Here is a 142621-nt window from a genome sequence, read left to right as displayed (position 1 = left end):
TCATTATCTGCAGTTTCCATGAGAAAGAAGTAAGTCTCAGAGGGCTAAGCACCTGGCCCAATTACTGTAAGAGGTAAACCTTCAATTAGTACCTCTGCCCATCTGGTTTACCCATTCCCACCTTTCCACCATGCGATGTGGCTTCCTTCTGAGAAAGCGTCTCTCAATTTGACATGGAAGCTCTGTTTTTTCCCCTAGAATGGATGGATTATTCACCCACCCTCCTCTTCCATCTACCCTCTGCATGTAACCAAGTTTCAGGTTCTTTTCCTGCTCCCGCTTCACTGTAAAAAACAATACAGCCCTGTGATATGAGGTAAGCTGGAGTGCTGTGCTAAGTTGCCTCAGTTGTGTCCGACTCTTTACGACACTATGGACTGTAACCCATCAGACTCCTCTGTCCATGGGATTCTCCTGGCAAGATACTGGAATGGGTTGCCATGCTCTCCTCCAGGGGATCTTCCAACCCAGGGATTGAACCCATGTCTCCTGTGTCTCCTGCACTGAAAGCTAATTCTTTACCGCTGAGCCACAGGGGTACCGCTGAGCTACCAGGGAAGCTCCATGGTAGGCAGGACCCAGGATTAAATGCTGAACTCTGATGAAATTGCATCTGCTCACTGTCATTCCAGACACCGCCCTAGGGCACCCTGAGGCGCCCCTGATGAGATCCTTGCTTCCAAGATCCATGAACCCAGCATGGCCACCCTGACCACCCAGTCTAAGCATGGCCCCAGAGCTCCAGTAGGAACCCTGACGTTGGCGACTTGCCCCTCCCCTGCCATCTTCTTCTCAAGTTCTTAACCTGTATGTAATTCTGACGGCAACATTTGATGTAGGAACTATTGTTATCAATGTTTTACAGATAAGGAAACTGAGGCTCAGAGAGGCTAAATAAACTGCCAAAAATCACATAGCTAATAAGTTGCCGAACTGGGATTCAAGCTCCAGCAGGCTGGCTCCCTGATCATGCTCCTAGCTCCGTGCTATGAGCTAATACATATACATAGAATTGAGACTTCTTTTTCCTTACCATTTACCACTATATGACATAATGTGTGGGCTTCCCAGGTGGTGCTAGTGGTAAAGAACCCTCCTGCCAGTGCAGGAGACCTAAGAGACTCAGGTTTGATACCTGGGTCGGGAAGATCCCTTGGAGGAGGGCATGGCAACTCATTCCAATATTCTCACTTGGAGAATCCCATGGACAGAGAAGCATGGCAGGTTATAGCCCATAGGTTCGCACAGAGTCAGACACGACTGAAGAGACATAACATGCACACACATATGACATAATATGTATTATTTTTAAAAAATCTTTTTTATGGCTGTCTCTCCCACTAGAATATAAGGCCCCCAAAAGCAGATACCTTCTGTTTTGTCAACTACTACATCAGAATCTCAAACAGGACCTGACCACAGAGCAGGTATGCAGTAAGTATACATTCGGAATGAACAGATGAATGTATGCGCATGGAAAAATGTTGGCCATATTTGCACAAGCTACCAGCCTACAGCAAATATCTTTTTCCAAATAAAAGAGAAGTTCTCCCCACCAGAGATTACTTTTTTTCACCACCTGGGAACAAAAGGCAAAAACTCAAGAAAGCCTTTACCATAGCATCTGATCTTTCTGCCTTTGGCACACCTCTCTCAAGTCCCCTGTTTTCCCAAGGATGTCCGTGTCCTTGTAGATGGCCACGCAACTCCCCTGACTAATTGTCCCATATCTTCCTCAACGGTGATGACATTTGCTGCCATTCTACCTCAACAGCCCACAGGAGTGGTCCTTGTGATCCTTTTGAATGGCCAGGTTTCTAACATCTATCTTAAACACCTATATTCTTCCCTTTGTTCTTCCCTGTTACGGCAGATTGCGTTTTCCAAGATGGCGGCAGATAGGTGCCCTACCCGACATGCTCTTCTGCAACGTGATATTGGCCCTGCTCCCATCCAGAGTTTGGGGTGATGTTCCTTCCCCTTAAATCGAAGAGAGTCTAACTGTGGCAGAAATGATGCTCTGTATCTTTTGAGACCAGACCATAAACCACTTTTCCGTGGTCTTCTTGAGGTGGTTGTGGGTTGAAGCCAGTCACCATGCTGTGAGGAAGCCCAGGCCATACAGAAAGGCCAACAGCCTCAGGTCTCAACTGACCGCCAACATCAGTCGCCAGACATGGGACTGAAGAAGCATTAATGATAACTCCAGCCCCAGCCATAGTAATAGCATAAGAGACCTACATACGAACCACCTAACTGAATCCAGTCATAAAAAAAAAAAGAGAGAGAGAGAGATTATTGCGTTAAATCTCTAAAGTTCTCAAGTGATATATTATGAAGTATGAATAATTGAAACACCCTTCTCTCCTTCTAGCCTTCGATTCTCTCACTCACCAAACCTAGTCTCTCCATAGAGACCTGCTGTGTCTTAATCAATGTTTTCCCCATAGTCCCAGCACGAGACAGGTTGGGACATCTCCCTGATCGTCATACCAATTTCAAGACCAGTTTTTCATCCTGCTGGGTTAACCTGTATATCTGTGTATTCTCCCACATTCTATCACCTTGAATACTCAATCTATGTGACTGTAGAAAGCCCTGGCTTTACAGGGTCCTTCTCTAAGAATTTCTGAGATTCTTCAAGGGGGCTTATGTGCCACCCATAAAGAGATGAGTTCATTTCTCATAAGCCACACACCAGTCAGCAGTGAAGCCAAATACAAGTTGCACCTGACCCTCCTTACACACCACACCACACTTTCTCTTCTTTTTTCTTGGCTGCATCACGCCTCATGTGGGATCTTAGTTCCTTGACCAGGGATGGAATCCTTGCTCCCTGCGGTGGAAGCATGGAGTCTTAATCACCGGACCACCAACAGGTGTCCACACACTTCTCTTCTTGCATTTGTTTTCTACACTATATGAGGATGATGATACATTTGAGCTAATCAACGTGCATGCTTTTGGTTTAAAGGAAAACATAATAAATAAACCTGTACCAAGTTGCCAAATTTCTAGTAGGATTGAAACCCAGCTCTTCTAAAAGTGAGTTCCCTTAATGAGCCTATGACTAATCTCTCTCCAAAACTTTATTCCCATTCTTGTCCCCTCTGACCTCAATCCTCTGCTGACTGAACACTCATCAGAGTCAGATGACAAGAATGAAAGTGTTAGTTGCTCAGTTGTGTCTGACTCTTGGTGACCCATGGACTTTGGTCTGCCACGCTTCTCAGTTCATGGAATTCTCCAGGCAACAATACTGGAGTGGGCAGCCATTCCCTTCTTCAGGGGGTCTTCCTGACCCGGGGATAGAACCCAGGTCTCACATATTGAAGGCAGATTTCTTACCATCTGAGCCACCAGGGAAGCCCGATGACAAGAATGGCAATTGTCAATAACATCATTAATGTGCTAAAATTGCTCTTACAGATATCTTAACGTACAAACTCAGGTTGGTTCTCCAGAACAAGATAACCTAATGGGCCCCCAAGTCACAGACCACTTGGCCAGAAAATCATAAACCAGAGATATCCTGACTTCCAAAAATACTATTAAGAAGTGTCATAGAAAGCAACCAACTGAGCCAGCTTTATTTGTGAAACAAGGAAATAAAGGCTTACTTTTTTAAATTTAAAAAAAAAAAAAGGAAAGACAGAAAGAAAGAAATCTCACAGAAAATTCTTGTAGCCACTAAGGAAAGCAGTATGGAGGGTTCCTTTAAAAACTAAAAATAGAGTTACCATATGATGCAGCAATCCCACTCCTAGGCATATTTCCAGAAATGATGAAAAGTTTAATTCAAAAAGATACATGCATACCAATGTTCATTGCAGCACTGTTTACAATAGCCAAGACAAACAACCCAAGTGCCCATCAATAGATTGTTGATTTTTTTAAAAAAAATAGATGATTGGTTTAAGAAGATGTCACATACACATACACAAGAATATTACTCAGCCATAAAAATTAATGAAACACTGCCATTTTCAGCATGTGGATGGATTTAGAGAATATACTAAATGAAGTAAGTCAGACAGAGAGAGATATATATTATATGATATCACTTATACTTAGAATATAAAAAATAACACAAATACAAAATAGAAGCACACTCAGACATAGGAAACAAACATATGGTTACCAAAGGGGGAAAGGAGAGGGATAAGTTAGGAGAGTGAGATTAAGAGATATTAACTACTATACATGAAATAGGTAAGTAACAAGCATTTGCTCTGTAGCACTGGGTCTGTATTCAGTATCTCATAATAACCTATAGTGGAAAATAACCTGATATATATAAAATAACCTCCTGCTAAGTCGCTTCAGTTGTGTCTGACTCTGTGTGACCCCATAAAAGGCAGCCTACCAGGTTCCTCCGTCCATGGGATTTTCTAGTCAAGAGTACTAGAGTGGGTTGCCATTGCCTTCTCCTAAAATAACCTGAGATATATAGATAACTGAGTCATTTTGCTATACACCTGAAACTAACACAATACTGTAGATCAACTATACATCAGCTTTTTAAATGTCACAGAGATGTCACAAGATGATGATTAATTCCAGCCTCTTTGTTTCTCCCCTTTGAAAAATCCCCAGTCTCACTGCCCAGGATGGAGTGGATCTGAGGCTGTTCCCATGTCCTTGCCTGATGCCGTATAACTGTAGTAATTCCTTACTTTACTGCGCACTTCCATGGGCAGTTTGGCTTTCTGCATAAGCCCTTTGCTTGGTTTCAGGATTAGGTGTTAAAAAACAGTTGTCTTCAATGATAACTCTATGAGTGTTCATCATTTTGTATATTTTAAAACTTCTTAATTAGAGGCTTTCCAAGATACTCTATGACACTCAACAATTCAGAAGAAGCTCAAGAATAAATCATTCAAAAATAATTAACTAAAAGTGTGAATGTGTTAGTTGTTCAGTCGTGTCCAACTCTTTGTAACCCCATAGACTGTAGCCCACCAGGCTCCTCTGTCCACAGGGATTCTCCAGGCAGAATACTGGAGTGGATTGTCATTCCCTTCTCCAGGGAGTCTTCCCGACCCAGGGACGGAGCCTGGGTCTCCCACATTACAGGCAGATTCTTTACCATCTGAGCAACCAGGGAAGTCCTACAAAAGGCTTTACCTTCTCTCATAATTTAAATTGGCAAGCTTTTCTTGCTGGTATAGAAAATATTCTTTTAGATGAAGCCTCTATGTGTTAGGAACAAGGCTTCTAGCAATCTTTTGGCCATGAGTCACAACAGCATAAGGTAAACTTTCTGTTTTATATAAGAAATACATTTCATAAAAGCATATTGAACAAAGACATTTTAAAAATTTTTATTTAGTTAGTTAGTGTTGGTTTATTTGCTCTGTGGCATGTGAGATCTTAGTTCCCTGACCAGGGACTGAATCCATGTTCCCTGCATTCGTAGGCAGATTCTCAACCCCTGGATGACCAGGAATGCCCCAAAGGCACATTCTGAACATCAGAAGAATTGGTCTGGGATAAGGACAGAGAGGCAGTATTGCATGGGTTAAACACATGGGTTGGAATCATAGCTCTAACTTATCAAGCTGGATGTACCTGAAAAGGTACATAACCTCCCTCTGCCTCAGAATCTTCATCTACAAAACAGGGATAGTGGGACTTCTCTGGTGTCCAGTGGTTAAGACACCGTACTTCCACTGCAGGGGGAGAGGTTCAGTCCCTGGTGGGGGGATTAGGATCCCACAAGCTGTGCATCTCAGCCAAAAAAATAAACTTGAAATATGGATAGCAATTAGTACCTGCCTCAAAAGGTTTCAGTTCAGTTCAGTTTAGTTCAGTCACTCAGTTGTGTCCAACTCTTTGCGACCTCATGAATCGCAGCACACCAGGCCTCCTTGTCCATCACCAATTCCCGGAGTTCACTCAGACTCATGTCAGTGATGCCATCAGCCATCTCATCCTCTGTCGTCCCCTTCTTCTCCTGCCCCCAATCCCTCCCAGCATCAGAGTCTTTTCCAATAAGTCAGCTCTTCGAATGAGGTGGCCAAAGTACTGGAGCTTCAGCTTTGGCATCATTCCTTCCAAAGAACACCCAGGACTGATCTCCTTTAGAATGGACTGGTTGGATCTCCTTGCAGTCCAAGGGACTCTCAAGAGTCTTCTCCAACACCACAGTTCAAAAGCATCAATTCTTCGGCACTCAGCCTTCTTCACAGTCCAACTCTCACATCCATACATGACCACTGGAAAAACCATAGCCTTGACTAGACGGACCTTAGTCGGCAAAGTAATGTCTCTGCTTTTGAATATGCTATCTAGGTTGGTCATAACTTTCCTTCCAAGGTTTGGGGGGGATCAAATGTATGGTGCCTGGCACATAGTAAGTGCCCAGCAAATACTAAGCGGGTGTGTATGTGCTAGGTTGCTTCAGTTGTATCTGACTCTGTGGGCCCTATGGACTGCAGCCTGCCAGGCTCCTCTGTCCGTGGGATTCTCCAGGCAAGAATAATGGAGTGGGTTGCCTGTGCCCTCCTCCAGGGGATCTTCCCGACACAGGGATCGAACCCACATCTCTTACGTCTACCTGCACAGGAAGGTGGGTTTTTTACCACGAGCACCACCTGGGAAGCCCAAATGCTACCTATTGTCATCTTAATCCTCATCTCTATGGATAAAAGAAAAATAAAGCATTCGGTGAAATTTAGTCCTTCCGGAAGTGATGGCTTAAAATACACTGCTATTTGAAAACTAACATTATCATTTTGGGTAAATGCTATCCAAAATCTCACGGGTCTATATTTCAATAACTCCATGAAGCACATAAATTTGTGTAGTTACTTAGAAGAACATTGAACAACTATTTACTTATTTATTTTTTGGACCACACCAAAGAAAAAAATGAGATCTTATGAGATCTTAGCTCCCTGACCAGGGATTGAACATGTGCCCCTGGCAATGAAAGCTTGGAATCCTAACCACTGGACCACCAGGGAATTCCCTTAACAACTAATATGAAATTCAGAGTCCTAGGCTTTGCTTCTTCTCAGATTCCCAGCAGAGACCTAGGAATGTATATCTTTGTCAAATCCCCTAGGTGATCCTTACAATCTGGCAAATTCAGGGAGTTACACTGATTGAAGGGTTAGTGATTGCATGATTTTCCTGGAGAGGCACATTAGGAAGGCCTACCTTGAATAGTCTCCAAGTCAAATAATGGCCACAGAGCAGCTGTTTTCAAATTCTAATGTGCTTAGGAAGCACCTAGAGAGGGACTTCCCTGGTGGTCCAGTGGCTAAGACTCTGCTCTCAATGAAGGAGGCCCAGGATCCATCCCTGGTCAAGGAACTAGATCTCTTGGGCTGCAACCAGAAGGTTCCATGTGTTGCCACTAAAGATCCTGTGTGGTGCAACTAAGACCTGGCACAGCCAAATTAAAAAAAGAGAGAGAGAGAAAATAAAAACAGAACTTAAAAACAGAACCACCTGGAGAGTTGTTAAAAATTCAGATTCCTGATCCTACCACCAAGAGAATCAGATTTAGAGATCTGGGTGGCACTCAGGAATCGACATTTTTTTCAATCAGCCCTTCCCTTCCAGGGTTAGTCTTTGAGAAGAACTCTGGTCATTCACATGCTAGAGAGAAGTCAGACATGTTTTAAAAGAAAAAGTCTGACTTTGCTGTGTAATTTGAATCTCTCAGACCTCATCAACGTGAGTAAGTAAAGTTATGCTAAATTACAACTTAGCCTTGTGGATTGTGAGTGCCAGATGAGTGTGCAATAACCAGTTCTCCTCCTAGCTATACCTGAAGATTAAAAAAATGTGTCTTCATGTATGCATGTGTTGTCTTTTTATTTGCGGCACTGACAACTCAAATCTCAGCTCTATGACTTAAAAGTGAGGGGGCAAGTTACTGTTACTTATCTATCACTACATCACAAATTACCCTAAAACTCAGTGGCTTAAAACAGCAACAATCGTTTTGTTATATTTCACAGCTTTTATGGGTTAGGAATTTGGAAGGGCTTGGCTGGCTCAGTGTCTCCCCATGTGGTTGAAATTAGAAAAGGTTTAGAAGAGGAACAGCAGGGGAAGAAGCAGCAGGGGCTGGCTGGTATCTCTCACTCTCCCTCTTCATGTCGTTTCATGACCTCTCTATGAGGTCACTCCATGTGGGTTAGTTTGAGCTTCCCCACAACATGGTAGCTTCAAAGAACTCCTTCTATGGCAGCTCAGGGCTCCAGGATAAGTATTCCAGTAAACAAGTTGAAAAGCACATTGCCTTTTGTGATCTAACCTTAGAAGTCATACTACCTCATTTTGGCTGCATTCTGAAATTCATTGTTTGTTTCCATTTTATATCTATATATGGAGAATCCCCATGGACAGAGGCGCCTTCCATGGAGTCACAAAGAGTTGGACACCACTGAGCGACTAAGCACAGTATATACTATATATACGTATATAAACTTATTTCAGGTATATATATATATTTGATGTATGTATAGAGTCGGACACGACTGAGCGACTGAACTGATACATCATATATACATATCAACTTGTTTTTTAAAAGAACAAACTTTTTCATGTCTTTACTTACAGTAGATGATATAAGAAGATGACATAAAGACAGGAGAAAGGAACAGAAAATAGGGAAATTAGAAAAAGGGGAAAGAGGAGCAGGATGAATTAGGAGATTGGGATTGATACTTATACCCTATTGATACTATGTATAAAATAATAAAACTGAGAACCTACTATTATAGCACAGGGAACTCTATTCAGTGCTCTGTGGTGACCTAAATGGGAAGTAAATCCAAAAAGAGGGGATATCTGTATCTCCATAACTGGGTACAGAAGAAACTGAAACATTTTAAAGCAACCATGTTGTTGCTTAGTTGCCCAATCGAGTCCGACTCTGAGAGCCCAGGGCCTGCAGAACGCCAGGCCTTGCTAAACCCCAGTATAAATTAGTTTAAAAGAAAGAAAAGGAAGAAGAGAAAATGGTTTAAAGCTGATGATATCACTTTCATAGAACTCTAGAGAATTTAGGTAGCAGCATGAAACGTTCAAGTCAGACGATTCAGGGTGTGCTGGTAGCGACACCATTCTGAAGAGGCTTGCAATTCCTTTCTCAATGAAGGTAGGGGTGCCCTGCCCTGTGGAGGGAGGAGTTGGGATTTGGCCAGGGGTGGGCTGCTTAACCTGTCTTTGCCTCAGCGTCCTCAAAGGAAGAAGGGAAGGGAGGACTTAGGCATTCCTTCTCAGAAAAAGAAAGAAGAAAGGAATCTCAGAGGTATCTCTAACAATGCTGGGACTTCCCTGGTTGTCCCGTGGCTAAGACTCTTGAGTTTTCAATGCAAGAGACCGGGTTTGATCCCTGGTCAGGGAACTAGATCCCATATGGTGCCACTAAGACCAGGCACAACCAAATAAGTAAATAAATACGTAATTTTAAAAAATGCTATGGGTCTTCCCTCGTGGGTCAGTTGGTAAAGAATCCACCTGCAATGCAGGAGGCCCAGTTTTGATCCCTGGGTGGGGAAGATCCCCTCAAGAAGGACATGCAACCCACTCCAGTACTCTTGCCTGGGAAATCCCGTGAACACAGGAGCCTGGCCGGCTACAGTCCACGGGGTCACAAAGAGTCGGACATGACTTAGCAGCTAAACCAACCATGGGACGGGAACCCACAATAAGAGCAAACTGTAAAGTGAGTCAGAGTCCACGCAGAGTGGGAGAGGGGTGGCTGACACAGAACCCTGATTTTCTCCAGAGGGTGAAGGTTCAAAAGAGCTTATAAGTGTCACAGCTGCACACCCTGCCCCTGAATCCGCTCACACCAGCAGCCGTCTGCACAGCCAGCCAGTTAATCTTGTGCCAGCAACTGTGGCCACTTTAAGCCTTCTTAAAGGCTGAAAAAAAAAAAAAAGAATGTTTTGTTTTTTGGAACAAAGAATTTGTCTCTGAAATTTACTGCTGAGGGGCACTTTCTAGATGGCTGATTCCAACCCCTTTGATAGTAAATTTCAGTCAAATGAAATCTAAAAGCAAAACACTTGCTACACTAGAAGGAGTTCTGGTCAATAAAACATTAAGAGAGTGAAGGGTGTTGACGATATTGAATGATGTATTGGTTATTTGTTGCTGCATCACAAATTAGCACCCAAACCTTAAACCTTTAGTGACTTAAAACAGCAATAGTGGGATTTCCCTGGTGATCCAGTGGTTGAGACTCTGTGCTGCCAACGCAGGGGGCATTGGTCTGATCTTTGGTCAGGGAACTAAGATCCTGCAAGGCGCAGGTGTGGCCAAAAACAAAACAACAACAAGAAAACCCAATAGTTCTTGTTTCCCACAGTTTCTCTGTCAGGAAGCTGGATTTCTAGGAATCCACAGCCCAGCTGGGTCCTCTTAGAGTTTCTCAAAAGGCTGTACTAAGGTTTCAGCCAAGGCTGCAGTCTTATCTGAAGCTTGAACTGGAGAAGGGGCTGCTTCAAAGCTGCATCACATGATTTTGGCAAGATTCACCTCCTCACTGGTTGTTGGACAGGGAGCCTTAGTTCCTTGATGACTGCTGCTCAGAGGTCAACCTCAGCTCTGAACTATCTGAGTCTTTTCAGGTGGCAGCTTGCTTCATCTGGGTGAGAAAGCAGAGTCAGGAAGAGAGAGTGCCAGGAAAGGAAAGTGGTAATGAGATGAAAGTCCCAGTGTTGTAAGTAACCTAATCATGAAAGTGACATCTGATCATCTCTGTGCATCCCACCACCAGTCAGGGGACTTCCCTGGTAGTGGGACTTCATATTCCCAATGCAGGGGGCTAGGTTCAATTCCTGGTCAGGGAACTAGATCCCACATGCCCCAACTAAGACCTGAGGCAATCAGATAAATACATTAAATAAATATTTTAAAAATTCCAGGTTTCTCTGGTGGTTCAGTGGTAAAGGATCCACCTGCCAATGCAGGAGATAAGGGTTCGATCCCTGGTCTGGGAGGATCCCACATGCCACGGAGCCTCACAGCCCACGTGCCACAACTACTGAACCTGTGCTCTAGAGCCCAGAGCTGCAATAAGAAAAGCCGCCGCAGTGAGAAGCCCTCACACCGCAACTAGAGAGTAGCCCGTGCAGCGACGAAGGCTAAACGCAGCCAAAAATAATAAATAAATAATATTTTTTTAAGTCATAAGGTTCAGCCCACATGTCAGAGGAAGATATTACCCAAGGGAGTGAATCCCAAGAGGCGGGGTTATCGGGAGTCATGTCAGAAGCTGCCCACAGATGGTGTGTGGAAGGTAGGGAAGGAGTTAGCATCACAGAAATGTAGAATTTTCTGGTTGAAAGGAAAAGGCCCTGTAAATCCCGCCACCCACATGATTCCTGAAGTCCCAATATAGCTTGCTGCCAAGTGGCTTTTCGTTCTACAGCTGCACAGTGAAGTGGTTAGAAATGGTATCCTAGCCATTCTGGGCAAGAAGCCGTCTGCCTGTAATATTCACCCTTGCCATGCAGGGTGAACCCACAACCCATAACCTGTGAAAATGGGGGAGAGGTCAGAAAATACTGTTCTCTTTAAATGATGGCTAACCACTTTCATGAAAGCTGAAAAGTAAATGGTAAATAAAGCTTTGGTCTAATTTTAAAACTAACCTGGAATATGTAGCATGTTTCTGCAATTATTAGTCCACGTATTTTGACATATAAAACAGCAAAGATTTCTCTCAGGAGCTGGACCAATCAAGAAGTTTTAAAGAAAACAGCACTGGGAGTGCCTAGTACAACCAAACCAGACATCAAAATCTACAGTTAAAAAGCCCAGAACTGAGAAAAGAAATGATCCATAGAAAGCCCCAATGCTTCACTCCTTTGTCAGGAAGGATATTTTTTTATGTGTGATTTTGAATTTGGCAAGAAGTCTGAACTGTGGCCCAGTGACTCGCAGACAGCATTTCAGAGTTTGCAGCATGCTCCCTGGGAAACTGTCACAGCCAAAGTTATGGCATCATGTTTGACCCTCCCTTATCCACAAGACCTGGCTCAAATGGCTGTTTATAAACGATAACTCTAGTGTCAAAAGACATACGATTGAAGAAGGTAATTAAGGCTATAAAAATGCAAGGAAGCCAAGAAGGAAGGAAAAGAGGAAGAAGGGGGAAAAGGTCCCTTTTTACAAGTACTTCCTCCTTATTAGGGGTGATTACAAAGTTATAGGGGCTTCCCAGGTGGTGCAGCGGTAAAGAATCCACCTGCCAATGCAGGAGCCCCAAGAGACATGCGTTCAATCCTTGGGTCAGGAAGATCCCCTGGAGTAGAAAATGGCAGCCCACTCCAGCATTCTTGCCTGGAAAATCTCCTGGACAGAGGAGCCTAGTGGGCTATAGTCCATGGGGTCACAAGGCAGATAAGACTGAGGGACTGAGCATACAGACACACATACACACAAGGTTATAGGAAGACATTAAGGCCTCCTTAAGGATCACAGCACTGTTTTGAGTGTCTGCTTATTAGAAAACCAATCTCACTAATTATCTCATAGAACGGCCAAGATGGAAAGGATCTTGGAGAATTCCCTGGTGGTCCAGTGGTTAGAAAGTCACATTGTCACCGACAAGGGCCCTGTTTAATCCCTTCTTGGGGAATTAAGATCCCACGTGGAAATAAACAAAGAAAAGGATCTCGGGGAACTTGTGGTCTTATCCCTAATTTCAAAGATGAGGAAATCAAGTTCCAAAGAGCCTAATTAATTCACCAAGTGGACAGAGAAGAGGAGGACTTAGGTCAGTTGTTCCACGAGAGGTCACCTATGGGAGACTGTCTCCTCCTAAAGGGACAGTCAGTCCCCTTTGCCTCCCACACTCCCCCCAGCAAGCAGGATTTCTCAACTTCCTGCTTATGTAAACCCTTGAGCAGTGCCAGCTCCTCAACCAAGAGACTCTCCACTCTGTTTGCCATTGAGGCCAAAGGCTGTGATGGTTTGGCCCACTCCCAACTCCCTCCTGAGGCCAGAAAACACCTTTGCTGTTACCAGTTGGGTGAGTAGAGACCAGGCTCCTCAAGGAGGGGCAGAAATGGACAGGCCAGCCTCAGGGACTATGAGGCCCTGTCTTGGTCCCTCTGAGGGCTGGAGTGGGCAGCGGGGACCAGGGCATCCAGAATGATTGCCCAACACCACAGCCCGCAGGTCCCTGGGGGTCTGACCCAGGAGGCACCTGCCAGTCCTGACTGAGTGCTCGGGGAGGGTGGCCATGCGAAGTGGGGGCCTCCACAGTGCCTTCCAACCCCAGGGTGAAGCCAAGGTCAGCCTCAGCCCCACACAGTGTAGGCACACGGGACAGGAGTGAAAGAGGACAACGTTCGTCCAGATCTGTCCGAGGGTCGGTGCGGACAGCTGCGGGCCAGGAAGAGCCCCCAGGGAGAGGCCAAAGCCAAGAGCGGGCAAGGCTCGGTCCGCCGCCTCCCTGGGGCAGGGCCTGTGCTCCGCCTGCCCGCTTTCTGCACGGAGCGCGATTCCCCACATGGGAGGGACCCCGTGCCCACCCCTCTTCTCCTGCAGAGACTTGGGTCACCTAGTGTCAACCTGTGTTTTTCCTTGCACTTCGATCTGAAAAGAGCTCCTTCCCTTAAAAAAAAAGGAGGGGGCAAAGGTTACTTTTTTCTTGAAGTAAAAGAGAATATCCAAATGCTGCTACTCTGGGGGACTTCCCTGGTGTTCCAGTGATTAATACTCTGAGCTTCCACTTCTGGGGGTATGGGTTCAATCCCTGGTCAGGGAACTAAGATTCCTCATGCCACGTGGTATGGCCAAAAATAAATAAATACCTGTGTGTGTGTGTGTATATATATATATATATATATTTTTTTTTTTTTTTTTTTTTTTTTTGGCTGCACCAGGTCTTAGCTGCAGCATGTGGGATCTAGTTAGTTCCCTGACCAGGAACTGAACCCAGGTCCCCTGCATGGAGAGAGCAGAGTCTTAGCCACTGGACTATGAGAGAAGTACCACTATTTGAAATGTTTTTTATTTATTTAATTTATTTATCTTTGGCCATGTTGGGTCTTCACTGCTGTGAGTGGGCTTTCTCTAGTTTCGCAAGCCAGGGCTGCTTTTTGTTGCGGTGCACAGGCTTCTCCTTGCAGTGGTTTCTCTTGCTGCATAGCACAGGCTCTAAGGCAGGAGGGCTTAAGTAGTTGCGGCTGTGGGCTCTAGAGCACAGACTCAGTAGCTGTGGCACACCCCCTTAGTCACCCAGAGGCATGCAGGATCTTCCCAGACCAAGGGCTGAACCTGTGCCCCTGCATTGCAAGGTGGATTCTTAACCAGTAAGCCCCCAGTGTTAGTGGTTCAGTTGTGTCCAATTCTTTGCAACCCCATGGACTGTAGCCTGCCAGGGTCTTCTGTCCATGGGATTCTCCAGGCAAGAATACTGGAGTGGGTTGCCATTCCCTTCTCCAGGGGATCTTCCTAACCCAGGGATCGAACTCCAGTCTCCTACATCGTGGACAGATTCTTTACCGTCTGAGCCACCAGGGAAGTTCATAAATACCACTTATTTAAACAAACAAACAAAATGCTACAAATCTGTAAAAGAATTCACTAGCCAACAGGCAAGGAACACATGAGAAAGATCTTCAACATTAATGCTACTTGAAGGTTGAAATAATTTGTCTGCTTCTCTATACATTTTCTCTCAGCTCAAATGAAACCTAACCTTTACCTCTAGATGCAAAATTAAAAAACAAAAGCACTGAGATGCAAGACAACACATTGAAAAGAACAAAGAGTCAAAGGAAGCCAGTTGTATCTAGAGGGGTCCAGTGAAATCTGGGGCTAGAGATCAGGAAAGGAGAAAGTGGAGGGTGAAGAGGGGGTCATTTCAAGAGATGAACAGGTTTCTTTGTTTGTTTTTTTTAAATCAGAAATAGTGTTTATTGGACTCTCCTCCATTAAAATATTGCCCATGGAAATAAGATTAATATCTATTCCCTACAGTTCCCAGAATACCAAAAAAGTGGAAAGAGAAGGATGGGAAAGGAGGTTAGAAAAAGAAGGAGGGCTTGAGGGAGAACTAGGGAAATCCTCTGGAAAGTTAGGGGCAGGTGCAAGCCCTGGCTTCACTGCTCTCCCTTCCAAGCCTTTCCTCCCCCTCCCCCAACCCCCCCCCCCAATTTGGCTGCACTGAGTCTTAGTTGCAGCAAGCAAGTTCTTCAGTTGTAGTGTATGGGATCCAGTTCCCTGACCAGGGATGGAACCTGCCCTGAGCCCCCTCACCCCACCCCCCGCCCTGCAATGGGAGCTCAGAGTGTTAGTCACTGGACTACCAAGAAAGCCCCCTCTCCTCCACTTCTCTATTAGCACCAGAAAGGGATTCCAAGCCTTCTCTTGGCTTATCTCTCATATCCCTCAATCCATGCTTGTTCCTCAAGTATTTAGCTAGGGAGGAAAGCTATGAGCTTGTACAATCTGCTCCCTCACCACCTCTGGAATTTTCCCCTTGGAAATAGGACACAATAAAGTCAGACAATGAAAGCATTCACTCCAGGGCAACCCGGGATGCCTTTGTTCTGGTGAACCAGAATGAAGCTTTACTAAGTATGTCAGGGAGCAACTTAAAGTGGAAATGGAAAATGATTTTCCACTTGGAGATAGAATGAAACACATTAGCAAGAGCTTTGGGGTCTAACAACATCCAATGAGTTACAAAGGATCATTTTCATTCTGGCCCAATGAGACTGAAGTAAGTTAGTAACAATTCAAGTTTAAGAAAAATGCCAACATGTTTCATTTTCTTTAAAGTTGTATTCCCCCTATCCACTTTATTGAGGTATGATTGACATATAGACAGCTGTATATATTTAACACATACAACTCAATGTGTGTGGGATAAAACTGTGTCCTCTTTGGATCATATTGTGCTTGGAATGCTTAATCATTTAGACACACAGAAACCATATCTGAGTCATTTAAAAGGCAACGCAAGATAACACTAGGAAGTGTCTAAATGTAGCCATTTGGTAAAGAGTTCCATCTTTGATTAAAAGACAGAGCTTAGGGGATTTACCTGGTGGTCCAGTGGTTAAGATTCTGCATTGCCAATGCTAGGGGTGCAGGTTTGATCCCTGGTCGGGGAACTATGATTCGGCATGCCACAACTAACATATCCCACATTGTGCAACTAAGACCCAACAGAGCCAAATAAATTAATATTTTTTAAAATACAAATTGAGAATTTTTAAAATAAATAAATAAAGTAAAACAGTCCCCCTAAATAGTGACACTCTAGCCCCTTGCCCTGCTTCATTTTTCTTCATAGATGAATCACATCCTAACATTATATCTTTAATACTAATGATTTGTTTACCTCCTCCTTCTGAGAGAAGGAATCATGTGCTTAATGAATCAATCAATCAATCAAAAAGTGACGACAGCAAAAAACAGATTATTCTCTTTTAATTAGTCCAGACTCAATACTAGGAAATGCCATGAGAGGGAACATTTCAACACTTTGCTTGGATTTCCACATAAAGGAAGTAAGTCACAAAATCTCCCTCCCTTGATATTCATTCTAAAGATGAATACCTTTATTGCATACCTACTATGTGTCAATTACTCTACTAGGTTCTGAGAATGAACAAGATGAGACCCCTGTTATACATTGCTTATGTTCTAATGGAGGGGAGGGAGAAAACACAATTTTTAAAAATAAACAAATAATGAGCTAATTTTTGAGTGTGGCATCTGCTGAGGGAACTAAGCAAGGTTCAGTTCAGTTCAGTTCAGTCGCTCAGTCGTGTCCGACTCTTTGCGACCCCATGAATTGCAGCACGCCAGGCCTCCCTGTCCATCACCATCTCCCGGAGTTCACTCAGACTCACGTCCATCGAGTTCGTGATGCCATCCAGCCATCTCATCCGGGGTCGTCCCCTTCTCCTCCTGCCCCCAATCCCTCCCAGCATCAGAGTCTTTTCCAACGAGTCAATTCTTTGCATGAGTTGGCCAAAGTACTGGAGCTTCAGCTTTAGCATCATTCCTTCCAAAGAAATCCCAGGGTTGATCTCCTTCAGAATGGACTGGTTGGATCTCCTTGCAGTCCAAGGGGCTCTCAAGAGTCTTCTCCAACACCACAGTTCAAAAGCATCAATTCTTCGGCGCTCAGCCTTCTTCACAGTCCAACTCTCACATCCATACATGACCACTGGAAAAACCATAGCCTTGACTAGACAGACCTGAGTTGGCAAAGTAATGTCTCTGCTTTTGAATATACTATCTAGGTTGGTCATAACATTTCTTCCAAGGAGTAAGCGTCTTTTAATTTCATGGCTGCAGTCACCATCTGCAGTGATTTTGGAGCCCCCCCAAAAAAAGTCTGACAGTGTTTCTACTGTTTCCCCATCTATTTCCCATGAAGTGACGGGACCGGATGCCATGATCTTCGTTTTCTGAATGTTGAGCTTCAAGCCAACTTTTTCACTCTCCTCTTTAAGTTTCATCAAGAGGCTTTTTAGTTCCTCTTCACTTTCTGCCATGAGGGTGGTGTCATCTGCATATCTGAGGTGATTGATATTTCTCCCGGCAATCTTGATTCCACCTTGTGTTTCTTCCAGTCCAGCGTTTCTCATGATGTACTCTGCATATAAGTTAAATAAGCAGGGTGACAATATACAGCCTTGATGTACTCCTTTTCCTATTTGGAACCAGTCTGTTGTTCCATGTCCAGTTCTAACTGTTGCTTCCTGACCTGCATACAGATTTCTCAAGAGGCAGGTCAGGTGGTCTGGTATTCCCATCTCTTGAAGAGTTTTCCACAGTTTATTGTGATCCACACAGTCAAAAGCTTTGGCATAGTCAATAAAGCAGAAATAGATGTTTTTCTGGAACTCTCTTGCTTTTTCGATGATCCAGCAGGTGTTGGCAATTTGATCTCTGGTTCCTCTGCCTTTTCTAAAACCAGCTTGAACATCAGGGAGTTCACGGTTCACGTATTGCTGAAGCCTGGCTTGGAGAATTTTGAGCATTACTTTAATGGCATGTGAGATGAGTGCAATTGTGTGGTAGTTTGAGCATTCTTTTGCATTGCCTTTCTTTGGAATTGGAATGAAAAGTGACCTTTTCCAGTCCTGTGGCCACTGCTGAGTTTTCCAAATTTGCTGGCATATTGAATGCAGCACTTTCACAGCACCATCTTTCAGGAGAAGGAAATGGCAATCCACTCCAGTAATCTTGCCTGGAAAATCCCATGGACCCAGAAGAGCCTGACAGGCTACAGTCCATGGGGTCGCAAAGAGTCGGACACGGCTGAGTGACTTCACTAAGCAAGGTGCTGTGACCAAAAGGAGGATGGGTGAGAGAGAAATCCTCTGCAGAGGTGATGCTTGAACTGAGGTCTGGAGGATGAGAAGGATCCAGCCATGGCAAGAGATATGAGAAGTCTATTTCATGCAGAGAAGAGCAGGTGTAAAGGTCTTGAGGAGAGAATGCACTTGGTGTTTACAGGGCTGGAGCACAATGAATAAGAGGGAAGAGAGATGGCAAGACGGGGCCAGATCATGCTAGGATTTGGTTTTGATTTTACATTAAACTCAATTCTAGGAAATTCCCTGGTGGTCCTTTGGTTAGGACTCTGGGTTTTCACTGTTGAGGACATGGGTTCAATCCCTACTCAGGGAACTAAGATCTTGCAAGCCATGCAAGCGAGCGCAAAAAATAAAATAAAATAAAAAGTAAACTCAATTCTAAAACAGTGAATGCTGTCAAGCGGGGAAGTCACACAATATTATTTATATTTGAAAGTCACTTGGTGTATCAGTTATTTATTGCTGTGTAACAGATCATTCCAAGTTTAGGGATGTGAGATAATAGTGACACACACTATCGTTCTCACCATTCTGGGAGTTGACTGCACTCAGCCATGTGGTTCTTGCTCAAGCCCTCTTATGTGGTTGTCGTTTTTCTTTTAATTAGAGTGTAATTGCTTTATACTGTTGTGTTAGTTTCTGCTGTACCATGGTTGCCTTTAAACAACGGCTGGGCTGGGGTGATCTCAGTGTTTCCTTGCTCAGAGATCTCTTGGTTGGGACCTCCCCTGTCGCTGTCCAGCGCAACACCCACACATAACCTCTCCACGTGACTTGGACTCACTTAAGGGATGGAGAATGGGTCCCAAGAGCAACCACCCCAGGAGAGAGAGGCGGGTGGACACCTTATCATACTTTTATGACCTAGCCTGTGAAAGCATAGGTATTTGGTATTCTATTCTTAGAAGCAGGTAACTAAGTCCATATTCAAGCAAAGGGGAACTGGATTCCACCTCTTGATGACAGATACATCAAAGAATTTGCAGACAGGTTTTAAACCACCCCATCCTCGTTCCTAAGTGGAGAACAAATCCCTGAGGGGGCAACAGTGGAAGAAGAGAGGCCAGTTAGGAGTCACTGAGTATCCAGACAAGAGGTAAAAGTGGGGTGGAGGTGAAACAGGTGCGAAACTCTGGGGAACACTGAAGAGGTGGATGTAAGACGATTTGGTCGTGGACTGGTTGTGGGCCATGAGGAGAAGGATGCCTATTAAGCCTTTGGCTCGAGCAGTGGGGTGAACATTGGTGCCATTTAACCGAGGGAGGAAAACTGGGAGGTAGGAGATAAAAACTAACAGATTCGTAGAAGACATTTGGATTCTGAGATACATATGAGATGTGAAGCTGTCAAGAAATCAGCTGAAGTTTAATCTGAGTTCAACAGATAGGTGCAGGCACTTCCGAGGTGGTCCAGTGGTGAAGAACCCTCCTGCCAATGCAGGGGACATGGGTTCGATCCCTGGTCTGAAAAGTAATATCCCACGTGCCACAGGGCAACAAAGTCCGGACACCACAACTACTGAGCCCAGGCACTGCAACTACTGAAGCCCAAGCCCCCTAGAGCCCATGCTCTGCAAGAAGAGAAGCCACTGCAATGAGAAGCCTGCCCACCGCAACTAGAGAGTAGCCTTTACTTGAAGCCACTAGAGAAAACTGGCAGGCAGCAACAAAGATCCAGTGTCCTGTATCAAAGGCCCAGCACAGCCAAAGATAAAGTAATTAATTAATTTTAAAAATTCACTCGGAGAAATAGGTGTGGGCTAAATGTGTAAGTTTGCCAGTCATTAGCATCTACATGACATTTGATCATAAGACAGAAGAGATCCCCTAGTCAGAGGATGTAGGCAAGGAAGGGAGAAGGATCAGTCCTAGAGATGTTACAGCGTTTAGAAACCCGTATGAAAGAAAATGCATCCCACACTTAGAAGAAAATGCTCCTACAAGTGCTTTATAGATGAATCATGAAATAAGAGCACAACCGCAAGAAAATGACACCCAGAACGAGATGGAAGGGAAATTACAGAACTCAGGAAGTGAAGAGAAGACCAAAACACCACCCTGAAAATCTAGAGAGCCGGCATGATCAAAAATCAGAATTGTTAACAGAGGAAATGCTTCAGATAATCATAGTGAACGCAGAGAAGAACAGAAACAGATGAAAGCACCTGGGAAAAAGTTCATAATTGTGGAAGCTAGAAAGAGACAATCCAACCCTTGGTTGTAACGGATGACTCAGAGGCAGAGATTCTAAAAAAAAAAAAATGAGGCAGGAAAAGCATGCAGAGATTCAGGAGGAAGTAATCAGCAGTCAAAGGGCACACCACATACCTCGAAAAATGAATAGAGCAACTGGCCTGGAGCCGATCTTGGCTAAGCAATTAAACTTCGAGGCAAGAGAGAGCATTCTACAGGCCTTCAGGCAGAAAAGTGTACCCTACATATGAGAAGAAACTTTAGCTAGCCTCAGAACTTTCCATAGCTTCCACCAGCTCAAAGGAAGGGCCAAAGAGGGGGGGAAATGAGTCAAGACTATTCAGGGGACTTCGCTGGTGGCCCAGTGATTAAGAATCCACCTGCCAATGAAGGGGACACAAGTTCCATTGATCCCTGGTCCAGGAAGATCCCACATGACGCAGAACAATTAAGCCTGGGCACCACAGCTACTGAGCCTATGCTCTGCAACAAGAAATGCCACTGCACTGAGAAGCCTGCACACTGCAGCTAGAGAATAGTCCCCGCTCGCCACAGCTAGAGGAAGCCCTCACACAGCAGTGAAAGCCAGCACGGCCAAAAGTAATTAATTAAAAAAGGAGGGGGGAGAATATTCTGACAGAGAACAGACTTTTGGATGCAGTGGGGGGAGCTGGGAGGGAAGAAGAGCATGGGATGAATTGAGAGAGTAACATTGATATAAATGGGCTTCCCAGGTGGCGCAGTGGTTAAAAAATATATATATATATATCACCTGCCAATGCTGGTGATATCAGAGACATGGATTCGATCCCTGGGTCGGGAAGATCCTCTGGAGTAGGAAGTGGCAACCCACTCCAGTATTCTTGCCTGGAAAATACCATGGACAGAGGAGCCCGGGCAGGCTGCAGTTCACGGGGTCGAAAAGAGTCAGATACGACTGAGCACAGCACAGCAGCAGCGTTGACATACACACAATGCCTCGTGTAATATAGATCGCTAGTGGGGAGCTGCTGTATATCACAGTGACCTCAGCTCGGTGCTCTCTGATGACCTAGAGGGGAGGGATCGGAGGAGGTGGGAGAGCGGCTCAAGGGGGAGGGGATATATGTATATGTACAGCTGATTCACACTGTACAGCAGAAACTAACAGAACATTGTAAAGCAATTATACTCCAATTAAATTTTTTTTATTTCAATAAAGAATATTCCTTCCAGGGGGAAAATATGGCATTTGTGAAAATATTTGCTGTTCTCCATTACTGGCATGCTCATTCAGCTCTTTTTAATCTTTATATTCTGGGAAGTTATTTCATTCTCACTGTTTAACAAAAAAAGAACAACATAAAAATCCTTGAATACCTTGTTTAATTGGAGAATTTAAATTTTTTCATTAATCGTTGTAAAACCAAGGAATTTTATAACATTTTTGTATGAAGCTATTACATGTAGGGCAATCTGTTGTTATTTAGTTGCTAAGTTGTGTCAGATTCTTTGGGACCCCATGGACTGTAGCCCGCCCAGGCTTCTCTGCCCATGGGATTTCCCAGGCAAAAACACTGGATTAGGTTGCCATTTCCTTCTCCAGGGGATCTTCCTGATCCAGGGGTTGAATCCTGTCTTTAAGTAGGGATAAATTACTCTCATAGAAATTAATCTGAAATAATTTTCCCTTCAAGTCAAGCATTTTGTTGGTCAAATAAACTTCTTGTTTAAAAAAAAAGAACAATATTCCATCCAAAAGGATGTGATCCCAAGTATGAAAGCATTAAGCAGCAACTCTCAAACATGCACCAATTCAGGAAACAGATATGAGCTAAACAGAAACTGTCACTTAAAAAGAATCATTGTATTTTATAATTATCTTTTATTCATAAGCTGAGTGAATCTCAAAGAAACAAATAACATTAATTAGTACATAAGCGTTTACCTGAAGTTCAGAAAATCTTTTCATCTTGCTTTAGCTCCTGTTACAGTAAGCAAAATTAAAGTTCACATTTTCATTTGAACCAAAGTACAAATATGTAAAGCTGTTTTTAAAATCCTTTTATTTGCTTGTGTTCATTTATTTCTGTTTGTGCCTGGTCTCTCTTGCTGTGTGGGCTACCCCAGTTGCGGTGCGCAAGCTTCTCTTACTGCAGAGCACAGACTCTCGGGGCGTGGGCTTCCGTGGCTGTGGCACATGAACTCAGCAGTTGCGATCCCCAGGCTCTAGGGCACAGACTCAATCATAACGCAGGAGCTTAGTTGCTCCTCGGCATGTGGGATCCTCCTGGATCAGGAATCTAACTCACGTCTTCTGCATTGGTGGGAGGATTCTTTATCGCTGAGCCACCAGAGAAGCCCCTGTAAGTTATTTTTCATCCACTCACTCATCTAACTACCTAGTCAACTACCTATTTGCACAGAAAGAGGTATGAAATGATTATAACCTAGCATTAAAAACAGTTATTTCTTGGTGGTAGGAAATTTCATGATTTGTTACTTTCTTATTTGTGCCTTTGTATTTGTTTTGATTTTTTTTTTTTTTTTTTGCTGGGCCACAAGGCTTGCAGAATCTTGCAGACCAAGGATTGAACCCAGGCCCTCAGCAGTGAAAACATGGAGTCCTAGTCACTGGACTTCCGGGGAATTCCCTAGGACTTAAATTTTATATAATCATAAATAATTTTTTCAAGAACAATAGTCATTCTAAAAAAATTTTAAGTTAAGTAGTCATTAAGAATGAGCTACAGGAAATATTTATTCAGCCCTTATTATGTACTAAGTACTTTGCTCATATTGGCTCATCTAATCCACATATAACTGATCACAGGATGAATTATCATCTTCATTTTTCAAAAGAGGAAACTGAGGCTCATGGGTATTTGTTAATTTTTTAGAGCCACATACTAGGAAGGGCAGCGTTCGAACTTTGCCTCAATGTCAAAGTCAACGTCCCTTCTAGCAGCCTGCCTCTTCCTGGTTTTATCGAGTTTAACCCACCCCCACTGAGTGTTCACACACATGCATTTCTGCAATAGTTCACCTGTCTGGGCCAGGGACTTATTATGACAAGCCAAATGCAATACTCATATCCTGACCAAGGCTGTTATCCAATATCTCTATGATTTGGGAAATAGCCAGTGATCTCACCCTGACAAGGGTCATATATAGGTCTTAACAGAAGTCGTCATCACAGATCTATGTGAAAGGGTATGATGTTCAGATATAACCAGCCCTTTGAGATGCTTTGCTGGAAAATGGTTCAAGTACAAAGTACTATTGACTCATGGTCACTTTTGTCCACTTTCATTAATAATGATACTTTGTACTTCTTTAGTGTTTCCCATAAGAGTGGTTTCAAAACCCTCCGGAAGCTTATCATTTCTGGGTACTTCAAATATCTTTCTTAATGACCGATGAAAAAGAAGTGGCAATATGGGAATTCCCTGGCGATCCAGTGGTTAGGACTCTGTGCTTCCACTGCCAGCGCTCAATTCCTGGTTGGGGAGCTAAGATCTCACATGCTGCAAGGGGCAGCCAAATCAAAGCAAAATCAGACCAAAAGCAAATGGCAATAAACGTGCCACCCGTGTTTCCCCAGCCTCGCTAACACTAGCCTAGAGAAGAAAAGTGAGGCCACCACCAGAGTCATTGGTGCTGGTCCTACCCAACCTTCTCTCTGGGAACTCCATCTCGCGAGAGCCTGAGTTGCCCAGGGTGTGTGTCGCGTGTGTTCTTGGCTACCCCGTTTGGACCCTCCTGTGAGGTGGCATGCTCATAACCATGTCTCCCAGTGTCGTGAGGGCCCAGATTAGCAACGACTGCCAGGGCTATGGCTGCCTTGAGGCTCCACTGCTGCCACAAGGACCAATATGCAGAGTCGACCCCACTTCCTTGTGTCCCTCTAAACCCTGTTTCCATAAGACAGTGGGAGTGATGTGTGTGAACCATGTTCAGACCAGATAATTCCCCGGCTGCAAACTCTACAGTGGGGTCCCACCACATACCAGGGCCTGCGAGACACCGCAGGGGCTGGCCCCACCTGCCTCTCTAACATCCTCTCCATCTGGGCTGTGGGCTGGAGGATGATGAAATAGCCTGAAAAGCAACACTTAGCCACTATTCCCAGGTCCCTGGCCCATCACTCTTGAGGTATGTGCCTTGGTGCTCTTTCTTCCTGATGACTCCCCTGTAAACAGACCCCAACAGCCCCACCCCAACCCCCAGGTGTGCCAACGGGTGGGTGCTGGGGGGGGTCTTCAGTACAGTATCCTCACCATTTTCAACACCTCCACTAAAGTCACACCAAAAAATGTCCCTACATGGGAGTTCCCTGGCAGTCCAGTGGTCAGGACTTGGCCAGTCCACTGCCGCTGGCCTGGGTTCAATCCCTGGTTGGGCAACTAAGATCCTGCAAGCCATGCCATGCAGTTAAAAATAAATCAATACCATCCAAGCAAAAAGAGTGTATTTGACAGTGAGACAAGTCAGGGAGCTGCAGCACCCTCCAAACCCAACTACCCCAAACCAAATTTCTGCCCCTGCGTTTTCTGAGGTGGAGATTCTACAGCTACTGCTAAAAAGAACGTTATGGTAAAGACATGGAAAAAAAGGACAATGGGATCTCAGACAGGAATCTCCAAAGTCAACTGGGAAAGAGAAGGTGGCACAGGTGAGAGATAGCTTTTAAGTCAAGTTCTAATGTCAAGAAAAAGACATCATGGGGCTTCCCTGGTGGCTCAGTGGTAAAGAATCCACCTGCCATCGAAAGAGACATGGGTTCGATCCCTGAGTTGGAAAGTTCCCATGTGCTGTGGGACAGCAAAGCCCATGCACACGTGCCACAGTTACTGAAGCTCTCCTGCCCAAGAGCCTGTGCTCCAGAACAAGAGAAACCACCACGATGAGAAGCTCATGCATTGCAACTAGAGAGAGCTCCCACTCACGGAAACTGGAGAAGGGCCAAGTTCAGCGACAAAGACCCCGCACAGCCATAAATAAATAAATAAAATGAATCTAAAACAAACAAACAAAAGGCATCATGAAGGCTTGGTATGCCAAACTAAGCAGTTAATTTGTCCAATTAATAAGTGGTATTCAAAGTGGGCAAATACTTCCCAGGAGATTCCAAAAATAACTATTGCGATACGGGAAGAAAGCACCAGAACTTCTGTCTATTTTTACCTCGCACATTTTCATTTCTTTCTTTATATGTTTTATCACATTTATAATTTATTACCCACTGCTGCTGCTGCTGCTGCTGCTAAGTCGTTTCAGTCATGTCCGACTCTGTGCCACCCCACAGATGGCAGCCCACCAGGCTCCCCCATCCCTGGGATTCTCCAGGCAAGAACACTGGAGTGGGTTGCCATTTCCTTCTCCAATGCATGAAAGTGAATGTATTTAAAAATTTTTTATGAAATATAGTTGATTTACAGTGTTTCAGGTGTACAGCAAAGTGATTCAGCATTTATTTATATATATATGTGTATTCTTTTTGAGATTCCTTTCCATTATAGGTTATTACAAGATATTGAATATAGTTTCCAGTAGGTCCTTATAGCTTATCTATTTCATACCTGGTAGTGTGTATCTACTAATCCCAAATTCCCAATTTATCTCTCCCTCCTCCATATTCATAACTTTAAGCAGAGTAGGATATGTATGTAACTGAAGGTACACAGACCATGGTTGAATGCTCAGAAACGTGTCACTGATGTGTTGTAGAAACAAAGTTTGGAGACCACTGTTAGAAACAATGGGAACCCACTTGAAGAATTTAAGCGGGGGAATGACAGGATCACTTTATTTTAGTAAAAATCACTCTGCCTGAAGTGTGGAGAACGAGTTAATAGAGGTGAAAATATAGGCAGAGGCTATAGGCTAGGAGTTACTCGAACCCTCCAAGCAAGGCTTGACAGAAGCAGTGGGAGTGGGCATGGAGAGGGGAGTGGGAAGGGGGATGGGGGGAATGAGAAATATCCCACAGACAGAATCCACTTGACCTGGTGATCGGTATGGGGGACAGTGGGGGAAACAAGATTCAGATGACTCTCGGGTTTCTAGCCTCAATCAGTGAGTGGAACGAGCATCCAGGATAAAGAAATTACCTCTGAAGCAAGAGCTAGGTACTGGAGAAGCGGCTTAGATCACCAGAGTGCCAACAGGAGCGCATCAGAAGCAGTAAGGAAAACTTGCTGCTGCAGTGTCTCCGCAGTACCTGTGCTGACAAAGCCGGACATCTCACTAGCTGACAGAACACATATTTGAAGGACCCATCTTGGGACTTCCTCGGCGGCCCAGTGGTTAAGACGCTGCACTTCCACTGCACGGAGTTCGGGTACCATTCCTGACCTGGGACCTAAGATCCCATTTGCCATGTGTTGTTGTTGTTGTTGTTCAGATGCCAAGTTGTGTCTGACTCCTCATGACCCCATGGACTACAGCATTCCAGGCTTCCCTGTCCTTCACCATCTCCCGGAGTTTGCCCAAGTTCATGTCCATTGAATCGGTAGTGCCATCCAGCCATCTCATCCTCTGCCACCCCCTTCTCCAATCCACATGTCATGTGACCCAGCCAGAAAAAAAGATCCATCTTCACTTCTGCAGAGCAGGCAATGAAGAATGGATTTGGATCTGAGAAGCAACAAATTAGTAACTGGATAATCCACCCCTTTGACTTTTCAGCTTCTAGAAGAAACTGTCACTTTTATCTGGATCCAAACATATGTTCCCATTCCAGGTTTTGGAACCTCAGTTTTCAGCAATTCATACTCTAACTTTCATGTGAGAAACTCGGTGAGACTGCGAACTCAACTCTACTATAAACAACCTGGATATGTAAATACTTTAATTTTGCATTTGATTTTCAACACTATCAGTCCTATGAACACAAGAAAGAACAGATTCCTTCAGGGCTATCATGGAAATCTCAGATTCTTAAACCATGACTTCAGCTGAGAGTTAAAGACTTGAGCTTGTGGTTTTTCTCCCTGTAAGTGCTCAAGAGCACACTCAAGAATCCATCTCACAGCGGTCTTCAAAGTCATCATTATTGTCCTATCAAGTGCAGCAGCTGCTCTGCCTCCAAGGCCATGTACTTCAGTTGGCATTTCATCACAATAAACAACAAATAGCTTGATTAATTGTGATGTCACTTGATGTGATAAATTACCAGCATCCCATTGTTCATTGACAAGGTGTTCAAGTGCTTCACTCAAAGCCATGACCGAACCTGTCCCCAAATCCCATCTTTGTGGGTCTATTTCCTGGTACCATTCTTTTTTTTTTTTTTTTAATTTGGCTGTGCCGGATCTTAGTTGCAGCATGTGGGATCTAGTTCCCTGACCAGGGATTGAACCCGTGCCCTCTCCATTGGCAGCACAGAGTCTTAGTCACTGGACCACCAGGGAAGTCCCCCTGGTACCACTCTTGGTACCTGTCCTGTGTCTGCCAGGGTCCAATCAAGAGACATGGACCACACAGAAATTCAATAAAGAATTATTCTAACAGAGGACCTGAGCAACCAGGGACTAGTTAGTAAGAAAAGAACTCTAAAGAATATAAGAATAGCAGATGTAAGAAGTAGCTATTTTTCCCCAAATTGAGACAGAGTGTCCAAGGTAGGGCCCCCCTTCCTTCAGGGCTGAGATCCAGACCACCTTGGGTGGGCACAGTCATGAATAAGTGGATGGCAGAGTTGTGGTGCTAGAGAATACTCTTGAGAGTCCCTTGGACTGCAAGGAGATCAAACCAGTCAGTCCTTAAGGAAATCAACCTTGAATATTCATTGGAAGGACTGATGCTGAAGCTGAAGCTCCAATTCTTTGGCCACCTGATGCGAAGAGCCGACTCACTGGGAAAGACCCTGATGCTGGGAAAGAGTGAGGGCAGGAGGAGAAGGGGGCGACAGAGGATGAGATGTTTGGACGGCATCATGGACTCAATGGACATGAGTTTGGGCAGACTCCAGGAGATAGTGGAGGACAGAGAAGCCTGGTGTGCTGCAGTCCATGGGGTCACAAAGAGTTGGACACGACTGAGCGACTGGACTGCAAGAGTTGTAGTGGGGAGTGCTAGAAATCCATACCCTGGAACTTGCTGGAAATCTTTTCAGGGTTCTAGAGTAAGCTGTTAAAGAAGAGATGTCTAACAGGAGGCTCTCCATTATAAAAGCACTTAAATGGTGTGCTGCAGCAAGCTGCTGGCCACCGGGAGCTGCTAACCACCATCCTCTGCAGACTCCAAATCGTACACCTGAACAGTAAGGACACTTGAACCAGGAAGAAAAGCCCCTTCTTCCTGCAATGTCTCTCCAGCGCCCTCTATTGACAATGTTTAATATTGCATCAGCTCGAAAGGAAACACTTAAAGGACCCATCTCCACGTTTGCAAAGCAGACCATGAAGGGTGGGATGTGGGTCTCAGTAACTAGTACACGATACATCATTTCCATCTGGCAAGTAAAGAAGGGATGGAAGAAGACAGGGAGGGTGAGAGGAAGGAAAAGAAAGCTGGCCCTTTCAGGTTTGCAGAGCCAGTCTGAGAAGGACATGACAAAGACCGCACAAGCCACAGAGGTTGGGGCCACTGTAACTTGATGAGTACCACCCTCCACTGGACCCTTGATGCTTCCAAGTTGTTTGCATGTTTGCCAACTTTATATCCCTCTAGAATTGTAACAGTAAATCTGTGTCGCTTTACACTATCAATAGGAAACTAATACAGTTACTCATTCATTCAAGGAATATGTATTTCTTCTGCTCCTTGTCAGGTGCTGTTTAGGCACTGGAGATACAGCAGTGAGCAAAGGCTCACATCCTACTGATGGATAGAGTAGAGCTCATCAAACTGAATAAGAAAGGATTGGGCAGGTTCTACTAGATAACAGAAGGATTACATTCTTAAACAGAATAGAAGAGTATCGATTTCCTTTCTTTAGACTACAGGCAAAAAAGTTAACTGTTGCCATTCCCATCTTATGAAATAGGACACAAAGGCACCCACTAGGGCTGAGGCAATGGCACCCCACTCCAGTACTCTTGCCTGGAAAATCCTATGGACGGAGGAGCCTGGTAGGCTGCAGTCCATGGGGCCGCTAAGAGTTGGACACGACTGAGCGACTTCACTTTCACCTTTCACTTTCATGCTTTGGAGAAGGAAATGGCAACCCACTCCAGTGTTCTTGCCTGGAGAATCCCAGGGAGCCTGGTGGGCTGCCATCTATGGGGTCGCACAGAGTTGGACATGACTGAAGCGACTTAGCAGCAGCAGCAGCAGGGCTGAGTTGGGAACTGGAGAGTTATTCCTCAGCTAGGAGTTGTTCAATTGTGATGATGGAAAACTCAGTTTATCAAAAGAAGATGAACTGGCCTAGTAACTAAGAAGCAGGACCGCCCCGAGATTCAAAGTGCCCTTTCTCTCCATTTCTCCACTCTGCCTTCCACGATGATGGCTGCATTCATCCTCAGGACCCTCACAGTGACAACCGCCCCCATCCTACAGTCAGTCAGCCTCCTCAGCAGCAGCGGCTGAACCTCATACAAGCTGTCAAGGGAGAGACAGTCCAGTCTAGGAGCCAAGCTTTCTCACTGGACAACATTGGTCTCAAGTTCATCCTTGAACCAATCATTGTGGCCAAAAGGATAAGACAATCCAATTGGGAAATGCCCACTGCAGGGGAATGGGGAATGGAGGCCTTTTTGAGACAGGTCATGAGAGTAACAGGAACGTTGGCTGAGCAGGGACCTAGGGGAGGTTCAGGCCAAGAAAGTACAGAGGATGGAGGGCTGGCTCATCTGTGGTTTTCTCACCAAAGGAGGGCACGTGGGTGATCTAATCCAAGGATGGGCATCTCCAGAGTGGGGGGCCTCAGGAATACCAAGGAGAGAAAGAGTGGTGGCTCATGAGACCAGCAGGGTCTTGACTAATGGGCCAGGCCAAGGTGTTGAAGGTGTCAAGGAGGTTGAAGGGTAGGTGAGATTAAGGAAGCAGAGAGAAAGATGGACCTAGAAAATCAGATTCACACTGCAGTTCAAGCATGGGGTAGAGGAGCAGTCCTACTCAGAGGTGTGACTCAGGGTATGGTCATGGAAATCAGTTGCTCAAAAAAGTACAAAGGAAAAGATCATAATGGTCATCACGATGTAATGAGTACTACTAGGAGTTATTTCGGAGAAGGCAATGGCAACCCACTCCAGTACTCTTGCCTGGAGAATCCCAGGGACGGGGGAGCCTGGTGGGCTGCCGTCTATGGGGTCACACAGTGTCGGACACAACTGAAGTGACTTAGCAGCAGCAGCAGGAGTTATTTATTTGTTTATGCCCAATCAGAATGGCTTTAGGAAGACTTCCCTGACAGTCCAGTGGCTAAGCGTCCATGCTCCCAATCTAGGGGACCTGGGTTCCATCCCTGGTCAGGGAACTGGATCCCGCATGCCACAACTAAGGTGTGGTGTGGACAAATAAATAAATAAACAATTTTTTAAAAATAAATAAAGGATTTAGGGTGGCTTACAAAGATATACACAATATATCAAGAATTTTTTAAAATTTTAAAAATGAAGATTAAAAAACAAAACATATCAAGATACAAGCACCTAAGGTTGGGTGGGTTGATGATAAAAGGAGAAAATGAGAGTGGGCAAGTAAAAAGGAGACCAGGAGTGAAGTTAATACACAAAATCCAGGCCACCCATTCTTGCACACTTCATATAGAGGGCCACAATGATGACTGTAGGCTTGCCATTAGTTATGGAGAAGAAACGAACAAAATAAGCAGTTCCCTGAGTGTCCTAAGGATTAAAAAACAAAAAAGATATTAAAGCAGAAAGCAATGAGAAATATAATCAGCACTGGTACTGACTTCAGATAAAGGTTTGAGAGTAGGTCCTGGAGGAGAAAGTCCTCAGGACATCAGAGGGGCTTGCGAGTCTGACAAGCCTCACTCTTCATCACATCCTGGTTCTAGCACTGGACCAGCTTCACTAAACTCTGTAGGTCTCAGTTATCCCATCAGTTAACTGTAGCAATTCTCATCCTCCTTGGGCTGTTGCGAGGGTAAAATGAGGGCCTGTGTATGTCTGTGTTGAATGTGATCAACTCCTGGTAGCTATTGTACCCCCAAATCAATAGATTGACCCATTCTCAGGTCAGCATCTTAAAGCCAGATGCTTAAAGGCCATCTACACTGGTTCCTATTGTACTTTGGGGGACTTCCCTGGTGGTCCAGTGGCTAAGAATCCACCTTGCAATGCAGAGGACGAATGTTTGATCCTTGGTCAGGGACTAAGATCCCACATGCTACAGAGCAATTAAGCCTGCAGGCTGCAAGTACTGAGCCCATGCACTCCGGCTCCATGTGCCACAGCTAGAGAACGTGGGCAGCACCGCAAAGAAAGATCCCACGTGCTGCAACTAAGACGTGATGCAGCTAAATAAATCAATATTTTTAAAAAGAAAAAACAGCAGTTTCAGTTCATTTTGGGCTTTGGAAAAAAAAAAAAAATCAGCCTGCCTACCCTAGACAGACTTCACTGGACCAGAGCTGCACCTGAAGGTGGGTCTGTAACATTGGATGGTGGGTCCTCTCCCATCCATTTGAGTTTTCCCCAGTTGTGGGTCTTCCGTATAGGATGGTGAATAATGGACCCAATCAAAACCCCAAGGAAGGCTGATGATGGAAAGCAGAGAGAGAGAGAAAGACCCCAAGAACAACAAAGTAGTTGGCTGGAGACTAGAATTCCTTACAAGGTGTCTCGAAGTCTTCAAGCTCTTCCTTGCAACCTGAAAGGGCCACATAGAGCCTGTGCCTCAGAGGGAGGGCATGGCTGTCCCCCCTCCACCGAGTCCTGCTCTGTGTGGGGGAGGGGTGCAAGGCTGTATCAGGAGCTAGGCTTTGTGTAGACAACTGTGCGCCTACTGCAGAGAAGATGTTATTCACCCCATTTCACAGATGAGGAAACTCGGGATCAGAAAGAGTAAAGAATAGTAGCAGAAGCCAGATTTATTCAGTTAAAGCCTTGAGTTGTATGTACAGTAGTTGCCTTTATATCCTTCTCCTCTACCACACTGTGAATTAATTGAGGTCAAGACCAGTCCTACTTAACTGTGTGTTTATAGCTCCTGGCACGAAGCCTAGCACACAGTAGACTTCCACAAAAGGCTGAATTAATTTGTCAATGAATTATCAATCATATATCAATGAATTATACAATATTATATAATACATATAATATACAACATGTATAAAGTCAATGGATTATAATAATTATATATCCCAAACAGATACAATATTACATAATCATACCAAACATACAAAGTCAGATGACCCTGAAGAATCCTGACACCTGACCCCTGACCCCCAACCCCAACCCCCCTGAAGCTTCTAAAGAATACTAAGATCCCATGGAACATATCTAGAGACTCTCCTTGGAAGAAAATGCATTACCAAGAATGTCAGTCGTTTGGGTTGGGACTTTCAATATCATTTCAGTGCAATGCGTGCCTAAATGATTCAGGTCATGGAATGGTTAAGCAGAATTTTCGTTTTACCTAGAATTATCCCTTTCTTCCCCACACACTGTGGATGCATATGATTAGAGTCTTTAGGGATTGTCCCCAGTGAGAAGCGGGACTTTCTGAGTCCCAGGGATCAAAATGTTTCATGGCCACTGGATGTGCTGGGTTCTGAGTCTTGGGTAACCTATGAGCCAGCTGCTCCCTGGGGCTGGCTTCATGCTCCTCCGTGTCAGAGCTGATGGGCTCTCTTCACCATGGCCAAGCATTCCCAGCATGCACTGGTCTACATATAACAAACCATTACTGCTGTATTTCAAACTAAGTGCTTGTTTCTATAAAGGCCCAGTAAGCACATTTATTGGAGAAGAAAGTGGCACCCCACTCCAGTATTCTTGCCTGGAGAATCCCAGGGACGGAGGAGCCTGGTGGGCTGCCTTCTATGGGGTCGCACAGAGTCGGACACGACTGAAGCGAGTTAGCAGAAACTTAGCAGCAGCAAGCGCATTTATGGGCTTCCCAGATGGTGCAGTGGCAAAGAAACTGCCTGCCAGCGCAGATGACACAAGAGACAGGGCTCAGTCCCTGGGTCGGGAAGGTCCCCTGGAGAAGGAAACGGCAACCCTCTCCAGTATTCTTGCCAGGAAAATTCCGTGGACAGAGGAGTCTGGTGGGCAACAGTCCATGAGGTCACAAAGAGCTGGGTATGACTGAGCACAGCAGAGCAAGCACGTGAGCCACTGTCTTGTTTTTGCAAATTTTCAAGAAGCCGAGAACACTAAATTGTGCTTTATTTTGCTTTCCTTTGTTATCAGATCCTCTTAAAAATAAATATTGAGGGTCTAGTGTCTAGGACTCTGCTTTCATTGTGAAGAGCATGGGGTTGACCCTGGTTGGGGAATTAAGGTTCTACAAGCCACACAGCACTGCCAATTTTTTAAATTTTTAATAAAAAATAAATTGATACTTCTGCACTAGTGAATTATATTATGGTTTATTAGAAAGTATTATCCCACATATAATTTTATTTGGTCCTCAGAACAGTTTGCAAAGTATGATTATCCCTGTTTTACAGGTGAGAAGTCAGAGGCTTGTAATTTGCCCAAGGTCACACAGCTAATAAATGGCAAACCCAGGACTAAAATCCAAGTCACTGGATACCATTCTGTCTATGCTGGAAAGAACCTTAGTGACACTAAACTCTAAGCCCAAATGAGAAACTATAACTCAACGAGGCCAAGTGACCTTCCCCAGGATACCGTCCGGCAGGCTCATTTATGGCAAAGAACAAGCTTTCAGCCTTCATTCTTCACCCTCTACCCTAAGAGTCTGCCATGTTCAAAATCACTCATATACCAAGAGGTATAGAAAGGACTTAAATTAATAATCATTTAGTGATTAGGTTGAATCATCTGAGAGACATGGGTCATATCCTTTTACCAGAAACCTCCAACAGACTCTCCAAATAGCTGAGTTCTACTTAAATATTGTACTAAACAATACTTTGGGCTTCCCTGGTGGCTCAGTGGTAAAATAATCTGCCTGCCAAGCAGGAGACGCAGGTTCGATCCATGGGTTGAGAAGATTCCCTGGAGAAGGAAATAGCAACTCACTTCAGTATTCTTACCTGGGAAATCCTATGGACAGAGGAGCCTGGCAAGCTACAGTTCATGGGGTCCCAAAGAGTTGGACACAACTTAGCCACTTGACAACAACAGGCAATGCTTTAAAAATGTGGGGACTTCCCTGGTGGTCCTGGGGTTGAGAATCTACCTCCCAACATAGGGGACCCAGGTTTGATCTCTGGTCTGGGTAGATTCCACGTGCTGTAGGGCAACCAAGCCCATGCTCCACAGATCCTGACGTCCACACACCCTAGAGCCTGTGTGTGCAATAAGAGAAGCCCCCACAATGAGAGGCCCCACGCATCACAACTAGAGAAAGACCTCGCACGGCAACAAAGACCCAGAGCAGTCAAAGATAAAGAAATAAACAATTTAAAAAGTGAACTAGGACTTCCCTGGCAGTCCAGTGGTACAGAGGGCACATGTCGCACTGTGCAGACAAAAATAGTGGAAAAAAGTGGGCTGAAATCATCTTTGGGATGGTACTCTGATATTCCTCTGATGGCCAAGTAGTGTATGTTTTTCTGGATTTTGGACAGTGAAATTCATACTCTAGGGATTGTGTGACCACTATGCCTGCTGCCACAGTAGATATGGTCCACGAGAGTAAAATCTAAGGACGTTCAGAAAAGGAGAGACCTAAGAAAGCTTCTCTGATGGAAGTACAATGAAAAAAAAAAAATAGAGTACAGTGAGTATAATTCTGATGAACGCTATGGAAATTCAAGAAACACCACCCTTCTCCATTCATTCTAAACGGCAGCTAGCACTTAAAGAGCACACACTTTGTGCCTGTCACTGACCTACGCACTTAATTTTTTTTTAATGTTCTTTTTAAAATGTCAGCAGAGAGGTTTGACCTGAAACATCCTTGTCCCACCCAGAGCAGGGAATTAGCAGCAATTATTGACACAACAAATGAAAAACCCTTCACCAATATAACTCCTAACCAACCCACTATACTAATAATTTCTAACTCCCCAAAAGAATTTGCCTTTAGTAAGTCTAAAACATCTCATGCCTCTCAGATTGGGAGGCTGTAAACAATCACATGTGGCCAGACGAACCTATACAAGCGGGCTAGTTAACCTTCAGAGGAGTCTGTAAGCTGAAACACTCTTGTCACGCCCAAGAATTTTTATTGCCTTGGAGCTGCACGTTTACTCCTTCTCTGAGAGAAACAGTTATGGGGGAGAGCCCCCCGTAAAGTCAGAGGTGTAGGTGAGAGCATAAAACAGACTCTGGTTTTGGGGTTGGATGCTCGGGAACAGGGGGTTTCCTGAGGCTCGATCATGCCTTTGCGTATGCCAAGCCTCCTTCCTCATGATCTTTGCCATGGACGGAGTTCCTCACGCTGGCTCCCAGCATTAAAACAATTGTTTTTTATTTCTGGCTGTGCTGGATCTTAGCTGCAGTGCGAGGGCTTCTCATTACGGTGGCTTCTCTTGTTACGAAGCATGGTAGAGCCCAGGCTAGAGCTGGGCTCAGTAGGTGTGGCATACGGGCTTAGCTGCTCTGTGGCACATGGAGTCTTCCTGGACCCGGGATTGAACCTGTGTCCCTTGCCCTGGCAGGCAGATTCTTATTGGCTGTACCACCAGGGAAGTCCCAACCCATGCACTTTAAATGCATCAGATAAATCCTATTTGCCCCATGTTGCACCCTCTCTCGCATGACAGAACAATTTAGGATTATTTAGTGGGGGTCTGGGCAGTGTGTTACCGTACTCTATGTTCAGTTTCCACCACACCCACTCCCACTGCCAGCTCCATGGGGGCGCTAGACTTCCTCAGGAGCCACGAGGCAGTAACACACAGGTCCCAGGCCCTCACTGAACCCAGCCCAAGAGGCCATCTCCAATAATCTAGCTCTCAGTTTTCCCAGGTTCACTTCCTCCACCCTCAGTACAGCATTGATGAAGTGATCTGTACTCCCCCAAACAAAAGCCTTACGGTCCAATGGTTAAGACTCCAAGTTTCCAGTGCAGGGGGTGTGGGTTTGACCCCTGGTTGGGGAACTAAGATCCCACGTGTTGCACAACAAAGCAAAAAAAGATTAAAAAAAAAAAACCTTATGGGTGGGGGAGGAACAGGGTTCCTTCCACTTAGGATTGTCCAATTGAGAAAACACAGATACAGGTTGCTGAAAAAAAAAAAAAAAAAGCCTTACACAGGTGAGAGGGTAACAGGATGCTCAGCTAAATTTGTGTGTCAGATAAACAACAAATAATTTCAGGGGCAGAAGGGGGATGGACTTATACTAAAAAAATCATTAGTCATTTATCTGAAATATAAATTCTGTATTTTACCTGGGAGCCTTATTTGTACTCCACCTTTTCCCAGCTTCACAACATAAAAGCCATCAGGAACCCTCTTAGGATGGGGAGACCCATACACAGAACACAGAGGTTTCTTGGATGGGGAAGTGAAGAATATAAAAATATCTCACCTTCGTTTGACTCTTCTCTGCAGGGAGACTAAAGCACAAATGAACAGCCAGCCCAGTGATGACTCTGCCACTGAAGCAAGGTGATAGTTCACGGTAAGATTTTTAGAATACTGTCTCTGTGACAAGGCAAATTTGTTATCCTAACCTAGGTATTCACAGGTCTAGTCCTGAGACCTTCCCATATCCCCAAATGCTACTTTAATGTAAAGTGCAGCTGAAAAATTTAAATTACCTTTCAGACTCTTAATGATTCCCATACATACAGGATTTGAAATAGCCTTCAAATAGCCTTCAAATGAAATAGCCTTCTGGTTAAAAACAATTAGATGCCTCAGCTTTTCCTTAACTTCAGTCACCAGATTTAGCACTGACTTTCATTTCAGGCCTTTTGCATTAAGAAATATATTTTATCACTTCACACACACTATGTAATTTATAACTATAGATTATACTCCTATAATTCTAGGATTATAGAATAAGCAAGATAGATAATATTAATAACAAATGTCCTCCAATTAAAACAAATAAATAAAATTTTGAAAAATAACAAATGTTGGTGAGGATGTAGAGAAAGTGGAACCCTTGGACATTGCTAGCAGAGATGTAAAATGGTGCAGTCACTCTGGAAAACAGTCTGGCAGTTTTTCCAAAGGTTAAATGTATAGTTACCAGATGATGAAACGGTTCCACCGGTAGGTGTACACCCAAGAACAATGAAAACATATGTCTACACAAAAACTCATACATTAATGTTCATAGCAGCATTTTTCATAATAGACAAAAGGTATAAATAAACCAAATGCCCATCAACTGATGAATAAATAAACAAACTTATAGCAATCCAATGAAATATTATTCAGCCATAAAGGAATAAAATACTGATACTTGCTACAACATGGAAGAACACTGAAAACATTATGCTAAGCCAATTACAAATAACCACATATTTCACAGTTTATTTGAAATGTCCAGCTAATTTATTTACAGACAAAAAGTAAGTTCGTGGTTGCCTAACAGAGGAATGGGGGAAATAGGAGGCAATGGCTAAGGGGTGTGAGCGTCTTTATTTTGTTCTTATTTTAAGTTACTCAGTTGTGTCCTCTTTGTGACCACATGGGATAGGCCATGGAATTTTCCAGGCAAGAATACTGGAGTCGGTAGCCTTTTCCTTCCCCAGGGGATCTGATCTTCCGAACCCAGGGATCAAACCCAGGTCTCCTGCATTGCAGGCAGATTCTTTACCAGCTAAGCCAACAGGGAAGCCCAAGAATACTGGAATGGGTAGCCTACCCTTTCTCCAGGGGATCTTCCCGACCCAGGAATCAAACCAGGGTCTCCCGCGTTGCAGGCAGATTCTTTACCAGCTGAGCTCCCGGGGAAGTCCTAGCTTCTTTATAGGGCAATGAAAAGGTCATAAAATTGATTGTGGTGATGGATGCACAACTCAGTATTCTAAAAACCACCAAACTGTACACTTTAAATAACTGAATTGGATAGTGTATGAATTACGACTCAACAAAGCTGCTGTTAAAAAAGCAAAGCAAAGGAGGTCCCTGGTGGTCCAGTGGCTAAGACTCCATGCTCCCAATGCAGGAGGCCTGGGTTCTGTCCCCAGTTGAGAAACTAGATTCCACACGCAGCAACTAAGGGTTTGCATGCCACAACTAAAAATCCCACATGCCGAAACAAAGATCTAAGATCTCATGAGCCACAACTAAGACTCAGTGCAACCAAATAAATGAATAAATATATATTTTTAAGGCAAAGCAAGTTCTTATTACTTCATGAGAGTGACCAAGAGGAGTATAGAAGAACAAAAGAGCACTGAGATGAGATTTTGGGGGGTACTGGTTGGCTTCTGAAACTTGTAACAACTCTGGAGGGGAGTCATGCAGATTCAATCTAAAATCCATTGTGAATGACAGTAACCTAATTTATGTGCCTTCTAATGACAAAAAAAAAAAAAAAAAAAAGTCAAAGGGCCTAAATAGCAAGTGGTCTGAATGACAGCAGCTATTTATTAAAGACTATTTTTTAAAACAGTATGTTCTTTAAAATGACACCCAGGATGTTCCATGCTAAAGAAGCTCTAATTTCACATTTGCTCAAGCATTGATTTGATGTAGTCAATATGACCCCAATCTTGAATAATGGTGTGCAAACAACATAGTTTTTATTTCCTCATTTATCAAAATGGATCATGGAAAAAATTAATGAGGGAACCAATAAGATGTTGCAAGCTGTTCAGAGGATTCTCAAGACTGCATGTATACAAGACTATCAAGAATGATAAAGATGTGAAATCTAAAATATTGATACACATGGGACTTCCCTGGTGGTTGGTGATTAAGAATATGCCTTGGGCTTCCTTAGTGGCTCAGACTGTAAAGAATCTGCCTGCAGTGCAAGAGACCTGGATTCAGTCCTGGGGTTGGGAAGATCCCCTGGAGAAGGGAATGGCAACCCACTCAGTATTCTTGCCTGGGAAATTCCATGGACAGAGGAGCCTGGTGGGCTACAGTCCATGGGATGGCAAAGAGTCGGACATGACTGACTGAGTGTCTAACACTTTCACACTTTTGCAAATTCAGGGGATGTGGGTTCCATCTCTGGTCAGGAAACTAAGATCCCACATGGAGCAGCTACTGAGACCTCAGGCCACAACCAGAGAGTCTGCGCCCTGCAATGAAAGATACTGCATTATTCAAGGAAGATCTCACATGCCATAACTAATACCCAATGACATCAAATAAATAAAATGATCATAGATGTGTTAGGATACCAGAAAAGGGCAATTCTTTTCATTTCCAAATTTTTGATGTCATACACTGTCACATACATCTATAATTTTAAAATAAATTGTAAAAATATTTCAGCCCATTATTCACCTAGCTTCCAGCCCAAATTAAAGAAGTCACATATATCTCCCCAAATTATATTATCAAAATGAGAGAATTACGTTTTTAAAAGTTCAGAACCTAATAAAGAGATGTTTAGAGCTTTAGTGAGTTTATCACCTGCTCAACTGAAGAATAAAGTTACTTTCTAAGAATTATTGCAGTAAATATTAACACAATGAAAGCTACTTATGAGAAAAATGTAGCCTTAGCCTAGAAGATTTTTTGAAATTGTAATGAAATCTTGAGAAACACCTGAATCCAGATAAGGTGACTAGAAACAAGTTGCATGTGTAGATGAAAAAAGTTATAACTGAATTAACTTCCTGAAAACTGGACAAAGACTAGAATGGCAGAAATGTGTGCATTGGTTAGTGGTTCAGACTTGAGTAATGCACTTATATCTTGCAAAGGAAAAATTATGAGCGTCAAATGTTAAGGGGCTTTCCTGGCATTCCCGCGATTAAGACTCCTCACTTCCAATGCAGTGGACCTGGGTTTCACCCTTGGTTGGGAAACTAAGATCCCACATGTCACATGGCTCAGCCAAAAAAAAAAGTTGACCTATATCATTTTTATTATGATGTTACTTGAACACATAAAAACCAAAAAGTAGATATAAATGCCTTATTCTAAAAAAATAAAATAATTAAATGGTTTGATGTTATGGCTCCTTCTACAAGGATAAAGGGCTTCCCTGATGGCTCAGTAGTAAAGAATCCTCCTGCCAAGCAGAAGACTTGGGTTTGATCCGTGGGTCGGGAAGAACCACTGGAGAAGGAAATGGCAACCTACTCCAGTATTCCTGCCTGGGAAATCCCATGGACTGAGGAGTCTGGCAGGCTACAGTCCACGGAGTCACAAAGAGTTGGACATGACTTAGCGACTAAAACCACCACAAAAAGCACAAGGATAAAACCAAAGCAAGTTTGAAAATTAAATATAATTGTATCAGTAATACAAATACATTAAAAATGGTAAAATTCAAATGAACAGCATTCATTTAATATAATGTACGATGTTTCCTGAAAAGGAAATTCAAATTAAACCCATGATGTATCATTTCCTTCCCACTAGAATGGCTAACATTTAAAACAATGAAATGCCTACCCAATTGGCAAGGAAGTGGAGCAACTGAAACATTCACACATTGTTGGAAAATGTAGGATGGTAAAACACTTTGGAAAATTTGGCAGCTACTCATAAAGCTAAATGTCACCTACCACATGACCCAGCAATTTCACACCTAGATTGTTTCCAGAAGAGTAATGAAAATATATGTTCACAAAACATCTATGTCTACAAAATACGTATGTACAAACTTTTTATGCATACCATCCTTATTCTGAACAGCTAGAAATTGGAAACAACCCAATGTCCACCAACAGGTGAATGGATAAGCCACATATGGTATATTCATACAGCAGACTTGTACTCAGCTAAAAAATACAAAAGAATACCAAAGCCTGATAGTGCAAAGCCAGTTCCTGCCTGTCACAAATGACTTTTTCCTTCTCCTTGGGTGGTTACCAATGTGCCCATGCGTTTGTCCAATAAATCAATGAATTTGCAAAACCCAGTGCATGACAACCGCCTTGGGACTGTAAATGGGTACAGTCAGTTGGTGCAGAAAAACAGTATGGAGGTTCCTCAAAAAACTAAAAATAGAGTTATCATATGACCCAGCAAGCCCACTCTGGGGCATATATCCTGACAAAACTATAATTCAGAAAGATACATGTTCCACTATCTTCATAGCAGCACTATTTACAATAGCCGACTCATGTTCATTGACAGATGAATGGATAAAGATGTGATATATAAACACACACACACACACATACTGGAACACTATGAAGCCATGAAAAAAGAACAAAATAATAGCATTTGTAGCAACATGAATAGATCTAGAGATTGTCATACTATGTGAAGTAAGTCAAAAAGAGAATAACAAATACCGTATTGTATTACTTATATGCGGAATCTAAAAAAAGATACAAATGAACTTATTTATGAAACAGACTCACAGACAGAAAATAGACTTGCGATTGTCAAGGGAGAGGGAGAAGAGGAGGGAATCACCTTGCTGTATACCAGAAAGTAACAGACACTGTAAATCAACTATAGTTCAATTTAAAATAATTTTTAAAAGCGCACACATAAGCTTTTTGTGTTATTGCATGTAAATTTTACCTAAAATACGTATAAACATATAAAGCTTAAGAAGAAGTAATATTTCAGAGAAGCTGAGTAGAGCTAATGAACTGAATGTTTGTGTGACTGTCAGTTGAAGACAAGTGACACTGACAGTTTGGTTGACCAGCTGAAGGGAAGACAGATCGCAGAATTGAAAGAAGCTCTCCGCTATTTGACAAGGATGGTGATGAACAACCAAAAATTGAAGACTGTAATGAGGTCTCTTGGGCAAAATTCCCTAGAAGCAAAGTTTCGGAATAAATTAATGAAACAAATGGTGATGAACATAGTACAACTAACTCTCTGGATTTTTTGATAATGATGGCAAGAAAAATGAAAAACAGAGAGCGGAGCAGGAACCAGAGAAATATTCCTTGTGTTTAATAAGGATGGCACTGTCTATGTTGGGGCAGCATAAGTACATCACATGATAAAATAGCTTCGAGGAAAATGAACACATGAGGAGTTTGAGAAAAGAGTCAGGGAAGCAAATATTGAGAATAATAGTCAAGTAAACTCTGAAAAATTGTATAAATGATGTCAGCAAAGTGAGACCATTGTACAGAATATGTTAAAATTCCTGTACAAAATTAATTTGCCTTTTTTTCCCCTTTTTGCTATCAAAAGAATATGCATGACTAGTGATTAGGGCTTACTCCTCTAACTTTCTCTCCTTTATCTCACTATCACTGTTCTGTACCTCATTTCTTAAAGTGCATCAAGTACCAAGTTGCACACGGCTTACTAAATTACTGGCTCTCAAATTTTGGGAGCTCAGTATCCCTTAACATTTTAAAATTGTATTGAAAATCTCTAATGTTTTTTATTTAGGAATTATCAATATTAAAAGCTTGCAGATGTCCTTGGTGGTCCTGTGGTTAAGACTCCAAGCTCCCAATGCAAGGCATGTGGCTTTGATCCCTTGTCAGGGAACTAAGATCCCATGTGCCACATGGTATAGCAAAAAAATAAAGTAAAATGAAAAATAAAAAAGATTAGAGTCTTCATATTAGAAATGAAAACAGAATTTTAAAATATTTACTTGTTCATTATGAAATAAATGCATACATATTGACATAAAAATTTCAAAAATAATTATATTTTCCCAAACCAAAAAAAAAAAATTAGTGAGAGAAGTGGACACATTTTACATTTTTTCATATATTTTAAATGTCTGGATTAATAAAAGATGGCTGGGATCTCATATCAATATTCAATCTGTTGTGGTATGACACTTCATGTAATTTCTGGAATAAATAAATAAGAATAAATAGTTACCGAGCAAGAGAAGTAACAATAGCAAAGATAGTGAAGTCACTCAGTCATGTCTGACTCCTTGTGACCCCATTGACTGTAGCCCACTAGGCTCCTCTGTCCATGGAATTCTCCAGGCAAGAATACTGGAGTGGGTTGCCATTTCCTTCTCCAGTGGATCTTCCCAATCCAGGGATTGAACCCAGGTCTCCTGCATTGCAAGCAGATTCCGGGTTCAATCCCTGGATTGGGAAGATCTGCTGGAGAAAGGATAGGCTACCCATTCCAATACTCTCAGGGTTCCCCTGGGTGGCTCAGAGGGTAAAGCATCTGCCTGCAATGCAGAAGACCAGGGTTTCATCCTTGGGTCAGGAAGATCCCCTGGAGAAGGAAATGGCAACTCACTCCAGTACTCTTGCTTGGAAAATTCCACGGATGGAGGAGCCTGACAGGCTACAGTCCATGGGGTCCCAAACAATTGAACACAACTGAGCAACCTCACTTTCTTTCTTTCTTTCTTTCCAGTATTCCTGGGCTTCCCTTGTGGCTCGGCTGGTAAAGAATCTGCCTGCAATGTGGGAAACCTGGGTTTGATCCCTGGGTTGGGAAGATCCCCTGCAGAAGGGAATGGCTACCCACTCCAGTATTCTGGCCTGAAGAATCCCATTGACTGCATAGTCCATGGTGTTGCAAAGATTCTGACATGACTGAGCGACTTTCATTTTCACTTTCTTTACCATCTGAGCCACCAGGGAAGCCCCAGCAAAGACAATAACTCCCAGTTCTGCTTCAATGGTAAAGACTAGCCTGAAGCTTTCTTGAGGTGTTTTGCAGAATTTAAACTCCCCAGGCACTCAACTACCAGATCAATTGAAACCTAAAGGATGATAATGTTGACATTTTCTGATCCTTGAAACTTCAATCAACTAAAGCTTGGACTCTGGACAGCCCAGGCCCTTTCATGAATATGCATGTACTCTTGGCTTAAAAATTCCCCAATTTTGCTGTTTAGGGAGATAGAATGCTTTGGGAAAGATCTTCTGTGTTCTCTTTACTTGCTCCAAGTAATAAAGGAAGGAAACTTCTTCTACTCTTTGGCTTGATTATGGCTTTTGGCTCGATACTTACCAAGAAGCAAATCCAGTTTTCAGGTAACAGCAGCAGCCCACTGTCTCTATGGGGCGCTGTGTCTATAGCTATCATTTCTCCCCCAGGAGATGCTGTATGGTCCAGCTTCTTCTTACATTTTATACCCCCCACCTCTCTGGTCTCGCAATATGGCAAGCTGCTGAGTCAGGGTTGATATACTGCAGCTATGACTTCAGAATTCACCAGGGCAGTTTGTGTTTCAGAAAGCAAACAGGAGAAGGTAGACCCAGACTATCACTGGCCAACTTAGCGGGTTGAAGACACCAGCTGTGAGTCTGCCTCTGCTCCCAGTGCTCTTTGAATAAAACAAATTCACTTCTCCCAAGGAATTCTCAAAGTACACCCCCACCAGTGGTGAAGCTGAAACTGTGTACCTCAGACTGGGACTTGAATCTACTGGTCAGGACTCACACCCAGCCAAAATCCATGGTTTTCCAACTGAGATCACATACCTGGTTTCAGCACCTAATGAATCTCAGGTTCTTGATGTCTCATCACAGAAAGAATTCAGTGAGACAAGTGATAGGTAAGAAGTGGATTTACACAGAGAGAAACACACTCTGCAGAGTGTGGGTAGTCTCAGAAGGAGAGAGCAGCCTCAAAATACAGCAAGGTTAGTTTTTGCCAGGCAAGGTTAGTTTTTACCAGCTGGGTAATTTCATAGGCTAATGAGAGGATTATTTCCGCTATCTCAGGGAATGGGGTGGGGCTTTCCAGAAATTGGGCCAGGGCCACGCCCACTTTTTAATCTGTGCTGGCTCTCTGAATCTGTGCTTGTGGGTGTGGCCCTTAGCTACCGTGATGTGCTACAGTGAGTGTATGATGAGGTTTGAGGTCTAGGAGAAGTTGACTGATCCACCATCTTGGACTTATTTGGTTCTAATCACTTTATGTTGTGTTCTAGGGTTATGTCATTGTTTAAAGTTTGTGCCCTGCACCCTTCCCTTCTAGTTCAGATCTTTCTTGGAGTCCTATCTTAAATCCTCTTCTTATATTCTTTCCCTCCTTAAATTACCTCTCACACATCTGCAGGGATAGCAGACCCAGATCTCAGTGGGGCTGGCAGCCAGCTTCAGTGATGAAAGGAGGCCCTAATGTGGGGACCAGTGGGAACTGTGACAAACTGAATGTCATTCACATTCAAAGGTTCTTAAAACTGCTAATCAAACCAGACATATGAACAGGAAGCCCATTTCAATCACCAGCAGCCAGTGTGAGGTGTTTTATTTACATTTTATAGTTCCAATTCGGAGAAGGCGATGGCACCCCACTCCACTACTCTTGCCTGGAAAATCCCATGGATGGAGAAGCCTGGTAGGCTGAAGTCCATTGGGTCACTAAGAGTCGGACACGACTGAGCGACTTCACTTTCACTTTTCACTTTCATGCATTGGAGAAGGAAATGGCAACCCACTACAGTGTTCTTGCCTGGAGAATCCCAGGGACGGGGGAGCCTGGTGGGCTGCCGTCTATGGGGTCGCACAGAGTTGGACACGACTGAAGCGACTTAGCAGCAGCGGCAGCGGCAGCAGTACCAATTGCTTAGTATTAATTACAGGGCCCTTCAGATCCAGCCACTCCTACCAATTGTTACAGGGAAGAACTGACTCCATGTTGGATCTGTTTCTTTTACCTTAACCCTTGCTTCCCATTGCTTTTGTTCACTAAAAGTGTTACAGAGTCCAAGCTCGCCCTGCTCACCTGTCCACCTGTAGATGGCTACAGGAAGGAAGAAATCGACACATCCCCTTCCCGAGGCTAGTTGTTCCAGGAGATATTTGTAAGGTTAATGGTCTTTTTCACTTTAACTCCTCACCTCCCAGCTCATAAAAGAACCTGGCATCCAGACCTCGATAAGATGGTTATTTTGAGATGGTAGCCTGCTGTCTTCTTGGTCAGCCATCTTTTCTAATAAAGTCATATTCCTTGCTTCAACACTTTCTCTCAGTTAATTGGCGTGTCATGTGGTGAGCAGAATAAGCTTGGGCTTGGGAACAAGATACCCCTACACTCTGATTACATGACATACTTTCACATACTCTCCCTGTCACCTTTGCTTATTCATTCTTTTTGTCCCCCCAACATTTACTGAGCCCCTAATATGTATCAGGCACTATAAATAGATCCTGAGGCAAAAAGGGTGAACAAGAGTTTCTGTTCTCATGGAGCTTAGATGTCAATGAAATACTAATCAGTTCTAGTGGTAAAGCTCTGCCTGCCGATACAGGAGATGCAAGAGATGTGGGTTTGATCACTGGGTCAGGAATATTCCCTGGAGGAGGAAATGGTACCCCACTCTAGTATTCTTGCCTAGAATTTTCCCAGGGCAGAGAAGCCTGGCAGGCTACAGTCCGTGGGGCTGCAAAGGGCAGACACAACAAAGTAACTGAACACATACAAACATCTACAAAAGAAATGAAACTTTTTATCCAAGTTGTATTGAGGATTATAACCCAGGAATGGCTTCTCAGAAAACTCTGAGAACTGTTCTGCCCATTAAAAGTCAAAGCCCAATTAAATAAGTTTTTGGGGGCAGAGGGCTATGCGTTAAATGATGTACTATCAACAGTTGACACAATCCTGATCTGATCCTGATGGGTCATCATAACGCCTTACAAAATCAGGAAGGAATGTCATATTTTAAGGAGCTGTTGTGTTGGTGTTGGGAGAACGCTGCTCTTTATGCCTGAGCAGGTATGTCTGCCTAAGGGATGGTTTGGTCAATACATAATGCAGATACACAAGGCACAGTAGAGGGCAGAGAGAAGGCAGGGGAACGTTTTTATGTTTAAAATTTTCCTTTCTTGCCATAAAGTATGAATTTCACGTCACAGTCGTGAGGAGACATGTTAACAGTTACCAACCTGTGATAAGTATAACGAGAGAAGTACAGGGTTCGCTTGAACTATACACAAGAGGCACCTAGCTGGATCAGAGAGAGATGGGCTTGGCAAGGCTTCTCAGAGGAGCCGGTATCTTAGCTGAGGTTAAGGATGAGCTAAGGAAGCAATGATGAGAGTGAAAGGGTGAGGGTGATGTTAGGGAGAGGCTTTCCTGGAAGAGGAAACAGTACTTATAAAGGTCCCCAAAGAAACTGACATTCCACGTGGCTGGAGAGAAAGGATGTAGGGAAGGGTGTCACATGATAAAACTGGAATGGTGAGGAGGGGCAGGATCTTTCCAAACCTTGTGGACAAATGAGTCAGATGCTAACCTAAGGGCAATGGGCAGCCAACAACAGTTGTTTTTTTCTAAGTTATTTATTTATCTGGCTCCACGGGTCTTAGCTGCTGCATGTGGGATCTTCATTCTAACTTGTGTCATGAATCTTCAGTTGCAGCAAGTGGAATCTTTTTTTTTTTTAAGTTGCGGCATGTGGAATCTTTAGATGTAGCATGTGAACTCTTAAGTAGCAGCATGTGGGATCTAGTCCCTGATCAGGGATCAAATCTGGGCCACTTGCATTGGGAACTCGGAGTCTTAGCCACTGGACCACCAGGGAAGTCCCAAGAGTTTTTAATCAAGGACTCAAATTTGTCTTTTAGAAGAATTCCTCTGAAAAAAAAGAGAATTCCTCTGGCCTCATTGTGAAGAACAGGCTGAAGCAAGCAAGGGGGGGATGCAAAGAGGATATTTAGAGGGCCCTCACGGTGGCTTCCCTGCTGGCTCAGAGGGTAAAGCGTCTGCCTGTAGTGCGGGAGAACCGGGTTCAATCCCTACGTCAGGAAGATCCCCTGGAGAAGGAAATGGCAACCCACTCCAGTACTCTTGCCTGGAAAATTCCATGGACAGAGGAACCTGGTAGGATATAGTCCATGGGGTCGTGAAGAGTCGGATACGACTGAGCGACTTCACTTTCACGGTAAACCAGCCAGAGATGATGATGACCCGGCATGCGAAGCAGCAGTGGGCTGGAGAGCATGGATCAGACTTGTGAGAGAACTGATGCCACTCAGAGATTTAGTGACATGGGAAGAAAGACAAGAGGAGGTGTTACTGATGATGAACTCAAGAGTGCCCTGATCCCCTCTTCATCATCATGGACATGCAGGCACCTTCTTACCCACTGTTCTCATACTCTGTCCCGCTATGGTTTAGCACACTACACTGTATAACGCTGAGAGGCTGGGTGTCTTTCATCCTTGTTATGTTGGTCGGGAACACTTATCACTCAGGGTCAAATTAGGAGATGGAAGCCACAGAGCCGGAGAAGGCGATGGCACCCCACTCCAGTACTCCTGCCTGGGAAATCCCATGGGCAGAGGAGCCTGGTAGGCTGCAGTCCATGGGGTCGCGAAGAGTCGGACACGACTGAGCGACTTCACTTTCACTTTTCACTTTCATGCATTGGAGAAGGAAATGGCAACCCACTCCAGCAGCCACAGAGCAGCTGGAACAGCTAAACTTTAATATATAGATTTTTATCAACTGTAACAGGGGATTTCAGTAAAGAGAGATTGGCTACTAGCTGAAAAATAAAGTGAGCTCTAAAGAATATAGGATCTGCTTAGATAAGTTATATCCATCACCTCCCTAGGCTGAGGTAGAGCACCAGGGCTGAGACCCAGCTTGCTGGAGTCTTACACAGCCATGGGTAACTGGATGGCACAGAAGTCACCTAGCGCTGCACCAGTGGTGAACCTGAGTGTGGCCCTGTGCATCTCCCGGGCACAGAGGCCCCTTTGTCCCATTTCTGTTGTCAGTGAATTCCAGGATCTTTCTTCATCTCAAAAGAATTCAGAGATGAAGCTCAGAGGTTAAGAAAGTAGGTGAGTGAGTGGGTGAAAGTCACTCAGTTGTGTCTGACTCTTTGCAACGCTATGGACTATATACAGTCCATGGAATTCTCCAGGCCAGAATACTGAAGTGGGTAGCCTTTCTATTTTCCAGGGGATCTTCCCAATCCAGGGATCAAACCCAGGTCTCCCAGATTGCAGCTGGATTCTTAACCAGCTAAGCCACAGCGCTTCAGTATTTATTTATGCATTTGGCTATGCCTGGTCTTCATTGCAGTTTGCAGGTTCTTTAGCTGTGGCATGTGGGATCTAGTTCCCTGACCAGGGATCAAACCCTGGCCCCCTGCATTGGGTGCTTGGAGTTTTAGCTGCTGGACCACTAAGGAAGTCCCCAAGTCTACTCTTTAAACAAGTAAACCATTCTTCTTTGTTATTCTGAGTAGATTAAAGTTAGCTTTTCCATCTTCCCACAGACAACTTGGGCAACATTTCTAGACTTGTCTAGAAAGTAAAGCAAAAGTTCATTTAAGCAAGGATACATTCTCAAAGGGAGAGTGGGTAGGCAGGTGAGGAGCTGCCAACCAGCAAGGATACATTCTCAAAGGGAGAGCGGGTAGGCAGGTGAGGAGCTGCCAACCAGAGTTTCTTTGGCAAATTGGTTTTGAGGAGGGTAAGAATGAGGGGGCTGAATATTCCCTGGGGAATGAGGAGTTTGGGCATTGACCTTCCTGATTTTCTCATCCCAGCTCCATTTTACTGAGGGAAGCAGGGATTTTATTTCTATTTAGCTTAGAGTAGAAATGTCATGGTATACATGCCTGATGACTATTCTTATCTGTCAGGCTAATCTTATCATAATGACAGCACAATGAGAAAAGGTTACATTCGGATGCAGGGGATTCCTGCCTTTCCTCACATTTCTTGGTCGCCTATTGAGGCCCTCATCACCCAATTTCCTGTCAGTCTGAAGGCGCCTGCTTTCCTCATCTGCCCATGGACTCCCGCTGTTTACAAGATGCGTGACTTTTCTGTTGCTTGGCTCCTGGCCCCATTTCTCTGCTCCTACCTAACTAAGCTGCATGCTACAACATTTCTTGTGAGACTCCAGCCTCCACGACCTTTCCTGAGTTCCAAAGGGCAGAATCAAGGGAGTTGCTAATCAAGGGAGGAGCCATCAAGAAACCACTTGATTAAAGAGATCAGAGCAGCTCATCAAGATGAGATCACCTGAGAAAGGGTGCACACACCCTAATCTTGTCAGAGACCCACCTTGGAGTCCCTGTTATAAAACCCTTCATTCACTCCTCCTGGGTTGGCAGTCGAGGAGGACAGGCAGCTGCGCCACCGCCACCGCCGCAATGGACGTGTCCCTCTTGATCCGGCGCGGCAAGACCACCATCTTCACTGAAGCCAAGGAGTCGAGCACCGTGTTTGAGTTGAAGCGCCTCATCCAGGGTATCCTCAAGCGTCCACCGGATGAGCAGCAGCTGTACAAGGATGACCACCTTCTGGATGACAGCAAGACACTGGGCGAGTGTGGTTTCACCAGCCAAATGGCACTGCCTCAGGCCCCAGTGATTGTGGGGCTAGCCTTCAGGGAAGATGAGGCATTTGAAGACGTGTGAATAGAGCCCTTCTCCAGCCCACCTGAGCTGCCAGAGGTAATGAAGCCACAGGACTCAGGAAGCAGAGCCGATGGACAAGCTGCGCAGTAAGACCCCCGCCTCAACTGCCCCACTCTCCCACTAAAAGACATTTGGGTGTCTTTAAAAAAAATTCTCCTGGGTTGGGACACTTAGTTTTTCACGGCAGAAGCCCTTTGCCTGGTGAAGTAATAAAGCTCTCCTTATCTATTTCACCCAAAACTGAGATTCTCTTTGGCACTGGTATACAGGGAAGCTGAACTTTCGGTAACAACGGTCAGTTCAGTCAGTCAGTTCAGTCGCTCAGTCATGTCCGACGCTTTGTGACCTCATGAATCGCAGCATGCCAGGCCTCCCTGTCCATCACCATCTCCCGGAGTTCACTCACACTCACGTCCATCGAGTCCGTGATGCCATCCAGCCATCTCATCCTCGGTCGTCCCCTTCTCCTCCTGCCCCCAATCCCTCCCAGCATCAGAGTCTTTTCCAATGAGTCAACTCTTCGCATGAGGTGGCCAAAGTACTGGAGCTTTAGCTTTAGCATCATTCCTTCCAAAGAAATCCCAGCATTGATCTCCTTCAGAATGGACTGGTTGGATCTCCTTGCACTCCAAGGGACTCTCAAGAGTCTTCTCCAACACCGCAGTTCAAACGCATCAATTCTTCGGCGCTCAGCCTTCTTCACAGTCCAACTCTCACATCCATACATGACCACAGGAAAAACCATAGCCTTGACTAGCCGGACCTTAGTTGTCAAAATAATGTCTCTGCTTTTGAATATACTATCTAGGTTGGTCATCACTTTTCTTCCAAGGAGTAAGCGTCTTTTAACTTCATGGCTGCAATCACCATCTGCAGTGATTTTGAAGCCCCCCAAAATAAAGTCTGACACTTTTTCCACTGTTTCTCCATCTATTTCCCATGAAGTGATGGGACCATGATCTTCGTTTTCTGAATGTTGAGCTTCAAGCCAACTTTTTCACTCTCCTCTTTCACTTTCATCAAGAGGCTTTTTAGTTCCTCTTCACTTTCTGCCATAAGGGTGGTGTCATCTGCATATCTGAGGTTATTGATATTTCTCCCGGCAATCTTGATTCCACCTTGTGTTTCTTCCAGTCCAGCGTTTCTCATGATGTACTCTGCATAGAAGTTGAATAAGCAGGGTGACAATATACAGCCTTGACGTACTCCTTTTCCTATTTGGAACCAGTCTGTTGTTCCACATCCAGTTCTAACTGCTGCTTCCTGACCTGCATACAGATTCCTCAAGAGGCAGGTTAGGTGGTCTGGTATTCCCATCTCTTGAAGAATTTTCCACAGTTTATTGTGATCCACACAGTCAAAGGCTTTGGCATAGTCAATAAAGCAGAAATAGATGTTTTTCTGGAACTCTCTTGCTTTTTCCATGATCCAGCGGATGTTGGCAATTTGATCTCTGGTTCCTCTGCCTTTTCTAAAACCAGCTTGAACATCAGGAAGTTCACGGTTCACGTATTGCTGAAGCCTGGCTTGGAGAATTTTGAGCATTACTTTCCTAGCATGTGAGATGAGTGCAATCGTGCAGTAGTTTGAGCATTCTTTGGCATTGCCTTTCTTTGGGATTGGAATGAAAACTGATCTTTTCCAGTCCTGTGGCCACTGCTGAGTTTTCCAATTTGCTGGCATATTGAGAACTCCTTATTGCCAAATTCAGACTTAAATTGAAGAAAGTAGGGAAAACCGCTAGACCATTCAGGTATGACCTAAATCAAATCCCTATGATTATACAGTGGAAGTGAGAAATAGATTTAAGGGTCTAGATCTGATAGATAGAGTGCCTGATGAACTATGGAATGAGGTTCGTGACATTGTACAGGAGACAGGGATCAAGACCATCCCCATGGAAAAGAAATGCAAAAAAGCAAAATGGCTTTCTGGGGAGGTCTTACAAATAGCTGTGAAAAGAAGAGAGGCGAAAAACAAAGGAGAAAAGCAAAGATATAAGCATCTGAATGCAGAGTTCCAAAGAATAGCAAGAAGAGATAAGAAAGCCTTCTTCAGTGATCAATGCATAGAAATAGAGGCAAACAACAGAATGGGAAAGACTAGAGATCTCTTCAAGAAAATCAGAGATACCAAGGGAACATTTCATGCAAAGATGGTCTCAATAAAGGACAGAAATGGTCTGGACCTAACGGAAGCAGAAGATAGCAAGAAGAGGTAGCAAGAATACACGGAAGAACTGTACAAAAAAGATCTTCATGACCCAGATAATCATGATGATGTGATCACTAATCTAGAGCCAGACATCTTGGAATGTGAAGTCAAGTGGGCCTTAGAAAGCATCACTACGAACAAAGCTAGTGGAGGAGATGGAATTCCAGTTGAGCTGTTTCAAATCCTGAAAGATGATGCTGTGAAAGTGCTGCACTCAATAGGCCAGCAAGTTTGGTAACAATGGTAGTTGCTGGAAATTAGCCCTCCAGAATGTGTCAAGAACCTACCATCTAGGGCTTCCCTGGTGGTCTAGTGGTAAAGAATGCAGGGGACAAGGGTTGCATCTCTGGTCCAGGAAGATCCCACGTGCCTTGTGGCAACAACTAAGCCCGTGTGCCACAACTACTTAAGTCTGGATGCCTAGAGTTCATGTTCTACAAGAGAAGCCACTGAAATGAGAAGCCCACGCAATGCAATGAAGAGCAGCCCCTGCTTGCAGCAACTAGAGAAAGCCTGAGTGTGGCAATGAAGACCCAGTACAGCCAAAATATAAATTAAAGAAACAAAAAACACACTTACCATCTAGAGTGTCAAGAAAAGTCATTCATGGAGAAGAATCTCAATGGAGGCATCCTGAGACAAAGCCATCCAAGGTGGGGAGAATTTTGGGGGTGCTGGGTGGTGTTGGCCCCTGTCACGGCAGGACTGGGGCTCTGGAGGAGCTACATGAGTTGGAACCATGGTGCTGGAGAAGCCATCTGCACCGCAAGAGCTGAGCACTAAGGAATCCATGCACACTGCAGGAGCCTGCTACAAGAGTACACTAGAATTGTTATTACCAAAACGGGAGTTTCCTTGGTTCTTATCCCAACCCACTCCAGTACCCTTGCCTGGAAAATCCCATGGATGGAGAAGCTGGTGGGCTACAGTCCATGGGGTCACAAAGAGTCGGACACGACTGAGCAACTTCACTCACTGATCCCCCAAAGGAAAGAATTCAATCAAGAGACAGAGAGTCGTTGTAAACAGCAAGAGTTGTATTAAGCAAAGCAGAAGTACACTCCAAACAGAGAGAGAAAATGAAGGAAAGCAGGCTGCCTGGAAACAAGAAGCCGCCTGCAACAGGGTCGGATTGGTTTCTCAGCGTGGTGGCAAGTCCCTCTCTCTGTCCTGTGTTATTTGACTAAGCTGATTGGCAGCTTTAGGTTGTGTAACTTTCCTCCTAGTGCACAGGCACTTACCCACAAACACCCAAGTGGAACCCACCATGGGGAGGAGTGGGTGGGGCAAAATTGAAATGCTAATTTACTACAAATACAATATAATGAACCCCGGGTTACTTTGAGTCATCTTTTAGGTCTTGGTGCACCTGTGCTGGCAGGTTTTATCTTGTTTGGTCCTGATAAGGCTGAAAACTTATTGGTCCTTGATCACAAAAAGGGAAGATCTTGAGGTGTGTTTTGATCACCAGTGTGGGGTGGGGGTAGGGAAGGCAGAGAGAAAGATGACCCTGTCCAGGATGGGGCAAGCACCAGCTCATATCTGACTAACTACCTAACAAAAGGAGAAGGGAAACCCCTTCCTCCTGCAGTTACTCTCCAGAGCATTCAGTTGACAAAAATTAACATTGTGCCAGCTGGTAAAGAAAAAAATACTCAAGTGGTCCACCTCAATTTTTGCACAGCAAGCAATAAAGGGTGAATTTGGAGTCAAGAGGCAATTAATTGGAAATTGGCACAGACTCCATCTAGAAATCAACACAGCAAGGAAGGTTCTGAAAGAAGAAAAGTATATTCAAGTCTGTTGCCCATTTTTAACCAGTGTTGTTTTTTGGTTCTTGTTGTTTTCCATATATGCTAGATATTAACCCCTTATCAGATATATGATCTGCAAATATTTTGTTCCATTCTGTAAGTTGCTTTTTCACAACTCCTGATAGTATTCTTTTTTTTTAAGGTCTGTATTTGTTTTTAATTGTTTGCATCAGGCCTTAGCTGCAGCGTGCAGGATCAAGTTCCCTGACCAGGGATTGTACCTTGGCCCCTTGCATTGGGAGTGCAGAGTCTTAACCACTGGACCACCGGAGACATACTGCCCATGTATTTACATTTAACAGGCATTTTTATGTCTTCATATGACTACAAGGCACTGTCTAGGATCCTTTCATGTCAACCTGAAGGAATCCTTGTGGCATTTCTGGTAGGACAGGTCTAGTGGTAATGTGTGGGAGAGCGGTATGGGTGGGGGTTTGGACAAAGGTTGTCAAAAGATATAAACTTCCAGCTATAAGACAAACAAGTTCCAGGGATGTAACATACAATACGATTAATATAATTAACACTGCTGTGTATTATATACAAAAGAGAACAAATCCTAAGAGTTCCCACCACAAGGACAAAAAATGCTTTTCTATGTCTTTAATTTTGTGTCTGTATGAGATGATACAGATGTTTACTAAACTTACTTGGGGTCATCACTTCATGATAGTGTGAAAGTGTTAGTCACTCAGTGGTGTCGACTCTTTGCAGCCCCATGGACTGTAGCCCAGCAGGTTCCTCTGTCCATGGGATTCTCCAGGCAAGAATACTGGAGCGGGTTGCCATTTTGTAAGTCAAATGATTATGTTGTAAACCTTATATAGTGCTCTACACCAACTATATATCAATAAAACTGGAAGAAAAAAATGTATATTAAGGTATATTCATGAGGGAAATAATTCTAGTTAATAAATGTAGAAGAAATTATTGAATTTTAAAAATTACCATCTCACAGCACCTAATGAAATAATAACAAATGAACACAGCAAACAAAAAAAGAACCATGGTTGAAACTATTAGATTGAAACTATTAATGTTGAACTATACAATTGCAGGGATATGCTGATAGCCCACTGGTCACTAAAATTGGGGCAATCACTAAAATTGTGGGTCTCCCAGTGTGATGCCAAAACACATCACCTCCTAGGAAAGTGAATCTGTGCATAAACCCACCTCTAGAATCCACCTCAACTGACAAGATATGGGAAAGAGAGGAACAAGTTAAATGACATCTCAAGGAAGCAGATAAATCCACAAAGTGGGGCATTTATTTACAGGACGGCTGACCCAGTTTTTGCAACAAGTCATGTCAGGGCAAAAGGAAAAGGGCAGGGGCCCGCCCTATATAAGAAGTGACTTAAACACAATAACAAGCAAATTTTATCTGTAGATTTTTAAATGTATTCCAAGTTGTATGTTTCCTATTGTCGTTTAGACATCGAAATTATGTAAGAAATAGGTTGAGTGTTTTAGAGCTGTATATTGAGATGCATGCTTCCTAGGTGGCTCAGTGGTAAAGAATCCGCCTGCCAAGCAGGAGACATGGGTTGGATCCCTGGGTCGAGAAGATTCCCTAGGGAAGAAAATGGTAGCCCACTTCAGTATTCTTGCCTGGGAAATCCCATGGAAAGAGCAGCCTGGCAGGCTACAGTCCATGTGGTTGCAAGAGTCTGACACCACTTAGTGACTAAACCATTGGATGCACAGGAGTAAAATAACTTAAGATCTGTAGCAGAGCAAAACAGAAAGGGATAAAGCAAACCAGGCAGGATCTTGATAATTGTGTAAAAGCCCCCCTGTGAGGGGCTATGAGAGTTCTTTGTTCTATTTTCATTTTTGAGAATGTCTGAATATTTTCATTAAAAATTCTAAAGAGATTTTTTTTTTAAGAGATAATGTGTGGGAGAGTGGTATAGAAATAAACATTAGTTTGTCTCTTTCCCAGTAGCAGGTGTAAGACACGAGGGTGGAAGAGAAAATCCCCTGGGTGTTTTATTAAAAACACTCTCCTGAGACTTGCTCATTTAAGGAACTACCAAAATTGCCCTCAGAGCTCGGTATGTAGGCCACGCCCCACCAGGGACACGACTTTAGAGAGCAGGGGAAAAAAACTCAAATTGGCAACTTGGTCACTGACAGAAACACAGCAAGATCAAATATCTGGGGCCTTTTTTTTTTTTTTTCTTTTTAAGTAGAGAATTATTTTCCATCTATTAAAAAGAAAAGTCCCCAGGGGGGATGGCTGCAATATTTGTGGGAAGAGAATTATCTGCACTAGTTAAACCAAACGCAAACAAAAGCATTCTTGGCAATAATACCCTGAGAGCAGCGTTTAGGGAGACAGTAATTAGGCAATTAGACCTGGGAGTCGCCGCAGAGCCTCGGGTGCCGCTGGATGTTAATGACTCCTGCTCCGCGGTGCGTCAGCCCCGGGCGAGGAAGTAAGCCTGGCCTTTTCTCAGCGCCGAACACCCGGCCTGATTCCTCCAGCCTCTGTTGCTCTCCGCGAACATCCTTTCCCCCATGCCCGCGGGGCTGTACGTAGCTGGGGCTGGCGGGTGGGATGCTGGGCGCGCGCGGCTGCTCCCCAACTCGGCCCTCACTCCCGAACTGCCAGAGCATCAGGCTATCACACCAGAGTCCCCTGACAACAGTACTTGGGCACCCGCAGATAATCCAAAATCGCCGCGCGTTTCCTGGCCTTCCACCAGGAAAGGTAACTTTCCCTTAATTGCTCGCTTAATACTTATTTCCTACTCCTTATCACACACATGGACTATGGAAAGGAAAAAGAACTAATGTATGTCCCTAGCAGCCGGAATACTTTTAGCATTCTGATGCATTTCCTTTTAATCTAGATGTGTTTTGAAAATATATTACTGGGGGAATTTCCTGCTGGTCCAGTCGCTAAGACTTGGAGCTCTCAATGCAAGGGAACGGTTCATCCCTGGTCAGGGGATTAGATCCCACATGCCAGCGACAGATTCCACATGCCGGCCACGAAGGTAGAGGAGCCGGGTGCTGCAACTAAAACGCGGTGCAGACAAACGAATGGATCAATTTTAAAGAATACGTTTCTGGGATACCAGAGGTGTTATTTCAGAACCCTATTTTTTATTTTGCATCATTACTGCGCAAAGCTTCCCTTTTACCTCAGTTGGTAATATGCTTGCAATGCAGAAGACCTGGGTTCGATTCCTGGGTTGGGAAGATCCCCTGGAGAAGGAAATGGCAACCCACTCCAGTATCCTTGCCTGGAAAATCCCATGGACAGAGAAGCCTGCCAGGCTACAGTCCATGGAGTCGCAAGAGTCCGACACGGTTTAGCTATCAAACCACCATTACTGAGTACTTAACTCATGTCATCAAATAACCTGACAAAATGCTCATTGTTGATCACCCCAACTAATGCACAGCCCCTTCACTGTTGATAGTTGGCTAATTTCCCACTTTTGACCGACTTAAACGAGTCTTCGATTGGGTTTGCCAAATGCCCCTCTTCCACTGAGGGTTTACAGAACTGGATGGAGAAAAAGGCCATGGTTCCCCGGACTGCGTGCAGCGCAGAGGCCTCACGCCGGGGAGTATCCCAGCTCTGTGACGTCAGCCCTAGGCCACACCCCCTCCAGCGAAGCCAATCGAAGCGCGGGGCGTGGCCCTTCAGAAACGCCCGCGCCCGCCCGAGCGGGCGAGCCGGCACGATGGACTCGGCCGTTCCCACTGTCCAGCCTGGAGCCCAGCCACCGCCACCGCCACCCGACGTGTGTCCGCCGCTGGGCTCCGAGGAGGAGTACTATGACTGCCCGGATTATTACTACTTGCGCGACTTCCCAGCCTGCGGGGCCGGTCGCATTAAGGGCCGGACGCGGCGTGAGCGAGAACTGCGCACCAACTGGCTGGTGCCCGGCGGCCACGAACGCAAGATCGCGCAAAAGCTCCTGAACAGCCAGCGCAAGCGTCGCCAGCGCCAGCTGCAGCCCCGGCCGCGCACCCGTCTCACCTGAGCGCCGGTGCGTGCGGGCAGCTAGCGGCCCGAGCCCCGCGGAGCCTTGCGATCGCCCGGGCGGCGCTCCGATCCGTCCCCTGCGACTCGACTCGGCACAGTCGCCCCCTTCTGAGGCTGCCCTGTAGCCAAGTGGGCCCCCTAAACTCCCAGCTTCTCTCCCGGCTGCGGTTAGAATAGTGTAAAATTATATTTTGGAAATTTGTAGTTGGGTAGACGGGGCTAGGAAACGCAGAAAACATCTTCCTAAAAATACAAGGAAGGGATTTAATGGCAGTGTTTATGCACGGACTAAAGAGAATAATTGAATTTTGTTTTTTGTCTGGTTTTCTACAGGATACCCATACCCAAAGGACCTGATATAAGTATTTTCTCTGACTCCAGCTGTAATTGTGGTCCTAAGGGGAGCAGTCCATGTTGGTCAGCAGAACCTCTTTTCAACATCGCTTAGTTTACTGCTTCAGTATCTTTTCCTTACTGATTGTTAAGTAACATCCAAGTGGGTATGCCTGCTTAGGGTTTAGGGTTTTTCATTAAAAGAGAGCAGCAAGAGTGGCATTTTAAGTCTTCTGGTGTTTTTTTTAGTTAAGTTGTTATGGTAATTTGTTTCAAGCCCACAAATATTTGAGTTCTTATGTGTAAAGAAGTGACACAGATGAATACGGGGAGAACAAAGATAGGAATTTGTATAATAAGACTTTAACTCAAATGTCACCTAGGACTGTGTACCCTTAATATTTGTTTGTCAGAATAGAAGTATTTTAAATTTAAATGGTGTATGCTAGGTTCTCGGCACTACTGGCCCACAACAATCCTTTGAAGTGAATGCTATCTCCATTTTACAGGGGATTCTGAGGCATAGAATTCAAGTAACTTGCCAGAGGCCATACAAGTTAGAAGACATAACAGATACTCAAAAACATTCACTCTTCCCACCACCACCATTTTCATCAACTGTAGACATCCTTTTGTGGCTCAGAACCACCCACAAATTCCAAGTCCAAGAATTAAAGATTATGCAGAGTATGGGAGGGTCCCTTTCCTGTCTCTTCAGCCTGCATTCTGTCAGGCCTTTGCACCCAGTGGTGAGTCCCTGTTGACGAAAGAAGGGTGGTGTTCTGAAATGAGCAACCTGAATTTTAATCCTAGTGATGGCTTTTCATTGACCTGGCATTCAGCAGACTTTGAGTGGTAACTACTTTCAACTTCTGCCAAGCTTCAGGTTTCACATTTGTAAAATGGGAATAATACTGGGTTACCCTGCCAAACGGAGAAGGCAATGGCAGCCCACTCCAGTACTCTTGCCTGGAAATTCCCATGGACGGAGGAGCCTGGTGGGCTGCAGTCTATGGGGTCGAGAAGAGTCGGACACGACTGAGCAACTTCCTTTTCACTTTTCACTTTCATGCACTGGAGAAGGAAATGGCAACCCACTCCAGTGTTCTTGCCTGGAGAATCCCAGGGACGGAGGAGCCTGGTGGGCTGCTGTCCATGGGGTCACAGAGTCGGACACGACTGAAGTGACTTAGCAGCAGTAGCAGTACCCTGCCAAACTGATTATTGATAAAGTATATAAAACATCTAACACACTTAAGGGCTTGGCACATAATCGGTGCTCAATAAATGGGAATTATTTTTAAGTTTACAGAACATGATCCCTCTTTTTCCTCTCTTGTCAGGAAGCCTTAAGTTCTTTCATTAATTCTTTTAAAATGTCTCCAACATTCAGGCAGTGTGGTAGGAGTCCTGGCTTTGGAGTAAAATGCCTGTATGGACTTGGGCAAGTTGCTTAAACTCTATACATCTGTATCCTTACCTATAAGTTAGGAATGATACAGTACTTATTTCAAGAATTCTTGTGAAGCATAAATGAAATAATGCATATAAAGCTCTCGGCCTGATACATAACAGGCAAGTAGTTACTAATAATGTTCCCATCACCACTGTCTTACTTAGCCTTCAGGATTTGTTTTCCTTACCCTTAGTCTCCCTCTGCTACACCTCAGACATGGCCAGATTAATCTTCCCGAAGATCATTTTAATCATATCAAAACCCTCAGTGACTGCTATAACCTTGTAGGTTAAAAAGCTTAGAAGCCTTATATTGTGCTGGAAATCATCTATTGGATTTTCTTAAATTTGTTTCTCACAGCTTCCAAAAACACACTGGTTCTTGACACAGGTCTCTGTCCTCTAAACTCACCATATTTAATTCTTCCTCTTCATTTAAATCTGTGCTATCCTACTCAGGGTGCCCTTAATCAATTTTAATTGTTCTACAACTAGTGTCAGCTATACTTAAAAGTGCCACTTTCTCCCTGAAGCCATCATTCACACTGAATATCCATTCCCTTAAAATCTTTTAGAACTTCATATAAACAACACAACAACTTGTTTTATAGTATTTTGTACATTTAGATCATCAGTTAAACTCATTCATTCTTTTTTGTCTGGTATGTGCAAGGCACTATAATCATATACATAGGTCTTAGTTATCCAAACACAAAACTACATTTACAGTGTATGGACTTCCCAGGTGGTGCAGTGGTAAAGAATCCACCTCCCAATGCAGGAGACCCGGGTTCGATTCCTGGGTCAGGAAGATCCCCTGGAGCGAGAAATGGTAACCCACTCTAGTATTCTTGTCTGGGAAATCCCATGGACAGAGGAGCCTGGCGGGCCACAGTCCATGGGGTCGCAAAGAGTAGGACACAGCTGAGCAACTGAGTACACAGTGTATGGACCTTAGTGTCTTAAACATCTCAGTTCCTTGCAATTTCTGCTGTAAAGTACAGCATACCCAGATAGACATCAGCTATGTTAAAGCAACCCGTAAAGTGTTCTAGATTTTGCCCATTTTAGATAGTAGAGCTTTTAAAATTCAAATATGGTCACTGTAGAAATTATGTGTATTGGTTACATATAGCTGTGTAACAAATTACTATCTTAGCTTCTGTGGGTCAAGAATTTGGGAGCGGCTTCATTGGGTAGTTCTAGCTCAGGGTCTCTCACAAGGTTGGAGAATTTAATTTGGCTCCACCTTTTGAAGGGAATGTCAAGGAATTTGAGGACATGTTTTAAACCACCAGGGTAGGTTTATTCATTGTGTGTTCACTGTAGACAAATCAGAAAATAGAGACAGGCCAAAAAAAAAAAAAAGGAAGGAAGCAGAGAGAGCAGTATCCAATGGATACTGTATACTTGGCTGTATATAATTCCAGTCTTTAAAATATATATGAACTTACTCAAAATACATACTGTATATACTATTTTATAATCTGCTCTTTCATTTAATATTTTGTGAAGACAATTCTCATATCAGATATTCTTCTATAACATTTTAAATGGATGCCTAACATTTCATCATATGTAGGTACTAGAACTTATTTAACTAATTCAAAATACATTGCAAGACACAGGGTATTTCAGGTTTTCCCTATTTTGTTAAATCAACATCCTTACATTTTGTTAAAATGTTACATTTTACATACATTTTGTTAAATCAACATCCTTATGGCTAATTTCTTTCACATTCACAACTTTTGAAAATTCCTAGATATGGAATTTATGGAACAAAGTCTGCAAAGTTTTAAAGCTTCTGCTATTTATCTTAGCCTTCAGGGTATTCTTCCCCTTACCCTTTGTCTCCCTCTGCAATTGTTAACCGCAATTATCAAGAGTCCTTTCAGCCAAATGTCTGTATCAAATATCTGTAATGTCTGCAAGAATTCTTTGTTCAAATTTTGATTACTGTTTAACTGAATTTGTGCCACTGCCTCAAGACAACCAGCGTTGTCAGCTAAATATATTTTATACACACACAATATGGTCTTTTCTCTCCGTTTCACACAAATAATACCACTCAATTCTGCCATTTGCTTTTTTTCTCTTGACAGTTTATCTTGGAAATCATATCAATATACAGAAAAACGTTTTTTTTGTAGCTTTATATATAGCTTTGTTTTTCCAGTAGTCACGTATGGATGTGAGAGTTGGACTATAAGGAAAGCTGAGTGCCGAATTGAATCGATGCTTTTGAACTATAGTGGTGGAGAAGACTCTTGAGAGTCCCTTGGATTGCAAGGAGATCCAACCAGTCCATCCTAAAGGAGATCAGTCCTGAATGTTCATTGGAAGGACTGATGTTGAAGCTGAAACTCCAATGTTTTGGCCACCAGATGTGAAGAGTTGACTCATTTAAAAAGACCCTGATGCTGGGAAAGATTGAAGGCAGGAAGAGAAGGGGACAACAGAGGATGAGATGGTTGGATGGCATCACTGACTCAATGGACACGAGTTTGAGTAAACTCCGTGCGCTGGTGATGGACAAGGAGGCGAGGCCTGCAGTACATGGGGCCGCAGAGTCAGACAGGACTGAGCAATTGAACTGAACTGCTATTGGGTGAGTGTGGCCATAATTTTTTTAATCTGTATTCTACTAACAGAGATTGAGACTGTTTTTAATGTTTTACTATCACAAAATAACCTTGTAGAAACATCTAATTTTCTCTCAATTTAGGAATGAATGGCCTGTCTGTCCAAAGCTCTCCTCAGTCTAAGTGCTTCTGGTCCCAGAATGTCCTTTATAAATAAGGTTCCTAAAGCAATTATCCTTCAATTAAAAATAAGTATATAAATAAGGTTCCTTTCTCCTATCTCTTTTTATGAATTACCCAAAGGCAAATACAAGGGCTTACCATTTACAGTTTTCATTTCTTTAAGAAATTCTGTGAAAATAAAACTTTGTTTTTCACAATTTTTTTTTTGCATTATTTACCCTTCAGTTCCACAAACATTCTGCTGTTGCCAGAAAGGCTGCTTTAAACTCTGTCACCTCTGGTGAAAGGGGGAAATTTCTGACTGACATCCAAGAAGAAATGGAGGTTCTACCTCTGCTTTCTCTCCTCCATAAAACCCATCCCATCCCAAGGGCTTTTCCACGAAGCCCGCCATGAAATGCCATTAGTTTACTTGTCCCCTACTGCAGAGGCACTAAAATATATGGTTAATAGAATTTTCCACCAAGTATCACTGAAGCACAGATCCTTGGGGCCTTTGCAATTGCTGTTCTGTCAGGAAAGCTCTTACCTTGGGCCTCCCCACTTCCTTAAGGACTACGTTCAAATACTGCCCCTTCAAAAAACACTCCTGCACTCTCTGACCCCTAACTCTCTATACCTCGCTTATCTTGCTTTTGCTTCCTATTACCACCATCTAATTAATGTAGGTGTTTGTGTCTCGCCTCTATGAATTTAAACTCCATGAAGGTAGTCTTGTTTCCTGCTCTGTTTCCAGAACCTAGATAGCACTTGGGAGATCATTCAGAACACCTTATTTCATTATCAGTGAACGAATATCATTCCACTTACGGGCACAAGTTCTATTATACATATGAAGGGATTCGGAAATGTGTGAAATAGATAAAAGGCATTACTACTGTCTGAATTTAACTTTTGTTTACTGGATGAACAGACAAAACACAAGTAGAACCAACTCGGCTCTGTCGAAAAATTGTCCGTTTTCCTAATTTCAGTTCTTATTATGTGCCCACACTGTGCCTCAAAAAATATTTACTCAAATGAGGAACTTAATGGTGAGAAAGCTTGAGTAACTGACCCAAGGTCCAGGGACAACCACGCCAGAGGTCTGACTCCCTCTCTCAAGGTTGGAGCTGACCTACCATATTAATAAGCAAACGTTTGAAGGAAAAAGCCACGGTCCTTGTGCCCTAGGAAACGGTTGTGAGTCGCGCTAAGCTCGGACAAAGTTTCCACACCCACGGCCACCTTCGGTTTTTTAAACAGTCCTGGCGCCGAGCGTCTGACGTCAACTTCTTGCGACGAGGCGCAGCCGTGACGTCCTGCTCTTCCTGTGACCTTCAGACCCGAGGAGAAGTGGGAGTACGGAAGGCCTGTGCGCTGATTGGCCGCGCGCTAAGACCAGCCCCGCCTCCCAACTTCCGCTCTCGCTCTTCGCGGAATCCGTCAGGGTCTCCGAGTCTCCGGCTTGTGGACGTCGCTTAGGAGTGCAGTCAAGATGCCTCGTGGAAGCCGAAGCCGCACTTCCCGCGTGGCCCCTCCTGCCAGGTGAGACTACCTCGGGGTTTGGGGTCCTTGCCCGTGCCGTGTCACAGAGGGAGGCTGTGCTTTGCCTTGGCACGGCGGGGCGTCTACGGGCGGGGGCGTCCGAAGTCGGGCGGCGTGGGCCTTTCTCCGGTCGCCGCAAACTGGTTATGGGGCTTTGGGTAGCTTTCCCGTTAGTGCAAACTTCCTAATTTCTAATGTCCATGAGTTATTTCTTAACATGTTTTAGAGTCCACTTTGTGTTAAAACATGCCAATTCTAGAAAGTGGATATTTGTAAGTGTAATCTAGCTGAAACGTCAAAAATAGCAACAATAACAATTTTTTAAAAAGCAGAAAAAAGATGATATAAACAGGAAAATGATCGTATCTCAGTTCAAGTAAATAACCTTTAAGCACCTTCCATAAGCAGTGAGCGTTCCAAGGGCTCAACCCAGTATGCCGTGGCTAAGGTCTCACGTGTGCATGACGTTTTCCGGTTCATAAAATACTTGTAAAATATACTGTCAGTTGCACCTCCTGATAGCCTCAGAAGGTAGGTGTTTTCCTGTTACAGGAACAAGGAAACTGGAGAAGCAGAATAAGGGACTTGTCCAAGGTCATGCAGAGGTAGGAGATAGATGGATCCCTGGGCCGGGCAGCTGGTATTTGTCAAGTGGGGTAAAACTGAAGCTTTATTCTCGCCCTGATACTAAGGACAAAGCTAGTGGCAGAAGCTGAGCTCTGCTGAAGTGGAGAGATAAGGTGTCCATTCCTGAGGTCAAGGAAAACTTCCCTCTCTGCACATGAGCAGGAAGGCTCCGTGGGGGTAAGAAAGGGAGGGTGCGCCACCCCATGATAAGTGTGGAATATACCACAGGCCTCCACGATGCGATCCATCTCAGCAAAAAGTTGCACAAGCATCTTGGGGAGGGTTCTAGGAATAGTCACTGTGTTAAAAAGGGACAAGATAATTGGCCAAATGTAAACAAAGACCCTGAAGGGCTGTCCTGTATAAGTGATTTAAATCACCTCTCTACTGAGTGCCTCATTCAGGATGCTGGCACTCCTCTCTGGGTGTGTATTTCTGCCTAGTTTCTGACTTAAGTTAAACTTTATACCTGTTTTTATAGTTTTTGCCTCCTGGAAACATTTTTGCTTTCAAACAGGGGAAGAACCAGGAACTCTGCATCTAGCCTCCAGCCCCAAGTGGTCTCAGTTCAATTCAGTTGCTCAGTTGTGTCCAACTCTGTGACCTCATGGACTGCAGCATGCCGGGCCTCCCTGTCCATCATCAACTCCCGGAGTTTACTCAAACTCATATCCATTGAGTCGATGATGCCATCCAGCCATCTCATCCTCTGTCATCCCCTTCTCCTCCCACCTTCAGGGTCTTTCCCAGCATCAGGGTCTTTTCAAATGAGTTGGTTCTCATTTGGCCATCATGTGGCCAAAGTATTGGTGTTTCAGCTTCAGCATCAGTCCTTCCAATGAATATTCAGGACAGATCTCCTTTAGGATGGACTGGTTGGATCTCCTTGCAGTCCAAGGGACTCTCAAGAGTCTTCTCCTGGTAGTTTAGTGGTTAGGATTCCTGATTTTCATCCAGATTACCCTGGACAGGTTCAATCTCTGGAGAGGGAGCTAAGATCTCTCTTCAGGATCGCTCACTGCTGTCCTTCTCTATGTATAGAGAAGCAAGGTCTCAGTTTTCTGGTGACAGCTTCCAAAGATTTAGCACAGTAGCACATTGCTTCTCTCGACTAAGGTGAATTGTGTTCAAACAGTGTATTAGAAGTATAGAGAAAGAGTTCAGTAATGGAAAGATGGTGCTATCCAAAGGAGGGGAAACCACATTTTTTGTGAAGTTAGACCAGATACTGGATACCACCCGATCAGAAGTAATAAACTTTTGATCTAGCCTTAACTGAGGGAAGCTCACCCAAGGAAATAATCTAAAAAATGTACAGAGAGTATAATCTATGTGAAAGATTTTTAGAGCGGTACTGGACATATTGGGTGGAGGTTTAGTCACCCAAGTTGTGTCCCATTCTTTCGACCCCATGAACTGTTGCCTGCCAGAGTCCTCTGTCCATGAGATTCTCCAGGCAAGAATACTGGAGGGGGTTGCCACTGGACATTTTAGTGAAATAAAGATATCCAGATGTCCTACAGATGGGAAATCACTGATTCTAGTGTAGGTATAACAGTCCAGGCAACTCAGTTCCGCTTGTTGGGTTTCAGTTTTCCAGTCTGTGAAATGAAGGAATTGGACTAGATGACTGTCCATCTTTACTCAGTTGTTACCTCCCTTGACGGTCCTAAAATTGAAACATCCCAGAACATGCTGCTCTCTCTTAGTATTTTTTCCTTAACGCTCACTTGATCCCTCAGTAGAATGTCAGCGCCATAAAGGCAGAGGGTTGTGTCTCATGAACAGTTACATTGATTTTTATGAAGTTTTGGGATAACTGTTCTTAAAGATACTATACTTTGTGAATACATGGAGATACAAGCAGGGAAGAGAAATTTATACTCGGTGATTACAACCTTCACAAAAGGTTCAAGAGAGGAAATGATGTAAATAGCTTAGGGGATTACGTGCTGTGAAGTTTTCTTGTATGTATACCTGAGGTTTATTTTAATATGCAAGCGTTGCTTGTTTACATTGACAGTTTCCAAACCTGGCGGGAATGGGAACGTACTACTTTTTGTTCCTTTCTTTCACAGCCGCGCGCCTCAGATGCGAGCAGCGCCCAGGCCAGCGCCCGCAGCTCAGCCACCAGCAGTGGCTCCACCATCTGCCGTCGGCTCCCCTGCTGCTGCTCCCCGGCAGCCAGGCCTGATGGCCCAGATGGCAACCACTGCTGCCGGCGTGGCTGTGGGTTCTGCCGTCGGCCACACTCTGGGTCACGCCATCACTGGGGGCTTCAGTGGAGGAAGCAGTGCTGAACCCGCAAGGCCTGACATCACTTACCAGGTAAGACTTGGGGCAGCGTTCTCTTTGCTGGTGTATTTTATGAGAAAATCTAGTTGTTTGTAGGTTCTTACGTGTTGGAACTATCTCCACATGTGGAAAATGGTTTATCAAGAGCCATATTTGGCAGTTGAGTTAGTACCTTAATTAGGCCAGCATCAGGGAATCCTGTACACATGGTATTTCTTCCCAAGTTGTAGAATTGTAGCAGTTCATCCTGACGCACTGTCAAGCAGCCCCTTTCCCCTTATTTTAAACGTTCTGGGGAGTTCCCTGGTGGTCCAGTGGTTAAGACTTAGCTGTTTCACAGCCATGGGCCCTGGTTGAGTCCCTGGTTGGATAACTAAGATCCCACAAGCCAGGTGGCCTGGCGTAAATGAATGAATGAATATAAATATATATATATTTTTCCTGGTCACTCTTAACTCATCCAGACTCAAACTTAGTTAAGTGTTTAGAAATCTTTTTTGTGACTTCAATGCTGTCTGATATCTTTCCTAATATTTGCCACTGCCCTTCTTTCTGACTTGTGAATTTTCTCCTCTAGGGAGAGTGGGCATATACGTCATTGTATTTCTGGTGTACTTTTTTTTTTTTAATTGCTTGTATTTTTGTTTTATTTATTTTTTTTTTTTTAAAAATTTAAAATCTTTAATTCTTGCATGCGTTCCCAAACATGAACCCCCTCCCACCTCCCTCCCCATAATATCTCTCTGGGTCATCCCCATGCACCAGCTCCAAGCATGCTGTATCCTGCATCAGACATAGACTGGCGATTCAATTCTTACATGATAGTATACATCTGGTGTACTTAAAGCTCTCGTTCCTCTATTTTTCTGAAGTAATCCCATTTTTTCCTTCATGAAACATGACTGAACCATTGATCTTTAGATGCCCAAATAACCACTTTGAATTACATCCTGGTTTGTGAATCTTTCTGATTACGACTGGAATTTTTGTTACAGCTCATTTCTTTCTGCCTTCAAATTTCTTCGTGTTTCATGTTATGAAATAGGAACTTTAATTTGCCTCTGATTCTAGTTCTGTTCCCTCAGTTGACCTCAAAGAGTGGCTATTTCTCTTTGCTGGGTTGTAAGTCTGATTTCCTTTTTTAATAGTCCTAAATGTTGCGTGTTTGCAGGAGCCTCAGGGAACCCAGCCGGCACAACTGCAGCAGAATGGCCCCTGCTTCTATGAGGTGAAACAGTTTTTGGAGTGTGCCCAGAGCCAGGGTGACCTTAAACTTTGTGAGGGTTTCAGCGAGGTGCTGAAACAGTGCAGATTGGCCAACGGTAGGTGACCTCTCAGTCCATGATTGAACTTACATCTGTTTAATTCACGGAATGGTACTCCTGGACCCTATAAAACTTAGGGAGTCTGTGTTTGATAAATTAAACTGACACATTGGAGGAGATTTTGTTTACTCTAAAAATAATCTTAACAAGGAGCTGGTCCAGAGAGCTCTAGTCATTATCTTACCTTTTGCCAGTTACGTTCTTAGTCTAATTCTTCCTTAAGCAGATATAGATTAGTGTGCCAAGATCTTACTGTGGCTATTGCATAGTCTTAGTGCTGATTTCACCGGAGTCCAGAAATGTGCACAAAATTTGATGGAGCATTGTCAGTCTACACACCCCCCTTGAGAGAAGACAAGTTTATTAGATCCCTTTGTGGGACTTTGAGCTTTACGCTCTTTGGAATGTTGGCAGTCAATTTATTCTTTCCCTTTTTTTTTTTTTGTAATTTCCTCCTGTCAACCTAGGAATTCACCATCTATTAAAAATGCTTGTTTTCATTTTCCTTCCTTCATTTATGGCAGCAAATATGGCAGCAGCTTATTTTTCAGGTGGTTGAACTGTGGTATTAAGAGATTTCATGGCCAGGTTTTATCAGAAATCTATGGTGAAGCTCTAATACCAAAGTGACTATACTTCTGTTTCAGAACTCTGTGCAGAGAAGGACATACACCCTCTCTTTTTTCAGTTGTGACAAGTGTAGAGTTGAAGTTTGGTTGTGGCAAGATGCCTAGGGCTTCCCTGATAGCTCAGCTGATAAAGAATCCTCCAGCAATGCAGGAGACCTTGGTACTATTCCTGGGTCGGGAAGATCCCCTGGAGAAGGAATAGGGTACCCACTCCAGTATTCTTGGACTTCCCTGGTGGCTCAGCTGGTAAAGAATCCATCTGCAATGTGGGAGACCTGGGTTCTCTCCCTGGGTTGGGAAAATCGCCTGGAGAAGGGAATGACTACCCACTCCAGTATTTTAGCCTGGAGAATTCCATGGACTGTATAGTCCATGGGGTCGCAAAGAGTCGGACACAACTGAGCGACTTTCACTTCACTTCAAGATGCCTTAAACGCTTTCTTATGAAAGGAACTAATAACCTTGGATTTCATCCCTCCTTTTATCATTTGGAGGACTTTTGCTTTATTGAGAATATGTAGCTAACAAACCTTTTCTATTTGCAGGATTAGCTTAATCAAGAAGTTCCAATTGAAGACATGATATGAAAAATCACCTCTCGTGACCATGTTGATTTAGCATTTAAAGTATAATTAGTAGTGAAGATGTGAAGTGTGAGACCACCTGTTAAACCTCTCCTTAATCATTAATAGCTTTTGTGCTTCACGATTGCAGTGGAAGAGGGCATTGTCACTATATAGAAGTTCATTGAGATGGTATTGAGTTTGGGATTGGAGAGAAGAGGCGGTTGTGGCCTCTTAAGCGTGCTTTTCTGATGTTATTGTTTGTGAATTGATTAGAATAAAATGATTTTCTTTCTAGTCACTTCTCTTTTTTTCTTAAGTAGAAGGTTATAAATCACACATGCTGAACACAATGGATTTTGCAAGAAAACACAGCTGTCTCTACATGTATATAGTTAATAGTCTCTGGGTATTAAAGCAGTAGCCACCTAGTTGCTCCCCAGCAAATGTGCTGCTCCTTAAACAGGTTTCAGGTGCAGTACTATCCTAAATCAGGAGAGTGATAAAGGAAATGTGGGAGCAGAGCCATTATACATGCCGTCTCCACGTGGCCAGGTCAGCAGTACCTGTCACTGTCACCCTAGAACATCCAGTTAATTGGTTGGAGATGAAAAATCATTCCCTTAATGCAGGCAGTTCCTCTGCGAGTGCTTTCACTCCACTTAAGGCATTATGGGGCCTTCCCTGGTGATCCAGTGGTTAAGAATCTGCCTTGCAATGTAGGGATCGTGGATTCCATCCCTGGTCGGAGAACTGAGATCCCACTCTTATGCCAAGAGGCAGCTAAGCCTGTGTGCCACAGCTAGAGAGTCTGTTGCAACAAAAAAGTCCCATGTGCTACAACTAAGACTTGACATAGCCAAATTAAAAAAAAAATTCATTCATTCTATGTAAGGCATGGTGTGTTGCTCTTCTTGAAAGATTCAAGTTGCCCCCTCCATGTTACCTTAAGGAGATGGACTCCATTTAGTGTGCATCTTTTTTTTTTTTAATGAATCCAGCTCTATCCTTCACAACTCAAAATTTCATTTGCTTCTTGACCTCAGGTCTGCAGTTTTCTGACTTTCAAATATACCTCTCAGAGCTCTCATTATCTGATTTTTATTTTTCTCTCTGTTACCATGAGATGAGTGAAGTGCTGTTGAGTGAATTATTCAGTTGTTACCTCCTATCCTCAGCAGTGTTCTCAGAGTGCCGCATTCTGTACCTAATCTAATTCAGTTCCTGAAAGAGGCCAAGACTGCATTGCCCAAGGACCTAAATGACCATAGACAATTCACTCTTGTCCAGTCCCCCAGCCTATTCCCTCCTGGGTTCACCAGTGGGCTCCTTTGCCTATTTTCCTAAACGCCTAAAACCCCTGAGTTCATAGTGTTAATGCCGTTTATGTCCAAGGCAAGATGATGTATGTTGGGTACCCAAATAGGGTTGAAGCAGTGAATCCAAGGAAAATGAACCTCTGACAATAAAATGCAAGAGTCTGGCTTACCTGGCCTCTCCCTGGGGGGAACCACGACTATACAGAAAAGGGCACAGGGAATGATTCATTAGGTATGTTGGCCTTTTGCCCTAAGGTCAGAGGGATTTTTATCTTGCACTGAAACTAAACCAGCATGAGTCTACAGCTTAGAATCAGGAGAGGGAAAAAAAATGAGTCTTTTTGACAGTAAGAGGGGACTTAAGTGTTTTCATCCTTGGGACCAGATGTTGCATCTCAGTAAGCTGGTGGCCTTTATGGATAGAGACAAAATCATTTACAACTCCTTTCTGTGTAACAATTCAGCAAAGTATTTCCCTAGAATGAAAGAGATGGTGACGTGGAAAGAGCACATGGGCCTACACCTGGGGTTGACTTAGGCCCTTCTACTTGGTGACCTCATTGAACAAGTCACATTCTCTAAAACTGGCTTAATACCAGAGTTTTAGGGGCTCAAGAGAGTGCATTTGCAGTACATTGTAAAATGCTCATTAAGTGGGTTTTTATAGGCTCAGCATCTGTATGAAGCACTGTATTATCCCTTTCTTCATTTGGTGTATTAGAATTAGGGGTTTGAAGAACAGGTAGCTTTGGAATGAGAGAGCATTAAAAAAGTGTCTACTGGGACTTCTCTGGTGGTCTGGTGGCTAAGACTTCACACTCCCAGTGCAGAAGGCCTGAGTCAGGGATGTAGAAGACACATGCCCCAACTAGAGTCCTCATGCAAAGAAGTGGCAAAGAAGATCAAAGACCCTGCCAGCCGCAGCTAGGACTCGACACAGCCAAACAAATTATAAATAAAAAATAAATATAAAAAGCTTAATTTCTCTGAAATATCTTTTTAAGTGTCCTTTTTGTGCCAGCATACAATTCTGTCAACCTCTTAAGCTAGAATCACACTGATGAGGACCCTCACCCAAAGAGCCCAAAGCTGCCCACGGTTAGCGGCCAAGTGTTTTTTCCTGGCACATGAACCTCCTCTCACTCATCAGGAACTGCTGGCTGAAAACAAAATGAGTTGAGAATGAAATGTTGGAGGCTGATCAGAGATGGAGTCCGGGATAAACTTTGAGGTCTGCGTTTGGTCAGGCAGCCACACAAATTGTAGCTGAGCGGCTCCCCCGGGCAGCCAGACTGCAGGGTGGGCGCACAGGGGTGTCTCCAGGGCGTTCAGCACACAGAGAAGCCAGTGCATTTCTGGCAAGCTGGCTTTGTTCTCCCACAGGCCGGGAGGCTGAGTGAGCTCCTGAGGGAAGACTGGTCACCGGCTGATCACCACGTGCTGTCCTGCCTGCTCCCAGGCTGCCCGAACTTCCTTCACCCTCCACCAGAGGTCAGCCCCTGGTGAAACTTGGCCTGCCAAGCCTTGGCCAGCATCCCAGCTTTGCAGTTGTGCTTTATTTTTGGCACATCAGCCTTCCGTTCTCAAGTAGCAGGAAGAACAGCAAGATACCCTACTCGGGCCGCAAGTATCTGCTCGGGACACACTTCAGTCCTCTGCTGTCCCCTCTCCCTGGGCGGGTCCGGGACCTTTGGGATCCCCATCACGTTCACTCCAGGGCCTGCGAGGACATAGCGGTGAGTAGCTGGGTCAGTGAGTGATAAAAGCCAGGTGGGGAGCAGGAGAAGTCGTGGGGTAGAGAAGACAGAACCCTCCCAAACCCACTAGGCCCACTTCTCCCCACTTCTGACAGTAGGCGAACCCAGGAGAATGGCAGCATTGACTTTTGAAGGTATTTGTCCACAGAAAGTAGATCCCTGTGACTGTTTGCTGACTCTCAGTTTTGAGGAGAGATGTTATGTTCCAAAAAGGACCGGGCTACGTCCTCGCATTTGGGAACCCTTTCCAAAGGCACCTTGGGGGATGCAGGTGGGGACGGTGGACAGAGGCACGAAGCTGGCCCTAAGTTAGGCCTAGAGCAAGGGGATGGGGCAAGATGGACCTCACCACCCACCCAGAACTCCGGTGGAGCTAGTTGTGCCAGGGAATGGGGCCCCTGGATGGGATGGCATGCCAGGCTGGGTCCAGCTACACCCTCTGTGCATGGAGGGCTGGGGGAAGGGAGAGACCTCCTACTCGGCTTTGAGAGGTGGGGAGCAGGGGAACAGATGCCCGCCTTGGAGCTTTACAGGACTCACCAGGAACTGGGCTAATTTTTCTGGGGAACAGACACTCCTGTGCTCAGCCAGGGTTGCTGACGAGGGTGGAGTGGAGGCAGCGCCAGGCCTGCCGCTGGCAGAGGAGACTGTTGTTATTCTTGTCCTTCCCCCGGTAACCAGGCACCCAGCAGTGAAGACACCAGGCTTCCTGGAACAGCCAGCCTGTCCCCAGGCAGCCCGGGCTGCCGCCAGTCAGCAAACTGGCCCCTTGATCAGGCCAGGCCTTCCTGGACCCAGAATGCGAGATGGAAGTGGGACCAGAGGCAGCTTTGGCCGTGCTGAGCAGAAGCTCGTGCCCATTTTCTCTCTGCCCCTCTTCCGGTCGGTACAGCATTTTCCCCATTCCTCAGATCCTCTGAGCGAGGAAGGAGTTCAGTGCCCAGTGGCCTCCACGTTCCTGGAGCAAAGCTGGCCAGCTCCTGTGGGTCCAGGCCTGAGTGTCCTGGCTCCGCTCTGCTCACGGTGCAGCGGGGCCACCCAGGGCTCACTGGTCATCGTTAGGTAGGGCCCAGGGCATGCTGAGGACAGGACCATCCTATGGGCAGGAATCTGGACCAGAGGGATCCCTCCGGCTGCTGACTTACATCTATGGAGCAGCACCTGCACTGGGCCCAGCGGGAGGGGTGGTTGGGAAGTCCCAGAGACCATCACAGTTGGATGGAGTGGGCACATGTCCATGAGGGACACCAGAGGCCGGGACCACGACTCACGCATCAAGCTCTGCCTCCCTCGGAGCACCTGGCACAGTGCTTCTCAGAGTATGAAAGAAAGATGGAGGAAAGGGGACTTCCTTGGTGGTCCAGTGGTTAAGATGCCAAGCTTCCAGTGCAGGGGGTGTGGGTTTGATCCCGGGATGGGGAGCGAGGATCCTGCATGCCCAGTGGTGCAGCCCCCAAAATAAAACAACAATACAGGCAAAAAAAAAACTTTTTAAAAAAAGAAGGGAAAAAAATAGGAAGGAGGAAAGAGAACAGAGGAAGGAAGAAAGCAGGAGGAAGAGTGACGACAGAAGTCCTGAGTAAGGATGGAAGGAGTGAGGAAGCAGCAGGGAAGCATAGGAAGCCTGTCCTGGAAGGAGAGGTGTTTTCCTGGCAGGACAGTTACTTCTGGAGCAATAAGGTGAGATTATGGGGGCGCCATATTGAAGATGAAACCGTGAAGTTTCTCACCTTTTCCACAAGTGCAGAGGGCAGGCAAAGGAAAGCAGGACTGGCTTCATCTCCTCCAAGAGGAAAAGAAAAGGCACTTTAATTTGTCCTTTGCAGAGTTTGTTGGTGGTTCTTCCTAAACCCAGGGGTGTGTTCGCCTTGTCAGAGCTAACCCTAGGGCCCAGTGGTCTGATTCCTGCCTCGAGCCTGGGCTTGGACCTGGCTGACCATCTGCTGCTCCTTCTGAGGAGCCACAGCTAACAAGGAGAACATTTTGCGAGCCACGTGGTCACCTGGGGTTACAAAAGTTTACAACAGTGGGGAGAAGCAAGCTGGGCTCTTTCCAGAGCTTTCTTAAAATTCACAAGTGTTTTTTAAATTTTATTTTTTTAAAATTTATTGATTTTTAATTGAAGGGTAATTGTTTTACAGTGTTGTGTTGGTTTCTGCCATGTATTAACATGAATCAGCCGTAGCTATACTTAACGTTCCTTCCTTCTTGAACCTCCCTTCCACCTCCCATCCCATCCCACCCCTGTAGGCTGACAGAGCACCAGGTTGAGCTCCCTCTGTTATACAGCACATTCCCATTGGCTATCTATAAAATTCACAAGCATTTATTTTGAATATTCACAAGAGGTCAGCCCTCTGCCAGGAAATACAAAGCTAAGGGAGAGATGGTTTTAGACCTCACAGACCACATCCCCTAGGTCAGGAAGGCTGACAGTTTCTCTCTGTTCCCCTCTTAGAGCTGACATGACCCAGGACAAGTCACTGCCAGACTCCTATTCTGCACAGAGCTTCTACGAGAACTATGAGCCCAAGGAGATCCTGGGCAGGTAAGGCCCAGACCTCCCCCAAGAAGTGCAGTCCGAGCTTCTGGCTGGCTCTAGGGGCAGGAGCAATCTCTCCTTGACCCTGAGCCCTGACCGTCTTCATCCCCAAAGCACTGTCCACTTGGAGAAAACTTCAGTTTGGGGTTTGGGATGGAGGAAGCAGGTATAAGGGCACCCAGATCAGAGACCCTCCCAGCAAAGGGAGCCCCACCCCCCAACCCCAGAGTTGTTGACAGCACATCCAAACCCAGCCTTGGCCCAAGGTCAGGGATCAGGCGTTAGAATGCAGCTCGCGGTCCTAGGAGTGTATGGTTTCTTCCTCTGAGCTGAGAAAGAGCACTGACGGGAACCAGGAGGCCTGACAGCAGACTTCTTCCTCTTTGGCTCCAGGCAAATCACCCCGCCCCCCCCCAAGCCTTCTTCAAACTTCTGTCCCCCAAAGCAGGGGTTCCTAACCTCCAGGATCTAATGCCTGATGCTCTGAGGTGGAGCTGATGCAATACTAATAGAAATAAAATGGACAATAAATGTAATGCGCTTGAATCATCCCGAAACCATCCCTCATCCCACAGGTCCGTGAAAAAACTGTCTTTCATGAAACTGGCCCCTGGTGCCAAAAATGGGCCCCAAAGTTGGCGACTGCTGCCCCGAAGCTCACAGGGAGTTGGGGGACAAGGCAGGACCTTTCTACTGTGGCCTGAATGTGGGCCTCGCCCTGGGGTGAGGGGCCCCCAGGACCATCTGTCCTCTGCACCCCCAGGGGAGTGAGCAGCGTCGTCAGGCGTTGCATCCACAAGCCCACCTGCCAGGAGTACGCTGTGAAGATCATTGACATCACCGGCGGGGGCAGCTTCAGCTCCCAGGAGGTGCAGGAGCTGCGAGAGGCCACGCAGAAGGAGGTGGACATCCTGCGCAAGGTGTCGGGACACCCCAACATCAGTGAGTGGTGGCCCCGAGCCGCAGCAGGGTGCTCTGCCCCTGTTCTGCGCTGATAACCCAGGCCGGGGAGTGTGGCCCCAGTGCAGCCAGCCAGAAACACCCAGACTGTCTCCCGCAACCCAGGGCTCCGGCAGCACAGTGCCCAGAGGCTTGGGGCTCCCAGCTCCACCTTCCTGCTCCCAGGATTCAGCTCCAAGGCTCTTCTTTCAGCCCCACAGAAGGGATGACAGGCAGGGGTGTGGGTGGGGGAATGTGGAGTTCAAAGTCCCTGGCTGCCCCCTCTCCCAGGGGGAGGCGGAGGCTTCCTTTAAAACCTGATACCCCCTCCAGCTTCTGAGTCAGCCCACAGCGGCTTTAATCCCCTCGCCCCTGCACCTCCACTGCCCTGCCTGGGCTCCTCTGCTCCTGAGATGAGCCATTTCCATTTCAGTACAGCTGAAGGACACTTATGAGACCAACACCTTCTTCTTCTTGGTGTTTGATCTGTAAGTACCCAGGCCTGGGGCCTAACTGAGAAAATTCTATTGTGGCCCCCCATTCAGGGCTTCCTGGAGACAGCAGCCAGCCCCCTACATGGTGGACATCAAATAAGAACAGAAAGGCTTTAGGCAGATCAGCCCCTTGGGGTCAGGCTGCCAGGTTTTGAACCCTGGGTCCCTTCTGGGCAGGATGATTTACTTTCCACATCAGCTTTCTCATCAGTCTTGCAGGAGTAATAAATATACAGGGACTGACACAATGTAAATGCTAGTCATTACTAACTACCATGCTGATGACCAGGGCCACCAGGCAATGCTTATTCCAGACACTGAGGATATGCAAGCCTACATGCGCTAGTTTTCACAGAGAGTGAGGAGAAAGCAATCAAGTCATGAAACACACACAGAGTTATGCACATATCCAGACACACAGAGCTGAGCAAGGGTCAGAGGGAGCGGGTGGGGAATGTTCTCCAGAAGGGACCTAAGCAGAGACCTGGATGAAGGGTGAGATGGAGTCCAGCCAAGACCCAGAGAAGGAGCCCCCAGCAGAGGGAAGATCTGAGGCAGTATTGGGGCAAGAGGCCCATGAGAGAGGCAGGCGGTAGAGATTGTATTTGGCATGAAGTTCAAAGATTGACATTATCATCAATGTCATCATCACCATTATCACTGTCAAAAACATGTCACTATTCCTCTGCTTGTGCACCAACAGGACTATTGAGATAAGATCCTTGTCATCTAGGGACTAGATTTACTTCAGAGAATTATTCAAGCAGATTTTGTATTGTTGGAACTTATTTTTTGTCATTGGAACTTTTTTTTTTGTCACCCTACAGAACATGCACAGTGTTACTTTTTTTCATGGAGACACCATTTAATTTGGCCTTTGTGTATAATTAAACTGCCAGCTCTAGGAAGGCAGGAGACTGCTGATGGACCTTGCAGTGTCCCAGTGTTTACTGGTACATCTTTTTGCTGCTGCTGCTGCTGCCATTAGTGAATTCTCCTAGTGTGTTTAAAATGGAATTGAAGTGATCAAAACCGGAGGCACACATTGCTTTTTAAGAACATGGTACCGATAATGTCTGAAACAAGGCTTACATCTGTAATTTGTGGGCTGCTCCTCAAACAGAACTCCCTTCCCTGCTGCACCAGCTAAATTCAAGGATTTTCTTGTCTCCCTCCAATACTGGCCAAAATCTCTTGGACCCTGCTTTCCCTGAAGGGTGGGTAGGTGAGGTGAAGTCACTCAGTCGTGTCCGACTCTTTGCGACCCCGTGGACTGTAGCCCACCAAAAGCTCCTCTGTCCATGGGATTCTCCAGGCAACAGTACTGGAGTGGGCTGCCGGACCCCTCTGGCCTTGCCCAGCTGCAGCTGTCTCAGCTCTGCTCAGTGGCTCAGTCCTGTAGAGCCCTTGGGGGCAGCTCAAATGTCTCTAACCTTTGAAGAAGTTGCTCGGGAAGTTATTTATAATGCTGCCTCAAGTTGCCCTCCAGGGAATAACTAGATTATTCCAGCAGAGACCTCCTTCTAGATCCTCTCAAGCGGGAAGATGGAATCACACTTCTTAATCCTAAAAAATCCAAAAATAGACAAAAGCGCTCCTCCATCACTTGTACTGCTGCTGCTTCCATTTGTTCCTGGAAAAAGTCAGGACACTCTGGTCCTTCTGATCTGGGTCTGGGACCTTGGGCCAGTGACTCAGGGTCCCTTTCTCCTCCCCCGACTCTGATTTTGGCTTTGATGGGTCCCAGTCCATGCTGTCACTCTCACATGGGGGACCCTCACAATGGTGCCACCCCACCCTTCCAGTGTCCCTTGTTCTTACTCCAACCTTCCCAGACAGCCTCTCCACTCACTTCCCCAGCTCCTCCCTGCAGATTGCGGTCCTTCGTGGGGAGTGGGCCACTTTGCCCCTGGAGGGAAATAGGGTAAGGAGGGGGTAACCTGCTGGCCCATGCAGTGACAAATCCTCTGTCCCCACAGGATGAAGAGAGGGGAGCTCTTTGACTACCTCACTGAGAAGGTCACCCTGAGTGAGAAGGAGACCAGGTGAGGGTCCACTTGCCCCCTCCCTACTTCCTGTCCGAGTCCATCTTAGGCACGGAGGTCATGGAGGCGGTACGGCGTGCACTGGTCTGGTTGGGGAGTGTGCACCATGGGCTATGGCGGTATCCCTCCTTCCTTGACCCAGCCTAGGTGGGCCCGCCTGTCTGGAGTCCTCTGTCACTTGCAGTCGGGCTGGCCTGTGGGCTTCAGTCTCCCCGCCTGTTACCTGACCCTGCAGAGTAGCAGATGAGGGTAACATGTGCCTATGCCATCCTAGGAAGATCATGAGAGCCCTGCTGGAGGTGATCGCCACCTTGCACAGACTCAACATCGTGCATCGGGATCTGAAGCCTGAGAACATCCTCCTGGACGATAACATGAACATCAAGCTTACAGACTTCGGCTTTTCCTGCCAGCTGGAGCCAGGAGAGAAGCTGCGAGGTCCGGTAACATGGCCCTGGCCCGTGTCAGGGGCTCAGGCTCTCTCATCAGCTCTCCTGGGAACAGGGACTGCCTGGGATGTTTTTCCCCCCAAGAATAAAAATTCCTACCATTTCAAGGCTGGCTGTCTCTTCCCAGGACTGGGCTGAGCCAGGTTCCCACTGCCTGTGTTCTAACCCAGTGCTGGCTCCTATCACCAAACCACTGACAGGCCAAGCGGGTGGCCACAGGAGCCAGCACCCTGGCCTGCCCTTGGCTCTGAGCCTGGGGCCGTGTTCAGAGTCCCAGTCCGGCCATACCACTTCAGTTCCACGTCTACTCTCTGTGGGCCTTTCTCTTCCATGTGCCTCTGCTGACCTGCCCCGATGGAAACTGTCCCTGCAGAGGTCTGTGGGACCCCCAGTTACCTGGCCCCTGAGATCATCGAGTGCTCCATGAACGATGACCACCCCGGCTACGGGAAGGAGGTGGACATGTGAGTGTGCTGGGAGGAGGGAGGTGACCCGTAGGGACAGGGGTGCTCCCCTGACTGGGAGCACCAGGCTGGGGAAGGGGGAATACGGGTGGGCGCTACAGCCCGCCCACCTGCCTCCCTCCGCCGCTCCCCCGGTGCCAGGTGGAGCGCGGGGGTCATCATGTACACGCTGCTGGCCGGCTCCCCGCCCTTCTGGCACCGCAAGCAGATGCTGATGTTGAGAATGATCATGAGTGGCAACTACCAGTTTGGCTCACCGGAATGGGACGATTACTCCGACACCGTGAAGGACTTGGTGAGAGGCCGGACACGCTGGCTCCCGGGCTCAGGCGAGGGGCAAGTCCAGTGTTCCCGGCGTGCGGTGTCGGAGTCGGGGGGAGCCTGCCGGGGGAGAGACCCCGGCCTGACACGTCCTCCGTTCCGCCGTGTTTCTCTCAGGTTTCCCGCTTCTTGGTGGTGAGCCCCCAGAACCGCTGCTCGGCAGAAGAGGCCTTGGCGCACCCCTTCTTCCAGCAGTACGTGGTGGAGGAAGTGCGTCACTTCAGCCCCCGGGGCAAGTTCAAGGTACTGCGGCCTCACCTCCCACTCAGGGCTCCTGAAACCCAAGCCCCGAGTGCCCTTCATAAGGACTCCTTACGACCACGGCGTTTCCAGAGCACCCGCCCTTCCCCTCCCAGCCAGCCCCGTGATGGTTCCAGCTGTTTCTTCCGGCTTCTGTTGCTGCTCTTGCGGGTCGGGCGGGAATGGGGGTAATTGGGGACAGTGACGGTAGGACGCGCCCAACCGACGCCACGCGAGGCTTGGAGGCACCCGAGCTCGGGTCCGCCTGCGCGGGGCGGGAGGAGACGGGCCCGGGGGGCGTGGCCCGGTGCTCAGGCCCCGCCCCCGCAGGTGATCTGCCTGACGGTGCTGGCTTCAGTGCGCATCTACTACCAGTACCGCCGGGTGAAGCCCGTGACCCGGGAGATCGTCATTCGAGACCCCTATGCCCTCCGGCCTCTGCGGCGACTCATCGACGCCTACGCTTTCCGGATCTATGGTCACTGGGTGAAGAAGGGGCAGCAGCAGAACCGGGCGGCCCTCTTCGAGAACACGCCCAAGGCCGTGCTCCTCTCCCTGGTTGAGGAGGACTTCTGAGGGAAGGGCGGGCAGAGTAGGTGGGGCGGGGATCAGGCATGGTGCAGACGCCACCGAAAAGGGGTGAGAGCGTGTGCAGGGCCCTGGCCAGCACCCCAGGAACTGGGGCCACTCTCCCCTCTCAGGGGCATCACTTGGTGGTCAGTGCAGCCAGAGCCAGGCCCCCGGCCTGGGGGACCAGCTGTGGTCTAGAACCTGGAGCCTCTAGGAAGCTCCACTGCCCAGGTGTACTACCATCTCCGCTTCTCCTCTGGGAGGCCCAGAGTTATTCACACTCAGTGCACTGCCCAGAGGGTCCCAGGGTGAGGATGAAAGAGAACAGTCTGAGAATCACAATCACAGGCGACTTTTACTGACCCCACAATATCCAGTGACACTATGGGAGCAGGTTCTTCTCTGGTGATGTGTATAGAGGCATGTGTATAGAGCCCTTGCATAATTAACAATAGAAAGGGAATCATCTGCTGTTTCTTCTGAGTACTACTCATTCTGTGACTCCCATGGTGCACAGTCTCACCTGGTAAATCCATGGTTCTCCTAGACCCTTTTAAGACTGACACTGAGCTTTAAAGAGCCCACGGAACTGCATTTCACATGCTGGAAACCAGGTTCCCTCGGAGATGTGTGAAACCCCACAAATAAGGCAAATAAAGGAATAATTTTCTTTCTATGGCAACTTGCTGGCAAAACAAAGAGGCCTGGGGAGATTCTGGATTCCCTGAGAGCTCAGTTGGTAAAGAATCCGCCTGCAATGCATGAGACCCTGGTTCGATTCCTGGGTTGGGAGAGATTCTGCCTTGAATAATGTCAGATCCCTGGGTCAGACATCATGAAAGGGGAAGGAGCAGATTGAAAATTTTTTTCACAAACTGCCTTTCTGAGCACTGTGACCCAGCTGTTTGAATATGTAGCCCCTATATGGTCAATATCTGACCTCTAAGAGAAACATCCAGCTCCTGGCCACAATCAATAAGTTGGGCCTCTTCTCCAAGACACAGTGTCACCCCTCTGTGGAGGTCAGGGTCCTTTCCTGCCCTGGGGAGAGGTGCCTGTCACAGAGGATGGGGAAGGGGATGGAGGTCATCCGGAGTCTGGCTGTGTTTGGAATGTGGCCGGGGAGTGGCCTGGGTGCCACGCTTCTGGTTTCTGCATGGCCACTCACAGCTCTCCGGGAGGTCGGCCTGCACTGGAAGCGCAGCGGAAGCCTAGGTTGTCTGAGGCGGAATCCGGAGTGTTGCCCATCCTGCCACCAGAGAAGGGGAGAGAGAATGGACATTTGCTGAGAAAGGGGCCTGGGCCTCACCCAGCTCTCCTGCTCCAGCTCCCAGGGCCTGCTGTGGTCTGAGGAGTTTGGGGGCTGGGGACTGGGGAGGGCCCAGATTGGAAAGAAAAGTGGCGTGAGGGCAGGTCTAGAGGGCATGCCATTCCTGGGGAGTGGGGAGAGGTAAGAAGGGACCTTGGGTCAGGGTGGAGGAATCGAGGGTGGTCCTGAGACTGCATGGAAGGCGGGGAAGGCCGTGCCTAATAACTTCCAACTGTTGGCAGTTTAGACTAATAACTCAGCCAAAAAGAACCTGTTGGCAACAAGTGAGAACATCACAGTGTCAATCAGTACTCACACTTTTCAAAGAACTTTCACGTGGATTCCCGCATTTGCTATTTCTCTTACTGCTCTGGAGGGTAGATTTTGTTCACCATCTCACAGACCCCAGAATCAGATACCAGGAAGATTTACATGTCTTGCCCAAGGCCAACTACTGCTTCAGCGGAATCAGCAGCGAACCCAATTTCCTGGTCCCCAGACCAATACTTTCTCCACTCCTTTGTCCTAAGGTTAAAGGGGAAAGACTTCTCTGGTGGCCCAGTGGTTAAAAATCCGCCTTGCAATGCAGGGAATGGGGTTCGATTCCTGGTCGGGGAATGAAGATCCCACATTCCTCGGGGCAAGTAAATGTGCACTGCAACTACTGAGCCCAGGTGCCACAACTAGAGAGTTTGTGAGTCACAATGAAAGATCCTGCCTGATGCAATGCAGCCAAACAAGTAAATAAACGTTAAAAAAAAAAAAGAAAAAGGTGAGGATAATCCACATGGCCTCTCTACCATCCTTAAGGAACCCAGGAGCAGGAGGAGCTGCAGGGAGATTAATCAAAATAAATCTACAGACAAAGCAGAAAGTCCTAGAAGGCAACTTGGGAGCTGGGAACTCTACCATTCAGGGGCCAGCACTGACCATCACTAATCATCCATATGAAATGAGCAGGTCCCAGAACCTCCCTGAGACTATTTTTCCTTGATTGTAAAACAAAATGGTGGCAGAAAATGTTTTTTTTACATGCCCTCGTTAGAAAAGTTAATATTTCAATGATCCCTCGCCATGACCTATGGATGTGGCCATTCCAGTCCCCTCCCTCTGCATGCCTAGCTATGAAGACAAGAGAAACCCATATAATTAAGACGTCAGACATAGTCTCCCTCCGTGCTGAGAGCTGGCAGGAAAAGGCACCGGGCTCCTGGCTTTACCTGGTGAGCTTGGCTTGCCTTCTCTTCTGGACCCACACCCCTCAGTGGAGAGAGAGGGGTGGAAGCAGCGCCCACAGCAGCTCCAGTGCCACCTGTGCTCCAGGAGGCCAGGACCCAGCCCCTCACCTGGTGGTGACACGTGCCCGGTGGTTGGCAGAGCCGTCGGCTGTGTCGATCCAGGACGCCCCCCGGAGGACACGCATGTCCTGGTCGGCAGCCTGGTACTGTGACGCCGTCCACTCCCATACGTTGCCCATGAGGTCATAGAGCCCTGCAGCACAGCGGTGGCTCAGGCCCTGGCTGGGTACGCCCCCCACACCTGCCCTGACCAACTGCCCGGGGACCGACTGCTTCCCACCGCTGCTTCTCCTGCCTCGACCACCAGGCAGAATCATCCCGCCAGCCAACCTGTGAGCGCTGACAGCAACCCACTGTGCAGTCTTACCGTAGTCGTTCTGTGGGGGGAAGGCATTCACGGGGGAGACGCCGTGGAAGCCATCCTCAGCCTTGTCGCCCTTGGGGAACTTTCCCTGGGGTGGGCGGGAAGGGATGTTTAGGCTACAGGATTCACCATCCACTTGCCCAGAGGGGTTTTAACCAAGGCCATCTTGCGGCACCCTCTGGGGTAGGGGAAGGGCATGGGGCAGTGACCTGCGGTCCCAAGCCAGCTGCCTCATGTCCTCCACCATGACCTCCTGGCTGGATTAGGAAGTGTGTGGTTCCCCATGTGTCCACACCCGCCCAGCCCGCCCACTTCTCCACTCTCAGAGACTTCCCTCAGCTGCATGAACCCCATGTGTCTTCGGAGGAAAGGCCCCGTCTCCCCACTCTGTACCCCGCCTCTCCCTATAGGAACCAGTGTTCCCTTGTGCCTTCCCCTTCCCTTCCACCACCAACAGGCTTCACTCTCCCTTACCTGCCCTGACCCTGCCTTCCTCACCTCCTGCTCTTTACCACCAAGATTCTGGAACAAGTAACCAGTGTTTGCTGAGGTCATTTGTTCAACTTATTCATTTGATTGGAGGGTAGTGGCTCTGTGCATGAGCCCTTGGAGTCTGTCATGTCTCTGGACACACTGGACCCTTTCCCACTGCTGACACACATGGTGTTTCCTCCACTTTTCTCCTGGCAAGCTTCAGTTCCACCAGCTCAAATGGCACGTTCACCGTCCAGTCACTCCCCCACCGTCCCAGGCAGGGATGTGCTCCTGAGCACACAATGCTCATCTTCACCACGCAGCCCCACTACACTGTCTTTTGCCCTTTACCAGGTTTCCAGTCTGTTAGAACATGGAGGCCCCTGAATCCCATGGCCTAATGCCATGCCCAGGCTGCAGCAAGTCTCAATCCACAGCCTGAGAAAAGAATAAGGGCGAGGAACTTGTCTTACCTGCCACAGGTTGGTGCGGTTTGGCTGGAACTTGTTTCCCCAGGGATACACCTGACCTGCCAGGAGGGCAAGGAGACAGCAGAGGAGGGGAGAGGTAAAGGGTTGGGGAAGAAGGGAAAGACACAGAAGGAGCGAGGGGACGGAAAAGAAGAGGAGGTGATAAGAAAGAAGAGTAAGATGACTCATTTTGACATCTCACCCTTCCCTTGCCCTCATAGAACTGCACTCAGAGCCCCTGACTTCTGATCTGTTCCTGGACAGCACAGTCCTAGGTGTGGTTTGCACCAGTGCCATTCTGTAGACTATCTGTTATCCACTCATGCTGGGGTAAGTACAGAAACCAAGGGTAAGCACTGAGAGACTTGTTCATTGGACTTAAGACTGGATCAATGGACAAGCAACCTCATTTACCACATTAATAATACTGACTGTGTATAGCTGATGCTCATTCAAAGAGTGTGCAGAGGCAGTGAACACGGGGAATTGCCATTTCACTCTAACTTTTTGTTTAGTTAGGATTGAAAAATAACTGAGTTATGAACAAACAGCAGTTTGTCACATTAATCCCTCCACAGCTATGGAAAAGGTATCCAGTGCAGGCAATACTTTTCTTTTCCTCATGCCATGTGGTTCTGATTGTGTTTATCTGAAATGGCACATGTCTGTGGAATCTTCAACAACTAAAAAAAAGTATGTCTGTTTTTTCATTCCATTTTCTAGCTATTAATTTTTATGGTGTTTTATGGAAGTACTGGTTTGAGACAGATTAGAAATAACAGTAACAATTGATCCATGACAAAATGTAAGAAGCACTACTCCAGGGAGTGTGAGCCCGTCCCACCCTTTGAAGCCCCTCCTCCCCCGCCCCCATGCAAGGCAGGATGGAGAGAAAGAATCAAGGGAGCTCGCCCTGGCGTCTCTATACCCTTCAAGCCCCCTCGGGCAGCAAATTCCCACTCTTCCTCAGTGGGCAGCCGTTTCCCCCGCCAAGCACAGTAGGCACGGGCATCATTCCAGCTCACGTGTACCACTGGGAACTCCAGTTTCTCTCGGATGCCAGAGCCAGGACCTGCAGGCTAATAGCCAGGATGAAGTGAGACAAGCTTCTGGGAGCTCATGGAAGTCTGAGGAAGGCTAGGCTTAGGGTGCCTGAGTTCAGCTTTTACCACTAGATGGAGCAAGGAAGTAGGAAGAGAGAGCCTGGTGAGTGAGGAGAGGTCCAGAGACAGAAAGGACTACAAGTGACAAAAGGGAGAAAGGGGACAAAGGGGATGGGCCAGGGTAAAAGGACCGGTGCAGAGCACACGGGGCAGCTTGGCTGCTTCCCTGAAATTTCTCCATCATCCTTTAAAACTCAGTATTCCCAGATGCGCAAGGGATCACGGGAAGCCAGGCTTCCAGAATGAGAGTCAGCAGGGGTAAGGAAGAAAACAGAGGAACCAACCCTTACCTGCCTCCAGAATGCCCTTTCCATGGGGAGCCACCAGAGGAGAGACTGTGAAAAAGAAGGGGCGCAATTACAAGGTGCTCTGACCCAGCGAGGCACCTTCCTGACGGACACCCAGGAGGCAGAGACTTCAGGCTGAGACTCCGGTAGTCCAAGTGAGGCTGTGTCTGGGATCTTTTACTTATTCATTTGTTTATGGCTGTGCGGGGTGTTTGCTGCTGTGCGGGCTTTCCTCTAGCTAGGGTGAGCGGGGCCACTCTCTAGTTGCCTTATGCAGGCTTCTTGTTGCAGTGGGTTCTCTTACCGTGGCTCATGGGCTTCAGTAGTTGGGGCACACAGCCTTAGTCACTCCTTGGCATGTTAGATCTTCCTGGATCAGGGATCAAACCCTCATCTCCTGCGTTGGCAGGCGGATTCTTTACCACTGAGCCACCCTTATTAGAAGGAGGCTTCTCCAGGGGTTCTCTGGCTGGTCCAGGGAGTACCCTGAACCCTGTGGATTATTTGCATCTTACAGGGTCTCTCTATGCGGACCTCAGCACAGAGTGAACTTCATCTGACTCTTCCAGGATGGGTCTCTCTGGCTTCTTCCCTGCCTCTGGTTCTCAGGTTTGATTCTCTACGGTGGCCCAGGTGACCCCCTAGACCTCATAGGGTTCTCGGTCCAGGTCCCACTCCCATGAACCCAGCTGCAAGCCTGGGTTCTCTTACCTGCATTCTCTGGGTTGCTTTGTTTCTAAGCTCATCAGAGACAAGGTCCTCAAAGACAAAGCTCCACCCAAACACCTCAGCCTCTGTGCGGTACTTTTTCTCCCTGACAAACTCCCTAAAAAGAGAGATTTCATAATTTAGCTGACAGGCTTCTGTGCTCCACCCTCACCCTCTCTTGCTCCAGCAAACCTCATACACCCTTATCCTATTAGTCACACATCATAGAGTCCTCAGGAACTACAAGGAATTAACCTGAGAGCCTGAGCAGATTTTCTTTTAAAATTTGTTTCAGTGTGTGCAGTTCACAAACAGGAGAATTCACACTTTCTGGGGTATAGTTTTGTGAGTTTTGATAAAGCATATAGTCATTGTCACAACCAAGATACAGAGCAGTTCCATTAACTGCCCCCCAAAATTCCCCGATGCCTCCTCAATCACTGATCTGTTTTTTGTCTCTATAGTTCTGCCTTTCCCAGAATATCAATTCACATAAACTGAATCCTGCAGAATGTAGTTTTGGGGTCTGCCTTCTTTCACTTAGTATACTGCTTCCAAGAAGCATCCGTGTTGTTGACATTGTCAATAGTTTGTTCCCTTTTTTTGGGGGGGGGGGCAGTTTTTGTTCTTTTTTATTGGTGAGTAGTATTTCACTGGATGGATAGACCAGATTTCATTTATCCATTCACCAGCTGCAGGTCATCTGGGTTATCTCCAGTTTTTGAAGATAATGAATAAAGCTGCTCAGAAGATTCAAGGTCAGGGAGTGGGTCTCTCTTCATCACATACCGAATCTCACATCAATCATGGGAAGAAGGGAGAACAGGTTTTACTATCTCCCTCAGACAGATGAGAGAAATTGAGCCAAATCAAAATGACTTGCTGAGGGACTTCCCTGTGGTCCAGCGGTTAAGAATCTGCCTTGCAATGCAGGGGATGTGGGTTCGATCCCTGGTTGGAAAACTAAGATCCCGCATGCCAAGGAGCTACTGAACCTGAAAGCCACAACTAGAAAGTCCAAGTGCTGCAACTAAGACCCAATGTCACCAAATAAATAAATGAATTATTTTAATGACTTACTGAGATTTTAGAATGGATTTTCATATAGTTTGGTATGGCTGAGCCAATTTCAACATGCAGATTTCCAGGATAAGACAAATTGTTTTCTCTGGACTGAGAGTACCCGGTTGGTGTCAGCCCTCTGATAATGAGAAGACACTGTTCACCCATCAAAGGGGTATTGAGAATGGAGGAGGAGGTGGATTTGGGAGCAATAGCTACTTACTGACCTCTGACCATCTGAATGGTTTGAGACTCTCACCAGAGAGGTAAACACAGATTATGGATTCTAAGCAAAGTTTAGGGGCTTGCTGGGGGTGACATTATATTTCATCTAAAAGGTCATCATTTGAAACATAAAAGAATGCATCTATCTAGCTAGCAATTTATGGCTGTCATGATGTGGTGTGAGCCTGATCAGAAGTGATTTCTCCTTTGATTTTAATAACTTTCCTTTTAAAAATATTTTTTTAAAGCATATATAACATATTATAGAAAAATGAGAAAACATAGGTAAGTAAAAAGAAAAGAACTAAAATCATCCATTATCACACCAAGATACAACTGTCTATATTCTCTCTTCACTCCACAACCAAGTTTTGTTTTTTTTTTTTTTTAAGATGACATCTCTTATTTATTTATTTATTTATTTTGGCTACACTGTGCAGCATGCAGAATCTCAGTTCCCTGACCAAGAACTGAACCAGTGCCCTGCCTTGGAAGCACAGAGTCTTAACCACTAGACTGCCACTGATGTCCCCAATCAAGGGTTTTTAAATCGCTTTCATAGGTTCTTCCCGTCATTATTTTCATTTGGAAATCACAAAAACATGAGCAAAATCCATCACCTCATGCAATATTGCTTCTTCCAGTTCTTTTTAATGCATATACATTCTATACACATAGTTTAAAAAACTGGGCCATATCTTGTGTAGTATTTTGTAACCTTTCTTCACAACACTTTTTAACTCTCTTTTTGACAACAGGTTTTCTTAAGGCTGCTAAGTATTCTGTTATATTGATACAATATATTTAAGTGATCCTTAAGTTGTTAACATTTATTTACAAAGTCACCTTTTTAGCTAAACAACCTTAATTCTTTAAGACTAATCCCTAGAGGTGGAACCAATGAGTTAGAAGGCCTGAGGAATTTACTGACAATCTTTATGTTTATTTTAGCCTGAGTCTCCTGAATCAATTTTCACCAACAAGTTTTGATCTTGAAAACTTTTAAATCCACAAATGTAAAATTTAAGTCATTTTTCACATTTGCTTTATTTATCTTCCCATCCTCTCCTCTTCCTTCCCCACTCCTTTCTATATACTCCTCCCTCCACTCTTTGAAGGTAAATTACTGACATATGCTGGATCATTTTCTACTTTAGCCTAGCCAAAATGTATCACTTTGGGGACATTGAGGCATTCAACATGACAATCTAATTCTTAGATTAAGCTGGAATGAAAATGTTTGATTCTGGAAATAATTCCATTTACTAATAATGGGTTGGCCAAGAGTTTGTTCAGTTAGTTCAATAACGTCCTTGTTGAAACGGAAAAATATGTCATTTTTACTTAAAACCAAACTTTTTGGCCAACCCAATATAAAGGGAATTTAAGGAACTCTCAACTATTATGACCCTTCTCTCGATTTCTCCTCCCCTGTTGAAGAGTGTCTGACTTCTGCCCATATTTCTCAGCGCTATGCCCAGTGCATGGGACAATCCACTGGCTCAAGAATCAGGGGATCTGAGTTACAGGCCCAACTGGCCACTAATGAAAAATGAGGTAAACCTCTTTGGACTTCAGATTCCTCATCTGAAAAATGCAGATAACACTTGTAAAGATCATATTCTGATAGTGAACAAGCTAATCTTTTAAATATTGTGAAATATTATTAGAATAACTCTTCCAGGAGTTATTTCCCCTGGAAGAACACTGGGAGTACCTGAAGTCTTTGTTGGTGACAGGAAATATGTCGATGGCAAAGGGTTTTACCGTCACCTCACGGACAGGTCCTTCACCATCTCTGCCGTCTGGTGAATTGGTTCCCATCTGGAATCTCCCACCTGGTAGCTGGACCATGTTGGTTGTCTGCCCATTTCCTGCTGAGGAAAAAGAGAGTGGTCATTAATTACATGAATATATATAAAACAAGTGGCAATATTTGGATCATATAAGACTCAATGCTATAGTGAAAAAATCTGGAGGTTGAAAAATTTGGCTTTAAATTCTTATTCTGTCACTTAATTTGCTGAATGACCTTGGGCAAATTACTTCTGGATTTCAGTTTCTTCATTTATAAAAAGGGGGTATTATCTAACTAACTCAAATGCATGGCTATATTAAAATGTGTGAAATGTTTAGCACATGGTAGGTTTTCAACCAGAGAAGGCAATGGCACCCCACTCCAGTACTCTTGCCTGGAAAATCCCATGGACGGAGGAGCCTGGTAGGCTGCAGTCCATGGGGTCGCTAAGAGTTGGACATGACTGAGCGACTTCACTTTCACTTTCATGCATTGGAGAAGGAAATGGCAACCCACTCCAGTGTTCTTGCCTGGAGAATCCCAGGGACGGGCGGGGGAACCTGGTGGGCTGCCGTCTGTGGGGCTGCAGAGTTGGACACGACTAAAGTGACTTAGCAGTTAGCAGGTTTTCAACAAATGATTTATTTTCTTTCTTTACCTCTCTGTCCCTCTACATGACAATCCTTTGTTCCACTGAGATAAATCTAAACATTTTAAGAATCTGCCTGCCAATGCAGGAGATGCAGGTTTGATCCTTGGGTTGGGAAGATCCCCTGGAGAAGGAAATGGCAACCCACTACAGAATACTTGCCTGGGAAATTCCATGGACAGAGGAGCCAGGTAGTCTACAGTCCCTGGAGTCGCAAGAGTCCGACAAAAGTTAGCGACTAAACAACAGCATAGGCTTAAATACATCTATCAACTTTCCACTCATTCTTCTGCTCATGTTGTTTCTTTGCCTCTTCTCCATTACTTAAGAAAGAAAAGAACTACATCTGTTTTCCCAGGTTATACCTGGCACCTAGCACAAGTACACAAAAATTATCATCAAATAATCGAATGAACTCTCTCATATTTGCTGTTTGAATACCTCAAAAAAAAATCATAGAATTAAAAGGATTTTTATTTCAACTCCCTCATTTGACAGGAAGAAACCAAGACCCTAAAGGCCACTGATGTACTACTTTGTTGTGTTTTTACCTAAAGATGTCTAAGTACTGTAAGTTCCCTAAAAGCAGAGTCCACATGTTTTCATGTTCCCCAGAATCTTATCTTTGGCCCTTTTCTGGATCTCATTTTGACACACACTAATGATTTCATTAACTTTAAGGGAGGCTGGAGGGTGGAAGAGAGCAAGCAGGAAATTCTCAGACTAAAAGAGAACTAAGAAACAACACACAAGAATAATATTTGAATTTTATTTTGACATTAATTCAACAAGTAAACTATAATTTAAGAACAGAGCAGATGAATTTGAACACTAACTGGATGTTTAATGACATTACGGAGTATTGTTAATTTTCTATGTGGGAGAGTTAGTGATACGTGTGTGTGTGTGTGTGTGATTTCTTGTCTTTTTGGCTATTCAAACTAAATAATTACGAATAAAACTGTATCGTGCCTCAATTCACTCCAAACTAAACCTCCCAGAGGAATGGAAAAATGGAAGGGGTTCCAAACAAGCCAGATTAAAACTGGCAACTGTTTAAGCTGGGAAACAGGTACGTGGGGGGTGGGGGTGGGGCGGGCGGGAGAAGCTTGTTTTATTAATTTTTTTATGCTCAAAAGATTCCAGAATAAATTAAAAGTAAAAAAAAAAAAAGTGAAATACAACGATATGAGCTGTTAATCCCCTCGCCCAGTTGGCCGCCCCTGGGAGGTAGGCGCTGCCAGCCGCGGTGGCCGAGCGCCCCACCCTTTTCCTCCTGCCTCCTGGGACAGTCGGGCAGGCCAGCACACTGACCTAGTTCGAGCCACCGGCCGGAGAAGAGCGACAGCACAGTCAGCAGCGAAGACAGCGAAATGCCCATGCCGGGAACACGAACCCGGTGAGCACCGCCGCAGCAGTAGCACCACCCAACAGCTCTGCTGCGCACGCGCCCCGCAAGCCTCACGTCCGCGGCCGTGCCCTGCGCGCGCGTGCGCATTGCCCACGAGAGCCCACCCAGCTACAAATAAGTCCGCCCACGTTGTGTTCTATAACCGGTTAATTAAGAAAAAGCTATTTCCTCAGGATTAAGGTCTAGAAGCTGAACCTCCAGTGTTTTGGCCATCTGATGTTAACAGTTGTATATTGTCTCCTTGCTTATTTAACTTATATGCAGAGTACCTCATGAGAAACGCTGGACTGGAAGAAACACAAGCTGGAATCAAGATTGCCAGGAGAAATATCAATCACCTCAGATATGCAGATGACACCACCCTTATGACAGAAAGTGAAGAGGAACTCAAAAGCCTCTTTATGAAGTGAAAGGAGAGCGAAAAAGTTGGCTTAAAGCTCAACATTCAGAAAACGAAGATCATGGCACCTGGTCCCATCACTTCATGGGAAATAGATGGGGAAACAGTGGAAACAGTGTCAGACTATTTTTTTGGGCTCCAAAATCACTGCAGATGGTGACTGCAGCCATGAAATTGAAAGACGCTTACTCCTTGGAAGAAAAGTGATGACCAACCTGGATAGTATAGTCAAAAGCAGAGACGTTACTTTGCCAACTAAGGTCTGTCTAATCAAGGCTATGGTTTTTCCTGTGGTCATGTACCGATGTGAGAGTTGGACTGTGAAGAAGGCTGAGCGCCGAAGACCTAATGCTTTTGAACTGTGGTGTTGGCAAGGACTCTTGAGAGTCCCTTGGACTGCAAGGAGATCCAACCAGTCCATTCTGAAGATCAACCCTGGGATTTCTTTGGAAGAAATGACGCTAAAGCTGAAGCTCCAGTACTTTGGCCACCTCATGAGAAGAGTTGACTCATTGGAAGACTCTGATGCTGGGAAGGATTGGGGGCAGGAGGAGAAGGGGACGACAAAGGATGAGATGGCTGGATGGCATCACTGACTCGATGGACCTGAGTCTGAGTGAACTCCAGGAGATGGTGACGGACAGGGAGGCCTGGCATGCAGCGATTCATGGGGTCACAGAGTCAGACTGAGCGACTGAACTTATGTTAACAGCTGACTCACTGGAAAAGTCCCTGATGCTGGGAATGGTTGAGGGAAGAGGGCATCAGAGGAGAAGGCTGGATGGCATCACCTATGCAATGGATGTGAACTTGGACAAACTGGGAAATGGTGAGGGGCAGGGAGGCCTGGCGTGCTACAGTCCATGGGGTCACAAAGAGTCAGTCAGACACGACTGGGAGACTGAACAGCCTAGAGGCCTTGCCAGTTCAGAATCCCCTTAACTTGTGAACCACTGGATGGATTGATTTCCTTCCCTTTTATATGCAGATTCCTTTTGTACCCTGGAATACCATCTTGAGAGCACAGAAAGGTTTTAACTTCATATTTATTACACACTCACTGTAGGCAACTGCCAACTCCTCAAAACACAGTTTAGCAACACAACTTCACTTTCAAGGGCTTCGGATATACCTACTGTATTTTGTGCAGTAGACATGTAGAACAGTAACATGTAGAACAGTTAAGCAAAACAGGACACTAGAGGATTTAGGAAGGGTATCACTATAAGCAAAGGTTCTGACCTGTGAAAATAACCACCTTGCCAGAAAACCCATCTCACTAGTCCTTAGTCACCGTATCTTCAGTCATGTTTTTTATCCTCTGCCTTTTCTATTTTGCCACTTGATACTTTGATCTCTTTCAACCCCTCTTGCCTCTGGTTCCATCTTTCTACTCTCGATAACATAATACTTCTGGGAAGCATTTTAGCAAAGCTACTTTAAAAGCATGAAAAGTCCAAAGTATGCTCGGGAAGCAGGAATGCTTCAAAACTTTATGTTATTTAAGTCTTATGCTTAGTGACAGGGAACTACTGGAAATAAAATACATCCATTGGAAGAAATTATTACTATTAAAATGTTTTTCAATGATTATTTAATAACAAGGTAGATAACATATGCTTATCTAATATTTTTATATCACTGAGGGTAAAGCAAAATGTCCTGTTTACTGCATAAGTATGACTTGCTGTCTGTGGACCCTGCAGTGCAATTTTAAAAATACTGTAATAATTTCAGAACTTCAGAATCTGAATAGGTGCCAGTGTTCTCTCTTTTAATATGGGAAAAGAAAATCCTTTGAAGATCATTTGAAGCTTGGACCAAAATTCCATAGCTGTATTATTAGGATCACTCTGTAGTCTTCAGGATTCAGATACAAGGGAAGCTTCAATTCAACCCTTTAGAGAAGACATTCCAGCTCTCATGATCTCATCAACCAGGAGAATGTTGGTGGCAATCACAGTGCTGAAAAAGGGGGAAAAAATCAAGACGGCTCAGGTTTGAGGTATGAACTCTAATTCAACTCAATCTCCAACTTGTGCAAATTATGTCAAATTTCCCCCGTACCCCCCATACACATAAGTGTAACTTCAGTTGCTATACTTTCGACTGATTACATCTTCTTATGAAAGAAAATTAAACAAAATGTACCAATTTTAAAGAGTATGAAGGTTCCCTATGTGTTATTTTACAGTTCTGGCTTTCCCAAACTTACCAGGAGTGAAGAAGCTGTTTCTTTACACAATAGTTATCCCATATGCCTGCTTCTGCTGCTACCATTGGTTCACCTGAAAAGTAACTCAGTCTTCTTAAAATCACATACAGCAGGTTCATAAGATCAGAATGCTGTCTAAAAGAACTGATAAGAGCACTTTGTGCTGCTTTAATCATCAGTGGTTACTCATTTACTCTAGTATTAACTATGAGAACCCAAAGTTCCTCAATTAGCCCAATGTTGTATTACAGACCATGACTCCTATGCACAGCAGCTTTAATGAGTGGTTGATCTCTACTTAGAATACTTTCAGTGACAGGAATGCTCTATTTGGTTGCCAAACATTTGAACATGTATCTTTTTCTGGAGACATTCTTGTTTATCCATATTGAAGCACAGCATTTGAGCTATAATCTGGCAAGACAGGCTTATCATTTCCCTCATTCCAGAGAAACCTTTATTAACTGGGAATCTTGGAATTACATATACACATTATTATATATAAAATAGATAATAAGAACCTACTGTATAGCACAGGGAACTCTACTCAATACTCTATAATGATCTATATGGGAATAAACTCTAAAAAACAGAGTGGATATATAACTGACTCACTTTGCTGTACAGCATAAACAACACTGTAAATTAACTACACTCCAATAAAAATTAAAAAACTTTTTACATTAACTTGAATGTAAATGCTTCTGTTCACAATAGGTCTTCCACATACTGCAGATGTAGGTACATCTTCCACTTTCTACTTGTATGATCTGTATTACACTGGCCTAAGATCAGAGCCTTAATCATTTCATTAAGATTGGTTCTTAATGAAATGATTAAGAATTCTTAGATTTGGTTCCCTCTTCCAGCTTTTGCTATCCTCAGCCTGTTTTCACCCATAAATATGATCATCAAATGTATCACTTTAATCAAAGTCCCTGATAAAAAGGTGAATAAAGCAAGCTCAGTATGAAACCCTTCAACATACACCTGAACCACCTACCACAACTCAGCAATATCACCAAATCTGTACTCTACTTATAGAATCTAGACCTCCCGCTTCCAACAGCTGCATCCTCCTTACCAGTGTTCAAGTCCACACCCACAAGCTGACCGGATTCTGAATGTTCTGCTTGAACTTTAACTAGTGTTTCCTGAAGGTCAAAACCAGAATTCTGAGCAAGAACCTAAAGGAAACAAATGTAACTATTTCAAGACAGGAGCTATTAACTGATACTCAAGTCTAAAATAAAGAAATAGTATTTCAAACTAACAGTTAAAAAAAACTTTAATGAATGCAGACAGATATTAATGTTCACTTTACACAATGACTAATATACATTACTAACCCATTCACTAATCCACATCAATCTCAGCAATAACTAGCCATAAACTGTACCTTCAAATGAGCACACAATAGAAAACCAACATATTAATCTTCCTCCAACTCTCTGGGACCCCATAGACTGTAGCCTGACAGGCTCCTCTGTCAATGGGGACTGTCCAGGCAAGACTACTGGAGTGGGTTGCCATGCCCTCCTCCAGGGAATCTTCCCAACCCAGGGATTGAACCCAGGTCTCCTGCATCGCAGGCATTCTTTACCATATGAGCCACCAGGGGAGCCCGTATTAATCTTAGTTTAAAACAAATAAAAACAAAAAGCAAGCTTGTACTCCAGGATAAGTCCCACACTACAACTTCAGACAGTCAAGCCTCCTGTCCAGAGGAATCAATACATTAGATATCAAGAAACACCGGTTCTAATGTTAGGGTGAAAATGGATGATATCTATTTATTCAAATTCCACATTATGAAAAAACCCACATTAGCAAAAGCTTTCATCAGATGAATCAGTTTGGCATAGTTTAGAAAACTGTTAAAAGCATTCACACCTTGGGAATAATGAGCAATGCATCAGCAAATGCTTGAACTCCAAGCTGGGCCCTGCCCTTTACACTGGGCTTGTATTTAACCAGGGCTTCTGCCATCGCCACTTCCACTGCACCAGCACCTGGGACTACACAGCCTGTTGGGTGAGAGGGGAAGAGGAAAACACTAAGATACAGAGAACATAAACTGTTGACTTAATTATAAGGAAAAATATACATAAAATTAAAACACAAGAAAGCCATTAATTTGAGAATTCCATGTAACCACAGCAAGTTTAATACTGCATTTGAAAGCCATACAAGCAACATCTCAAACAACAGAGTGATTTAAGGAGCACATGGCAAATCCTGCAAGCTTTTAGTTCATTTGTATCCTCTTTTTAACAACAGCATGCTATGAAAAAACTTAGCATACTATCATACCATTTTAAAGGGAAAACTTTACTTTTGCATGGTGTCTGGCTGTGTAAACTACTGACAAAAAGAACACAGTATTCAGCCATGCCTTTTAGACTAGCAAAAAGAGTAAACACAGGGAGGATCTCACCATCATCAATAGCATTTTTAACCGCCCTCAAGCCATCTCTTATTGCATCTTTGATTTGAGTAAGCGTGTGCTTATTTGGTCCTTTGATCAATAACGTGACAGAGCGAGGATTGTTACATTTCTCAATAAAGGTGAACTTCTCTTCTCCCTGTGTGAAGAGACAGTATTTTAAAAAACAGGATACGGTTGTGCAAGGGATGACCAGAGGAGAGGGGCTTATGGAGGAATAAATGGGGGTATTAATAGGGCACCACACTGATCACATTAAAGCTAATAATTTCTTTGAAAAAAGGTCACATAAATGAAATGTGATTTTCCCATCAAGGGCTTATTATTACTATGCACAAATCATCAAAATGTATGTAAACAAAGCAAAAACATTACCCTGAGTTTGCAAGAATTTTTAACTACTGAAGAATTCATAAACCAAATAGTAGTATTATTTTGGGAAGAAAATACACTTACCAATGTATATTCATAGACAAGTCCTGCATGTCCCAAACAATCAGGATTCAGGTCATCAAGAGAATTTAGGGCTATCCCACCACAAGCAAGAGTCAGCCTGAAACATTCAAGTATTTTAAGGGAGATGCAGAAGTGCTTTTATTAGTTATATCTAGAGGTTAATTCTTTTTAGAAAGCAATCTTTTTCAGAATTACATACTAAAATCATGTTCTAAAATATATTTTACATAAGTCTTTCCATTTGCCACCAATCAGCTGAAAATTGGTCTTTTCTCCTAACCCTCCATTTAAACCACTCTTCTCAAGTCAGTAAACACTCCTCTGACATGAAATCTAAAGTGCACAAGAGCTCTGTGGGAGAAAGTATTCTCCAAAACCCCTGATGCAGTCTCTTGATAAGGAAAAAACGGTACCGTATAGGTCATCATTTCAAAAATAAAACAAGGATATATCAACACTCATAGCAGCACTATTCAGAAGAGCCAAGGTAGAAACCCAAAGAAATGTCCATGGACAGATATATGAATAAACGACATATGGTATTATTCATCCTGAAAAAAAAATGTGATCCCAATACATGCTACAACATGTATCAACTTTGAAAAGATTATGCTAAGTGAAAACACGCCAAATGCAGAAGGACAAATACTCCATGATTCCCTTACATGAGGTACCAAATTTGTAAGAGACAGTAAGTGGACTAGTATCTACTGGCAAGACTGTGTACAGCTATTGTTTAAAGTACAAACTTTCCGTTTGCGATGCAAATACTTCTGGAAACGACAATGGCACTAGGTGCACAACAATGTGAATTTCACTTTATGACACTGAATTGTACATTTTAAAGTTATAAATTTAATATTATGCATATTTTGTAAAAATAGAAAATTAGAAACTCACAAAAATAAGAGGGAAAAAAGGAATAATCCAAGTTAACTTGCAAAATAAAGTGAAATTCCTGTCACACAGATAATCTGCCACCCGTACCTTTCCATGTTTCTCCTTTTAGCTCTGCGCAGAGCTATAATGCCTTCTTTGGCAAGAGCGTCTAAGGAAAAGGGATCAATTCCCTGTAACAACAACAAAAGAAGTTTCAATATTTTACCATTAAAATAAAATAGATACAGACTAGTTTATAAAACAAGATTTTTCACCTTTTGATTAATAACAACAAATCCTTTATCTGAATCACCACAGACTTTCTTTTTCAGGTCGATTATTTTTTTAACTCTGTCCTCGATGAATTTCCTTTCAGCTTTCACTAACTTCTCTCTCTCCTCTGCACTCTTGTAAAAAAAGCCAGAATTCACTTCTCTAAAAAAGAAGTTACAGACAGGGGAGGAAATATTTAGCAAATGGTCACCAAGCTCCAATGCCACCCCCTGGTATGCTTTCAGAGGCTATTTCCTAGAATCCCTGGTGGAGGCATTTTGCTCTTTTGAGTGGAAACACTGAGTCTTAGGTGGGAAAAAAATTGACTAGACCCAAATGCCAAGCTCTTTTCTGTTTTTAAGGAGCTATAAACTCACGTTTTTTCATATTCTAATGACACGTTGCAAGTGAGAATGTATGCATCTTCTACTCTCTTCTTCATATCAGGATGCCGTGCCCCATGGTCCAAAACAAGGCCTCTGATTAAGCTGTTAAAACATGTAAGAGATTATTCTTACTCATTTCCAGATGGGGGTGTAAAATAGGCTAACAAAATTAAAACACTGAGACTGTATTGACAATTTTCACACAATCAACTTTATTTCTCGAGCTATTTGAATAGGACTACCTAAGAAGGTTCAACTGTGAAAACGCAAAATTCCAGAACATGACAAAAACAAGCCATTCAAATTAAAGCCACAACCCTTTCTTATACAGAAAATTCTCCACAGAAACAGTCACAATTGGTTGCTATTAAACTGGTGATCACCTCCTTTTAAAAATGTTTTTAAACTAGGTCTCTGAAATAATTATCTCTAAAATTCCTCAAAGTCTCCTATATGCTCTGTACTGAATAGTTCAATAAATGCCAAATGACTGATGCAGCTGACTTTCCAGGATCATTCTGACTATAAATACATAAAACTGACTTCAAGAGGTAACAGTGCTAAGTAAATGATAACTTGTCTAGGCAATATACATTAATTCAAAAAAAAATTAGGCAAAAATAGGTACTGTGTAAGCTTCAAATGTGTATGCTGAAGTATTTCATACCATTCTAACACCTACCTTGTATCTGTTTCAGATTTATGTTTCATCTCCATGATCTCAACCATGAAGAGGTCAATAGGTTCATCTTGTTTTTTAATGGCCAAAATGGAGTCCACTACGGCCTGCAACAGGAGTGTAACCATTCAATGAATTTTATTTGTGGAAGTTGAGACATATATAGTACTTATTCTTCACAAATGTTTAAAGCAGTTTTTGGTCTTTGAAAACCTCTGAACTGATCTAAGTCTTTTTCTACATGCTAACAGAACAGAATGTACTATGTGTAAAGGGCTGGAGTAATTTACATTCCTGAAACCTCTATTGTAATTAAAGAATCATCGACACCCCTACAATGAAAAATACTGACAACAAGAACCTTTTTAATAATAAAATCTCCATTTTATAAACCCCCTTTACTGAAAGGTCTGATTATACCTTTGTAACCTGGCCAGGAATATTATTAATACTATGGTTTTCTCACTTTACTTCTTCTAGGGACACAGATCAGGTTATTACTGCCACAAAAATGAACTTTATGGCCAATCGAATACTTAGTTGACACAGTATGACACTGTGAAGAGTTGCAATGAGTAAGAATACTGATATTTCCAGTTGCCAGGGGTTCTCAGTATAGGCATAAAGTACCAGACACATGCCAAACTTAACACATACCTCTGTTAAGACATCAGCAAGTTCAGCATGAACTTTAGTTCGTAGAGATGTTCTGGCCACGTCTATAAGTGTTTCCCTGTCCATCTCTTTGCTTACTTTGACTTGTTCCAAAAACTGAAGTGCCTTTTCCTTTGCAGCTTCAAATCCTTCTGTAATTATTCTGGGATGAAGACCCTATAGTAAACACAAAATTACAAAATACCACTAACACTAGAAATCTTCAGGTAGATGCAACTACTGTTCATTACAAAGCAAAATTTATGAAAGTTTATTCTGGATCATTCATACCCTTAAACACAATTAATATAATGTGCTGACTTTCTGAATACATTTAAAAGGATAAATAGCCCTTTCAATGCAGAGGAAAAGAACAGACATTACTCTAGCACAGAGTCAAAGCCAAGGGAACTACAAAGCACACTTGGGTGTTCACTGTGCAAACCACAAGGGATAATGCCCAAAACTCAAAATTGTGTCTTAACAATTTGACTATTACGTCTTTTCTATAGGTAATCTGGAATTAATTCACATCATTTCCTAATGAAAAACAGGGAGACTCTGTTTTTCAGACTGTCTCTCTCTTCCCAAGAAATCCTTCCTACATCAGATTAGTACCAAGGTTTGCTTTACCCTTGGAACTACTGAAAATTTAAAAATTTATGGCATTCTTAAATTTTGTTGACTTTTTCCTTAAAAATATACCATCTTGAATATCTCATTTCTATAGCTATGCTATAAACATGGAATGCAACTTGATTGAAAAAACAAAACAAAAACACCTTTCAGGCCAACAAAGATTCTTCAACTTATCGAGGATCACAATAAATTTGTCAGACAAGGATACAGACTCTGGTTCCCAGATTTAAGCCCTCTGCTCTTTACATTCCATTATATGGCCTCAGCTACTATCAGTACATCAGTTTGTAAGAGTCAAACTGAGATTATTTCTTATTGACAACAAAGTATCAAAGAAACACAAGAATCATGTATACTTCAGAAATGTAGAGATCCGCCTGCTTCAGCAGCTCTCCAATGATGAGGACGTTGGAAGTGGTACCATCACCGGTTATGTCATCCTGGGCTGTTGCTACTTTGGCTATTAAGGAGGCTGTTGGGTGCTGAATTTGCTGCAAGTAGAGAAAGAGAAAAATTCCTTAAACAACTTAAAATTAAAATAGTCCAAATATACCTTAAAATGTGTAAATGGCTAATCTATTTGCATAAAATGTCAAAGTATGCAGCTACAAATTGTTCTGATTAAAAACTCATGATTAGCTATTCTATCAGTTTATGATGATAGTAACATTTTCATGTATAAATTTACTTCTCAGATTATCTTGACTTTACTGATGAGGAAATATGAGGCCCAGTGAAGGTTTACTCAAGGTAATGGAGCTAACAAGTAATAGTAACAATTTCAAATCCATGCAAGCCTCTTTATGACAAATGTAGGATTCTTGTAAGAATAAACCAAGTGCCTTTTAAAAATGAAAGCTCAGCAGCCCAGTTATTATTTGGCACTGCACAAACAATTTAAAACGGAAAAAAACCAACTTAGCCTCTTTAGCAAATATTACCACAGCGGATGTTAAGTCACTGTGGAACAGTTTTGGAAGAAGAGAATATTCATGTTTGTCACCCACAGAGTCTTAACTACAAAGTATCCCATCATGGCTCCTGCACTGTTTTTGTCTCCTTATTGTACAGCCTTTTATGTCTTTAGGGACACTGACCCTTTTAAGAATCTAAGCAGACTAGCTTATTAGATTAGGTAAAATTAAATAGTCAGATAAAGATAGCTTTTCTGACATCAACTTTAAACTATGACTCCTATTTTTCTCTGCAAGCAGAGGCCACCACTTAACCCACCAACAAAAACTACACCTTCCAGATTAGCTAATTCACACTGAAGATATTAACAAAACACCTGGACATTGAAGGCATGATACACTATTTTCAAAGCCTTAAATCTTATTTTAAACTCAAAACATAGGCAAGTCATTTCCTTTTCTAGGATTTTAACTGTTTTGGGGAACTTAGGGAAATGACTGCTCCTCTCAATAACCTCAGATTCTTAGTCACTGGGACTTTAAAAATGGTAGTTTTATTTCTCCTTCAGATGGTGGTGGAGAACTGTGATGTAACACACAAGAACTGTTGTCTGAAAAAGTACAACCATTCTGTCGCATTTTGCCTATGTCATTCCTCTTAGTTCTTCAGGTTTTATTAGAATTTTAATTAACACCCTTTAAATAAAGCCTTAAATGGCAAGAGTAGGGGATTTGATAAAAGTAAGTTTATTAGACTCCAAGGCCCCTCACTATTCGCTACTGTCAATAATAGTACTGATAACATTTTTTCCTACTCTTTCCACTGTCTGGAAAACTACCTTTTGAGAGTAAAAATCTTCCTACAAATCAAATATACTACGGAAAACCAAGACACTTTGGACAGCAGCCTCTCACCATTTCATGAAGCAGCACATTTCCATCTTTAGTGAGTTTGATGTCTCCAGCACCAGAAACAAGCCTGTTCAATGGGCAGAAATGAATCGTACTGTGACTTTTTCAATGGAGATCAAGTTAAGAGGCCCTAACAAGCGGGTTTTACCTAGATCTTCAGGAGCTGGGGCCAAGGGGTTGGTTCTCTGCACCCCGGTAACAGGGATGGCGCAGTGCTCACCCCTCTCCTGTCTGGGAAAGTCTGAAAAGGTGCTCAAGTCCTAAGCGCGGGGGCGGGGGGGCGCCGCGCACGCGGGCAGCTTTGTTCTCGGTGGAGGAGGAGTCGAGCACCAGGAAACCGACTGGGCAAGAAATAAAACCCCACCGGGACAATACGGGGAAGAAGGGCAGCAGTGGCGAGCGCACAGGCCCAGAGGCGGCGAGCTCCAGGCCTCGGTCCCCGGCGCAGGCCCGGGACAGCGCGAGGTGCACGGTGCCCACCCGCCCCTCCCCGCCAGTCCCGCCTTACATCTTCATGGTGCCCTTAGGCCCCAAGTTGGTTCTCAGCACGTCCTGCAGCCCCCGGGCCGCGCTGATGTTGACCGCCAACGCCGCCTGGGCTCGGGCCACCTCGGCCTTGGGGTTCAGGGTCTTCACGGCCGCCATAGCTGACCCAACAGAGGAAGATAAGGGGACGCGGCGTGGCGAAAAGCCCTGAGCCGGTTCAGCGTGGCTAGGAGGCGCTATCCGGGCCTTCTGGAACAGTCGGGCGCGCCGGGCCCGCCCCCAGCGTGCCCGCGCGCCGCCGCCATTGGGCCGCGGGCCGGCCGGCGCCGCTCATTGGATCGCGGCCGAACGTAGCCCCGACCCTCGCGTCGGCCGCGGCGCCATTGCGTTCGGGCGGAGCGTGTATCCCTGCGACCGGCAACCGGGCCTCCCGGGGCTCCAGTGTCACAGGTGGTTGGGTTCCGGCTTGGCGGACCCCGAACCTGAGGACGTAGGCGGAGCGAGCTCGTCGGCGCGTGATTGGAGAGGCGGCTGCTCTTTCGTGGAGTTCTGCGGCCTCAGGGTGTAGGGTGGGTCTCCTCCATTCCGCACTCGCACCCTTTACTTCTTCCCTCCCTTTTTGAGTTTATCCCGGTGACCAGAGTTTTCTGGACTATGTACAGTGTGCTGGACGGCGTTCTAGGTGCTTTGGCGGTTACACAGTGGGCCTGAAAAGGACCCTTGCCTAGTATCCTAGGGCCTAGGGAAGAAGAGATATAAGGCAAGGTGGAAAGTGCTAGAAGCCTTTAGAAAGCTACCAGATTGGGGCGATGGCAGTTGAGAAGCAAGAGTCGGCTCACCCTTCGGGCTTATGCTGAGACCTCAGGGTCTCAAGGCACGTTTGAAAACTCAAACTCGGCCAAGCGGTGGTGTCCAGCCTGTGAGAGGACTCCCTTATTCTGAAAGATGTCCACAGTTGTTTCTAGTATCCAGTTCCCGCCTCCCACCTAGATACCAGGTATTCTCTGATATTTTGTTTTATTTTTATAGGTCATAGCTAAAATTGTTCAGAATGTAGAAGGTGCCAAAGGGTATATGATGAAAAGTATTTCTCCCTCCTCTACTTCAGTTTTCTCTTGATGTATATATACCTTTAGATACTCTGAATTTCCCAGATGCTGTCTGGCTTTCTAAATAAATAGGTATATAAATATTTTTTAAAATCCCCACCCTCACAAAATGGCAAATTATAATAGACGCTGTTGGGTGTGTCACACTTAAAGTATCCTGAAGATGCTAACATATCAATATAAAAATATGGGATTCCTCATTTTTTTGTTTGAACAGCTGCATGGTATTCTTTGTAAGAATGACCTGACTAGCCAGTCACCTACTGGTTGGCTTTTAGGTTGTTCCCAATCTTGTCTTTCCAAGGCTGCAGTAAATATCCTGGTATGTAATGCTTTTCAGTGGCTTTTTATATTTGAGAATCAGAAAAGCATGCGTATGAGTTACACAGTAGGAGATACATGATTAGTCCTAAAGATCCTTTCTTAATCCACAAGAAGCACATAGCCTAGTTAGGGAGATAAACTTGTAGACAATGACAATGAGCAGTAAAGATTCGGGTGTTATAATTAAGGGATGAATGAAGTGCTGTGAGCATGAAGGTATTAACAGCATCAGGGAAGGCTTTTTGGAGGAGGTGAGGTTTTTTGTTTCGGCCACACTGCATGACATGTGGGATCTTAGTTCCCCTACCAGGGATCGAACCCTGGCCTCATACATTGGGGGCCTGGAGTCTTAACCACTGCCAGGGAAGTCCCTGAAGGAGGTGAGTTTTGAACAATAAGTAGATACTTTGCAGGAGAAGAGAGCCTAGGAGAGTGATGTCTAACAGGAAGACTGGGAGGGCCTGTCAAGCCCAACCGAAGATGTGTGCATAGAATGGAGGGTGAAAGGTTGCAAGAGACAAGTTCAGGGAAGTAGCTTGTCCTGACTGTCAGGGCCTGGTTTCCTGCTGGCAGTGAGAAACCAAAGAACTAGTGATGAAGATATTAGTGGAATGGAGGATGAACTAAGGGAGAAGGCTGAGGATAGGGCAATCAGAAAGGTGTTGAAAACCAGAGGATGCTGCTGCTGCTCCTGCTGCTAAGTCGCTTCAGTCGTGTCCGACTCTGTGCGACCCCATAGACAAGAGCCCACCAGGCTCTGCCATCCCTGGGATTCTCCAGGCAAGAACACTGGAGTGGGTTGCCTTTTCCTTCTCCTGTGCGTGAAAGTGAAGTCGCTCAGTCGGGTCTGACTCTTTGCGGACCCGATGGACTGCAGCCTACCAGGCTCCTCCGTCCATGGGATTTTCCAGGCAAGAGTACTGGAGTGGGGTGCCATTGCCTTCTCCAAGAGGATGATGAAAGCATATTTAATGACACAAGGGAGAAAAGCATGGTTTAAATAGCATGTGTAATGTGTTCTCATTTTTTATAACCATTCCCCAGGCATCAGCTCAAAGGGCAGAGGCCATCAAAATATTAACATGGACTATATTAAAAACATTCAGAATATTTTCATTTTTGCAGTACCCACACTTTATGTGTCCATGAAAGGGGGAGGCAGAAGTATTTACAGGAAAATATGTAACATACAAAGTATGTCCATTATCTTATTTTTATTAAATCATATTGAGCTAATAAACATTTTTATTAAATCAGTTACCTATATATGTATATATGATTTAATAAGCATATATATAAAGGAAAGGATGTCCTCAAAATGTTTAACATTTTGTTTCTGCCAATTTTATAGGTGAAAAATGATATCTTAAAAGTTTCATTTGTTTAGAGTGATGTTGAGTGTATCTTATAAGTAGGAGCCATTTGTATTTTTCTGTGAACTGTCTAGTCATGTCTTCTGTTTTGTATTTGGTTTCTAAATATTCATAGGAGCTCTTGATGTTTTCTGTGTTGCAGTGAATTTGTCCTAGTGTTATTTGTATTTTGTATTTATGCCTTTTTTCCAATTAAACATTTATTTTTTTCATATAGTCAGATGTTTCCTTTTTTTATGCGTGTTTGAATTTTGTGCTATGCTGTGTAAAGTAGGCCTTACACACTTAAGTGTTTTAAAAAATTTCCCATGTTTTCCTGTGTATTTTCAAGATTCTCTGTTTCATTTTAAAGTTTGATTCATTTAGAATTTAATAAGGAATGAGATAAGAATTTGTGATAGAATAAAAAATATATGTTGTCTTTGGCCCTGATTCCTAGAACCTAACTAAAACCATGGTTTTCTGAGTGATAGGGGTGTCTTTTGTTACCTACTACAGTCCCCTTTAGAATACACCTGAGTCTTTGCTAATGAGGTGTGAGTCAAAGTAGGGAGCCTAGATAACCTCAGATAGAAGCTGGTCCCTAGAGAGAACAAATGGGATTAGAGGATGGGAAATCTCAGCCCGCTACCCCCAACCTCCAGAGAATGGATGGGGTGGAGGTGGGTTATAAAAATGCTTGAACACTCTGTGAATGTGTGACATTGATGTCCTGGTAGCATGGTATACCCAGAGGGCGTGGAATCTGTTCACTCCCCTCACACCTGGTCCTGAGCATCTCTTCCATTTGGGTGTGCCTGAGTTGTATCCTTTATAGTAAACTACTAAGTCAAGTGATTTCCTGAGTACTGCATCAGTCTCAGCAGTTTTCAGTTTCCCCTATAGAAGGGATTATGGAAACCCCCAAATTTGTAGCCAGGTTGGACAGAAGTGTGGATAGCTTAGAGACCCTGGACTTGTAACTAGTGTGTGAAGTGGAGACAGTCTTGTGAGACTGAGCCCTTAACTCTAGATAGTGTCAGAATTGAATTGAGTTTCTGGATGGCAGTTGGTGTCTGAGAACTGGAGAATTAGTTATTGACGTTTGGGAAAAAATTCACACAACCCCCATTTTTTTTTTCCAGGAATAATGTTTTCTACCATGACTGTAGTTATTAGCATGTGCTACATTCCCAGGTGTCTCCGGATCTACTTTGGATGGTATTCACTTGTGTACTGTTGCAAGTATACACACCATATTGTTTCATTTACTATAGTTTTACAATATGTTTTAAAATTTGGTAGGGCCAGATCCTCTTCATCTTTTTTCAGAAAATTTCTGGCTATTTTGTATGTTTGTTTTTCTTTTTAAATGAATGATAGAATTGATCTAGTTTTTAAACATCTCTTTTTTTTTTGGATCATAGGTTGCTTTCAAAGCATGTATTACTTTTCAAGTAAAACATATGTTTAATAGGTAGAATATTCAAATTAATGCAATAGAAGTAGAGCTAGTGAAAGGCCAAGGGGTTAGAGGCATTTCTGACAGAATTTCAAAATATATGCTACATAGTTACCATTTATAGACTAGGAGTCTGAAGAGCTCAAGAAAATTCCAGAATAGGGGCAGGTTTTGTATGAGGAGGTGGAGTAATAATACTGATTTGGGTTAATGTTTTTCCTTTGTTGGCCACTCATTCTTTGAGTGTCTACTTTGTGGCACTGTGCTTAGAGTAAATAGACACATGAAAAGAGAAGGCCCCTCCAAAGATTTCCTTCCCAGTGAAGAGACAAACATACACCAGCACACATAAGGTACACAGTGTACTGAAAACCTAGAATGGTATATATGATCTCAGTTCCATGCTATTATAGAAGACTTGCTAAAGCAAATCTTTTTCCTAACTATTGAAAAAATGTATTTGATTTTCTTATTATAAAAATAATACACAAAAAAATACATAATCATAGAAAAAGTACCAAAAGCAAATAAATTTAAATTCATAATTGCATAACTTAGAGATGACTGTGATGGTTAATTTTATGTGTCAATGTGACTGGGCCATGCTGCTGCTGCTGCTGCTGCTAAGTCACTTCAGTTGTGTCCGACTCTGTGCGACCCCATAGATGGCAGCCCACCAGGCTCCCCTGTCCCTGGGATTCTCCGTCATGGTGCCCACATATTAGGTCAAACATGTTTCTGGACATTTCTGTGAAGGTGTTTTTTTTTTCAGATGAGATTAACATTTATTAATAAATTGGTGGATTAAATATACTCTGTTGTAAAGCAGAGTATCCTACATAATGAGTGGGCCTCCTCAGCTGAAGGCCTTAATGTAATCAAACACTTGTCTCTGTCCCCCTAGCAAGATGGGATTCTGCCAGCAGACAGCCTTTGGACTCTGCGTTTCTTCTCTGTGCCTCCCGTCAGCCAGACTACCTTGCAGATTTTGAGTTTACCAAACCTCTACGGTCATGTGACCCAGTTCCTTAAAGGAAATCAATCTTGGACTTCCCTGGTGGTCCAGTGGTTAAGACTCCACACTTCCACTGCAGGGGGAAAGGGTTCATTCCCTGGTGTGGGAACTAAACTAAGATCCCGTTTGCCATAAGGTGTGCCAAAAAAAAAAAAAAAGGAAATCAATCTCTCATTAAAAAAAAAAATAATTTTGTTTATTTATTTTTGGGTGCACTGGGTCTTTGTTTCCGTGTGAGGGCTTTCTCTAGTTTCAGAGAGTGGGGGCTGCTATTCATTGCCGTGCATGGGCTTCTCTGCAGTGCAGGAGGCTCTAGGCACACTTCTTCAGTAGTTGCAGCTTGCAAGCTCTACAGCACAGGCTCAGCGGTTGTGGTGCACAGCTTAGTTGCTCCACATCATGTGGAATCTTCCTGGACCAGGGACTGAACCCCTGGCCCCTGCATCGGTAGGCGGATTCCTATCCACTGTGCCACCAGGGAAGTCCTCTCTCTCTCTCATTTTAACAGCAGATGATGCCCTAAATATCTTCACTTTAACAGCAGATACCCTGTGAGGTTGGTTGTGTGTGTATGTGTGTATATATAGATAGATAGATATACATCCTGTTGGTCTTGTTTCTCTGAAGAATCTTGACTAACTAAATAAAGCTGCAAAAGGAGCAGAAATTTTAAGAATGAATTTTCTTTTTTTTGGGCCATGCTGTGCAGCATATGGAATCTTAACTCCCTGACCAGGGATCAAACCTGTGCTACCTGCAAAGTAAGTGCAGACCTAAGAGAAGTTACTTTAAATATGTATATTTAAATTTTATTAAAGTATAGTTGATTTACAATGCTGTGTTAATTTTTGCTGTATAGCAAAATGATTTAGTTATACATGTGCTTACTCGCTGAGTCATGTCCGCCTCTTTGCGACCCTGTGGACAATAGCCCACCAGGCTCCTCTGTCCATGGAGATTCTCCAGGCAAGAACACTGGAGTGGGTTGCCATGCCCTCCTCCAGAGGATCTTCCAACCCAGGGATTGAACCCAGGTCTCCCACGTTGCAGGCAGATTCTTTACCATCTGAGCAGGGAAACCCTTAGTTATACATACATATATATATATATATGAGGAAATACATATATATATGTATTTTCTCATTTTTTTCCATTATGGTTTATCACAGGATATGGAATATAGTTCCCTATACTATACAGCAGGACCTTGTTGTTTATCCATCTTATATATGATACTTTGCATCTGCTAATCCCAAACTCCCAATCTTTCCTACTCCCAACCCCCACCCCCCTTTTGGCAACCACAAGTCTATTTTCTATATCTGTGAAGCCAAATAATGCAGCGAGGTAAATTCTTCATTCTTTTTACTCCCCAGAGTTAACAACTATATAGAGACTCAGATATATAATCATATACTGCACATGTTTATAGATATACATAGAGTTCTGTTTTCAAAACTGGGAATCAAGCTGTATATAATGTTCTGCAGCCTGCTTTATTCATGACATATCATGGATCTATTTCCAGGGTATGACTTATTTGACTCACACAGTCTTATATGTGACTCCTGACAACTCATTTATGACTTTCTTCTGAGTATATTCTTTTTTTCTTTCTTTAATTTTGGCTGCACTGGGTCTTCCTTACAGTGTTCGGGGTTTCTCTCATTGTGGTGAGTAGTTGCCCCACACGGCATGTGGGATCTTAGTTCCCAGATGGGATCAAATCCATATCCCCTGCATTGGAAGGTGGATTCGTAATCACTGGACCACCAGGGAAGTCTCTGAGTGCATTCTTGAGATGGAATTGCTGGGTCATAGAAAATGTACAGGTTCAGTGTTGCTAAATAATACTATATTGTTTCCTAGAGTGACTGTCCAGGGTACTATATTTTAGAAGGCTATTTTCTTAGCACTGAATTAATTTATAAAAATAGCACTTTTGATTTTGATTCTAAAATAATCATTAGAAAATGTGTTAGCTTATAGAAATATGATCTATAGAAAACCTTTCAGGGATACTAGTATTACTTGTATTAATAACCAGTTATGATTAAATGCAGTATTAACTTCTTAATAACCAGTTACAATTAAAACTGCAAATTAATTTGTTAATGTTTTTATTAGACTTACAATATGTTTATATTTGGTTCAGGTATGCTATTTACCATTTCTGCAGAAGAACAACAATGAAGCATATTAAAATCTGTTTTATATAGTTATCCCTTGTCTGATTGTTCCATGTATCTGTGACTACTCATTAACCTCCACTGGAAATTTTTTTTTTTTGCCTTGTTGCATGGCTGGTGAGATCTTAGTTCCACAACCAGAGATTGAACCTGGGCTCCTGGCAGTGAGAGCCTCCTGGCAGTGAGAGTCCTAACCACTGAATGACCAAAAATTCCCTGGACAATTATTTTTTTTCTAGTATGTGTTCTAGCTAAACAGTGTGCAGTGTGTACAACACTGCCACCTCACATCCACAAGTGTTAATACAGGTGTGAATGTGAGGTGGGTACAGGCATCATAAGTAGTTGACAGATTTTATTTGGTATATTTTACCTGAAATCTATTTAACATTAAGCATCTATGAAATATGAATAATAGCAAAAATGAACTCTTCTACTGTTTCTTTTCCTCTTGAAATAAACTCTCAATTACCATTTTAATACTTATATACAAGTATTTGGTGTTTATCACCTTGTTTCTTCTATTCCCCCATATTTCTAAATTACTTACCATAGGCTATAAACAGGTTCTTGACAAGATTATTTTTTAGACCCTCTTATTTTGTTCTCCCCTATTACTTACATAATCTTTTACCTCATATTTCAAATCATCAAAATTCCTCCTTCTTGTCCTTCATCAAAACCATCCCTGGCAGATCTGGGAAAAACTGAATGGGTTGTGCCCCAAACCTGCAAACATTTTCTTACTGATGAAATGTGAGAATATTGAACTTCAAAGTCAATTGTGACCTCGGAGCCTCAGGACTCTTGTTTCTGTATAGAACTGTGTTTTTTGAGAGGTCTGGTAGCAAAGGGCAGGGATGCTGTGTCCCAGCCTCGCTCCAGCATCCCCTCTGTGTGAATCACCAGTTTGGAGGGAGCCTGCAGACGTGAACTGTCAGTATCAGAGGTTTCCGTTGTTTTAGGGTAGGACCTCATTGCCTAGTTCCAGACAGCTCTGCCCAAAGGTAAACGTTTGTGGGCAATGACTCCTTATTTATAGTAGTCAACATAAAACCAGCTAGGCAAGTGATACCAAGAAGAAAGTAAGAGGACCCCCTCAAAAAGCTGGGGGTGCAAAGACTCATTTTGTCACTCATGGTTTTCTGCATTTTAGCTGCGAATGTGAGCAGTTTTTGCAGTTCTCTTGGGACTTAAATTCCTACAAGAGCATAAAGCCAAGTGTGGATTGAAAAAAAAAAGCCCCTAGGGGGCTTTCGTTAATTGCAAAATCGGTACAGAGGTCCCTCTCTTCTCTCACCGACTCTTATCCCAAGTGGGTAGTGACGGTGGGGAGCGCTGGGAAAGGACCGGAGCTGTGGCATTCCTCTTCTGCAAAGTGGAGGTGGAGTGGCTCGCGGCTTCGCAGGAAAGCGTCCACCGCCAAATGCAAGTCGAGGTCTGCCAGCGCCGAGCCCCCGGCGGCAGGAGGGGGCGGGCTCAGGCAGTCCCTCCCTCGGGGGCGGGGCCAAGGGCTTCTTCCCATCCCGGCTCTGCAGAGAGGAGGTCTTGCAGGCTCCAGTTGAGTATAAAACAGATGCAAATCCCGCAAGAAGCCACCGCACTTGTCAGCGGATCTGGTGATTGATAAAGTCCCTGGGGCTCTGCACCGGTCACCTCCCTCAAGCTCCACAACTGAACGTCGGAGCCAACCCTCGGCCCCTTGCAGTCGGAACTTTACAGCCGCGGGAGAACTGAAGGCGGTGGCAGCGGCCCAGGAAGGAGCAGCAGCGCCGGGGTAAGTCTGGGCAAGTGTTTGTCTCGTCGTGTGCCCAACTTTCTGATTGAGCGGCCCGCCTGTCCTATACCCGGGGCCTTTATGATTCTGCATTTCTTTCTCTTAATCGGAGTAGGTAAATTATGTCATGGGATTTCAAGGCTTTCTTTTCATCCTGTTACTTTTGATGGTTTTCACTTGTTTTATCCTACTGCTGCCTGTTACCAAACAGCATGAATGAATGATGCAATCCCACATAGGGGAGTCATCAGTTCAAGAGTAGGAAAAGTTCCAGAATTTAGAGTTGCAGTGTCTGACTTCGTCAACTTCTTTTTCATCAGAATTCGAATTTTAAATATGTACTTACCAGATACATTGTTATACGGCTTCAAGCCGGGAATTAAATAAATAATGCTTCCATTCATCAAACTTAACGTTCTAAGTTTTCCTTATATGTGACCTGCACATGGTGTTTACTCTTGAAATATTTGACTACGGAATTGGAATGAAGATCAGGGAAGAAAAATGAAGTCCAGAGTTTGTATATGTTATCTCCACTGCCTGATGTGTTTTCAGTGTAATGATGCCAGTCCTGTCGCTTTCATATTGGAAAACAAAGTACTAGGATGTTTTAAGTTTTCGGATTATCTGATACATGTCTAATAACTTTTCTTTTTTGGCCGGGAAACTCGCCATGAGAAATCTTAGTTTTTCCCTGACCAGGGATCAAACTCAAACCACCTGCTTTTGAAGCAGAGTCTTAACCACTGAACCACCAGGGAAGTATCCCTTATAACTTATTTTTAAGCTTACATTTTATTGATGTATAATCTAATGCAACAGTATGCACCCATTTTAAGTGTACATTTTGATGAATTTTGACAACGTACGCACTTATATTCACCATCACAATAGAATACTTCCATCTCCCCTAAAAGTTTCCTAGGGTGTCTATAATGATTTTTGTCATTATAGCATTTGTTGGTATTTTCTAGAGTTTCATATAAACAGAATCATACTTTTGTGTCTGGCTCCTTCTGGTCAGTATAATATTTTTTAAAATATTTATTCATGTTATGATGGTGGTTGGTTTAGTAACTAAGTCATGTCCAACTCTTGTGAACCCATGGACTGTGGTCTGTGAGGCTCCTCTGTCCATTTAATTCTCCAGGCAATAATACTGGGGTGGGTTGCCATTTCCTTCTCTAGGGGATCTTCCTGACCAAGGGATCAAACCTGGGTCTCCTGCATTGCAGGCAGATTTTTTACCAATTGAGCTATTCATGTTATAGTATGCATTGGTAATTTATTCCTTTTTTATTGCCGAGTAGTGTTCTGTTTATCCCTCTATCTATCAGTGACGTTTATTCTAGTTTTGGGCTATCATGAATAAAGCTGCTTTGAATATGTTTTCATTTCTCTCAAATACACCTCCAGATATGGGATTGATGACTGACTCTTACAGTAAGTAAATGTTTAATTTCATAAGGAACTGCCAAACTGTTTTCCAAAGTGGTTGTACAATGTTGCATTGTATGAGAGTTCCAATTGTTCCATGTTCTCACCAATACATGATATTGTCGATCTTTTTTAAGTTATTTTTCTTTTGAGCTTATTTGCACATCTTTTTTGAAATGCCTTTTAGGATCTCTTTTTGCTCATATTTTAATGGGTTGTGTGTTTTATTGAGTTGTAAAAGTTCTTCATTCTAGATAAAAGTCCTCTCAAATATGTGGATTGTGAATGTTTTCTCCCATTCTGTGACTTACCTTTTTTTCCCGTTCCTTAATGGTGTCTTTTGAAAAGTTTAATTTTGATGAAGTCCAATCTATCATTTTTTCCTTTTATTATTCATGCTATTTGGGTTTTATTTAAAAAATTTTTTTACCAATTATGGTTGTTCTACTAGGTATCTATCCCTGCATAACAAATAATCCCCAAATTAGGCAGTTTTAAAAGACAAACATTTATTTTCTTAGAGTTTCTGTGGCTCAGAAGTCTAGGAACAGCTTACCTGGGTGGTTCTGGATAGGGTCTCTTAAGGGGTTCCCTGGTGGCTCAGAGGGTAAAGCATCTGCCTGCAATGCAGGAGACCGGGGTTTGATCCCTTGGTCAGGAAGATCCCCTGGAGAAGGAAATGGCAACCCACTCCAGTACTCTTGCCTGGAAAATCCCACGGACAGAGAAGCCTGGTAGACTACAGTCCATGGGATCGAAAAGAGTTGGACACGACTGAGCGACTTCCCTAAGGGGTTGCAGTTGGCCAAGGTCAACTTATCTGAGCACTTCAGTGGAGGAAGATCTGCTTCCTAGTCCGCTCATCTGGTTGTTGACAGGATTCAGTTCCTGGAGGGTTGTTGGACTGAGGGCTTCAGTTTCTCCCTGGCTGTTTGCTGCCAGTTCTGCCACATGCATCTGTCTTAGGGCAGCTACCAACATGGCAGCTGCCTTCCTGTAGAGCAAGGAATGGGGGTGGGGCAAGCATGGAAGCCACATTCTGTTTTTCAAGCGACAACAGGCGCACACACTCTTTGTTTTTTGGCCATGCTACCTGGCTTGCAGGGTCTTAGTTCCTTGACCAGGAATTGAACTCAGGCCCTGGCAGTGAGAGCACTGAGCCCTAACCACTGGACCACCAGGGAATTCCCCTAGGTAAACTCACTTTTAAAAATGCACTCTTTTGTGTGTGATTAGAAATAATTATGGAATCACAGAGGGCTGCAAAGAAATCTACAGGGAAATCTCATGCACTTCTCCTTCTTCCACGTCCCTTCCCCTGAAGCCAACATCTCAAGGAACTGACTCTGGCACAATCCATAGAGCTTGTTCAGATCTCACAGTTGTACACACTCATTTGTGTCAGTCTAATTTATTTTGCAAGTGATATCCTATCACCTCTGCCTCATTCTGTTCACTGGAAGAGAGTCACTAAACCCAGCTCACTATCAAGGGCAGGGGGTTAGAGATGGGTTGGAATAGCAGGAAGTTGGTTCATTAGGTGTTGTTTGTTTGTTTTGGTGTTTTGGCCAAGTTGTGTGGCTTGTGGGATCTTAGTTTCCCAACCAAGGGTCAAACCCAAGACCTCTGTACTGGAAGCACAGAGTCCTAACCACTGGACCTCCAGAGAATTCCCTCTAGGGGCCATTTTAGAGGCTGCCTGCTACAGGAGTGCAATTTTCCTCCTGCATTTTAGAAGAAGTATAGTTTTAGCTTTTTTGTTTAGGTCTTGATTCATTTGGAGTTGATTTTTGGCATTGGACTACAAAAGTTTTATTATTTTTTTTACATGATTTGTCATTGGACTACAGGTTAGAGAAGGATGTACATTTCAGTATTTCTGTATATAATTAAAACTGCTGCTGTTGCTGCTAAGTTGCTTCAGTCGTGTCCGACTCTGTGCGACCCCATAGACGGCAGCCCACCAGGCTCCACCGCCCCTGGGATTCTCCAGGCAAGAACACTGGAGTGGGTTGCCATTTCCTTCTCCAATGCATGAAAGTGAAAAGTGAAACCAGGTAGGATTTCAGTATAATGACTATCAGAGTCTTGTCATTTTCATATTGGTGAAACAAAATAGAAAGAACACTTTAAGTTTTCACATGATTTAATACATGCCCAATTAAAAAAAAAGGTAAGTAGCAATGTATGAATTCTGAATTAGAAGAGAAAAAGAGCCTGCCTTTATAATTAAAAGAATTTCTCCTTTAGATGTAAATGGATCAAAGGAGAAACAATAAACTATATTAAAGAAGCAAATTGGGAGAAGGCAATGGCAACCCACTCCAGTACTCTTGCCTGAAAATCCCTGGTGGGCTACAGTCCATGGGGTTGCTAGAAGTCAGACACGACTGAGCAACTTCACTTTCACTTTTCACTTTCATGCATTGGAGAAGGAAATGGCAACCCACTCCAGTGTTCTTACCTGGAGAATCCCAGGGACAGGGGAGCCTGGTGGGCTGCCGTCTATGGGGTTGCACAGAGTTGGACACGACTGAAGCGACTTAGCAGCAGCAGCTGGTGGTCCAGTGGCAAAGAATCCTCCTGCCAATGTAAGGGACACAGGTTCGATCCTGGGTCTGAGAAGATCCCACATGCCTCCGGGCAAATACCAGTGTGCCACAACTACTGAGCCCAGACTCTGGAGCCCGTGAGCCTCAACTACTGAAGCCTGTACACCTAGAGTTCGCGCTCTGCAACAAGAGAAGCCACCTCAATGAGAAGCCCAAGCACCTGAACAAAGAGTAGCTCCCAATGGCTGCAACTGGAGAAAGTCCAGGCACAGCAAGAAAAACCCAGCAGAGCCAAAATAAAATACATACACACATAAAAAAGTAATTCAGGCTTGAAAAAGAAACAAATAAAAAAGAAGCAAATTGGAAATAGTACCATTCTTGTGCTGCCATTCCGGGCAGTGGGTTGTCTCTCAAGAGGAGCAGCTTCTGGGGAGGGCCAATAGGATGCAGCTCTCCAGGCCTGCAGGGGAGCGGGATTCAGAACACCTGCAGAAGCTCGGCAGTGTGGGGAACATTGCTAGGCTTGCATGCTCAGGTATGAGGCTTTGAGTACAGCTTGTGCTCTTCCTCCTTCTCGGGAGTATTATCCTCTATGACTCTGGTGAGAGAAAGGGGGCACCAAACCCTTTGAGTGCAGTGAGGACTGTATTTGAACCTCCCTGAAGATTTCTTTCCATTCTGTCTTCTTTCCTTTGTCAAGCCCTACTTTGCTCTTTCTTGCTGCTTGTTCTTAACTGCTTCTTTTTGTCTCTTTGTTTCTTCTGAGATTTAGCACCTTTGTCCACTTCTTTTTACAGTTTAAACGATGAGGATAATAATCGGAAGTTGTTGGCTTTGTTCCCTTCTTATGGGGCAGCAGGAGTCCTTTCTGACTATTCTTGGAATGTTGTTGACTTTCCTTGTTTTGAAGACAGCAGGGACCATTTTGTACAGTCTGTAATGTTCCTACGTCGGCTTCTCTGCATTTGTATTTTGTTTTCCCCCAAGATCCTCTTTCCCTTTTTCTCTCCTTTCCCTTGCCTCTGAGCCATGCCCATCAGCTGTAGGTGATTTTCTATCAGATTCGAAGCTTTTTCTGGTTTAAAGCCACAGAAAAGGGTATGTTTCCTCTTCTGTGGAGCTTGAAGGAGGCAGATGTGAAGTATTTCCCAGAGAAAGTAGTCTTAGGAGACTTTGCAGCCAACCTTTCTTTGTTCCAGTCCTACACAGGGAGGATAGTGAAGCCAGACGGTCTCTTTCTTCTCCTGTGTCTGGACCTTGATGTTGATTTCCCCGTTCTTTCTAGGCTCTTACTTTTGCAGAACTCACAAGATCTCTCTTAAAGAAATTTGTAGTCAGAACTTTATGCTGTGTTTCTTTATCCCCCGCCCCCCGGAAAGAAGTGGGAAGAGAAGACCATTGTCTCCTGGGAATCCAGCCCTGGAGAAGCGTGAGTCCGCTCTGTCTGTTGTTCTCATTGTCAATGTAAAGTGTTTATCAGTTATCAGTTTACACTTCACCTGCGTAAAAAGAATTGTCTGCTGTAAAGTGGTACACATACCATCTCGGTTTCCCTGAAGAAGAGCTGTTTTGTTTTAAATCATAAAATGTACTATAAATGCATTGGCAGGAACCCCCATCCTAGTTTGAGGAAGGCTCTTTGACTCTCTGATCCAGAAGCCTCTCAGTCTCCATTCGACCTTGTTTCACTGCTTGGAGGGCCCCAGACAGCCTCACCCCCAGGACCAAAGCCACGCTAGAGGATAACATCTGAGTCCAGGAAGCTTTACTCTGTGGGTTTCCTCAACTTCTGTACCAGCTTATATTTGTTCTTACATAGGTGAAGGTAAGAGGTCAATCCCAGCAAAAGTGGAAGTTGGTGAAGGTGATCTTAGATGTCTCTTGTGAGCCACTTAGATGAGAAGCTGGAAGAGAGTTCTTTGGCATGAGAAAGTTTTTTTCCCTTTCGTCTAACATCAGAATTCCTAAGGTTGGCCTTGTTTTGTACTTTTGGAACTGGGAGTAGGTGACAAGGGGTTGTCAGCTGTGGCTTCTTTACCAGTTGGCCCTCTGCTTCCCCAGGGTGGACCTGCTTGGGGTCAGGTGGGCAGGAGTCCTGTCCTGAGCCCCAGAAAGGCAGTGGTCTAGGGGTTGGGACCAGGCTTGGCAACTGCTGTGTCTAAACACAGACCTTTTCCACCAGGATTTCTTCCACCCCTGTCCTGTCTCCCTTCCTTGCTAGTCTGGATGTGAGGGCTCCAGAGTCCATTCTCCAGCAACAGTTTTTCTGGTGTACACAATTTACTTTGAAGCAACTGAATTTACTCAGCAGATTTCCCTTCCTGCCCCTGGAACTAGGAGAATTTCGAATTTGTATGAATCATGGGTCACTCCTGGTGGATACAATGAAAAAAGAGGGAACCAGAAGTGAACAGGGAGGCAGAGCATTTTACAGTGGGGGCTGCAAAGTGCTGAAGGAAGCTGAATTTGCTCTGTAGTCTAAGCAGGGGATTGTAACCCATGTAAGCTGAGGAGTGGAGGGCATATCCCCTGGCACAAGCATTCTGGGGGCAAGGTTAAGGTCATATAATCTAGCTCTGTCTTCTAGGGAGGGCACGGAGAAAACAATTAGCCTTCCCGGTAGCTTCAGTGTAATCTTTGTGTGTGGCTGTTCGCATAATTAGCACTGTCTTGGGTCCTTGCAGTTTCTCCTATCCTTCTGCTGACCCTACCCAGAACTGTATTGTGCAGTGAATCACTTCTCTGTCGTCAAGGGCTTTGCAGTTAATACACATTGTTTAATAATCATCAGGGCCAGGTAGCTCTACGCTCTGTTAGTCCCCGAACAATGATGAAAACTCTCCCTGACATATTTCCAGCACCCCGAAGACTACTTACCCATTCATCAGTCTTGGCTTAGAAGTGCACGCCCTGTTTCCAAGGACCCTGATTACATGGATCTGCCTGCCTCATTTGTCGCTCTCAAGATGCCTTCTCAGTGTGTGGGTACTTTTTGTTCCCTCTGTCCTCCCACAGTTTGTCTCAAACATCCTGTCTTGGGACCCACAGTGCAACCTACAGGTGTCAGCAGTTCTAAGTCAGGACTACTGTTCATCCGGATTTGTAGAAATCAGTCCTCACTTCATTAGAGGAAATGTATGTTTCCTTTTGTATTTGAGGCTCATGATCTGGTTGAAGCTATTGCTGGTATCAGTGGTTGGAAAGAGGCTCAAGGCTCTGGCTTTTCAAATGTGAGCAATAATGATTTTTCCAGCCATCCAATGAGACTGAGAGCGTCTTGAAGGTGGTGCCCATTCTGTGTTTCCCAGATCATGTGCTGGGCACAGAGTGGCACTGTGCACTGGCGTCACTGTCTTTGAAGAATAGTCTGAATTCTGTTTTTCTCTTTTTTAACATTTGTATTTATTTGACTGTGTTGGTCTTAGTTGCAGCATGTGGGATCTTTCACTGTGGCGCATGGATTCTCCAGTTCTGGCACGTGGATTTAGTCTCTCCATGGCCTGTAGGATTTTAGTTCCCTGACCAGGAATTGAACCCACATCCGCTGCACTTCAAGGTGGATTCTCAACCACTGAACTGCCAGGGAAGTCCCAGTCTGAATTCTTGGTGGAAGTCTTTGACATTTCCTGGATCCATGTTATGTTCTTAACAATGTCTAACTTTACTTAATTCTGCTTAATTTATCCACATCTTGAATGCTGTCCCTGTGCATTTGAGATCCAAATTTCAGTTCTTTGGCCATCACTTAGGAGCTGTATGACCTTGGGTAAAGCATTTCATTCCTTATAGCTCTATTAGTTAATTTGGTAAATGGATGTATCTACATTGTTCCTGTATAAAGGCACAGGACTAGCCCCAGATAAATGGCTTTGAGCTTCCTTCCAACTTTGGAATATATGATGTTAATTCTGTTTCTCTGTTGTAGTCATCATTTCTGGTTAAGGACTTTAATTTTAGGGTAATAGCATATCGAATTGGAATTGTTTAATTGAGAACAGTAATGTACTTGATTCTGTGTTGGGTTCTCATTAACTGCTTAGATTCAGCTCTAATCCCTGAAACATTTCAATTTAACACCCACTGTGCTGAAACAGAAAAGTAATTCAGTCAAGGTCCCCACCCTGAAGGAACTCACATTCTAGGAGAGGAATGGGGGTAATTAATTAGTTAATTATTGGAGGGGATTATAAGGAGATAGTACAGGGAAAATAATTTAATCTGCACCTTGAAGAATAGGAATTTGCCCTTTAAACATGAGTAATTAGGTGATTTCAGGCAGAATAAACAGCATTTGCAAAGATAAAGAGAACTGAAAAACCATGACATGTTTAAGGAGCAAGAAGTCCTCTGTATTCCTTGAGCATAAAGTGTGTGTGAGTGTTTGTGGGGAGAGTAAAGTGGTGGGGAGCAGACTGGTGAAATGGAGAGGATTGGAATCATGAAGGGAATAAATGAATCAAGTAACAGAGATATTATGTTGATTTCTATGCTAATAATGAGAAATGGATAAGCAGGGGCATTCTGAGGTGTGCTGTGATTAACCGGATTTGATTCCACAGTTAGCAGCAGCCAAACCTGAATACAGGCAGGTGCCAACAGTATAGTTAATAAAAGCAAATGACTATGTTAAAAAGAACCTTTGCCTTTTAAGTATATATACTGAAATATTTTTGTATGAAATGATATGATTTACTTTGAGATAAGTCAGATTTGTCTCAAAGATGGAATTGTGTGGGTGTGAGAATGTGATTTGTAATAAACATGTATTTGGACCTGTCCTGTTTCTGACACAGAGCTCCTGTAACCCTTGGAATTTTCCATGATGAATCAGATAAAGATGTCTCTTGTATAAATGAGTGACTTTTGGACCTACCTAAGGATGAAGGCTATTTGCTATGAGAGCCAACCATGTGATGAGAGGGTTGGAACCTTTGGTCCCACTGACATGACCCCGAGGGGCTAGAGGCTGAGCTCAGGCACCAGTGACCAATAATATCATCAAGTGTGCCTTTGTAATGAGGCCTCCTCAAAACCTGCAAAGGACGGGGTTCTAAGAGCTTCTGGGTAGGTGAACACGTGGAGATTTGGGCAGAACAGTGAGCCTGGAGAGGGCATGGAAGCTCCCCTCCCCTCCCACATATCTTTGCCCTGTACATTTCTTTCATTTGCTTTTCCTAAGTTATATCTTTTAATAATAAACCTAGTAAATTTTGTGAGTGCTCTAATGAATTAATTGAACCCAAGGTGGGGGTTGTTGGAACCTCCGCTCTATAGCTGGTCAGTCAGAAGCACAGGTGATGATAATCTGGACTTGTGACCGACATCTGGAGAGAGAGAGAGTATGTGTGTGTCGGGGGTGGAGTGGGGTCAGTCTTGTGGACTAAACCTTTAACCTGTGGAATCTGATGCCCTCTCTGGGTAGATAGTGTCAGAACTGAATTGAAAAGTAGAACACCCTGCTGGTATCCAAGAACTGCTTGAATGTGTTGGAACCCCAACCCCTGTGTTGGAATTGGGGTACAGAACCTTATATTTATAGTGGGGTTGTTGATGAAGTAAGATTTGCTATGATTATTGAAACAGGATGATAAATACGTGGAGTTCATGTATTCATACTTCCTGTTTTGATATGTATGTGAAATTTCCCACGATAAAAAGTTTTTAAAAATTGTTAGTTGTGGGTATGTAATTCACAATTGTATCATTTTATTTATTCATTCAACCTTCAGAAATTAATTGAGTCTCTACTCAAAAAAGTTTCAAAACAATAGGTGTTTTGGAAAATTTTGTATCTTAGTACAAAGAGCTTGCCATCCAGGAGTGAAAGTGATATGCACATAAATCAATATAAGATAAGTTGGAATATTATAAATTCCATATCTTAAAGCAGGTCTCCATAAAGTACTGTGGAAGTTCTGGGAGAGATGTTTTTCCAGCTCAGGGGATCAGGGAAGACTTCATAGTGAAGATGGCATTTGAGCTTTATTCATTTACACACATTACTGAGCCTTGTGTGTGTGCTAAATCGCTTCAGTCATATCCGACTCTTTGTGACCTTAGGGACTGTAGTCTGCCAGGCTCCTCTGTCCATGGGGGTTCTCCAGGCAAGAATACTGGAGCGGGTTGCCATGCCCTCCTCCAGGGGATCTTCCCGACCCAGGGATGGAACCTGAGTCTGTTATGTCTCCTGCATTGGCAGGCAAGTTCTTTACCACTGGTGCCATCTGGGAAGCCTTACTGAGCCTTACTATGTGCCGAGTACCATTCTCAGTCCTAATTATCCAGCAGTGAACAAAGATGATAAAGATCCTACTCCTGTGAAATTTACGTCTTAATGGGAACAGATAGACAACACAGAATAGACATGTGTTATCAGGTGTTAGAAGATGAGAGATGTTACAGAAGAAAAGAAGTAGGGCATCATGAGGGAGATCAGCAATGTCGGGGGTAAGGTCAGGGAAGGGGGTTACAGCGATAAGCAGGGTGGCTGGGTTGACATCTGGACAAACTGCTTCTGAGGGAACTGGCCAAGCGGGTATTCACATGATGAGCATTCCCACCAACGGCAAAGCTAGAGCAAAGACCCTAAGAGGGGAGCCTTCCTGGTGTATTTGCAGAGCAGCAAGAAGACCAGTGAGGCTGGGGCAGAGTGAACAAGGGTGAGAGGGGTAGGAGGTGAGGCCAGAGAAATAATGGGGAGGGCATGCTGGTGGTGGTGGTGCCAGAGTTGGGGGGCAGATCTTATAGGTAATCATAGGAACTTGGGCTTTTACTTTTAGTAAAATGAGAAGCCACTGAAGGATTTTGAGCTAAGATTGTGACATGATTTGGCTTATAGCTTACAGTGATTCTCTGGCTGTTATCTTGAGAGCAGATAGTAGGGGTGGGGACATTTTAAGAGGCTGTTGGTACAATCTTGGCTAGAAACATTGGTGACAGGCTGGAACGACAGCAGTGGATGTGGTGAGAAGCGGTCATACTTTGGTTAGATTTTTTTTAGTTAGCTCTTACAGGAAGAACTGGACTTTCCCGGAGGTCCAGTGGTTAAGGCTTCACACTTCCACTGTAGTGGGTGTGGGTTTGATCCCTTTTCAGGGAACTATGATCCCACATGCTGAGGGGCTAGGCCAAAAAAAAAAAAAAAAATCAAAGGCAGAACAAATAGCATTTCCTGAAAGATTGGATGTGGGATTTCAGGGAAAGAGAAATGTTTAAGGTGACTGAGGAGTGGAATTGCCATCAAGAGAGAGAAGGAAGGCTGCAGGAATGGCAGTTTCGAGGAGGGAAGGGAAGACTGGGGGTTCCGTTTTGGACGTTATGTTTTATGTTTGGGATGTTCACTACTCATCTAAGTGAAGTCAGGTAAGTAGATAGAGTTTAGGGTTTGGGAGAGAAAACTGAGCTGCAGCTGTACATTGGGAGTTACTGTCATAGAGCTGACATTTAAAGCTATGATCTTGGATAAATTCATTCATCTAAGGAGTGACCAGGTGGCGCTAGTGGTAAAGAATCCCCCTGCCAATGCAGGAGACATAGGAAACTCCGGCTTGATCCCTGGGTGGGGAAGATCCCCTGGAGGAGGAAATGGCAACCAACCCACTCCAGTATTCTTGCCTGGGAATTCCCAGAGACAGAGGGACCTGGTGGGCTACAGTCCATAGGGTCACAAAGAGTTGGTCATGACTGAAGTGACTTAGCACTTAGCAAGGAGTGTGTATCGGAGAAGGCAGTGGCACCCAACTCCAGTACCCCTGCCTGGAAAATCCCATGGGCGGCAGAGCCTGGTAGGCTGCAGTCCGTGGGGTCACTAAGAGTTGGACACAACTAAGCGACTTCACTTTCACTTTTCACTTTCATGCACTGGAGAAGAAAATGGCAACCCACTCCAGTACTCTTGCCTGGAGAATCCCAGGGACGAGGGAGCCTGGTTGGCTTCCATCTATGGGATCGCACAGAGTTGGACACAACTGAAGTGACTTAGCAGCAGCAGCAAGGAGTGTATATAGGTAGAGAAGACCAAGGACAGACCGTGGGCTATTACATTAAGAGAACCAACCAGCAAAGAAGCTTAGTCGCCAAGAACAGATATGTGAACCTGGGAAGTTGGTCCTCTAACTTGAGGGGTCAGCTTGAACAAGAACATGATGTTGGGGGTAAAAAACAGATCGTATTGTGTTGGCCAAAAAGTCGATCAGGTTTTTCCATAATCTCTTACAGAAAACCCAATAGATAACCAGTAGCAGATGTGTTTTGTATTTATGTTTTTGAAAAATACTTCTCCTCTTCTATGGAGACTTATTCACATTTAGGTTGATAATGTCAGTGCAGAGTTTTAAATTCTGTTATATAACTGGATTCATTAACTTACCCTCCTCTGCCTGTTTTTAGTGGGACTCCAATGAAATGGATGTTTCCTGTTTGGAGTACTCTTTTGTAAGGGCTCAAAACAAGGATCAGCAAAATTTTTCTCTAAAGGGCCAGACAGTATGTTTCTTTCCAGACCATAATGTCTCTGACACAGCTACTCAGCTAGTCTGCTGCTGTGGGGAGGTCACTATAGACACATAAATGATGAACGTGGCTGTGTTCCTATAACATTTTATTTACAGACACTGAATTTTGAATTTTATGTGACTTGCATGTGTCACAAAATACTACTCTTCTACTTTTCCCAACTATTTAAAATGTAAAATTCATTCTTCACAGGCTGTACAAAAACAGGTGGCAGGCTGCATTTGGCCTATTGGCTGTGTTTTGCTGACCCCTGGCTTGAAAGATTTTTTTTTCCCCCATGTCAACTTTGAACTGAATCATTCTACCAAATGCACTGGTTTGTAATCAGTTACAAAATGGGTTGGCCAGGCTCCTGTGAGTCAGTTGTCAGCCACCGTTTATGCTGATTTGCATGGTCCGTGTACCTTGTACATGACGTATTAGTTTCTTTGATGGGAGAGTGACCCCAGATGACCTCTAGGATCTAGTTCACTTCCAAGACTCTAGTCCATTGATTTTCTTTCTTTTTTAAAAAATAATTTCATTTATTTGTGGCTGTGCTGGGTCTTCATTACCACTTGAGCTTTTCTCTAGCTGTGGCGAGCGGGGCTACTCTCTGTTGTGGTGCCTGGGCTTCTCACTGCAGTGGCTTCTCTTGTTGTGGAGCACGGGCTCTAAGGTGCAAGGGCTTCCGTAGCCGTGGAGGATGGGCTTAGCTGCCCCATGACGCATGGGATCTTCCTGGACCAGGGACTGAACCAGGGTCTCCTGCATTGGCAGGTGGATTTTTTTTTTTTTTTTTTTTTTACCACTGAGTCATCAGGGAAGCCCCAATTTTCTTAAAAAATAAAAAATACTCAAAATTCTTTTGAAACTGTCCTCTGCAGCTTCTGCAGCACTGTGGTCGCTCAGTTCCTCCCTGTGACTTCTCCCTCTCATTCTCCTTCATGGGTTCCTGACTTGACTGTCCTGTTTCTGCGTGCTCTGTCCTCAGCCTTCTTCTTTTTCTCTTTCTCCACTCTCTCTTCCAGCAGTCTGTGGCTTCAGTTACCACCTCTGCACTGGAAGCAAACTCATGTGTATGTTTAGCTCTGACTTCTGAGGTGTAAAGCCTTTCAAGGTTTCCTATTAGCTAAAAGTTCCTCCCCCTGCCCAATATTTGCTTATTTGGCTGCACCAAGTCTTAGTTGCAGCATATGAACTCTTAGCTGAGGTATGTGGCATCTAGTTTCCTGACCAGGAATTGAACCTGGGCCCCCTGCCTTGGAAGCATGGAGTCTTAGCTCCTGGTCCACCAGGTAAGGCCTTCCATTAGCTAGAATGTTAAAATCCAAACTCCTTAAGACCTACCTGGTGGTCCAGTGGATTAGAATTCGCCTACCAATGCAGGGGACACGGGTTCTATCTCTGGTCCAGGAAGATCCCACAGGCCGTGGGGCAGCTAATCCCGTGCACCACAACTACTGAGCCTGAGCTCTTGAGCCTGTGCTCTGCAACAAGAGAAGCCGTGGCAACGAGAAGTCCATCTACCGCAACGAACAGTAGTCCCAGATTGCCGCAACTAAAGAAAGTCTGTGTGAAGCAATGAAGACCCAGCAAAGTAAAAAAAAAAAACAAAAACCTCTTAGCCCGCCCATACTAACTGCCCGTGCACTGCCTGCCAGCTGGCTTGGGCCGTTGGGCAGCTCCCAACTCATCAGCCATCATTCTGCCACCTTGTCTTTGCACATGTTCTTCCCTTTGCCATCACTACCCCCCTCCTTGCTGCCGTTCTCCCTCTGGCTTATTCTCAGGACACAACAAACTGATACCCTTCCCTTTGAGAGCCCATGCAGAAGGCCACTTTGCAAGATTCAGCTCAAATGCCTGTACCTCTTGGAAGCCTGTCTCGTGGACAAGGTTAACCATTTACTCTGTGTGCTCACAGTGTCTTATGTGCATTTCTATTGTAGCACTTGCCTTATTGCTCTAATTGTTAATTGTTAATTCACGTCAAAAGTACGTGAATATTGGTTGACAATCAAATACATTCATAAATTGATAACCTTCACTAGACTTAATTCCAGAATCTGGGTCTTCACTCATCTTTGTAGCCCCAGAGCCTGACATTTAGAAGGGGCTTAATTTGTATTAAAAAAAAAAATGAATGACTTTGATGCAAAATACAATATAGACCTTTTTATGATTATATTCTGTCTGATGCTGGGAAGGATCGAAAGCAAAAGGAGAAGAGGGTGACAGAGGATGAGATGGTTGGATGGCATCACCAATTCATTGGACATGAACTTGGGCAAACTCCAGGAGATAGTGAGGCATAGGGAGGCCTGGCATGCTACAGTCCCTGGGGTTGCAAAGAGTCAGACAGGACTTAGCAACTGAACAACAACAACAAATGATTATATTTTATGTCTTTAAATAGATTCATCTTTTTCTGTTGTAGGAGGAAAATTCTTCCAAAGATGGTCTCCCATTCAGAGCTGAGGAATCTTTTCTGTTCAGCCGATGCAGTGTGCTTTGATGTTGATAGCACCGTCATCCAAGAAGAAGGAATTGATGAGCTGGCCAAATTCTGTGGAGTTGAGGATGCCGTGTCAGAAATGTAGGAACAGTATTTATTCACCTTATGAAATGATAGAGGATTGCAAAAGAAGAGTGACTTTTGAATGACGCACAGGACCAGAGCCACAATTCCCTGATTTTAGTCCCTTCCTATGAAACATGGGCACTAGGTTATTTTCTTCCATCACTTAGAGCTGAATTTGTTGGTATAGTACATCATCCAACCATCCATTTATATAAATATATATATATATATGTGTGTGTGTGTGTATGGGCTTATATAAATCTATGTGTGTGTGTGTGTGTGTATGGGCGTCCCCGGTAGCTCGGCTTGTAAAGAATCCACCTGCAATGCCGGAGACCTGGTTCGATTCCTGGGTTGGGAAGATCCCCTGGCGAAAGGATAGGCTACCTGCTCCATTATTCATGGGCTTCCCTGGTGGCTCGGATGGTAAGGAATCTGCCTGCAATGTGGGAGACCTGGGTTCAATCCCTGGGTTGGGAAGATTCCTTGAAGGAGGGCATGGCAACCCACTCCAGTGTTCTTGCCTGGAGAATCCCCATGGACAGAGGAGCCTGGTGGGCTGCAGTCCATGGGGTCACAAAGTTGGACATGACCGAGCAACTAAGCATAGCATATATATATATATATATATATATATATATATATATGTATGTATGTATGTATGTATATTTGGCCATACTACATGGCTTTCAGGACCTCAGTTCCCTCCAACCAGGGATCAAACTTGTCTCCCTGCAGTGGAAGCATGGCATCCTAACCACTGGACTTTTGGGGAGTTTCCCGTTTATACACATATTTATGCCCCCAAAGTGTATATATAACACTAACATATACACTGTGACAAATAAATATGGATGACACACCCTTAGCTTGGCCAGGGGAATGATGACCACAAATAACCAAAGAAGATAACCTAGCAAAAGAAGATGATAACCTGACCAAAGAAGATAATCTCCAGGGGTCCAGTGCTTTGTGTCATGGTTGAAAGTATGGCCTTAGAGCTTTGCTAGAAAGCTAGTTTTGGTTCAGAGTCTCCACGGATGCCCGGGTGAGAGTTCCTTCCTCCCTTCTGCTCTCCCCTGTGCCACCCACACTCACCAGGTCCTAGACCGTTTCATGTTCAGTTTCATCTGATGCAAACATGCCTGGCCTAGTAAACCAAGCTGTACGATTTAGTTTATGATAGCAGCATCAGAGCTGCTCCAAAATGTATATAAATCTTCTTTGGTTATTTGTAGATTTATATGTATATATGCAAAAATATATGCACACTATTCTTACATCATCTATGACATTTTTTTATCTGTATACTTTAAAAATTATCGCTGGTTTATTTTGGCTGTGCTGGATCTTTGTTGCTGGGCATGGGCTTCTGATTACAGTGATTTCTCTGGTTGTAGAGCACAGGCTCTAGGGCAGGCTTCAGCAGTTGCAGCTCCTGAGCTCCAGAGCACCAACTCAATAGTTGGGGCTCACGGGCTTAGCTGCTCCACAGCATGTGGTATCTTCCTGGACCAGGCATCAAACTGGTGTCTTCCACACTGGCAGACGGATTCTTTACCACTGAGCCACCAGGGAAGCCCCTGTATACTTTTCTTTGATGCGATTGTTTTTAACATGCTAAATTATATATGTGTGTATGTGTGTGTGTGTATAAAGAGTACTGGCCTTTAGTCTCTTTCTTGGTTTACGAGTGCTCACGGCTTCTAAGGAAGGTACCTGTGGATAGTACATGCGTTTTTCTCAGCTCACTGGATGGTGTATTTGTGGATGCAGAATACTAATGTGATTCTCAAGCAAACCCTCCATAGTTTATCCCTGGCCCCACTCACTCCCATGGCAACGTAGCACATCTGTTGTATGGTGGGGCACCGTCCTTGTGGATGGACCTTGTGAGGAGCTGGGGAGGGTGGGCATGTAAACTTTGACGACTGCTGACTTGGCTGGCTTGATTGTTGGGTCTTCCTCCTCCTAGGACACGGCAAGCCATGGGCGGGGCAGTGCCTTTCAAGGCTGCCCTCACACAGCGCTTAGCTCTGATCCAGCCCTCCAGGGAACAGGTGCAGAGGCTGCTAGCAGAGCACCCCCCGCACCTGACGCCCGGCATAAGGTAAGGGATGGCCAGGCTGGGTACACTGCCTCTCCATCAGCACCTGCGTTTGGGGGCATGTGCTTCATTACCGTAGAGCTTCTGTGTGGTTCTTTCGGTACTTGTGAATGGTCTTGTATGGCTGGTTGGTCCTGCCCATGTCTGCCTTCCCTCTCTCCCAGCAGAGAGCCAAAATCTCCTCTTCGTCTTGTGTTTCTAGGTCCATGGGCAGAACAGAGTTGTGGAATGGTTTCCTAAAGCAGTCAAGCCCCACCCACTAATTTCTAAGTGGGTTTAGAAAAACATATGTGGAGCATTAATTCACTAGGCGATATACCTTGTGTGATGTACCTTGGACAGATGCATTAGGAGAAAATACATATTTGAGTTTCCTTTTCACGTCTCCTGTTTTCACTTTTGTATTGATCAGCATTTGGTATTTGCAGTTTCCTTTTTTTCTTTTTTTTTTACAGGGAGCTAGTAAGTCGCCTACAAGAACGAAATGTTCAGGTTTTCCTGATATCTGGTGGCTTTAGGAGCATTGTGGAGCATGTTGCTTCAAAGGTCAACATTCCATCAACCAATGTATTTGCCAATAGGCTAAAGTTCTACTTTAATGGTAAGACTTTCATGGTCCCATTTTCCCCTCTAATCAGTTTTAGCATTTAATGTCTGTTGGAATGCAGCTTCAGCAAGGTGGTGTTGGAGTTGAATGCTGAGATAGAGGGTTCTCTTTACTGATGTCTTTCACACCTTGGTACCCTTTACTCTGCAAGATGCACTTGGGCATCATCTCTCCTACCTTCAGTATCCATAAGATCATCTATCTGTATATACAAGTCTGCATTTTAGTAAATAATGTCATGTAACCCCTATGGCTTATTTTGTTATTCAGTATATTTCAGTTTTATGAAAGCTCTCATGTATTGAGCCAGTTTGGCTCATGTGTTTGACTCAGGAAGGAGAGTTAATTTGTGAGCAAGTCACTGCACTATAGCTGCCTTTGGAAGTGCCTCCTGGCCCCACTCTGGACCATCACAGAGGCATAGCTGTAATCTTCTCGTCATCTTAAGATGTCCCCAGTTATGTCAGGGGGTGGCTGGCATTCTTAAAACCAAATGGTATTAATTAAAAACATTTAAATGTGTTACTAGAACACTTTTGAAGAGTTAATAAGATAGAGTTAATTTAAAAAAGAGTAGAGTATAAGTGTATTAATTACTGTAAGATGGAAATAATCCATCAAATATAAATTAGAATCTCCTCTTAGAAGAAATTATATAATAACATGTTTTAAATTAATATATCACTGTTTCATGGTGTTCTGCCATTTCAATAAGTTTTGAGACTTGCTATACTAGAAGATAAAACCAATTAACATGCAAGATGTTTATCACCTAAAGGAATAACCTTGACAAGAAGTTTGTGATTTAAAAGCATAGCTTGTTCATTCTGAGAAATAAGTGTGGAAGTCCAGGCTGTGTTACTTTATCAAAGGCCATTTTTAGCTTTGCCAGTGGTATGTAAATGAGGATATCATCTATGCAAAAAAGTGGCCCTACTGATCTAATTCTGTGGATCTGTTTTATAGGTGAATATGCAGGTTTTGATGAGACTCAGCCAACAGCTGAATCTGGTGGGAAAGGAAAAGTTATTAAGTTTTTAAAGGAAAAATTTCATTTTAAGAAGATCATCATGGTGGGAGATGGAGCCACAGACATGGAAGCCTGTCCTCCCGCTGTATGTATTAAGCATACTAGTTTTTTTGCAGTTTGTGAGAAGGAAACAAAATCCTGTATCACCATAAAACAAAAAACCAAAATAAATAAAACACAGTCAGTCTCGCTATATTAATTGACTTTTTGCAAACCCAAGGAAGGTTGCAAATAAGGAACTTAAACCCCATTTAAAACTTCCAAAGACCCCTTGTCCCTGCAGTATGGCTGCTGCCTCTTAGCCCAAGTATGTGCTCAATGAGGTTTGGCTTCATTTCCACAATTGATGCAGCTCTTATACTACAACCAGAATCTGTGTTTTATATTTGATAAACTATTTCCTCATACATTATCTCATTTAATCTTCATAACAGCCCTGTGAAGTAAAAAGTATCATCTTTTCCTTTTTACTGATGGGGTAACTGAGGGTCTTGGAGATTCGATGCCATGCCCATATTAAAGCATTTTATTCTACTTCTGCATTTACATTGCTTTCTGAGACTAGCGGGAAACAAGTGCTCTGTGTGTGCGCGCGCGCGTGCTCAGGCGCTCAGCTCTGTCCGACTCTTTGGGACCCCATGGACTGTAGCCAATACCTTAAGTATCACATGTCCATTTCGCATAGGACTGTGACTCTAACATTTCGTTCTACCTTAAAAAAACTGAACCAGAAATATAGCGGGGAACGTTTCGCTACCTAGTTTCCTCAGATCTAAAAATAACATCTGTCTGTCAATGATTAATCAAAAGTGGTTAAAGAATTTTTGGGGATCCTTTTAACATTACTTGAGTCAGTTTGAAATAATGCGTTCTTAAATGATTTACGGCCAATGTCAGGGTCGACTAAGTACTGGAAGCCAGGCTAGTGGATATCAGAGTACAAGGCGTAAAATGCAGGGTTCTCTCTGGGGCCCTGAGTCCCGGTATCCAAGAAGGACAGACTTACAAAGTACAGAAGATCCTGCCGGTCAGAAGGTGACACAGCTCGACTGAACCAAGGGAAGGTGGTGTGTGTGCAGGTCTGTAGCCCTAGAAGGTTGTCCGAGGAATCTGCGCCCTAATGAAGGGGTTCCCCAACCTTTGTGGCACCAGGGACCGGTTTCGTGGAAGACAGTTTTTCCACGGACTGGGGGTTAAGGGGTGGAGGATGGTTTCTGGGTGATTCAAGGGCTTTGCTTTTATTAATGCCGCCACTGACCTGACAGAAAGTGGAGCTCAGGAGGAGTGCAAGCAATGCGGAGCGGTTTGTAAATACAGATGAAGCTTCTCTCGCTCTCCTGCTGCTCACCTTCTCCTGTGTGCAGTACCAACTGCATGGCCCGGGACTGGGGAGCTCTGCCCTAAAGGGCAGTTAGCAGTCGCCATGTGGAAGCCAGGCAGAACTTGGTGGGGAGGGCTCCCAGAGGGAAGGGAAGCAGCAGAGCACAGTCCTGATGTACTAGGCGCAGTCTCGGGCTGGCCAGTGGGCAGGGAGGTGTGGGAGTGGGCTTTCTCTTCAGCAAGAGAAGAAGACCCCACGCGCTAGGCTCTCTGGTGTTACCTTTGGGTCATGGGAAGTCCTGGAAGCCTCTGGACCAAGAAGGAACAAGTCAGGGTGTTAGGACAGTGGAACTGGTGCTGGCCTGCAGAGGGCTGCCGCAGAGGCAGGGGTTCAAGAGGCTTGATTTATCTAAATGTAAGAATCTACTTATTTTCCCCCATTGTATGGTATGAAAATAAAAATGAAGAGAAAGGGCAAGTAAGATAAACCTGTACTTCTAAATCAGTGTATATTGTGTCTGTGTCCTGGCAGAAAAAAGAGAAAATACCACTTAAAAAGACCATTAACTATGGGATTTCCCTTGGAGAAGGGCATGGCAACCCATTCCAGTATTCTTGCCTGGGAAATCTCGTGGACAGAGGATCCTGGTGGGCTACAGTCCATGGGGTTGCAAAAGATTCAGACACAACTTAGTGACTAACAGCAGAGGCTTCCCTGGTGGTCTGGTGGTTAAGACTGCACTTTCCAGTGCAGGCATATGGGTTTGATCCCTGGTCGGGGAACTAAGATTCCACATGCTGTGAAGGTGCAGCCAAAAAAATTTCAAAAGATCATTGACTAAAAGAAGGTATCACTGAGAAGAAATGAATGAAATAACGCACCTTTAAATCATTCTACCAGTGAAAAATAAGAGTGCTGCTAACATACTCCGGGGTTGTCATCTCCTTCAGCCCAGGATAACAGGCCTCCCTTCTTTCTTTGAAATTGAATGTGGATGTGATTGCCACCCAGTTTAGAACTCAGATGTTTACCACCTGGTGTGGTTTTATTTACTTTTTAAAAAATATTTATTTGGCTGTGCTGAGGCTCCGTTGTGGCACCTGGGATTTTCAGTTGCAGCAAATGGGATCTAGTTCTCTGACCAGATATTGAACACAGGGCCCCCTGCATTGGGAACATGGAGTCTTAGCCACTGGACTACCAGGGAAGTCCCTATTTTAAAAATATATATATCAATATATATTTGGCTGTGCAGGGTCTTAGATGTGGTGTACAGGATCTAGTTCCCTGATCAGGAATTGAATCTGGGCCCCCTGCATTGGAAGTAAGAAGTCTTAACCACTGGACCACCGAGGGAAGTCCCAGGTTTTATTTTTGTAAGCAGTTGTCTTGATTTTCTGAGGACTTCAGTTCTTCTGAAGCCCACAGTGTTCAGCTGAATGCTTCTGCTGCAGTGGTGGTCAGACTTATTTATTCGTGTGGTGGGAGGAGGGGAGGAGGTGAGCAGGTTCACAGGGAGCTGGGGAGGGAGGCATCCCAGGTGATGCTGGGCTCACTTGTCTTTGTTCAGTTTCTTCTTTTCAATAATACTTATTTCCCTAGGCTGCTGCTGTCTCTCTTTCTGTCTCTCCTTATAAACTATTTCCCTTTGTTTCTCTTCTTAGGATGCTTTCATTGGATTCGGAGGAAATGTGATCAGGCAGCAAGTAAAGGATAATGCGGAATGGTACATCACTGATTTTGTAGAGCTTCTGGGAGCACTGGAAGAATAAGATCCACTTTTATAAAGTTCATAACTTCAGGTTAATTTTTAAAAGTTATGCAGTTTGATACTGTTTGCTTCCAATTGCTGATTACAACCCAATCTATGAATTTGGTATTGATTATCTGTACCTCCCAGTGAACGATAGTTAGGGCTCATAACATTGTGATTTGTGTTTTTAAACTGTAGTTCCAGTATTATTATGACCATTTAATTGCCTGGAGAGTTTTATAATCTGAATTCTTTATCATTCTATCAATTCTTTATCAATCAATTCTAGCTATGTTTGATTTGAAGCCTTTGGAAGGTGGATGGTAAATTAAAGATCTTCACTATTGGGAATGTGGATTAGGCAGCTTTAAATGAAATTGGTTTTCCCTTTATATATAAATAAAAGTTTATCCATATATCAAAACAGATTTGTAGTTTTTTTTTTTTTGTTTGTTTGTTTTTGAGCCACACCACTCAGCTTGTGGGATCTCAGTTGCCTGACCAGGGATTGAACCAAGGCCCTTGGCAGTGAAAGCTCAGAATCCTAACCACTGGACTGCTAGGGAATTTCTGATTTGTCGAATTTTAATTCTGCCTATCATGTATTTCAGTATCCAGTATTTCAGATACTTTAAGTATTTGAGTAGAAACAACCTCCAGGCAAGGAACCCAGGGGTGGAGATCCTGCTGAGCACAGGGCTGGTCACAGCACATCCACTGTCAGCCCCACCCCTGGGGGCGGTGTTGAGTGTGAGGGATGGAAGCCCTTTTCTTCCCTCTTGGTATTTGTCACACAGGAAATGTTACAAAGGGTTTTTGAAAAAAGGTAACAGTGGAGCCTTGAAAGTACTGACCTTAAAAGATGGATATTTGAGCTCAACTCGGTGTCTGTGATGACCTAGAGGGGTGGGAGGGAGGCTCAAGAGGGAGAGGATATATGTTTACTGATGTACCTGAACATAGCCGATTCACATCATTGTACAACAGAAACTAACACATTATTGTAAAGCAATTATACTCCAATTTTTAAAAATGGATATTTGATAACGACATGAATTAAAAGAACTAAAAACAAACCAAAAAGAACTAAAAACAAATTTTATTCATTTCAAATAAAGATCAGCATTTTCCCTTAGATGAATTAAGAATAACTCATCAGAACTTATACGAACCATTTCTTTCTTTTTTCTGAAATACTGATTTATTTGGCTGTGCCAAGTCTTTGTTTTGGCACTCAGGATCTTCTAGTCGGAATCTTTGAACTGTTCACTGTGACATGTGGGATCTAGTTCCCTGACCAGGGGTTGAACTTGGGTCCCCTGCATTGAAAGTGAGGAGTCTTAGCCACTGGACTACCAGGGAAGTCCCTGAACTATTTCTGAACTATTTCACAAATGGTTTGGGAGGATCCAAAAGGCCAGGTTCATGTTTATTCTGAGCAGCGGCCTTAAAAGGGACATTTCAGAACATGCTTTGAAAATCTGAGATTTTATACTCTTGCTGGTTTGAAAGTTTGAGATTTTATACACTCCCTGGTGAGAAACTGGGGGACGAAGAAGACACACAGGTTTCAGAAGAGGCAGCCTCGAGTGGATACTGTTGGATAATTAAGTAGCAAAGGCCAGAAGGGTTTAACATCAGAAGAGATTTGAAAAATGTATAATTTAACCAAATAATCAACTTTGATCAAATAATCAGATCATTATTTAGCCAAATAATCAGATCAGATGAACCAAACCTCCTTCCAAATCAGAGTTTCTGGAGGAGAGCTTATGACATAGGTTTGGCAACATTTAAATGAGACCACAGACAAGCGGGCGGTTGTTTCCCCATTGTGAGCTTTCACTGGCAACTCTCCTCAAAGCTGTTTCACAGCTTTAGTGCCACAAAGTGGGCAGGACCAAGCAGGCCGGACTGTGGAGAGCTCCGCAAACCGCCTCAGCCTTGGCCACCGCCCTGCGTGTAGGAGCTGGAGCAAGCCCGGCAGACCAGTGGAGGACAGGGCTTCCGTCCAACCCCCTGCCCTCCGTTTCTAATCACCAGGCCTGAGAAGCGGCCTGAACAGGAGGTGCATGCTGAATGTGGCTGTGGATCAGGGTCCTGATCTGTCGAGGAATCGTGAGACCCACAGAGAACCTCTTACACCAATCACACGGCCCCTCCTCCCGCCCCCAGGCTGCCCAGCTCTCACTGGCTGCCCAGAAGCAGCAGGCACAGTCCTGTCCTTATTGTGTTGGGGGTGAGTCTGACACATCCTAACAACTGAGCTAAACTCTTCCGTGCTTTTCTCATTCTGGACTCACTGGAAACAGCCACAGAAAAGCTCTTCCAGGAGTTCTGTATACAGTGGCGCCAGCACAGGGTTCAGAAGGCCGTGACAGTGTTATGTGGTTTCCTATCCTTGTGACGTCTATCATTTTTCATTCTGAAACAGACTAACATTGAGAATTGGGTTCAAACCAGTCAATGCTAAAGGAAACCAACCCTGAATATTCACTGGAAGGACTAATGCTGAGGTGGAAGCTCCAATACTTTGGCCATCTGATGCGAAGAGCCGACTCTTTAGAAAAGAACTTGAGGCTGGGAAAGATTGCAGGCAAGAGGAGAACGAGGCAAAAGGGGATGAGATGGTTGGATGGTATCACTGACTCAATGGACATGAATTTGAGCAAACTCCTAGAGATAGTGGAGGAAAGGGAAGCCTGGTTTGCTGCAGTCCATGTGATCACAGAGTTGGACGTGACTGAGCAACTGAACAATTCTCTCTTTCAGTGGCGACAAGTGTTTCTTCACAACATCTAGGGAGGCCCACTTGGCTGCCACTCCCAGAGCAGGGCACAGCACTCTAGATCTGGGGCAGGAGTGGAGCAGGAGATGCCAGAGATGGAAATGGTCAGCCTCAGTCCAGATGGCATAGTGTGGTGGCTCTTGCCTCTGTATCCCTCAGAATCTTTATGATTAGGTTCAGCAAATTTGGAGAGTCATCTGGTCACAAGTCACACTGCTTTTTTTTTTTTTTGACGTGGACTATTTTTAAAGTCTTTATTGAATTTATTACCATAGTGCTTCTATGTTTTGGGTGTTTTGGCCTCGAGACATGTGGAATCTTAACTCCTCGACCAGGGATCAAACCTGCACCCTCTGCACCAGAAGGCAGAGTCTTAACCACTGGCCTGCCAGGGCAGTCCCAAGTCACACTGCTTATTTTCACATTTTCCAAGATGTGTTCAACTGTTTCCTTGTGTGATTTTCACAACCTTGTGGTCAGCAGTATAGAGGTCACTGTCCTATATTTGACAGATAGGAAACAAGCTCACAAGTTAATGACTACTACGAGCTCTCATTCAGAGCTGGAACCCAGGCCAGTGATTTGCATAGCGTCCTTTATCTTACGCATGACTAGAGCATGAACTATTTACTGGGGCCGAGAGAGTCCACCCTAAGCTGTGATCACAGGTGTTAACATCATACACAGAAGAAATTTTACCTCTTAGGATTGAAGACCGTTGTGCAAAAAATTCAAGTGGTTTCTTTTTTAAAAAAATGGTTTGTGGTTGAACTGGGTCTTCATTGCTGTGTGTGAGCTTTCTCTAGTTGGCGGCGAGTGGGGACTGCTCTTCACTGCAGTGCATGAGCTTCTCCTTGTGGTGGCTTCTCGTGGCAGTATGCAGCTTTGGGGCACACCAGCTTCCGTAGCTGCAGTGTGCAGGCTCAGTAGCTGTGGCTCATGGGCTTAGTTGCTCTCCAGCATGTGGCATCTTCCTGGACCAAGGATCAAACCTGTGTCCCCTGCTTTGGCAGCTGGATTCTTAACCACTGTACCACCAGGGAAGTGGTTTCATTTTTAATGGTTACTGAACTCTGGAAAAGTGCTAGTTTTAGTACTAGTTTGACCACAGTTTCCAACTCAGAACGTACATATATGTATGTATATATATGTATATTTTTGGCCATGCCATGAGGCATGTGGGGGATCTTAGTTCCCTGCCCAGGGATTAAAGCCATGCCCCCTGCATTGGAAGCACAGAGTCTTAACCACTGGACCACTAGGGAAGTTCCTATAGATGTTTCTTGTCTCCCTTTTATCAATACATTGCTTTTATGGAGCTTGTCTAGGCAGATCATATTTCTAGATTTACAGAACATGAAAAATAGAAATAAAGTCGCTGCTCTTCTTTCTGAGAGCTCTGTGTATTTTCCAGTTACAACTGACAGTCTCTTTTCTTTCCTTTTCCCTTCCTTCCCATTCTCCCTGTTTCTTCTATTGACTCATCAAGCATCTCATTGAACATCTACTATGTCTCAGGCAGAAACTGAAATTATTAATTTAATAATAAAGGTGAAAGTTTAATGTAGAATTGAAGAAAAAGAATCTTTCACAGGCAGCTGTGAGGATAAGGGAAAAGAGGTAGGTTCTATCAAGTCCAAGTTGGGAGGAGAGCAAAGTGAGGCTCCAAAAGGGCTTGTAAGAAATAGTAGGGATGATGTCACATGAACTATAATTAAAAATGAGTTGGCTTGTATAAATAATAATCACCAGGCTTATACCCAGTGAGTGGAAAATGAGTTTGGAAGTTTTAAATGTTGCCAGGGAGAATTACTAGTTGGACAAATTAATAAGATTTGTTCTACTCCAGGAGTTTAATAAAAGAGTTTTACAAATTGGATAGGAATTGCTAAAATAAAGTATTAATTTGATAAATTAGCTTATTTATAGACCACTCCTGTCAAAGGTCACCAAGTGACCCCCATGTTACTAAATTAATGGTCTGTTTTCAGCCTTCATCCGACGCAACCTTGCACTAGTGTTTGACACAGATAATCTCATCCGTGATGGACATTCTTCACTTGTGTTTCATGAAATCCCCCTTTGAGTTTCTTCCTGTTTCCTTGGTGGTTTCTCACTCCCTTCCTGGTTTGTCTTCACCTCGGTCCTCTTCTCTATCTATACTCACTCCTCATTGATTAAAAAGAAAAATCATTTTTGGCTGCACGGGGTCTTTATTGCTACACACGCAGGCTTCGTTTAGTTGTGGGCAGGGGCCACTCTCCAGTTGCAGAGCTCAGGGTCCTCATTGCAGTGGCTTCTCTTACTGTGGAACACAGGCTCTAGGCACACAGGCTTCATTGACTGTATTGCACGGGCTTAGTTGCTCCACAGCATGTGGAAGCTTCCCTGACCAGGAACTGAACCCATGTCCCCTGCCTTGGCAGGCTGATTCTCAACAACTGGACCACCAGGGAAGCCCCGTCCATTGACCTTCAGTTCTATAAGCTGACAGTTCTAACTCCAGGCCAGACGTGCTCCACATTTGAGACTCACATACCCAACTGCCCACCTGACACCTCCACCCAGGTATCTGCATAGACATGTCAGACTCAAACGAAGCAACATTCCTGATCTTCACACCTCAGATCTTTTCCACCTTCAGCCTTCCCCATCCTTTCAGTTGCCAAGGCCGAATTAAGTCATTAAAAATTTTCTTCCCTCTCATCCACATTCCAAAATCAGTTGTTCACCAAACCATCTTGGCTGCGCTGTCAGAGTGTATTTAGAATCTGGCCATTCTCCCTACTTCCACTGCTACTCCTAGTCTGGGCCGCCACTTACAGTGTAAGTCAGACCATGCCCTTCCTCTGCTCAAAACATTCCAGTGGATCCTGCCTCAGAGTAAAAGTCCTTCTGATGGCCTCCAACCCTCTATGGATCCAGCTTCGTGATCTCTTCTTCCACCAGCCACAGTGGGCTCCACTGCACACCAGGCAGGAGCCTGCCTTAGGGCCTCTGCTGTAGCCATCCCCTCAGCATGAAGGGATTTCTCCCCAAACACTGGCTAACTTACCTCCTTCAAGTTTAAGCTTAAATCTCAGCTTTTCAGTGAGGCCAACTCCGACCAAACATTTTTAATATTATGTACTGCCCCTTCCAGCCCACCCCCAGATTCGCGATCCCCATTCCCATTCTACCTTCTTCCGCTATGCCATTCATCAACATCTGCCATACCACGAAGCTTACGAAGTTTTGTATTTAATTGCTAGTCTCCTGTCACTGGCTCTTGAGAAACCTATATGCAGGTCAGGAAGCAACAGTTAGAACTGGACCAGGAACAACAGACTGGTTCCAAATAGGAAAAGGAGTACGTCAAGGCTGTATATTGTCACCCTGCTTATTTAACTTATATGCAGAGTACACCATGAGAAACGCTGGGCTGGAAGAAGCACAGGCTGGAATCAAGATTGCCGGGAGAAATATCAATAACCTCAGATATGCAAATGACACCACCCTTATGGCAGAAAGTGAAGAGGAGCTAAAAAGCTTCTTGATGAAAGTGAAAGAGGAAAGTGAAAAAGTTGGTTTAAGGTTCAACATTCAGAAAACTAAGATCATGGCATCTGGTCCCATCACTTCAGGGCAAATAGATGGGGAAACAGTGGAAACAGTGTCAGACTTTATTTTTTTGGGCTCCAGAATCACTGCAGATGGTGATTGCAGCCATGAAATTAAAAGACACTTACTCCTTGGAAGGGAAGTTATGACCAACCTAGATAGCATATTGAAAAGCAGAGACATTACTTTGCCAACAAAGGTCCGTCTAGTCAAGGCTATGGTTTTTCCAATAGTCATGTATGGATGTGAGAGTTGGACTGTGAAGAAAGTTGAGTGCTGAAGAATTGATGCTTTTGAACTGTGGTGTTAGAGAAGACTCTTGAGGGTCCCTTGGACTGCAAGGAGATCCAACCAGTCCATTCTAAAGGAGATTAGTCCTGGGTGTTCATTGGAAGGACTGATGCTAAAGCTGAAACTCCAATACTTTGGCCACCTCATGAGAAGAGTTGACTCATTGGAAAAGACCCTGATGCTGGGAGAGATTTGGGGGCAGGAGGAGAAGGGGATGACAGAGGATAAGATGGCTGGATGGCATCACTGACTCAATGGACATCAGTTTGAGTAAGTTGGTGATGAACAGGGAGGCCTGGTGTGCTGTGATTCATGGGGTCTCGAAGGGTCGGACATGACTGAGCGACTGAACTGAATTCAACTTTCACTGGACTGCAAGCTTCAAAAGGACAGGGATCATGTTTTGTTTATGTTATTCCAAGCGCCTGGTGTTGGGCACATAACAGAAACTCAATGTTGAATCGAATGAAGGCCAAAACCCAGTTTGTACTGCTTCAAGTTGTGAAACCTAATGACTTAATTAGAACAGAAATTGCTCAAGACTCTAGAGGAGAATACTCTGACAGAATTCCATTTTAGACTTGGCTTATTGCTCTGTGCTTTTTTGAACAGAAAGATTAAGAAA

At 44.4% G+C, this 142621-nt stretch overlaps 6 protein-coding genes and 1 pseudogene across 8 annotated transcripts; 5 read left to right on the top strand and 2 right to left on the bottom strand.

Moving 5' to 3' along the window:
- LOC102173807 lies at positions 50651-51013 on the top strand (annotated as a pseudogene).
- NUPR2 (nuclear protein 2, transcriptional regulator) lies at positions 58640-59538 on the top strand. The gene is made up of 2 exons (XM_018040079.1): positions 58640-58987; positions 59317-59538. The coding sequence occupies exon 1, from the start codon at positions 58679-58681 to the stop codon at positions 58979-58981; it is 303 nt and encodes a 100-aa protein (XP_017895568.1). The 5' UTR covers positions 58640-58678; the 3' UTR covers positions 58982-58987; positions 59317-59538.
- Positions 64910-70802, top strand: CHCHD2 (coiled-coil-helix-coiled-coil-helix domain containing 2). Its single transcript, XM_005697756.3, has 4 exons — positions 64910-65066; positions 67772-68021; positions 69160-69310; positions 70488-70802. Exons 1-4 carry the CDS (start codon positions 65017-65019, stop codon positions 70496-70498), a joined length of 462 nt encoding a protein of 153 aa, XP_005697813.2. The 5' UTR covers positions 64910-65016; the 3' UTR covers positions 70499-70802.
- Positions 73198-82327, top strand: PHKG1 (phosphorylase kinase catalytic subunit gamma 1). Its single transcript, XM_018040602.1, has 10 exons — positions 73198-73560; positions 76040-76129; positions 76887-77065; positions 77496-77550; positions 79536-79601; positions 79876-80039; positions 80424-80514; positions 80656-80809; positions 80953-81078; positions 81406-82327. Exons 2-10 carry the CDS (start codon positions 76047-76049, stop codon positions 81649-81651), a joined length of 1164 nt encoding a protein of 387 aa, XP_017896091.1. The 5' UTR covers positions 73198-73560; positions 76040-76046; the 3' UTR covers positions 81652-82327.
- Positions 81982-92910, bottom strand: SUMF2 (sulfatase modifying factor 2). 2 transcript variants are annotated; one of them, XM_018040603.1, is made up of 9 exons: positions 92767-92910; positions 90723-90882; positions 87722-87836; positions 87014-87058; positions 86489-86639; positions 85564-85619; positions 84620-84704; positions 84301-84445; positions 81982-82894 (listed from the first exon to the last, which is right to left on the bottom strand). In XM_018040603.1, exons 1-9 carry the CDS (start codon positions 92831-92833, stop codon positions 82810-82812), a joined length of 909 nt encoding a protein of 302 aa, XP_017896092.1. In that variant the 5' UTR covers positions 92834-92910; the 3' UTR covers positions 81982-82809. The 2 variants fall into 2 exon arrangements, with proteins under 2 accessions (XP_017896092.1, XP_017896093.1); XM_018040604.1 differs by having other exon boundaries at positions 90723-90879.
- On the bottom strand, positions 94291-104524 carry CCT6A (chaperonin containing TCP1 subunit 6A). The gene is made up of 14 exons (XM_018040601.1): positions 104225-104524; positions 103720-103783; positions 102247-102381; positions 101255-101428; positions 100601-100704; positions 99910-100020; positions 99535-99694; positions 99368-99450; positions 98381-98477; positions 97916-98063; positions 97372-97505; positions 96563-96665; positions 95479-95551; positions 94291-95228 (listed from the first exon to the last, which is right to left on the bottom strand). Exons 1-14 carry the CDS (start codon positions 104359-104361, stop codon positions 95156-95158), a joined length of 1596 nt encoding a protein of 531 aa, XP_017896090.1. The 5' UTR covers positions 104362-104524; the 3' UTR covers positions 94291-95155.
- PSPH (phosphoserine phosphatase) lies at positions 104600-135741 on the top strand. Of its 2 annotated transcripts, none has more exons than XM_005697753.3 (6): positions 104600-104771; positions 128356-128514; positions 130475-130609; positions 131062-131207; positions 132180-132328; positions 135229-135741. In XM_005697753.3, exons 2-6 carry the CDS (start codon positions 128375-128377, stop codon positions 135334-135336), a joined length of 678 nt encoding a protein of 225 aa, XP_005697810.1. In that variant the 5' UTR covers positions 104600-104771; positions 128356-128374; the 3' UTR covers positions 135337-135741. The 2 variants fall into 2 exon arrangements, with proteins under 2 accessions (XP_005697810.1, XP_005697809.1); XM_005697752.3 differs by lacking the exon at positions 104600-104771 and adding an exon at positions 113149-113430.

This window comes from Capra hircus, chromosome 25, assembly GCF_001704415.2.
Source record: "Capra hircus breed San Clemente chromosome 25, ASM170441v1, whole genome shotgun sequence".
Classification (NCBI taxonomy): domain Eukaryota; kingdom Metazoa; phylum Chordata; class Mammalia; order Artiodactyla; family Bovidae; genus Capra; species Capra hircus.
Note: the sequence above shows the minus strand (reverse complement) of the source record. Positions and strands in the feature narration are given on the sequence as shown.

Excerpts from the sequence above, each read along its gene's own strand:
- SUMF2 (XM_018040603.1), bottom strand. The coding sequence starts at position 92,833 with ATGGGCATTTCGCTGTCTTCGCTGCTGACTGTGCTGTCGCTCTTCTCC. Across the intron at positions 87,837-90,722 it reads GTCACCAACAAAGACTTCAG|GGAGTTTGTCAGGGAGAAAA; the intron begins GTACTCCCAGTG and ends CTCTCTTTTTAG. Across the intron at positions 87,059-87,721 it reads AAGCAACCCAGAGAATGCAG|TCTCTCCTCTGGTGGCTCCC; the intron begins GTAAGAGAACCC and ends TCTTTTTCACAG.
- CHCHD2 (XM_005697756.3), top strand. The coding sequence starts at position 65,017 with ATGCCTCGTGGAAGCCGAAGCCGCACTTCCCGCGTGGCCCCTCCTGCC. Across the intron at positions 65,067-67,771 it reads CGCGTGGCCCCTCCTGCCAG|CCGCGCGCCTCAGATGCGAG; the intron begins GTGAGACTACCT and ends TTTCTTTCACAG. Across the intron at positions 68,022-69,159 it reads GGCCTGACATCACTTACCAG|GAGCCTCAGGGAACCCAGCC; the intron begins GTAAGACTTGGG and ends GCGTGTTTGCAG.
- CCT6A (XM_018040601.1), bottom strand. The coding sequence starts at position 104,361 with ATGGCGGCCGTGAAGACCCTGAACCCCAAGGCCGAGGTGGCCCGAGCC. Across the intron at positions 102,382-103,719 it reads ATGTGCTGCTTCATGAAATG|CAAATTCAGCACCCAACAGC; the intron begins GTGAGAGGCTGC and ends CTCTACTTGCAG. Across the intron at positions 95,552-96,562 it reads GGGTGTGGACTTGAACACTG|GTGAACCAATGGTAGCAGCA; the intron begins GTAAGGAGGATG and ends GTTACTTTTCAG.
- PHKG1 (XM_018040602.1), top strand. The coding sequence starts at position 76,047 with ATGACCCAGGACAAGTCACTGCCAGACTCCTATTCTGCACAGAGCTTC. Across the intron at positions 77,551-79,535 it reads TTCTTCTTGGTGTTTGATCT|GATGAAGAGAGGGGAGCTCT; the intron begins GTAAGTACCCAG and ends CTGTCCCCACAG. Across the intron at positions 79,602-79,875 it reads CTGAGTGAGAAGGAGACCAG|GAAGATCATGAGAGCCCTGC; the intron begins GTGAGGGTCCAC and ends ATGCCATCCTAG.
- NUPR2 (XM_018040079.1), top strand. The coding sequence starts at position 58,679 with ATGGACTCGGCCGTTCCCACTGTCCAGCCTGGAGCCCAGCCACCGCCA.
- PSPH (XM_005697753.3), top strand. The coding sequence starts at position 128,375 with ATGGTCTCCCATTCAGAGCTGAGGAATCTTTTCTGTTCAGCCGATGCA. Across the intron at positions 128,515-130,474 it reads GAGGATGCCGTGTCAGAAAT|GACACGGCAAGCCATGGGCG; the intron begins GTAGGAACAGTA and ends TCCTCCTCCTAG. Across the intron at positions 131,208-132,179 it reads GCTAAAGTTCTACTTTAATG|GTGAATATGCAGGTTTTGAT; the intron begins GTAAGACTTTCA and ends TCTGTTTTATAG.